The sequence below is a fragment of the Trachypithecus francoisi genome, unplaced genomic scaffold (genome assembly GCF_009764315.1).
Source record: "Trachypithecus francoisi isolate TF-2019V2 unplaced genomic scaffold, Tfra_2.0 Lachesis_group8, whole genome shotgun sequence".
NCBI lineage: Eukaryota > Metazoa > Chordata > Mammalia > Primates > Cercopithecidae > Trachypithecus > Trachypithecus francoisi.
In genome coordinates, this window is record NW_022681473.1 from 65,964,718 (window position 1) to 66,107,196 (window position 142,479).

The 142,479-nt window shown below is 48.6% G+C and overlaps 4 protein-coding genes and 1 long non-coding RNA gene across 10 annotated transcripts in view; 3 read left to right on the top strand and 2 right to left on the bottom strand.

Annotated features, from left to right (window-relative positions):
* Positions 1–25,747: 25,747 nt before the first annotated feature.
* On the bottom strand, positions 25,748–27,669 carry LOC117079886. The gene is made up of 2 exons (XR_004435644.1): positions 27,619–27,669; positions 25,748–25,795 (listed from the first exon to the last, which is right to left on the bottom strand). It is a non-coding gene; the product is annotated as an uncharacterized LOC117079886 (long non-coding RNA).
* Positions 27,670–28,644: 975 nt separating this feature from the next.
* LOC117081340 (olfactory receptor 2AT4-like) lies at positions 28,645–30,067 on the bottom strand (the record flags this gene model as incomplete). Its single annotated transcript, XM_033207147.1, is given in 2 exon segments — positions 28,645–29,616; positions 30,047–30,067. Coding segments are annotated over 2 exon segments (993 nt in total), but the record flags the coding sequence as incomplete, so codon positions are not given.
* Positions 30,068–36,413: 6,346 nt separating this feature from the next.
* LOC117079887 (interferon-related developmental regulator 2-like) lies at positions 36,414–38,324 on the top strand. The gene is given in 2 exon segments (XM_033204156.1): positions 36,414–37,470; positions 37,472–38,324. Coding segments are annotated over 2 exon segments (1,329 nt in total). The 5' UTR covers positions 36,414–36,537; the 3' UTR covers positions 37,868–38,324.
* A 12,754-nt stretch (positions 38,325–51,078) lies between these two features.
* SLCO2B1 (solute carrier organic anion transporter family member 2B1) lies at positions 51,079–106,581 on the top strand. 6 transcript variants are annotated; one of them, XM_033204158.1, is made up of 14 exons: positions 51,079–51,479; positions 62,884–63,014; positions 64,064–64,201; positions 66,200–66,362; positions 69,491–69,724; positions 69,992–70,090; positions 72,671–72,861; positions 88,265–88,367; positions 93,388–93,745; positions 96,686–96,851; positions 100,408–100,571; positions 103,088–103,152; positions 103,488–103,608; positions 104,576–106,581. In XM_033204158.1, exons 1-14 carry the CDS (start codon positions 51,464–51,466, stop codon positions 104,754–104,756), a joined length of 2,130 nt encoding a protein of 709 aa, XP_033060049.1. In that variant the 5' UTR covers positions 51,079–51,463; the 3' UTR covers positions 104,757–106,581. The 6 variants fall into 6 exon arrangements, with proteins under 6 accessions (XP_033060049.1, XP_033060052.1, XP_033060051.1 ...); XM_033204160.1 differs by lacking the exon at positions 51,079–51,479 and adding an exon at positions 52,577–52,597; XM_033204159.1 differs by lacking the exon at positions 51,079–51,479 and adding an exon at positions 59,993–60,098.
* A 34,899-nt stretch (positions 106,582–141,480) lies between these two features.
* The window catches only part of TPBGL (trophoblast glycoprotein like), a 2,911-nt gene continuing 1,912 nt past the window's right edge, over positions 141,481–142,479 (top strand). Inside the window, exon 1 of the mRNA XM_033206265.1 lies at positions 141,481–142,479. This exon is cut by the window's right edge and continues 1,912 nt beyond it. Coding sequence (XP_033062156.1) covers positions 141,751–142,479 — 729 coding nt within the window. The 5' untranslated portion in view covers positions 141,481–141,750.

A 142,479-nucleotide genomic window follows, 5' to 3' on the forward strand; every position in this document is an offset into this window, starting at 1 on the left:
TGGTAAAATGTCTTTCTAAAAGACACATGAGGCAGGGCACAGGGGTTCACAGCTATAATCCCAGAGCTTTGGGAGGCCAAGGTGGGAGAATGCTTGAGACCAGGAGTTCGAGGCTGGCCTGGGCAACATAGCAAGACCCTGTCTCTACAAAAAATTAAAAACTTAGCCAAGTACAGTGGCTTGTGCCTGTGGTCTCACTACTCAGAAGGCTGAGGCAGGAGGATCACTTGAGCCCGGGAGTTCAAGACTACAGTGAGCTATAGTCATGCCACTGCACTCCAGCCTGGGCAACAGAGGGAGACCCTGTCTTTTAAACAAAACAAATAAACAACAAGACACATGGGACAGACCACTCCATTGTGAATGCTCCCTTGAAAGAGTATTCTACAGATTGGCCCCCATTACGCAAGCAGGAAAGCAAAACTGCTGCACCTCCACTTAAGAGATAACCCTCAGTTAACAGAACCAACCTGCCTAAGCAAATCACCAGGTTTTTCTAATACCCAGAGATGCAAACTACATTATTCTGAACATTGTTACAGCTCAGGGAAGTCAATTATGGATTGAATGCCACCGAGTTAGGCTGAGTTGGGGTTTGAGGGATAGAAATTCAGAGCCGTCAAGCCTGACTGAGCCTCTCTTCCCACCTCCTCCCTCACTTCTGTTAAACAGCAGGAGAGACAGATGCTGAGTCTGAAGTCCAGAAATAGTGTCTTTTCAAGGTCAACCAACAAATTCATAGCAGAAGTAGGTCTTAAAGCTGGTGTCCTGGCTCCCACCCAGTCTTTGTGGGATTTTTCATGAGAGGATGATTCCTTAGCCTGCTATTCAAAGCCTGTCTTCTTGCAGCCTTGTTTCTCCTTATTCTAGTCAAATGGCAACTCCTTGCTCTTGCCTTGTGTTTCTGCCAAACTCAGCTCAAATATTAATTACTTCCTCCAAGAGGTCTTCTATGTTCCTGGCTGGACCATATCAGGAGCCTCTTTCCTGGGCTCTTGAAGTTCCTGGGCTTCTGTTTGTTGTAATTATGATTACACTGGGTTGTCACTGTCTATTTATGTGTTCGCCACACCAGAAGCACTTTCAGATCATTTCTATTTAATACTGCACCCCCTTCCCAGGAGCTTAGTGCTCCAGAATGCGGCTTTCCCGACTGGCCTTGTTTTGCTGATAAATCATCAAATAGGAATGAAGGGGTCATTAGTGATTAAGTAGTTTTCACCTAACCTCTTTTTTTTTTTTTTTTTTGAGACTGAGTCTTGCTCTATCGTACAGGCTGGAGTGCAGTGGTACCATCTTGGCTCACTGCAACCTCCATCTCCTGGGTTCAAGCGATTCTCATGCCTCAACCTCTCGAGTAGCTAGGATTACAGGCACATGCCACCGTACCTGGCTAATTTTTGTATTTTTAGTAGAGATGGGGTTTCACTATGTTGGCCAGGCTGGTCTTGAAGTCCTGACCTCAAGTGATCCGCCCACCTCGGCCTCCCAAAGTGCCACTCCTTCCTGTGATGCTGGGTCTCTGTGCCTCAGTTTTCCCATCTATAAAATGAGGACTTAGGCATTTCACCTAACCTCTTTATTATACAGATTGGGACAGAAAAGGGAGTCCCAGAAATGGGCTGTGACTTTCCCAAGGTTACACAGTAAGCGGGTGATAGAACTAGAACTAGACTCTCAATAGGGCTAGATTATCAACTCACCTTGAGCCAGGGGTAAGTCGGGGATGAGCCCAGGCTGCCCCATCTACATGGGGCCACAGGACAGACCAACCAGTTGAGGTGTTTGTGCTCCTCTCAGTCCAAAGGCCCAGAAGCACTTCCTTCCCCTCACACTGCTGTCTTGGCAGAGCAGGCCTATGCAATGAGCATGTGCTTAGGGCACCAGCTAGATAGGAACATAAAAAAAAAAAAAAAAGTCAGGCGCAGTGACTCACGCCTGTAATCCCAACACTTTGGGAGGCCAAGGTGGGCAGATTGCCTGAGCTCAGGAGTTCACAACCAGCCTGGGCAACACGTTGAAACCCCATCTCTACTAAAATACAAAAAAATTAGCTGGACATAGTGGCACTTCCCTGTAGTCCCAGCTACTTGGGAGGCTGAGGCAGGAGAATTGCTTGAACCTGGAGGCAGAGGTTTCAGTGAGCTGAGCTCGTGCCACTATACTCTGGCCTGGGCGACAGAGCAAGACTCTGTATAAATAAATAAATAAATAAATAAATTTTGGAAAGAATTCAGGGCAAGGCACAGTGGCTCACTCCTATAACCCTAGCACTTTGGGAGGCCGAGGCAGGAGGATTGCTTGAGGCCAAGAATTTAAGACCAACCTGGCCAACAGAGCAAGACACCATCTTTAAAAAAATTATTTTTAAAGAAAGAAAGAAGTCAGTATTTGATATTTTTAAAAAACGTTAATGTGTAGCATCATGGTAAAAATCGGAAAATGTTGGGCTTCTTTACATTTGCTTTGTGGTTTAGATTAAGTGATTTTAGTTTGAATTACATATTGCAGGGATGTTTTTAGTGCTTCCAGTCACTGAAAACATAATTTAGGGGAATATTTCCTTAGGAGGACCCTCCCTGCCAGGATTACCTATGAGTCAGTTATAGTGCTGGTTGAGGAGAGAGAAGGACAAAAAAACCAGTCACCCCAATGTTCAACCTGCATTTTTCATACGTCATCTCACATCACACAAACCTGCCAGGGAGTGGTTATGCCCCTGCAACTAATGAAGAAACTGAGGGTCAGAGAAGGACAGGCCCACATTTAAGGCCATGGCTGGTGAGGGATGAGAACAGAGGCTGTTCCTGGAGCCAGCCTGCTGCAAGGGATTGAGCCTCACCAGCCTCCTGGACCAGCTCTGCCACTCCCTTCCTGTGATGCTGGGTCTCTGTGCCTCAGTTTTCCCATCTATAAAATGAGGACTTTGGAAGCAATGTTCTCCAGCTTGATAAACACTTTTGAGTATCCACTCTGTGCTTAGCTAAATGAGAGATTCGAAGACGGATGTGTCATGGCCTCAGCCTCTTAGGAAGGAGAGCAAGGGCGCTCCTATTTGTTAAGCCTCTGTTGCATGCTCAATTCTTCACAGTCATTACGCCATTACACATCATTACGACCCCCAGACTCATGTAGTTCTCTCATGATATTCTCACCACCCTGCACTATTCCCATAGAAAAGGAGCAGGATATACGTGAAGCACAGAATTTAGGTCTATTAACTTCGGAGTTAGAAAGACCTGAGTTTCCTTCCTGGCTCTACCACTTTCCTCCTATGGACTGCAATTCCCTCACAAATTATTCCCATTTCTCTTATTGTCATCAGCTTTGCCTCCTTGTGAGGAATTCTCTTCCAAGATCATCAGCCTCTTGCTTGTGACTGCACAGCCCTGCCCCTGCCTGCCAGGGTGTCTGGTCTGCACTCACCCAGGCTGATTGTGCATGGTTGACTTGGATCACAGGACCCTGACATTCCCAGGATCTCTACTATGGTTGTATATGCCCCCAGCCTCCCTGAGCCTATCTCCCCATCCCGGCCTCTGCCTGGTCTGTGCACTCCATCTCCAGCCTAGCTCACGTACCAATCCTGGTCCGCCTTGATGTCTTGCGTGGAGTCGTCACACTTGGCCTTGGGTGGGAAGAGCCAGGTAGAAACTCAACCGTGGCCCTTCAAACCCTTGGACCCCTCTCTGCAGCCAGGCCTACTGGGGCTCTCTCCCACAAGATGGCTTTCCTGTGGGACCAGAGACCTGCCAGTCAGCTGAGAACGACTTCCGAGGGTGGAGTGGGGGACTTTGTTCTGGGCTTTGCTGATAATGGAAACATCATTAACAACCCTCATGGGTCCCAGAACTTTATCACCAGTATTATTCCTATTTTCCCATCTGGTCCTCACAACAGCCAGGGAAGACAAGCAGAGTCAGGATTATTTCCACTACTTTACATTTGAGGAAACTGAGATCTAGGGCAGTGAAGTGACTTGCCAAAGGTCACATGACTGGCTGGGGGCAGAGCTGGGATTTGTACCCAAGGCTCCAATTCTGGTTCGATGGTTCAGCAACATGTTATCTAATGACTAAGACCTGAGTTATTCCCAGTAATATCTCTTTGAACAAGTCCCTTAACCTCTCTGGGTCTTCATTTTGTCATCTGTAGAATGGGTATAACGACACTAACTCTCTCACAGGATGACTGGGCAGGTTGAGGTGCTTCACCCAGTTCCTGCCGCTTATTAGGCATTCAATAAGTGAGAGCTATTATTTAATGAACCAAAGCAGTAAAGCCCTGTTGAATGAATATGATACTTCTGCTGCTGTGCAGTGAGAACTTGCAACGGTTTTGTGGAAAGAATGTGAGGGTGGAAGTCTCTGCCCCAACCCCAGACAGGACAAAGTCAAGAGTCACAGACTCTTCCTGTCTCAATCTTTCTGATTCTCTCCTTTGGCTCCAGTGTTCTATGTTTCTGACTTGACTGACTTGGTCACTCCTACTAATACACATAAAATTTTAATAATTTTTAATTTCACAAGTAATAAACAGAACCTCATCGTAAGACATTTTAATCAATACAGAGCTTTACTGAGTCAAAAGTGAAAGTTCTAGGCCGGGTGTAGTAGCTCACATCTGTAATCCCAGCACTTTGGGGGGCCGAGGTGGGAGGATCTCTTGAGCCCAGGAGTAAGAGGGCAGCCTGGACAACATGGCAAAACCCTATCTCTACTGAAAAATACAAAAAATTAGCTGGGCATGGTGGCATGCACCTGTAGTCTCAGCTACCAGGGAAGCTGAGGCAGGAGAAACACCTGAGCCCAGGAAGTTGAGGCTGCAGTGAGCCACAATTGTGCCTCTGCACTCCAGACTTAGCAATGGAGTGAGACACTGTCAGAAAGGAAGGAAAGAAGGAAGGAAGGAAGGAAGGAAGGAAGGAGGAAGGAAGGAAGGAAGGAGGAAGGAAGGAAGGAAGGAAGGAGGAAGGAAGGAAGGAAGGAAGGGAGGGAGGGAGGGAGGGAAAAGAAAAGAAAGAAGGAAGGAAAAAGAAAAAGAAAAGAAAGAAAGAAAGGAAAGAAAAAGAAAAGAAAAGAAAGAAAGAAAGAAAGAAAGAAAGAAAGAAAGAAAGAAAAAGAAAAGTTAGTTTTCTTCACACCAATTCTTACCCACATTTTTCCTCCCTGCTTCAGAAGTAGCCATTATTACTGATTTGATGTGTTTCTCCCAGACTTTTCTAAGTGTGTGTGTGAGTGTACAGTTTTGCTTTTCTTTCAATTTACATTGAATCATTCTGTATTTATTGTATAGCATATCTTAATTTAATAAGTCTTGGAATTTTTCTGTGTCTGATCTGCTTCATTTTTTGTATCTGATATTTGGCATTTTGTAGTACAGATACAACATAGTTTGTCTAATAACAAACATTTAAATTGTATCTCATTCTTGCTATTAGGAACACTATTATAATTTAACGTGCATTTGGGATCACGTGTGCTCAAATATTTCTCTGAGATAGACCGATCCTTAGAAGTAGAACTTTCAGGCCAAGCAGTCAGCACATTTTCAAATGGAATGGGGTGTGCATGTGCAGGGACTATCCCAGCTTCAAACCCAGAGGCTTTGAGGATACTGAGTCACAGTGATGACTGAGATGACCCTGTTACACCCGGCCTGATGCTTCTGCTCAGGACCAGGGGAAACCCATGCATAAAGGGTTCGTTTCAGCCTGCAGAAGAGACTTCCCTAATAGACTTCTGCAGACTGCAGACTTTCAACTGCAGACTGTGAGGTTACTAAGTCCTTGGCAGCTGAGTACAGAACATGATGGAAATGAAAACATGGTACAACAAAGGTTACAGCCCTCTCCCGACCTGATAAACTTCATGATGGAGCTGAAGATGGTTTGGGAAGTTTCTTTGAATCACAAGCAGAACTATATGTGCTGTCTCCTCCTGTCTAGATCTACTCACTACTTGCTAGTAGTAGTGAGTAGATCAGAGAAGAATTACGGTTTGGGATAAATTTGTTTATGTGGATCTTCACTTTGGTGCCATAAAGGTAAGTGCTAAAGATGTTTCTGGGGGAGAAGACTAAGCTCTCTTAAGTTAAAGGCAAAGAATCCCGCAAAATCACCAGGATGTTAGGTGGATTCTTTTGTTCTGTTTTCTGTTTCTTAGACATGATGAGATCCTTAGTAAGCCTTAAAAAGCCATCTTTTGGCAGCATAAGAATAACTTAAGGCTTTTGAGATGTTATGTATGAAAGTGACTAAAAGACTTGGGCACTTGGGCCAAAATAACCCATATGGAGTTCAACAGTTAAAAGAATTGCAATAAGTAGGAGAAAACAAACAAAAACTACAATTTAGAATCCTTTTGGATTTCCTATTTTATTTTACTAAAGAGAATGAACCAAACTAGGAGAGAGTAAAACTGTTGGCTGAGATTTCTTTGTATGAAAAGCCAACATTCTAATACTTACTTTTATAACATTATGGGATAAAATAAAATTCTTTTATTACCTCTGAGAATAAAACTGTCCTCATTCTGCTGGGAAATAACTGGCTATTCTATAGCCATGGTAACAATGATCAGAACTTGTCTGAAACATACTTAACTTGCTGGGCGTGGTGGCTCACACTTGTAATACCAGCATTTTGGAAGGCCAACGTGGGTGGATTGCCTGAGCTCAGGAGTTCAAGACCAGCCTGGGCAACATGGCTGAAACCCCTTCTCTACTAAAATACACGAAAAAAAAAAAATTAGCTGGGCCCAGTGGTGTGCACCTCTGGTCCCAGCCACTCAGGAGGCTGAGGCATGAAAATTGCTTGAACCCAGGAGATGGAGGTTGCAATGAGCCGAGATTACACCACTGCACTCCAGCCTGGGCAACACAATGAGACTCTATTTCCAAAAAGCCCCCCCCCCCAAAAAAAAACAAAGAAACATATTTAATTGTTTAATTACAGCTTTGAGCCAGTACATACACTTCTGAAAGTCAGCGAATCTTGAAGTCAGCCACTCAGCAATGATTTAACTCCAGTAACCACACTTCCATAGCTAAAGGCAAACTAATCCCTAAACATCCCCACCTCTGAAAGTCCACCAACCCCAGATCTCCACATTTTCCACAGCCCTGTGTAAGATCAGCACCCTGTGTTTCTCAAAAACAGATTATATCATAAACCATAGCATCCTGTGCTTACGCTAGTGACACATTCAGCCTTTTGTTTCTGACATTGAGTAGTGATCTGTTCCTTCAATATTTCTTATTTATTTCTATATGGTCTATAGTAATGTCCCCTCTTTCACTTCTGATTTTAGCAATGGGAGTCTTATCTCTTTTTATATTGGTGGGCTAAAGCTTTAACAGTTTTGTTAATATAGTCAAGGAACCAACTTTAGTTTTGTTATTTTCTTTATTTTTCTATTCTCTATTTCATTTATTTCTGTTCTAATCTTTGTTATTTTATGCCCACTTCTTGTTTGAGTTGAGTTTGCTTCTTTTCTAATTTCTAAAGGTAAACAGGGTATTGATTTGAGATTTGTTTTCTTTTTAATATAGGCATTTACAGCTATAAATTTCCCTTTCTGTACTGCTTTGGCTGTAACCCATAAATTTGGGTATGTTGTTTTCATTTTCATTCATCTCAAAATATTTTCTAATTTCCCTTGTTAGTTCTTCTTTTACCCATTGGTTATTAGAAGTCTCTTGTTTAATTTCCACATATATGTGGAAGTAGTGATAGAGGTTTTATTATTTTAAAGACAGCACAGAAAAAGTAGACAGGTTGTTTAAAACATATATTGCTTAGAAGAAAAAAAAACATTTTTTAAAGCAAGTTTACAAAAAAATGAAGCCCTCAAAGTTGAAATTAGACAAAGTTATGCCCATCATTCTGGAAATAAAAGGAGGATAAAAGGAATTAAATTGAATCATGGTATTTGAAATATAAACAGAAAGCACAAAATAAGAATTTAGTATAAGTATTTTATTTTATTTTATTTACCATTAAGAATATATTAAATTGGCTGGACGTGGTGGCTCACACCTGTAATCCCAGCACGTTGGGAGGCCGAGGCAGGTGGATCACCTGAGGGTAGGAGTTTGAGACCAGCCTGACCAATATGGTGAAACCCCATCTTTACTAAAAATACAAAAATTAGCTGGGCATGGTGGCGTGCACCTATAGTCCCAGCTACTTGGGAGGCTGAGGCAGGAGAATTGCTTGAACCTGGGAGGTGGAGGTTGTAGTGAGCCAAGATCATGCCACTGCACTCCAGCCTGGGTGACAGAGCGACACTCCATCTCAAAAATATATACGTTAAATTAATGCAGAAGAAATGGCATTTCAATAAACATTATTCTTGTAATGGAATCATTGTCTCATGACTGCAAAAGGACTACATTAAATATTTTTACTACATGTGATAATTGAAGTCAGGTTTTGAGCTCAATGTTTTATTTGATTTTAGAAATATTTTAAACTAGCTTTTGATATCTTAGAGTTTATCTTTTTATCTTTATTCTTTCTCCTTCTCCCAGCTACATTGCGATATAAAATATAGCACATAGTAGGTTCATGATATATGTACTTACTATGTGAATGACAGCTATGTCATTTAGCTGACTGTTTTAATTTTCTTGTCAAGAGGTTTAGGTAACCACTTTTGAGGACAGATAAATGATTAGGTTAAAAAAATTCAGATCATTGCCACATGTAAAACACATTAGTTTATGTAAGCATCCCAATGTTTGGTTAAAAAAAACCCAAAGCTCTACTGGAGAGAATCTGTAAAATTATGACCATTAGTCAGACATACTATGACTCAGAATGAGCACTGCACTCTGAGATAAAAATGAGATCAATTTTAAGACAGTGTTTTCTGGATATAAGTATGTCTCATGTGAGTTTAGTGTGAGGAGCCTCCTCAGATAACAAACCTAACTCAAGTGGGACTTTGATGCTGCCAGACATTCTTCCTGTATGTCTCCGTTCTTTTCTCTCATCTCTTTTCAGCGACTTTTTCACATCTTCTCTTCACTCGTCAATCCAGCAATACCTCTTCCCATCGCCACTCCAGCAATCATGCGATAACTCCCACAGACTGTCATCCCACAACCACCCACCTACCAGCCTCTGCACCCACACACTGCGCTTTCCTGTCTGTGACCATAGATGAACTCTTCATGCCCTTATCTAAAGTCAGTCACAGCCTGGGCAACATGCAAGACCCCTTTCCTAAAAAACAAAAAAATTAGCTGGGCATATTGGTGGATGCCTGTAGTCCCAGCTACACAGGAGGCTGAGGTGGGAGGATCGCTTGAGCCCAGGAGGTCAAGGCTGCAGTGAGCCATGATTGTGCCACTGCCCTCCAGCCTGGGCAATAGAAGGAGACCCTGTCTCAAAAAATAAAAATAAAGCCACTCTGCTGTTGGCTCCACCTCCTCAAAGCCAAAAGGAGCAGTCCATGAGGGCCATTGTTGCTAGAAGAGACCCAGATAACTGAAAGCTGTAGCTGTCCAAAGACAAGGGAAGTCTGTCTCAAAGTTTTCAGGGATTGTTCCGAAAACTTTGACACATGCTTACTACGTTTGTGCTTGGGTCAGCCCTGGACTGGTGCACTGGAACTGAGGGAAATACTGGCTTAGCCTACTTCAGGAGAAGTTTCTGATGGGTGGTCCTGCCAGCTTCAGGTTCATATCCACATTGCTGCTCTTTGAATTCCAGTGATTCCATGAGCAGTTTTTCTTTGATTTTCTTGGAACTACATCTACATTCTTTTCTAGGACAAAAGCATTCATGATGTGTAAAAAAATCACAATTCATACTGTATGATCTCAATCTCATAAAACTGGATGTTATACCTATATGCACAGAGGACCTAGAAACTGTAAACTGCTTGTGATTGTAGGTGACTTTGTTCTTTACTTCTTGTGTTTTTAAGTATCCTAAAATGCACGTATTAACTTAAAAAATAAAAGTTATGTCACTGATCATTAGATAAATGTAAAGTAAAACCACAATGAGATACCATCTTACACCAGTCAGAGTGGCTATTATTAAAAAGTAAAAAAATAACACATGCCAGCAAGGTTGTGGAGAAAAGAGAATGCCTATACACTGCTGGTGAGAATGTAAATTAGTTCAGCCACTGTGGGAAGCAGTTTGGTGATTTCTCAGAGAATTTAAAACAGAACTAACATTAGACCCAGCAATTCCATTATTGGGTACATACCCAAAGGAATAATCACTCTACCATAAAGACACATGCATGTACATGTTCATCACAGCACTATTCACAATAGCAAAGACATGAAATCAACCTTAATGCCCATCAACATTAGACTGGATAAAGAAAATGTGGTGCACATATACACCATGGAATACTATGCAGCCATGAAAAGGAACAAGATAATGTCCTTTGCAGCTACATGGATGGAGGTGGAGGCCATTATTCTAAGTGAACTAATGCGGAACAGAAAACCAAATACTGCATGTTTTCACTTTAAGAGGGAGCTAAACATTGAGTACACATGGACACAAAGAAGGAAACAACAGACGCCAGAGCCCACTTGAGGGTGAAGGGTGGGAGGAAAGTGAGGATCACAAAACTACCTATCAGGGCCAAGCACAGTCAGTCACTCATGCCCGTAATCCCAGCACTTTGGGAGACCGAGGTGGATGAGATCACTTGAGGCCAGGAGTTCAATACCAGATTGGGCAATATGGTGAAACCCCGTCTCTACTAAAAATACAAAAATTAGCCGAGTGTGCATAGCAGCGCATACCTGTAATCCCAGCTACTCAGGAGGTTGAGGCAGAAGAATTACTTGAACCCAGGAGGAGGAGGTTGCAGTAAGCCAAGATTGCACAACTGCACTCCAGCCTGGTGACAGAGTGAGACTCTGTCTCAAAAATAAAAATAAAAATAAAAAAGAAAGTCCTGGGTTGCTTGTTGCTCTGATTGATTGTGAAGCCTGGCTCCCAGATTTGGAAGTGGTGACTGGAAAATGCTTTGTCTAAAATGAACATAGGACAGATGACCCTCTTGTGTGAGAGCTCCCCGATAAAGAATCTCAGAGGTCACCCCCATGAGCTGTACAGGAGTTGAACATGGACTATCATCATTCTAAAGGGTTAATGCTCAGTTAAGTAAAGCCCCATCCCAACAGATCTAATAGACAGGTTTTCATTGCACCCAAAAGGATGCAAACTGCACTTCCCTGGACATTGCTGCACTCAGAGTGTGAGTCATGGGCTGACTGTCCCCAGGTTAAGCTGAGTTGGGGGGTTTGAGCGACAGAAACTAAGAAGGTCAAAGCCAGAGGGGCCCTAAGATGTCATCCAGTCCAGCTGCCCTTTCTTCTCCCTGCTGCTCTGTTCACGGCTTTGCTGACACCCCAGTGGAGAGGTGGTCTGAGGCTTTTCACTGCCAGGACTATCCAATGGTCACATCAGGCTTGGGTCACCAGCAAGGCAAGGCCACCAAAAATACTTCCTGAGAGAATTTTGCATTTGATTTTTTGAAACATCATTCAACTAGTCCATCATAGGAGATATCAGGATTTGGCTGGACCGTCTCAACACTTATTTTACAGGTTAGGCTTCTTGTTTTATTTTGAATTATATACTACATCTGAGTGATACAGCCCAGTGCTTAGGGCCAAAAGACATTTTCCCAGGGCACAGAACTTGCCCGAGCAGATCTTTCCTGTTGGGTTTTTACAATGCTGGTGGGCAAGAGCGGTCAGAAAAACCAACATCTGAATGTTCATCCTGCACTTTCTGTACATCATCTCTCCCCATCAGACAGCCCTGCAAGGAAGTACTTATGCCCCTTCAGCTAATGAAGAAACTGAGGGTCAGAGAAGGCCAGACCCTCCTTCAGGGTCACAGTTGGTGAGGGGTGAGAGCAGAGGCTGCTCCTGGGGCCTGGCAGCCCACAGTCCTGCCTCCTGGGCCAGCTCTAACACTCTCTTTCTGTGACTGTGGGTCTCTGAGTCTTGATTTTCTCATCCATACAGTGAGGGGTTTGAGGAAATCATCTCTGAGAGGTTTCCAATTCAATGAGCCATTTTCTGAGTGTCCCTCTGCGTTTTGCAGAGTGGGGGTTCAGGACAGATGTCACATGACTCACGCCTCTAAGGGAGAGGATGAGGGCTCTCGCACTGAGGGAACACCGCAGCAGAACCGGGTTCTTGACCTTCATTATGTCATGTGCACCTTAGTGGTTATGTGTGTGGGCTCAGGAGTCAATCCCTGCTTCTAACTCCAGCTGTGTGACATTGAGCAAGTCACTTTCCCCTCTCTGAGCCTTTTGCCCCTGATCTGTGACCTCATGGGGTTTTCTTTATGTAGAGAATGCTTAGATATGCTTACAAAGAGCCCGGAACATGGAAGAGCACAAAGTTTGCTAGTGTTTCCAGTGGTTCCTGCTGTCATCAGCCTTTTCTCCCTGCAGGATGGTCTTGGTCAAGAATATTTGAATCCTGTCTGTGAGTGCATCCATTGCCAAGCCTGCCAGGATATCTGGCCAAAGGTTTCACAGCCCAGGCATGCACCTGGATCCCAGGCACCTTCCAACCTGGATCGTGGGCACCTGCCTATGGGCACATCCCGTCTATCTTTCTGGATCCCTGGCCCACACTCCACATTCCCCCACCTCTCTACCCCTGTCTTCCTATCCTAATCTTTGCTGAGCTCTGGGCACTTTACACCCAGTTCACTCATCTGCCACGCCCTGTCCACCATGCTGTCTCCCATGGTGTCTCCTTTGTGTCTCCAAATCTGGCCCCAGAGGGAAGAGCCAGGTAGGTGCTGAGCTGTGGCCCATTAAACCCTCTGGCCCCTCCCTTCAGCTAGGCCTGCTGGAGCCTCTCCCTCAAGATGGTGCTCCTTTGGGCCCTGTGCCCCCAGGCACCCAGGATGAACCTTTTGGGCCTTTGTGGAGCATATGTTGGGAGGAGACTTGCCCCTTGAATTTGCCAATAATGAGAAAAACATCATTAACAGCCCTCATGGGTTCCAGAACTTTACAACCAATGGGGCAGCTTTTACCTACCTTATTCCATCTGGTCCTCAGAAGAGCCAGGTGAAATAGACAGCCAAGAGGAGAAAACTAAGAGAGGTGAAATGATGTACCAGTACTAACATAGACGTGTCATATCAGGGCTGCAATTCAGACCCAGGGCTTCATTCCCAGGTCTGTGCGCTATAGTATTCCATAGAGATTAAGGGCATAGGGTCCAGAGTTAGAAAGCCCTGGGTTTGAATATCAGTTATAATACATTTTAGTTATGTCACCTTAGGTAAGTTAGCCTCTCTGAGTCTGAGTTTTCCTTCCGTAAAATGGGGAGGACCTTCTGGGGCAAGTCCTTTGCCCTAGAAAACAGTGTCCTTTTGGCCGTATGCACCACATTTGCATTACTTAGGATCCATTATATAATTTCAAATAAAACAAGAACCCTACTCTGTAAAATAAGCGTAAGAGAGTCCAGCCAAATTCTGGTATTTCCTGTGATGGAATAATTGAATGGTGCTTTGAAATATCAAAGGTCAAATTATCTTAAGAAGTATTTTTGGTGCCCCTGCTTTGCTGGTTACCCTTGCATGTGCCTGGCAAGTCATCCTCTCCACTTGGTTGTTTCATGCCTCTTTTGCTGTGGATACTCTGAGAATTGAAGTTTCTCCAAAGTTCTTACACTTCTGTGATTAAGCCCTTTGCTTAGTCTTCAACTCAATCTGCCCTCTGCAGAGGATGCTGTCAAGGAGAGCCTCTGACTCTCACACTTTGCACTGGGGATTAATAGATCTGAGTCTGTTGTTTTCTTTCTACCCTTCAATACATCATTGTCCTTTTAGCAACATCCTCCAATCCCACAGTTCTTAAAGTTTTTACTTCTGCCATATCTCTAAAACACTAGAGATGATACACAAGCTATTGCAGCTGCTTTATCTAGGTCCCAGCCAGCTTGCAGCAGATAAAAGTCTTAGCAATCACATTCCTATAGCATAGGCCACAATCTTTTGTTTACCATCAGTGACAGGGTCCTCATTGCCTTTCAGATAGTGAGCGATCCACTTACAGAATCTCATCCTCAGAATCTGTCTTCTAGAATTACTCCTGGCACCAACTTTCTTGGGCTGGGCTTCCCAGAAGCAGAGCCAGAGAAAGGGATTCTTGTGCAAGTGATTTATTGAGGGAGTACTCTCAGGTGAGACCTGTAAGGAGGGAAGTGGGGTAGTGCAAGAGAAGTTAGGCAAATACGAGTTTCAACTGATATTGAACCTCATGCCATAGGTGCTCTGGAGTGTGAAAGGCACTATAGCATTGTTCTGCCTTGGGATGGGGGATACCTTTTGTATCCCCTCATCAGTTAGTCATCACTATAGGTTATCCCTGGGGAAAAGGTGTCAACTACCAGACATTTTTCCTGGCAGGAAAAATTAGTTGAAGGCAACTCTCTAGAGAATAGTATAGCTGTGAGCTGTTAGCAGCTAATATTCATAGCAGATAGATGGATTACCAACAGTGACTTCTACATATGGTATTTACCTTTCTGTGTCTGTTTTTTTTTTTTCAGTATTATGTTTATAACATTGTTGAGTTTGTTTTATAATATATAGTATACATTATAAAATGGTGCAAATATACAATCTATTTAGCCATTATATTCTTAATGAACATTTAGCTGGATATAAAACTGCAAATTAAAGTTATTTTTTTTCAGTACTTTAAAATTATTGCTTCTATGTGTTTTTGTATCCAGTGGTCCTGTTAGGAAATCTGATGTCAATCTGAATCTCATTTCTTTGCAGATGATCTGCTTTTTCTTTCTGGAAGTGTTCAGAGTTTTTAAAACTTTGTCAGTAATTGATCCAGAAGAGATGTTCATAGTGATGAACTTCAAAAAAACTTCAAAAACAGAAAAGATAAAATTAAGCAATGTAGACTTCTGCTTTCATGAAGATGAAGTAGATGTACTTTTCTCTATTCCTCCTGCTAAGTACAACCTAAAATCCTGGATATTATGTATAAATCAAACAAAAGAAGACTATGAAAAGGGGAAAGAAGAAGGCAGAGTGGCTTAGGACCTTGGGACACAAAGAACAGCATGGTACTGGGTCCCAGGAATTTTCCTTTTGCTTCATAAATCTCAGACTTGGAGGTGAAGAAGCTAACAACCTAGAAATGTCAACAGGTTCAAACCAAAAAAAAAAAAAAAGCCAATGAAAGGGTAGTCTGTTTAACCCCAAAAGGCCAGAACAGGGGCAATTAGCGAGACAGGAAACTTTTAGGAAGCAACTTTTGTATACTTGCCAAATACCACAGAGAAAACTGTGGCTCAACTTCCACCTCCACCAGCAAAAGCCAAATGGGGAGCCTAAACGTCTACCAGTTCCAGGCTGATATTAGGTACTTCAAGCTCCCCTACAGCCCCTTCACCATCGTGTCGGATAATTATCTGATGAAGATTTTAAGACAGTCATTATAAAAATGCCTCAATGAGCAATAACAAAGGCATTGGAAATAAATTTAAAATAGTTTTTTTTTGAGACACAGTCTCACTCTGTCACCAGACTGGAGTGCAGTGGTGCAATCTTGACTCATGGCAACCTCTGCCTTTCGAGTCCAAGCAATTCTCCTGCCTCAGCCTCCCAAGTAGCTGGGACTACAGGCATGTGCCATCACACCCAGCTAATTTTTGTTTTAGTAGAGATAGGGGTTTCACCATGTTGGCCAGGTTGGTCTTGAACTCCTGACCTCAAGTGATCTGCCCCCTTCAGCCTCCCAAAAGTCCTGGTATTACAGGCATGAACCACCATGCCCAGCCAAAAAATCGAAAATTTCAATGAAGAAATAGAAGATGTAAAAAAGAATCAAATGGAAATTTTAGAACTGAAAATTATAATAACAAAATAAAAAATTCAATGGATGGGCTCAACAGAAGAATAAACAGAGGAAGAATCAATAAAGAGAAAGATAGAATAAAAGAAATCACCAGTCTAAACAGTGATAAACAGACTGAAATAATAAAACTTTGGAGACCTGTGGAAGGATAGCAAAAGATCTAGTGTCATTGAAGTTACAGAAGAATAGGAGAAATAGATAGAACTGAAAAAAAAGAACCTACAGAAATCATGGCTAAAGACTTCCTGAGTTGGTAAAGAACATAAACCTACAGCTTTAAGAAACTAAGTGAACCCCAAATAGAGAACCCCAAGGAAATCTACCCTAACACACATAATAGTCAAACTTCAGAAAACTAAAGACAAAGTAGAAATCTTGAAAGCACAAGAGGGAAATTACACCTTACCTGTAGGGAAAAAACCATTTAAATGACAGTAGGTTTATCATCAGAAACTATGGAGGCCAGAAAGTAGTGGAACATTTTTGAAGTTCTGAAAGAAAAGAACTGTATAACCAAGAGTCCTTTATCCAGCAAGAACATTCTTTGATAATACAGAAGTTAAGATATTATCAGAAGAGAGAAAACTAAGAGAATTTGTTGCCTGAAGACCTATTCTAAAAGAATGACTAAAGAAAATTCTCTAAGCAGAAAGGAAATGATAAAAGAAGGGCTCTGGGACATCAGGAATATTGATAAAGATATTGGTAGATAGATTTTTCTTCTCCTCTTGAGCTTTCCAAGTTATGTTTGACAATAGAAGCAAAAATTATAAATACTGCTGATATGGTCTTAAGTGTATATAGAGGAAAGATTTGGGACAATTATATTATAAAAGAAGGAGTGTAAAGGAAAGGAAATTTAGGTAAGATTTTGTGAGACAAAGTAGCAAACATAAGGTAGCCACGTTTGCCCATTTCTGCTTGCCAGCATAGTTTCACAAAGCCCCTGACTCTATGACAAGTGCAGCTCTCCAGAGAGATGCTTTGAAAACAAGATGGGATAGAGCACATGGCTCCTCATGTCTCTTGCCTGAGTGACTACATTCCGTAAAATACAAATGACTGCAGTAGTCTGTTCTCATGCTGCTATGAAGAAATACCCAAGATTGGGTAATTTATAAAAGAAAAGAGGTTTAATTGACTCACAGTTCCCTGTGGTGGGAAGGCCTTAGGATACTTACAATCATGGCAGAAGGCAAAGGGGAAGACAGGCACATTCTTTAGAGGGCATCAGGAAGAAGTGCCAAGCAAAGTGGGAAAAGCCCCTCATTAAACCATCAGATCTTGTGAGCACTCACTCACTATCACAATAACATCATGGGGGTAACTGCCCCCATGATTCAATTATCCCCCACCAGGTCCCTCCCACAACATATGGGGAATATGGAAACTACAATTCAAGATGAGATTTGAGTGGGGACAGAGCTAAACCATATCAATGACCCTAGTCCTTGCCTTTTCCTACATACAAGATAACATCTGACAGGGTAAGTGATTATGCTTCTATAATCTATAACCAGATGTACTTTAGTAATCTATAACCAGATGTACTCTTGTCCCCAAACTTTGATGTGATTTTACATGTACTGAACCCCCCACTTTCTGTGTATACACTCTAAGCTAAAACACTTTCAGATCAGCCTAACAGAAACTCTCTGAACAACTCCTCTCAGGCTGTAGTCCTCATTCTACAGTCCTCAGTAAGACTTCTGAATAAAACTAAATTTAAAGGCTTGATTTTTTTCTTTAGTCAATAGTTTCTCTACTTCACTCAAACTGATAAAATGTCAACAGCAATAAATTGTGATGTTATATATATATATATATATATATAATGTAATACTTGGAGTAACCACTAAAAATGCTACATGCAGAGATAACACTCAAAAACATTATAGATAAATCAAAATGGAATGCTTAAAAAATGTTCAGGTAACTCACAAGAAGACAGGATAAAGAAAACAAATAATTGAAAAAAAAAGAATAAACAGAAAGCAAAACATAAAATGGCAGACTTAAGGCCTACCATATCAACAGTTACATTAAATGTGAATAGTCTAAACAGACCAATTAAAAGACACAGATTGGCAGAGTGGATTTTTTTTATGATCCTACAAGAAACCCACTTCAACTATGATAATAAAGTTGGTTGAAAGTAAAAGGATAGAGAAAGATGTATAATACAAACATTAACTAGAAGAAAACAGGAGGCCAGGCATGGTGGCTCACACCTGTAATCCTAGTGGTTTGAGAGGCCAAAGTGGAAGGATCTCTGGAGGTCAGGAGCTCGAGATCAGCCTGGGTAACATAGTGAAATCTTGTCTACACACACACACACACACACACACACACACACATACATACACACACACAAAGCCAGGTATGGTAGTGCACACCTGTAGTCCTAGCTACAGGGGAGGCTGAGATAGGAGGATCTTGAGCCCAGGAGTTTGAGGCTGCAGGGAGCCATGATTGCACCACTGCACTCCAGCCTAAGTAACAGAATGAGACCCCATCTCCTTAAAAAAGAAAGAGAAAAAAAAAAAACAAGAGTGGCTATACCAACATTAGATAAAGTAGACTTCAGAGCAAAGAAATGATCAGAGACAGAGAGGGAAGTTACACAATGATAAAAGGGCCAATCTACTAAGAACATAAAGCAATCCTATATGTGTATGCACCAAACAACGGAACTGCAAAAACTGAAAACTGAAATGAAAAGACAGATCCACAATTATAGTGATGTACTTCAACACTCCTCCCTCAGCAATTGATAGAACAGCTAGACAGAAAATGAGTACAAATAGAGAACTCAACATCACCAAAAGGGTCGACTGTGACATTTACAGAATGCTCCACTCAACAAGAAAAGAGTACACATTTTTTTCAGGCCAGGTGTGGTGGCTCACGCCTGTAATCCCAGCACTTTGGGAGGCCAAGGCAGGCAGATTGCCTGAGGTCAGGAGTTCGAGACCAGCCAGATCAATATGGTGAAACCCCATGTCTACTAAAATACAAAAAATTAGCCAGGTGTGGTGGCGTGCACCTATAGTCCCAGTTACTCAGGAGGCTGAGACAGGAGAATCACTTGAACCTGGGGGGGTGGAGGTTGCATTGAGCTGAGATCGTGCCACTGCACTCCAGCCCAGGCCACAGAGTGAGACTCCATCTCAAAAAAAAAATACACATTTTTTAAGTGCCCACAGAACATATATGAAGATAAGCCATACCATGAGCCATAAAACAAATCTCAACAAATACAAAAGAATTGCAGTCATACAGAATGTGTTCTCTGACCACAGTGGAATTAAACTAAAAATCAATAACAGAAACATAACAAGAGAGCCTTCAAACACTGAAAATTAAACAACATATTCCTAAATAATTCATGGGTCAAAGAGAAAATCTCAAGGGAAATCTTCAAAAAATAATAATAATTTGAGCCTGGTTTCAATACACTGTACCAAGAGAAATTTAAAAATACATTGAACTGGCTGGGTGCAGAGGCTCATGCCTGTAATCCCAGCACTTTGGGAGGCCAAGGGGGTGAATCACTTGACCCCAGGAATTCGAGACCAGCCTGGGCAACATGGCAAAACCCATCTCTACAAAAAATACAAAAATTAGCCAGGCTGAGATGGAAGATTGCTTAAGCCTGAGAGGTGGAGGTTGCAATGAGTTGAGATTGCACCACTGTACTCCAGCCTGGGCTTGAAAGATATTTTCACCAGGCTAGAATTCTGGCAGTTATTATTTTTTTCAGCATTTTATAATTATTTCTGGAAGAAATAATTCTAAAGGCTCTGGCTTCTAATGTCACTATTGAGCAGCCTTTTTTAAATCTGGTTACTTCTAAGGTTTCTCTTAGTTTTCTTTGTTTGTTTTCTATTGTGTCATTATTATGTATCTAGATAATATATTTCTTTTTATTTATCTTGCTTGGGTTTTCTTTTTTGAGCTCCTTAAATCTGTTGTTTGATGTCTTTATACTTACGAACATTCTTAGCCATTTGCTCTTCAAATATTATCTCTACCCATTTGTGATGGTTAATATTAGGCATCAACTTGATTGGATTGAAGGTTGCCTAAATAGCTGCTAAGTATTGTTTCTGGGTGTGTCTGTGAGGGTGTTGCCAGAGGAGATTGACATTTGAATCAGTGGACTGGGAGAGGAAGACCCACCCTCAGTGCAGGTGGGCACCATCCAATGGGCTGCCAACTGGCTAGAACAAAGCAGACAAAAGGTGGGATAAGCTGGTTTCCTGAGTCTTCCTGCTTTCATCTTTCTCCTGTGCTGGATGTTTCCTTCTGTTCCTTCTGCCCTTGGACATCAGACTCCAGGTTCTTCAGCCTTTGGACTCTTGGACTGACACCAATGGTTTGGTGGGGGTTCTCAGGCCTTTGGCTACAGACTGAAGGCTGCGCTGTCAGCTTCCATGTTTTTGAGGCTTTTGGACTCAGACTGAGCCACTACTGGCATCTTTCTCCCTCAGTTTGCAGATGGCCTATCATGGGACTTCACCTTGTGATCATGTGAGTCAATACTCCTTAATAAACTCCCCTTCATATATACACATATCCTATTAGTTCTGTCCCTCTGGAGAACTCTAGTACACCATGTATTTCTCTCTTCCTGGGAATATGATTAACATATATCAGACCTTTTTACTTGAGTCTTAGGCTCGTACTCTCTCTTTTGTGCTTTTTATAGCTTTTGTCTTTCCAAGCTTCATTTTGACCTTCCTTCCAGTTCACTAACTCTTTATTCAATTGTATCAAACTTACTATTAAAGTTGTTCATTGAGTTTTGAGTTTCAGCTATTTTATTAGTTATTTCTAAAAGTTACATTTCATTCTTTTTTCAAAAGTTTTAGGTCACTTTTATATTTTCTTGTTTTATTCAAATATTTTTCAGTCATCTTTTATCTATTTAAACATAATAAGAATAGTTTCGTGTGTGACTGTTTATTCCAATACTCATTTACGTTTTTCTGCCTAATCTCGCTCTGGTGCTTTTATTTATTTCCTTGTGGGCCTGGTGGATCCTTTGAGCCCAGTAGTTTGAGACCAGCCTGGACAATATGGTGAAACCCTGTCTCTACAAAAATAAATAAATAAATAAGCTGGGCATGATGACATGCACCTGTAGTCCCAGCTGCTCCTCAGGGGGCTGAGTTGGGAGGATCTCTTGAACCCAGAAAGGTGGAAGTTGCAGTGAGCCAAGATCAGAGCACTGCACTCCAGCCTGGTGACAGAGGGATACCCTGAAAAAAAAAAGAAAGAGAGAGAGAGAGAGAGAGAGAAAGAAAGAAAGAAAGAAAGAAAGAAAGAAGAAAGAAAGAGAAAGAAAGAAAGAGAAGGAAGGAAGGAAGGAGGAAGGAAGGAAGGAAGGAAGGAAGGAAGGGAGGGAGGGAGGGAGGGAGAGAGGGAGGGAGGGAGGGAGGAAGGAAGGAAGGAAGAAAGAGAAAGAAAGAAAGCTTTAAATCTAGGGATGAATCAAATTTCTTCTAGCAGAATTTATGTTTGTTTTTATCAGGCACTTGGGAACACTTCAGGACCACCTTAAGCAAAGGTAAGTTGTGAGGTTCCTTAGAATACCCAGGAGATATGATCCTAGGATCCAGACCTTCAGAAGGTTTATCATAATTCTGGCTCACTGATTAAAGGGTGTAGCCCATTGAAGTTCAAGGTTATTGTGGTGGAGTAACTCTTCATTAAATTCTCCACCTTAAGCATCTTTGGTCTTTGATTTCTGTCCCCTCCCACTTCCCCACCTTTGAGGCAAACAAGTAAAAATCTGACTTTTCAAGGTTAGAAAATTCCCTCAGAGAAAATTCTGTTTGTCTTCTTTGTCTGTTTGTATTCCTTCCAATTTTGGCCTCGTTGTTCCATAGTGTCTTATCAACTCTATAATGTAATTGATAAATTTAAATATACAATCTAGAATTTTTCATTCTTTTCACCTGGAATTTTAATCTGAATAACCTAATCCATCAGAACCCACCACTGAACAATTTCAAAAGAATAAAAAAATTTAAGGATAAAACTGAGTTAGTTTACTTTTTACAGGCTTAAGTGAAGTAGATTTAAACGGCAGGGAGGGGGCCGGGTGGGGTGGCTCATGCCTGTAATTCCAGCACTTTGGGAGGCCAAGGCAGGTGGATTACCCAAGGTCAGGAGTTCGAGACCAGTCTGGCCAACATGGTGAAACCCTGTCTCTACTAAAAATACAAAATCAGCTGGGCATGGTGGTGTGCGTCTGTAATCCCAGCTACTCAGGAGGCTGAGGCAGGAGAATCACTTGAACCCCAGAGGCGTACCATTGCATGATCTCAGCTTAGAGAACGAAAATCCGTTTCAAAAAAAAGAAAAGAAAAAGGCAGGGAGTACAGCTAGACGTAGATAAGAAAGTATATAGCTGTCATGCAAACCTACGACCTGTATGATTGCTAATGCCCAAATTAGAAATTCATCACATGCAGGCCGGGCGCGGTGGCTCAAGCCTGTAATCCCAGCACTTTGGGAGGCCGAGACGGGCAGATCACGAGGTCAGGAGATCGAGACCATCCTGGCTAACATGGTGAAACCCCGTCTCTACTAAAAAAATACAAAAAACTAGCTGGGCAAGGTGGCGGGCGCCTGTAGTCCCAGCTACTCGGGAGGCTGAGGCAGGAGAATGGCGTAAACCCGGGAGGTGGAGCTTGCAGTGAGCTGAGATCCGGCCACTGCACTCCAGCCCGGGCAACAGAGCAAGACTCCGTCTCAAAAAAAAAAAAAAAAAAATAGAAATTCATCACATGCATTGTAAAAACTACAGCTTAATCAAATACTCCAATTACTCAAATACAGTCTGTTTTATGGTCAGTGTTGCTGTGATTCGCAAAGAGTGAGACTGTAGCAATTGGGTAGGGGATATATGGGAAGAGCTAGAGGAGTTGAGGATGCTTGACTCTCCAGGCTCCTCTGAAACACATCCCACCCTATCCTCCACATTCTCCCACTTGATAAAGGTGGCAGTGCCTTTAATTATGAAGCCAGCTCAATGTTTAATGTTGAAATCCCAGAGTTAGCAGTGGAAGTGGCAATATGCAATGGCAGATTACGAAAGACAGGGATCTGCTCCCCCATTATCTTGTTCCCCTACCCACAGTACTCTATTCTGCGTCAGGGCCTGAGGCTCAGTCATTAAACAAAGGATAACAGGTATGGAAGGAGCAAGGGTTTAGTTTAGGGGGTTGACACTAAGTAAAAGTAATCTTGGGGTTTCTCCACTGTGGACCAAGAACAACTCTGAAAAGTCAGCATTCTTCCTGATGGTCCAACTGTCCCCTCTACCAAATTATACTTCTAGAGATGAGCAATGCAAATTCTGTGTTAGCCTTTTTAGATTACGGTTTTAAGGACTTGAAAGTTCAAAATATGACCTTTTCTAGACTGGTGACTACTTGAAAACCCTAATGCCTACTACAATCATCATATTATCTCAGCTCAGTGAAGTCTTGACTCCTAGGTTTGGTAGCCCAAGACCAAGACAGCTGGTTCATTTTCTTTTTTTGGTTTTGTTTTTTTTTGAGACGGAGTCTTGCTCTGTGGCCCAGGTTGGAGTGTAGTGGCGCGATCTCAGCTCACTGCAAGCTCCGCCTCCCGGGTTCCCGCCATTCTCCCGCCTCAGCCTCCGAGTAGCTGGGACTACAGGCGCCACCGCCAGGCCCGGCTAGTTTTTTTTTGTATTTTTAGTAGAGACGGGGTTTCACTGTGTTAGCCAGGATGGTCTCGATCTCCTGACCTCGTGATCCACCTGCCTCGGCCTCCCAAAGTGCTGAGATTACAGGCTTGAGCCACCGCGCCCGGCCTGCTGGTTCATTTTCAAATCAGACAGGCTGTGTGGTTTTGGAATCAAGTATACTCAGTGACTAGCTGTCAAGTTAACTGTTGAGGGTCATTGAGGGGGCCCAAGAGTGAGGCACCTCTCTTCCCCACTTCAGTTCTGAACGAACTGTGGGTCTGAACAAAAGCATCAGCAGAGGGCATGTAAATATCACTAGGTTGAAGGACATGGCATATATCCGAGAGCATGGGACTTCTTCAAACGAAACTCCAAAATTAGAGCGATTCCTGCCCAGCCCTAGGCATTTTAGAACCACCCCAAATATCCCTGTGTGAGAAAAAGTCTCTATAAAATGCCCAAATGGAGGAGCAGAGGAGCATGTAAGGGCAGAGGCGAGGGAGAAGAGAGAAGTTATGCTAAGCTTATTCAGATTAGTCTTCCCAAGCAGACTTTAGGTTAAGTCATCCTAAATGTCCCAGGATACTGTGGCCAATGGGACCAGTCAAAAGCTTTCTGTGAACTGAATTCCCTCCACATGGAAGAAACATCAGGAAGAATTCATTTCCTCAGTGCTGGCCATTTCTTTTTGAGCTATTCAGTACTTGTATATGGGGGATGCTGTAACTTGTTGGTTGACTAAGGGTTTTTTATTTTAGTTGTTCTCAGTGCTATTGAGGAATCAACTGAATTATTTCAGGTACTTGTTGCTACAATAGGAGAGAAATATCACTATGTTGGTAAAAGAAGGGTTTTACATTTCAAATCTCTTCTGGGAGCATTGTTGACATATGGACAGATTTAATTGTACATAGATAAGACATACATAACAAATGTTCCATTTTGTTCCCCAACCCATTCTTTCTGCTTTGGGAGAAAGAGCTAACCTTGCAACTGGTTGTGTTTCACATTGGGAAATTGACATGTATAACTGCCTAATGGCTGAGTATTTTGGGGGGGTTTCAATGAGTACTTCTTGGTCATAGTAAAGAATATGGCAAAGGAAGCTTGGAAATCTTATCAGGCAAGACAGAGAGACAGTTCTGAAGTCTGAGACAATCTATCATTAAACCTAAGGTTACAGTTTTGCCCAAATTTACTCCCAGTCATTGTAATATTCCAGGAGGACTACTGTTTTATAGGACAAGAGATCTGTGTTTGAGTATTGGCTTTGGCATTGACTTGCTGTGTGACATTGGGCAAGTGTTATGAGCCTCAGTTTTCATAACTATAAAATGGGAAGGGTAAAACTAGATGATCTGTTTTTTTCAGCCCTAATATTCTGGGACTCCTCATTCTAACCAAAAGGTTCTCAAATGTCTCCCAGTGATGATGGGAGTGAAAACCATTCCGCTCCCTGTGAAACACTATGATACAACCAACATTTCACTCTGTCATTCTCATGAGGCATAAGCTCCCTTGTACAGGATCTTATTGTGCATGGACCATATAAAATTACAACCAAGAATACATATGTAATTGAAAAGGAAAGTTTGGCTGGGCGTGGTGGCTCACGCCTGTAATCCCAGCACTTTGGGAGGATGAGGCAGGTGGATCACCTGAGGTCAGGAGTTCGAGACCAGCCTAGCCAACATAGTGAAACCCTGTCTCTACTAAAAATACAAAAATTAGCCAGGCGTGGTGGTGCGTGCCTGTAATCCCAGCTACTAGGGAGGCTGAGGCAGGAGAATTGCTTGAATCTGGGAAGCGGAGATTGCAGTGATTTGAGATTGCACCACTGCACTCCAACCTGGGCAACAGAATGAGACTGCATCTCAAAAAAAAAAAAAGTGGGGGGGGAAGGAAAATTTTAACTAATTGGCTTTCCACATATTCTTTTTTTTTTTTTTTTTTTTTTGACAGGGTCTCACTTTGTCCCCCAGGTTGGAGTGCGGTGGCATGATCTCGGCTTGTTGCAACTTCCACCTCCAGGGCTCAAGCAATTCTCCTACCTCAGCCTCCTGAGTAGCTGGGACTACAGGCACGTGCTGCCATGCCCGGCTAATTTTTGTATTTTTTATAGAGACGGGGTTTCACCATGTGCCCAGGCTCCTCTCCAACTCCTCAGCTCAGGTGGTCTACTCATCTCAACCTCTTCCACATTTTCCAATTAATATATATTTGATATTTATGTATTCCTATCTCCACCACTAACATGTTATATAGCATATCCTAACAGATGTAATTCTGGCTAAGAGAGTGTTCTGGAAGGAAATGAAGAGACTGGTTATTTGGTCTGTCCTACCATGGCATCAAACTATTAAGAGTGACAGTCAGATGTTTCCACTTCATGCAGAAATCTGTTTATGATACTTGGGTTAATTCCTTAACGGATACATTAAAAAGCTAATTTGGAGTTTAGCTTGGGAATAATTGAACCCAAACTCTGAACTGAGAATTATATGTAGTTTATTATACTATTGACATAAACATAAAACTATGCCACAAAACCTAAAGGAAATACTAATTGCAATTTACAGCCAGGCGCCTGGAATCCTAGCATTTTGGTACGCCAAGGTGGGAGGATGGCTGGAGGCCATGAGTTCAAGACCAGCCTGGACAACATAAAGAGACCCCATCTCTACAAAAATAAAAATAAGAAAATTAGCCAGGCATGGTGGTGCATGCCTGTGGTTCCAGCTACGTGGGAGGCTGAGATGGGAAGGTCAGTTGAGCCCAGGAGTTTGAGGTTACAATGAGCTATAATCACACCCCTGTACTCAAGCCTGGGTGATAGAGTGAGACCCTGTCTCGAATAATATAATAATAATAATTGCAATTTCCTGTAAGAACGACCAAGAATCCATGGCTCTAACTAAGAAAGTCTTTGATCTTAGACTCGCCTGTGTTCCTCATCTCTCACAGAGTCTGGTTCTACAGATGTCATAGGCTTGTTGCTCATGGGTCTGCAGGATGTCATTTCCTCATATGAATACCCTTATTAATGGAGTTTGTGAAAAATTCTCATTTCTTATCCACTTTTTCAGGGTCCGGCTAAGTGCCGAGGCTTTCTCGCAGATTTACTTCCCTACAAGATGCACCACAGAGTGCCAGCTTCCTGCTGTGTGCTCTCTTGGCAATGTTGTTCCTTTCTGCCTGATTGGGACACACTGCAGCTCTGTCCATCCTCACTCTGATCCTTGTGTGATTTCTAAGAAGAAATGAGATTTAAACTCCTTTAGCAGTGTAGCAGGACAAGCCGCCGCCAAAATTCCTTAGACACCAGATTAAAGAAGGAAGAGGTTTATTCGGCTGGAAGTGTCAACAGACTTGTGTCTTAAGAGCTGAGCTCCTTGAAAAAGAAATTCTTGGCCTTTTTAAAGGCTTACAATTCTAAGGGGTCCAGGTGAAAAGGTCGTGATAAATCGAGCAAGCATGGGGAACGTGACTGGGGGCTACGTGCATCAGCTAATAGAACAGAAAGTTTTGCAATGCTTTTTCATACAATGTCTGGAATTTAAAGATAACACAACTAGTTTAGGTCAGGGGCTGATGTTATTACTATTAATTTTTTAACTCCTAGGGCTGGGTGGTGGTGGTGCCAAGGTTGTCTGGCTATTTATCTTACTTTTGTTTCTTTCCAACTTTTTGCTTTCTCTCTTTCCTCCTGTCTTGTGAACTAGGCAAGGTGGAGGGGAGGAAGGCAGCAGGAGTAGTAGTGGCCTCTTTTTTTTTTTTGAGATGGAGTTTTGCTCATGTTGCTCAGGCTGGAGTGCAGTGGCGCAATCTCAGTTCACTGCAACCTCCACCTCCCAGTTCAAGCGATTCTCCTGTCTCAGACTCCTGAGTAGCTGGGGTTAAAGGTGCCTACCACCACACCCAGCTAGTTTTTGTATTTTTACTAGAGATGGGGTTTCACCATGTTGGCCAGGCTAGTCTCAAATTCCTGACCTCGAGTGATCTGCCCACCTCGGCCTCCCAAAGTGCTGAGATTACAAGCGTGAGCCACCGTGCCTGGTCATAAGCATCCTATCTTGATGGTCATTCAAACTAAAGATGAATCCTTCCAACTGGGCAGGAACATGGACAGTGTTACCACTCCCTGGCTGGAGCAGCTAGTGGTTACCAGATCTTTCCAAGCTCCCCAACCCTCCACTGCCCATGTTGCTGATACATGAGTACTTGCTAACAAATAAGTGACACTCAATGCCAAAAATATAAGAACTTACAGGAGAAAATGTTAACATTGAATGAAATGCTAACTTCTGAGCTCCTTCAACCCCTTGTGCTTTTCTTTGTCCTATCACCAGATGTTTTTTTCTCTCTGGGTCTGACTCCTACTCTCAACTATAGATGCCTCCAGGGAAACAATTTGTGTCTGGTTCATTTCTGTCTCTAGCACCCAATAAGAATTTTTATGAATGACTGAATGATAAAATTTTATTCATTACATTAATGACGGATGAAAATTGTGAAGCCGGCCAAGCGTGGTGGCTCACGCATGTAATCCCAGCACTTTGGGAGGCCAAGGTGGGCAGATCACCTGAGGTCAGGAGGTCAAGACCAGCCTGGCCAAGATGGTGAAACCCCATCTCAATTAAAAACACAAAAATTAACTGGGTGTAGTGGCGGGTGCCTGTAATCCCAACTACTCGGGAGGCTGAGGCAGGAGAATCACTTGAACCCAAGAGGCAGAGTTTTCAGTGAGCCAAGATCGCGCCGCTACACTCCAGTCTGGGCGACAGAGTGAGACTCTGTCTCAAAAAAAAAAAAAAAAAAAAAAAAAAAAAAAAAAGAAAAGAAAAGAAAAGAAAAGAAAAGAAAAGAAAATTGTGAAGTCTTCAATTATTCTACAGTACTATTGGGAAAACTTCCTGATCCAGTATTTGAGAACCAGACTGTAGCTGTCTGCTCAACTAAACAAAACCAAATTAGATTGCTGTAATTCATTTAAAAATATTTATTGAGTTGTTCTTCTTAGCTAGGTGCTGTCACTGGTATCCTGGGAGCTGAATTAGTTGGATCTAGGGATCTAGGGCCCCCAGAACACCCTGGCTCCTGGGGATATGTGATCTTGGTGATGGCTGCTTTGACATCCCTGTTCCTCAGCATGCAGATGAGAACAGGTGTGAGAATGGCATGGCATATACAGGGAGGGAAGGAGGTATTAAAAAAAAAAAAGAAGAAGAAGAAGAGAATGGCATGTACTACATTGCCCATGATGTGGAAGTTGAGGGGCAGGTCAGCCCTGTAGGCCACATAGGCTATGGCAATGGATGAGTAGTAGGTGCCCACCACCAGGAGTTGGGAGCCACAGGTGGAGAAGGCTTTGGAGTGCCCTTCTCAAGAGTTGATGTGAAGCACTGAGGCCAGGATGTGGGAATAGGAGAGAAGCACCAGGAGAAGGGGGAGGAAGGACACCACCATGGCGATGCAGAAGCCCATGAGGGTGTGGGGGGTGGTATCAGAGCAGGAGGCCTGGACCACAGCCAAGTGGTCGCAGAAGCAGTGGTAGATGCAGGCAATGCTGTCAAATGCCATCTGGGAGGTCTGTACCACTGCTGGGATGTGCAGAAGGAGGGCAGTGAGCCAGGCACTGGTTGCAAAAACAGCGTTGGTCTGTGGGGTCATGAGGACAGGGTAGTGCAGTGAGCAGCAGGTAGCCACATAGCAGTCATAGGCCATGACCACCAGGGTGAAGGCTTCTGAGCAGGAGAAGTTGTGGAACAGGTACATCTGAAGGAAGCAGGCAGGGAAGCTGAGGAAGTGGTCCCCAAGCAAGAATAGGGACAGCATCTTGGGGATGGTGACTGTAATGGAGAGGACGTCCAGGGCTGAGAGGTTTATCAGGAAGAAGTACATGGGCTTGTGGAGGCTGGGCTCTGCCATCACAACAACCAGGATAAGGGCATCACCCACCAGGATAAGCAGATAGATTAAGAAGAAAATCAAGGCCAGGCGTGGTGGCTCACACCTGTAATCCCAGAACTTTGGGAGGCCAAGGCAGGCAGATCATTTGAGGCCAGGAGTTCAATACCAGCCTGGCCAACATTGTAAAAGCCCATCTGTACTAAAAATACAAAAATTAGTCAGGCATAGTGGCAGGTGCCTGTAATCCCAGCTACTCCAGAGGCTGAGGTGGGAGGATTGCTTGAACCCAGGAGGCAGAGGTTGCAGTGAGCAGAGATTGTGCCATTACACTCCAGCCTGGGCAACAAGAGCGAAACTCCATCAAAAAAAAAAAAAAAAGAAGAAAGAAAGAGAGAGAGAAGAAGGAAGGAAGGAAAGAAAGAAAGAAGGAAAGAAAGAAAAGAAAGAAAGAAAGAAGAAGAAGAAGAAGAAAAGAAAGAGAAAGAGGAAGGAAGGAAAGAAAAGAAAAGAAGAAAAGAGGAAAGAAGAAAGAAAATCACAAAGATGGGGGTTGGAGGAAGAGGGACTCTGGCAGAGAGGGAATGCTGACCAGGCAGAAGACAGGCTAGGAGTCCTCTGATCCATTACAGGTTGTGGCCCCCACAGTGGGTCAAAGCTGAATGCCTGTAGATACACACTGGGAACATCTGAAAACCAGAACAATCAAGGAAACATTCACTAGAACATGTATCTTTTTCCTTTCCAACTATGGATCTCAGTCCCAACACTTTCTTTGTGCCAGGAGTTGTATTGCACAATTAAGATTCCTGGAGTGGTGAGACATCTAACAGCAATGGCAGAAAGAGCTGGTCCTGTTTTGGGGGGAAGAGAGGTAGACACAAACACCTAAGAACTGTCAAAGAGAAGGAGCAACACTTACAAAGAACTGGGACCACTGTTAGCAGCTTCAGGGGCCCAGAGATCAGTCCCACATATGGAAGAAGTTTCTTACCATTAGAATGACCCCATAATGAAGGCCGGGCGCGGTGGGCTTATGCCTGTAATCCCAGGACTTTGGGAGGCCAAGGCGGGCAGATCACCAGAGTTCAGGAGTTTGAAAACCAGCCTAGACAACATGGTAAAACCCTGTCTCTACTAAAAATACAAAAATTAGCCGGGTGTGGTGGCACATGCCTGTAGTCCCAGCTACTCAGGAGGCTGAGGCAGAATAACTTGAATTCCAGAGGTGGAGTTTGCAGTGAGCTGAGATTGCACCACTGCACTCCAGTCTGGGCAACAGAGTGAGACCCTGAAAAAAAAAAAGAAAAAGAAAGAGAGAGAGAGAGAGAGAGAAAGGAAGGAAGGAAGGAAGAGAGAGAGAGAGAGAAAGAAAGAGAAAGAAAGAAAGAAAGAAAGAAAGAGAGAGAGAGAGAGAGAGAGGAAGGAAGGAAGGAAGGAAGGAAGGAGGAAGGAAGGAAGGACCAAAAAAAAAAAGACTCCATAAGGCAAAAACAGGCTTGATAATTAGTGAAGTCCATGTAACTAGAGGTTGCAAGGCCGAGGTCTTTGCCTGGAATGCTACAGAGATTTAATATTTGGATAGCAGCTAGATTCCTTTAAGTAACTTTCTAACCCTAGATTCATTGCTTCTAAAAATAATAATAATAACATAAATGAATCACATGAATAAGATTGTAGCCAGGCATGGTGGCTCACACCTGTAATCCCAACACTTTTGGAGGCTAAAGCCAGAGGATCGCTTGAGGCCAGGAGTTTGAGACCAGCCAGGCAACACAGGAAGATCCCTTTTCTACAAAAAGTCAAAAAAGTTAGTCAGGCATTGTGACATGCACCCGTAATCGTAACTACTCCAGATGTTAAGGTAAGCATAGTAGTGTGAGGCTACAGTAAGCCATGATCACGCCACTGCTCTCCAAGCTGGGCAGCAGACCAAGACCTTATCTTACAAAAATTAAAAAATAAGATTGCAATGTTGGTGGGCAAATTTAACCTATTGGAGAGAAAAAATCTGAGAGGCATCTGCTTGTGTTCAAGTGCCAATTAAAAAATCAAGTAGCTCTTTTATTAGTTCGAGTAGCTCCTTTAAGGATGTCTGGTTTTTAGCCCAGTTCCCACTAGCACAGGTGAAGTAATCTTCTAGGTATGGTAATGTTGATGAATACACTTACCAGGTTTTGCCCACTCTAAGCACCAGAATCTTGACTGTAGTCATTTGACATAAGCCCATCCGGTCCAGCTATGCCTGCATGATTCCTGAATGGGGTTCTTTATCTCGGGACCTTGTGAAGACAGCAGAATCACTGGTTGCGAGTGAGTAAAGCTAAACCCTGGAGTGAAAACTATGTCATTTATTCTAAGGTTCCCCTGACACTGTGTTCCTCTGAGTCTGGAGGATTGTCAGGGGCCACTGATAAAGACTCCTAGCTCATGAACTCTAGGGAGCTGCTGGGAAACCTTCTTTGGGGATAACCGAAACAATGGCTTCTGTGGTGCTCTGGATTCCATTCCTCTTCTATGCCCCGCTCCATTCTCATCTCACTCTATCTGGGACGGAATGTTATGTCTGAATCAGTGCCCTTTGTTTTAGTCTCTCCATTTCTATTCACATGAGAATTCCTTTTCTGTGATATCTTTCTCTTTAGTGGCTTCCTCCAAGAAGCACTACAAAATGTTGTCTGCTTACCCCAGAAATAGCTTCCTTTTCTGTGTGCCTGTGCAGGCGCTTGCTCTCTGTCTAACCTGGGTGCCTAGGATCTGTCTTTGTATCCTTTCTCTTTGTCGTATCATACGGTGACCAACCATATTGATTTGCCCTGAACTGTCCTGGTTTTAGTACTGAAAGTCCGATGTCCTGTGAAACTCCTCTGTTGGTCACTTTCAGAGGGCAGAGACATTGTATATGCCTTTGATAGAAAAAGTTATTTCCTGAATGGAACCCAAGTTGAAAATAAATTCACTCCCTGTCAAGATAAAGCAGACCTGGGTTGGGTGCGGTGGCTCAAGCCTGTAATCCCAACATTTTGGGAAGTCGAGGCAGATGGATCACCTGAGATCAAGAGTTCAAGACCAGCTTGGCCAACATAGCGAGACCCTGTTTCTATAAAAAATAAAAATAATTTTAAAATACATTTTTTTTAAAGCTGAAAGGAAAGCTGACCTTGGTCAAGGCTACACAGAGAGCTAGTGGCAGAGCCACGCCAGAAGCCAGATGCCTGCTTCCTGTTCAGGGCTCCCAGGTGTCCTCTATGGGAGGGTCCCTGAAGCTTGCCCGTCTGGCAGCCCAGACAATGCTGGGAGCTATCCATGTTCACATCTGCTTCCCTCACCAGACTACGGGTTCCCTGGGGCCTGGGATGTGTTCTGACCCCTCTTTTACAAAACCAGCATATCAGTGGGGTCTGGGCACCTGGCTTCCCAGTTTTCCACAGGCAGACTGGACCATGACTGTCCTGACAACCTCAGGGCTTCCTGTCCAGTGCTGCTACAGAATCAGACAACACTGGGCTCTATAAAGAGCTCCTAGTCCAGCTCCTGTATTGCTGCTGATAGGCAGGGGGAGGCCCAGAGCGGGTTCTGACCCAGCCACAGTCACACAGATGGTAAACCAGCAGCATAGCCTGCCCACCCGGAATGCTCTAAATCAGAGCACAAAGAGTTTGGCTCAGATCCCTTCTCTTAGAGCCCCTCTCCTAGCGGGATGAGGGTCCCTAGTGCCCACCTCCCCAAACACTGTCTTCCCAGAGCCTAGCCCCTCCTTGACTATGACAGGCTTTGGGCATTTCACTTTCAGCTTTCATACCAGAGACCTCTGCAGGTCGGCCCAGCTCATCTGCCCAACCCAGGCCATGCCAGCTGCTCCTTCCTCTCCCCAAGCCAGTGCTGCCTCAGTGGGAAGAACCAGGTTGGAGCTGAGCCTATCCCATTAAACCCCCAAGCTCTACCCCTTCTTGGCCTGCTGAGGCCTTGACCCCCAGAGGTTCCCTTTTACTGGGGCCCTGAATAATATTTTCTGGAGACCCCCATGTGGCTGGTTAGCAGTTACCATGGGCTTTGCTGATAATTAGAACAACAAGATTAATAGTGCTCAGTGGGACACAGAACTTTATGGTCTATGAGGACTTTCCCACGTATGGAGCAACTATTGGTATCCACATGTGACGGATGAGGAAACAAGCTCAGAGGTGAAAGGGATTGCCCAAAGTCACACAGCAATCCAAAGACAAGGCAGATTTCCTAACTCTCACTCCAGCCTCTGCACCAACTAATGACACAAATGAAAAAGTTTGTGAAAATTTTCCGTGTAAATGTAAAATGCTGTGCTATTGGCTGCTGGGATCCTTCAAGTGTATTGAAGCTGGAGGAACAAGCGTGACAGAACAGAGAGCCACCCAGTCTCCCAAATCCGCACTCTTGCCCTCTCTTGCTCACTCTTAATCGTTCTTAGAGGCTGATATGGCTTGGCTCTGTGTCCCCACCCAAATCTCATCTTGAATTGTACTCCCACAATTCCAATGTGTTGTGGGAGGGACTCAGTGGGAGACAATTGAATCATGGAGGTGGCTTCCCCCATACTGTTCTCTTGGTAGTGAACAAGTCTCACGAGATCTGATGATTTTATCAGGGGTTTCCGCTTTCGCATCTTCCTCATTCTCTCTTTGCCTGCTACCATTCATGTAAGACGGGACTTGCTCTGCCTTGCCTTCTGCCATGATTGTGTGACTTCCCCAGCCAAGTGGAACTGTAAGTCCAATAAACCTCTTCCTTTTATAAATTGCCCAGTCTCAGATATGTCTTTATCAGCATTGTGAAAAAGGACTAATACAGTCAATTGGTGCCAATTGAGTGGGGCATTGCTGAAAAGATACCCAAAAATGGGGAAGCAACTTTGGAACTGGGTAACAAGCTCAGGTTGGAACAGTTTGGAGTGCTTAGAAGAAGTGTAGTCTTGAGTATGTCTTTATCAGCAGTGTGAAAATGGACTAATACAGAGGCCTTATAATTCTAAGCCCAACCTCCTCGAGGGAGCCTTCTGTGACTTCATCTTCCTCCAGACTCCAGTGCTCTTTCTCTCCTCTGGATTGACCAGGACTGGCTGCCAATGCCGCCATTTTAAAGATTAGGATAGCTGAGGCTCATTCTTCATTCCACATTGAATGAGGTTGGCTTTGCACTGGGTGCGCGGTCACAGGCAATTGACACAGTCTAGTGGGGTAGCCAGTCAAAACCTTGTCCAAACCTTGTCCATCATATCCACTGTGATCTCTGCTACTGTAGAGCTGAAGGGCCCAGAGGAGGAAATGAAGCCGACTCGCATCATGGAAGACATCTCTTAAATGGGTCATAAATTTCAAACAGATGAATAGAGTGCAGGCCACAAAGGAGGGGGTAAACAAAGTCATGAAGTGTAGAAAAAGCAGGAGATGTGTTAGAAGGGAGATAGAAGTTGGTTTGGGCTGCAATATAGAAAGAGAGACTGGGAGTCTCCAAAGATGAGGCTAAAGAGGTTGGCAGGGGCCAGAGGGAAGAGAGTCTTGAAGCCAAGGACTAAACACTCAGCATGAGGACATTGGAAAGCCAGAACCAGGCCTCAGACAGAGGACTAACATAGTTAGCTACATGTTTGAGAAGGCTCATACCCACTGTCCATGGAGAATGTCTTGGAGTGGGAGAGAGAGACCAGAGGCAGGGCAACCAGCCAGGAAGCTTGGTGGTGAGGAGAAGAAGAGGGAGGAATATTAATGACAACGATAGCAGATGACGGCTGCCCTTTATTGAGAGCTTACTTGTACTAATGGCTGTGCCCTGGTAGTCACATACTTCATTTCATTTAATCCAAAGAACAATTTCCATTACCTTTGTTTTATAGATGAGGGAGCTCAGAGGGTTAAGTAACTAAGCCTGCTTTGGTCATTCTGCTGGACAAATAGTGAGTTAGTGTAGAGTCCAATCCATCTGCAAAGCCATACCTCTTAACTATAAAAGCTTAGAGAATCTGGCTGGGCATGGTGCCTCACGTCTGTAATCCCACTTTGGGAGGCTGAGGCGGGTGGATCACTTGAGGCCAGGAGTTTGAGATCAGCCTGGCCAACATGGTGAAACCCCACCTCTACTAAAAACATAAACATTAGCCAGGTGTGGTGGCACATGCCTGTAATTCCAGCTACTTGGAAGGATGAGGCAGGAGAATTTCTTGAACCTGGGAAGCAGAGGTTGCAGTAAGCCAAGATCAAGCCACTGCATTCCAGCCTGGGCAACATAGTGAGGAAAAAAAATTTGGAGAATCTTCAAGAGGTAGAATAGTCAGAATTTGACAACTGATTATGGAAAGGTCCAAGATGATGCCCAGTATTCTGGTTTGGGGGACAAGACATGGTGGTGATGTTGACTGATGTCTGGAGTTCAGGAGACAGAGTAGATGCAGGCGAAGACTTGGGAAGCATATACTAACGACAGTGAACAAGATCACCTAGGGAGAGAGTGTAGTGTGAGAAGGACAGAACCTTGTGGGGAAAACAACATGAGACTGAGGCAGAAAAAGAAATGTCTGCAAAAGATACTGAGAAACAACAGCTAGAGAGCAAGAAGCAGAACCAGGAGAGTGTAATATCACAGAGGCTCCCTAGGGCAGCTGTGGTAAGCAGCATCAAATGTTGCAGATGTGCCCAAGAGGACAAGAACTAGATGAAAAGTGTCTGTGGGGTCCGGTGATGAAGGGTGTGAACTGGTGCCCCAGATGCGAACAGGCCAGTGGAACAGTGAGCAAGGAAGGTTGAGAGTGAGTAAATGGAGAGAGAATAGATAACGTCTTCAAGATGTTTGCCTGTAAAGAGACGACGTGGATGGGCGCCTCGCGAAGATGGTGGCGGGCGCGGCGTGTGGCGCCGGTGGTCTGGCCAAGTCTCAGCGCAGCGCACGGGCTGGCGTCTCGCTGTCCGGGAGCCCACACCCACCGGGTCCCTGACCCCGTGCCCCCCGTGCCCCCCGCGCCCGGTTCCCGGCATGCCTCGCGCCTGTAAGGGCAACACACTCTGGAAGGGTGGTCCGCGCCGTGGAGGAGGTGCCCGGAGCAGTACCCAAGCTGACTCGGGTTCCAGTGATGATGAGGCAGCCAGTGAGGCCCGCAGCACCGCCAGTGAATGTCCCAGCCTTCTCAGCACCACTGCAGAGGACAGCCTTGCGGGGGATGTCGTGTTTGAGCAGGGCCAGCAGAAAGACCTTGAGTAAAAGCTGAAGGAGTATGTGGACTGCCTCACAGACAAGAGTGCCAAGACCTGGCAGGGTGCTCTCGAGAGCCTGCGCCTGGCCCTGGCGTCGCGCCTACTCCCTGACTTCTTGGTGGAGCGCCGCCTCATGCTAGCTGATGCCCTGGAAAAGTGCCTCAAGAAAGGGAAGGGAGAGGAACAAGCCCTGCCTGCTGCTGTGCTAGGCCTGCTCTGCGTGCAGCTGGGCCCTGAACTCAAGGGTGAGGAGCTGTTCCACAGCCTGCAGCCTCTGCTGGTCTCTGTGCTCAGTGACAGCACAGCTAGCCCTGCTGCCCGGCTCCACTGTGCTTCTGCTCTTGGCCTGGGCTGCTACGTGGCTGCTGCCGACATCCAGGACCTGGTCTCCTGCCTTGCCTACTTAGAAAGTGTTTTCAGCCGGTTCTATGGCTTGGGCAGCTCCACAACTCCTGTGGTTCCTGCCAGCCTGCACGGCCTGCTCTGTGCTGCCCTGCAGTCCTGGGCATTGCTGCTCACCATCTCCCCCAGCACCCAAATCAGCCACATCCTTGACAGGCAGCTGCCCCGGCTGCCCCAGCTCTTGTTCAGTGAAAGTGTGAACCTGCGGATTGCTGCCGGTGAAACCATTGCACTGCTCTTTGAGCTTGCCCGGGACCTTGAGGAGGTGTTTGTTTACGAGGACATGGAGGCCCTCTGCAGTGTCCTGCGCACTCTGTCTGGCCACTGACAGTAACAAGCACCGTGCCAAGGCCGATCGCCGGCGCCAGTGCTCTACTTTCCGTGCCGTGCTGCACTCCGTGGAGGGCGGTGAACGTGAAGAAGAGATACTGCGCTTCGGCTTTGAGGTGCTCTACCGGGACAGCTGGGCTGGGCACCGGATCTATACTGCCTTCAAGGAAGTGCTGGGTTCAGCTATGCACCACCACCTCCAGAGCAATGAGCTACTCCGTGACATCTTTGGCCTGGGCCCTGTGCTGGTGCTGGATGCCACTGCCCTGAAGGCCTGCAAGGTTCCACGCTTCAAGAAGCACCTGTACAATGCTGCCGCCTTCAAAGCCCAGACCAAGGCTCGAAGCCGTGTGCGGGGCAAGCGGGCAGACATCCTGTGAAGCAGGACCTGCCGAAGAGGAGACTTTCTATGCCCTTGGTCCGTATTTTTAACAGAAGACAGTGCAACAACTGGTTTCCACCAGTATTTGTCACTCTATTTTTTTAATGACAAAACCAAAAACAGACATGGGGTGGGTAGCTGGGGGCCTGGACACTTGGGACCCTGGGCCCTTTGTCCCTGCACTCAGCCCTGTGGCCTCTTCCTGCCCTGTCTCAGGCCAGGCTAAATATGTGCCTATCCCCGGGCTGTGGGGCAGGCGCTAGGGGGCCTTTCCCTTCCTTACCTTTCCTTTCCTTTCTTAGGCCTTGCTCCCCCAGGTTGACCCACTCTTAGGGGGGTAGTGGCGTCTGGACAAATGCCACCACAGCAGATGGAGAGGCAAAGCTACCTGGAATGGATTTGTGTGCTGATTTTTAAGGATTATTAGAGATAATTAAACAGAATGGTCAGGCTTCTGTGGTCTTAAAAAAAAAAAAAGAGAGAGATGTGGATGGTTGGAGACTGATGTGTCCTAGTCAGTTCAAGGTTTTATAATAAAATACCTTAAACTGGGTCATTTATAAACAACAGAAATTCATTGCTCACAGTTCTGGAGGCTGGGAAGTCCAAGATCAAGGTGCCAGTGGATCCGGTGTCTGGTGAGGGCTGCTCTCTGCTTCATAGATGGCACTTTCTAGTTGTGTCCTCACATGGTGGAAGGGACCAACAAGCTCTCTCCGGCCTCTTTTATAAGGGATGTAATCTCATTCAAGAGGGCTTCACCCTTACAACCTAATCACTTCCCAAAGGCCCCACCATTAAATACCATCACCCTAGAGGTTAGGTTGGCTTTATTAAAAAAAAAAAAAAAAAAAATTTTTTTTTTTTTTTGGTAGAGACAGGATCTTGCTTTGTTGCCCAGGCTGATCTTGAACCCCTGGCCTCAAACAATCGTCCTGCCTTAGCTTCCCAAGTAGGTGGGAGCTGAGACCATGTCTGACCTTTTAAATTTTAATTTATTTATTCATTCATGCATTCATTTAATTTTTTTAGATTAAAGTCTCACTCTGTTGCACCACTTGGAATGCACTAGCACCATCATAGCTCACTGCCTCAAACTCCTGGAGTTAAGTGATCCTCCCACCTCAGCCTCCTGTATAGCTGGGACTACAGGCGCATGCCACTATGCCTGGCTAGTTTTTTCCATTTTTGTAGAGACAGGGTCTCACTATGTTGCACAGGCTGGTCTTGAACTCTGGGCCTCAAGCAATTCTCCCACCACGGCCTCCCAAAATGCTGGGGTTACAAGTGTGAGCCACCACACCTGGCCAAGTTTTAAGATATGGATTTTGAGGGAGCACAAACATTCAGACCATAGCAGGAAGTCAGGGAGAATTTTGTTATACTTTAAAAATTTGAGATATTTGAGCATATTTCCCACCATTCATGGGTAGGAAGCAGCCAGTAGAGAGGCTGAAGGAATGGGAGAGGGAGAGGATGGTTAATAGAGGAGGAGGAGGAGGAGGAGAAGAGCTTCTGAAGCCAGTATCTGGGCTCCCAGGGCATTGAGTGGGAGACAAGAGTAAAAAGAGTGTAATAAAGGTCAGTGTGCAGATTTGGTGCTGCAGGGGGAGGGCCTACCCTCACTTAAGGCTGGAGTGGTGGGGGAATTTTGTGAAGGTATTGAGACTGTAGAAGTGTTTCTTCCCCATTGAATGAGACCGGGAGGCAGTATCGTGGTTAAATGCTCTGATCTTGATGCCAGACTAATTTGGATTCAAGCCTGGCATTTAGCTCTCTGAGAACCTGTTTTCTCTTCTGCAAAAATGGAGGATTGATCATCAAGTATTTCTTTTTTTTTTTTTTTTTTTTTTTTTTTTTTTTTTTTGAGATGGAGTCTCACTCTGTCACCCAGGCTGATGGAGTGCAGTGGCGTGATCTTGGCTCACTGCAACCTCTGCCTCCCGGTTTAAGCAATTCTCTCAGACTCCCGAGGAGCTGCGATTACAGGCACCTGCCACTACGCCTGGCTAATTTTTTTTAATTTATTTATTTATTTTTAATTTTTCATACATACTCATCACCACCACCATCCTCGCTGCCACCAGGGGGCAGTGTGGCCCCAGCGTAAGGGCATCAGCTTTGGTGGCCAAATGCACTGATCTCAAATCTCAGCTCCACGTACGGCCCGTGTGTCCTTGGGGGCATGACTTCACTTCTCTCTGCCTCTGTTTCCTCTTTGTGAATGGGGGTAATAATCATGGCAATACTGGCTTGAGTGAAGTTTAGTGAGCTGCTCTATGTGAGAGCGCTTTGCAAATCAAGTGCCTCAGTTCATTCTCCACCACAGCCACAGAGATTCCACTCCCCAGAAGGCTTCTCACCTTGCAAAGCCTGAGACTCTCGCACTCAGCTTCTCTTTGGGATTATGCCAGTCCTGTGACAGGTGACCCTGGGTTGCCCCCATTCTTAGTCCACTGTCTGAGAAGGGGAAGAAAAACTCCATTTGCGTTGGAGCATTGGAGCAGCTCAGATGAATGAACAGGAGGAAGGCTGCAGGCAGAGGGACTGGCTGATGGGAAGCTCCCCAAGGGAATGTCCAGCCAGCTCGATGCTCGTTAGCCAAGGACACGTGGAAAGCTAGAATATGACTGTGAGCACATACGTATTCTTTCAGGAGGAAGCAGAGAACACTTGGGTGGTGCTGGGAGGGATTGGAGGTCGTCCTTACCACGTGAAGGATGGATCTGTGCTTATCCAGTGATAAAAGGCAGGAAGGGCATTTGAGCTGAGGGAACTGTGCATACGCAGGCGCCAGGGATGAAAGTGTAAGGTAGGTTATAGGTGTGTGGTGATGAGCAGCAAATGTTAGGCTAAGAAGTAGGCTTTGCTCTGAGGAGAAAGGCTGGGCACAATAAGATTAGGGTTTGGAGCTGGGCACGGTGGCTCACACCTGTAATCCCAGCACTTTGGGAGGCCATAGTGGGAGGATCACTTGAGCCCAGGAGTCTGAGACCAGCCTGGGCAACATAGCAAGACTCTGTCTCTATAAAAATAAAAATTAAAAAAAATTAGCTGTGCATGATGGTGCAAGCCTGTGGTCCCAGCTACTTGGGAAGCTTGAGGCTGGAGGATTGCTGGTATTTGAGGCTGCAGTGAGCTAGGGTGGCACCACTGCACTCCAGTCTGAATGACAGAGCAAGATCCTGTCAAAAAAAAAAAAAAAGATTAGTGTTTGGAAAGATAGCTCCATTAGAATGTGGAGGATGCATTAGAACTGGGGAGACAGGAGTCACAGAAGATTAAGGAAGCTGTGCAGGGTTCCACAGGAACAAGGAGTGGGCTTTGAATTTAGGGAAAAGAGGGAGTAAGAGACAGAGGAATATGAAGGCAGAGTTGCCACACAGGCTGTGGGGATGGGGGCTGACTCTGAGGAGACAGGAGGGGCTCAGAACAGGGACCTGGGAGGGGCAGGTTTCCAGGCAAATGGTGAGCTCTTTGCTGAACCGGAGCTGGGGTTCAAGCCCCTCCTGTTGTAGGAGGGAAACCTGAGATTTAACAAGGAAAGTAAAATGCCCAGGGTCAGTCAAAGGCAGCAGCTTAGTACTTGGCTTGTTCTGTATTCAACCTCATGGCTTAGGGACCAGTGGATGATGACCAAGTCCTCAAATTTGCCCTTTGAGACGGTTAAGTGCCGTCTCAGGGGCTTGGACTCTGGGGCCAGATTGTCTAAGTTAAGATCCTGGTCTGCCTCTTACCAACTGTGTGACCTTGGCAGGTCTCTCAGTTTCCTCATCTGTAAATTGGGGGTTATAATAGGTTGTTGGGAGCATTAACTGAGCTGATACAAGTGCTTAGAATAGTGCTTAGCAAATAATGAGTGTTAGTCGTAATCGTTGCATCCATTTTGAAGAAGAAGCTGAGACTTAGAAAAATGAAGTATCTGCCCCATGCCACGCAACTAATGTTGGCCGAGTTCCAGCCTAAGCTACTCCAAAGACTTGACTGGTTTGCTTAAGCTGATTGCTTGCTTGCCACTGCTGGCTCTTTCTGGAGGATGGTTGGTGTCTTTAACTGAAGAAACTGGAGTCCCCAGCAGAAGGACTCTTAGGAGGAGATTCTGTGGCCCTCTAAGCATCCTGTCTGGACCCAGCTCTGATTCTGACACCACCATTCAGCCTGTTTGCTGGATAAATCCACTTGCTCCCCTGGTCAGAGAGCGGGCCAGAAACCAGGATCCATCAGGGACGCCTGAAACCTGGTCTCTCCCCTAGTTCCACCTAGGGGACAAAAAAAAAAGGACATGCATTTAAATAAGGACAGTGCCACTTAGAAGGTGAGATGATTTTAGACGCACATGCCAGGAAGAGTTGGAGTGAGTGAATCTTGGAAGTGTGTGCGCAGAATGGTGGGGAGTGATGTGTTGGGAGTGTGATGTGAAAAGGAGAGAATCAAGCAAAATGCGAACTGATGTGCTCTGAATAAGCAGCACTGGTGAGGCCGGGCGCGGTGGCTCAAGCCTGTAATCCCAGCACTTTGGGAGGCCGAGACGGGCGGATCATGAGGTCAGGAGATCGAGACCCTCCTGGCTAATACAGTGAAACCCCGTCTCTACTAAAAATACAAAAACTAGCCGGGCGAGGTGGCGGCGCCTGTAGTCCCAGCTACTCGGGAGGCTGAGGCAGGAGAATGGCATAAACCCGGGAGGCGGAGCTTGCAGTGAGCTGAGATCCGGCCACTGCACTCCAGCCTGGGCGACAGAGCGAGACTCCGCCTCAAAAAAAAAAAAAAAAAAAAAAAAAAAAAAAAAAGCAGCACTGGTGGAAGGAAGTTAGCCTGCTCCAGCCCCTCCTGAGAGAGTTGGCACACAGGCAAGTTAGGGTGTCCTACCCTGTCCAGACACCAGAGAGAATCCACCGGGCCACATGGTTCTTATGTGAGCCGCTACAGAGGCCCCGATCAGCCGAGAAGCCGCTGCCTGTGTTCTGCTTCCTGCCTTCCCCATCCCTAGGCTCATAACCCATCAGCAGAGGAAATGACTCATCTTCCCAGATGAGATGGGCGGCATGCTTCCCCGGTAGCTCTCAGAAAATGTGCCCGAGCCAAAGAAATGAAGCCGGGCGGCGGTGGGCTGTGGGTTTCTAGAGACCACTCCGTGCGGTGCTGCTGCACTGACTTTCCAGAGCAGCTTCCTCAAGAGAAGAAAACAATCATAGCATTACCTGAATACCTATTACCCACCTATAAGCACGTGCAAAGCACACTCAGTGATTAGTTCCATCCGTCAGATGAGGAAACAGAGGTGGAATGAAGAACACATGAATCTGAGTCTCCATTTGGAAAGATGAGGGAGGTATGGAGATGGAGGGTGAGGATGGTTGCACAACAATGTAGATGTACTTCATGCCACTGAATTTTATGTTAACATTTTATGTTATATATACTTTACAATTTTAAAAAGTACTGCAGGCTGGGCACCATGGCTTACGCCTGTAATCCCAGCACTTTAGGAGGCCAAGATGGGCGGATCACCAGAAGACAGGAGTTCGAGACCCGCCTGACCAACATAGTGAAACTTTGTCTCTACTAAAAATACAAAAATTAGCCAGGTGTGGTGACGCACAGCTGTAGTCCCAGCTACTCAGGAGACTAAAGCAGGAGAATTGCTTGAACCCAGGAGGCAGAGGCTGCAGTGAGCTGAGATCATGCTACTACACTCTAGCCTGGGAGATGGAGCAAGACTCTGTCTCAAAAAAAAAAAAAAAAAGTGCAAACTAAGAATTAAGTAACACAGCTACCAAGGGGGGAAGCCAGCAGTCACACCCAAAAAGTCCTACCCCAGAGCCTTCTTTGCTCTAAACACCCCTGTAATGTCTCATCTGCAAGTGAGGATAGTGACCTGCAGAAGATGTGATTGGACAGAGAGACAGGGGCCACTCAGTGTCAGGCTGAGAAGGATGGTCTCTCCTGAGGGCACTGGGAGCTGGGTCAGAGTTTTACACAGAATGGGGCATGGTAGGATTTAAGGGTTAGAAAGTTCCCTCTGGCTTGCAGGAAGATGGGCTGGTGTGAGACTGGAGGTGGGAAAGAGGCCAGAGCATGGCCCAGACAAGAGCGGTGGTGGGCTAGACCAGGACAGGGCTGCAGATTTGAGAGGCTCGTGAAGTGGAATGGAAGGTGGGGAAGGCAGGCAGGCGATGACTGCCCTAGCTGGGTTTCTTCTGGCCCACCCAGTTCAGCCTCTGGACAGTGATCCTTCAAGGTCCCCTCCCTGACTGAAGTCTCAGAGGAAAAGTCAGAGCACAGGCTTCCTCTCCAGCCCCCAGGGGGCAGTGTTGCAAAGTCTTTGGGGAGCAGGGCCCTTCTTCCAAATTATCCACAGCCGGGCAGGGGCTTGCTCTCATCCCGCATTTGCCTCTCCCCCTTACCCCATCCCCAGCCCCCACCCTCGGCGTCCCTCCCAGCCTTTGCTGCACCACCCCTCTACCGTGTCCACTCTCCAAGAAGACACATTATTAAAAACTGTAATCCCACACTTGACACTTTAGGAAAACAGTGGCACAGCCATTAGCTCATGTGGGCCATGAACAGAATGAGACTCCAAAAGACAGGGTCAGAACAGAATGAGACTCTTCCCCCCAACCCCCACCACCCCCATCCCCAACCACCGTTAAATTTTTTTGTTGTTGTTAGAGACAGGGTCTCGCTCTGCTGCCCAGGCTGGAGTGCAGTGGTGTGATCATAGCTCACTGCAGCCTCTAACTCCTGGGCTCAAGGGATCCTCCCCACTTCAGCCTCCCCAGTAGCTGGGACCACAGACATGTGCCACCACACCTGGCTAATTTTTAAATTTTTGGTAGAGACAGGGTCTCACTGTGTTTCCCAGCCTTGCCTTGAACTCCTGGCCTCAAGAAATCTTCCTGCTTTGGTCTCCCAAAGCACTGGGATTATAGTCATGAGCCACTGCACCTGCACCCCCCAACCTCCACCGTTTTATAATAAGGAAACTGAGGACCAGGCAGGGAATGAGACCTGATCAGCATGTCAGTGGCAGAGCCCAGGCTGGGGGCTGAAGGCCAGCCAGTGCCCAAGCTGGAGCCCTGCAGCACCTGCAGAACAACAACTGTGGACAGTGGTCCCCCCGCCCACCTACAGAGTCCCCATGTTGCTGCTGAGCTTCCTCCTACCTCAGGGGGCCTTCCTAGTGATTTATTCCCCTGGGTTGTCGGTGAGGTCAGGCTGACCTGGCACGTATGTGTCATGATTTACTTCCTCCTCATCCTCTGCTTCCAGAATCATAAGAGTCATCACCATCACCATCACTGCCATATTAATAATGGCTCATGTCTGCTCAGCTCTCAGAATTTTGGAAGCACTAATCCATCCATCAGCTCATCCAAGCCGTATGACTGCTCTGGGAAGGCGTTTTGCAGACAATGGCACTAAGGATCAGAGAGGGCAAGTGACCAGCCCCAGGTCACTGGGCGAGGCTGGGAGCAATCTCCCAGAAGAAAGAAGCTGTACCACATACTTAGGAGGTCGGGCAAGATAACAGGGTTTAGGACAGTCCTGCCAGGAGGTTTCTTGTGTCAACTAAAACTAAAATCCTAAGCCCCCCAATTTGCTGAATGGACAACCCACCTCTTGGCCAAGGGGACCCCAGAGAAGCCTTTAAAAACTGAGTTTTTGGCCATGAAGGGACAAGAGACACACCTCGTTTATCCCCCTCCCTTTTGTGGCTTAGACACTACACCTGAGCAGCATTAATGCTAAAACAGAGATCATAAGACTGACAGAATGGACTCTTTGTGGCAATAAGATGCCAAACTATAAACAAGACCTTGGGTCACGCCAGGCAAGGGTTAAGTCCCACACCCATACACTAAAGAATAAACTATGTTCTCACTGCCACAACATTTCTCTTTTTCTCTAGCAGCTAAATAAGCCCTGGTCTTGAGATAAGCAATGGTAAAACAATTTGCAGCTCCTCCACCGCCAGACGCTAACTAACTGATGCCTGTTCCACCAGCCAAAACTATAGGTCTAATTGGACTAGAGACTGATTTCAGGAATTTTTTCTGATAAGAGACCACTGACCATGGATGGGTTCTGGCCAGTTTATAGACACCGCACTTGAGTCCTTCATGTCCTCGCTTCACCTTTTGATGCATACATGCATTTAAATGTTAAGTCTCCAACCCAAGGTGAACATGGGTCATATGTAACACGCATGTTTGTTCAATATGCATACATTAGGACCACCTCGTGAATATTCACAGCTCCTCCTATAACCTGTTGAATATGTGTATTTGGGCAACACATTCAGCTTAAATTTCTATCTAACCCCTCCTCCCTTAAAGTGTCTGTCTCTGGACTCTGCCAAAGACTGAGCTCCCCAGCCCACCAGAATGGCCACCTTGTAGGCTGTAACTCTTTTTAAGAAGTAAGTCTCATACCTATAATCCCAGCACTTTAGGAGGCTGAGGTGGGAGGATTGCTTGAGACCAGCCTAGGCAACACAGTGAGACCCTGTCTCTACAAAAACTTACCAAATTAACCAGCCGTGGTGGCATGCACCTGTAGTCTCAGCTACCGGGGTGTCTGAGGCAGGAGAATTGCTGGAGCCCAGGTGTTGGAGGCTGCAGTAAGCCATGATTGCATCACTGCACTTCAGCCTGGGGGACAGAGTGAGACATTGCCTCTAAAAAAGAAAAAGACTGTAATCCCAGCACTTTGGGAGGCCGAGACGGGCGGATCACGAGGTCAGGAGATCGAGACCATCCTGGCGAACACTGTGAAACCCCGTTTCTACTAAAAAATACAAAAAAACTAGCCGGGCGAGGTGGCGGGCGTCTGTAGTCCCAGCTACTCGGGAGGCTGAGGCAGGAGAATGGCGTGAACCCGGGAGGCGGAGCTTGCAGTGAGCTGAGATCCGGCCACTGCACTCCAGCCCCGGCGACAGAGCAAGACTCCGTCTCAAAAAAAAAAAAAAAAAGAAAAAGAAAAAAAGAAAGCAAGAAAGAAAAGAAATAAAGTCTTCTCTCCAAATGCATAGATCTCATGATTTTTCAGTTGTCACATTTCATCTCTATTTCACAGATGAAGAAACAGCCTCAGAGAACTTTGGACTGGGTCAGGGTTAAACTGACACCCAAGCTCATGCGCTTTCTGGGGCACAGAGATGTCACTTTCAGGGAGGGACGCGGTTTCCAACACAGTGTGTATTCTCACAGGCTGGAGGGAGTTGGAACTAGGATAAGGCTGCTGTGGGGTGAAAGAGCCTGGAGGTGGGGGTTGCGGGAGGCAGGTTCCCCAGGGAGTGGTTGGAGGTAGGGAGAAACCTCCAGGCGGGGTTTAAGCTGCTACAGGGAGCACGGCAGGGCCTATACAAGAGTAGGGCACTGGAAGAGCCAGGGGCTGTGTTGAGGTTAGGTGGCTGTGCAACCTGAACACTCACCCTGCCTGCACACCTGCTCCTCTCCTCGCAATTAGGAGATGAGCTGTGTCCTGATGGAGAAGTTGTGCCAACAAAGACAGGAGAAGCCCTGAATGCTTGGCAGGATGGGGCCTGTTTCTCATCAATCAGCTAGAGAGACTGAAGCCTGCTTATCTAGGGAGACATGAACAGTGACTCCCCCGTGGACTCCACACTCTCCTGGCCTCAATCTACCAATCTGAAAAAAGGAAAGGCTGAATTAAAGGAGCTCCACATTCCTTCGCACTCCGACCTCTGTGGAGTGATGGATGCTCTGAGACATCCATCCTTGCTGTCCTTGGCTCAGATCCCAGCCCCTGCTGTATACTTGACATGTAGCCTCAGGCAAGACACGAGGCCTCTCTGAGCAGCAGTGTCCTCATGGGTGACATAAGGAAGACATAGCCTTCCCTGAGCAGAGTTAACGAGCCATACATGGGAGTGTGTCTGCACAGCGAGGGCCTGACTCCAAGGCGGCGTCCGGGGGGCAGGGAAGGCCGAGGCTCTGGCTGAGGCCCTCGTTTGTCTGCCTGGCCCATGGCTCATTTATAGATATCCCCTTCCTGGCTGCTAGGCCAGAAGGGAAGTGGGAACAAAGATGCTGAGGTGGCAGTTTGGAGCCGTTTTCAGGAAGAAGCCTCTGGGCACTCTTCCCCTTTTCACCCCGCCCACAACCCGTCTTCTGGGCAATCTCACAGTGATCCTCAGGACAGGCCTGAGGTGGATGGTTGGATGTCATGATCTCCATTTAACAGATGGGAAGACAGAGACCCAGAGAGGACAAAGGATCAGCCCAAAGTCCTCCAGCAGGATTATAACAGAGCTGAGACCAGCACTGAGGTCTTTAATCTGGGCCCAGCCCTATTCCTTTGTACCCCCAAGCAGATAGTTCTATAAAATGAAGAGTCTCCTATTTTTCCTGGCTTACTAAAAGGCATTTTCCTAAGTGGGTTGGCTTGAAGAAGGTAAGGGATTAGGTTCTGCAAACAGCCCAAGGTTTTATGAACAACATCAGGCTTAGCATGAGACAGAGGGCTCTCTCACGCCTGTAATCCCAGCACTTTGGGAGGTCAAGGTGGGTGGAGATCGAGACCATTCTGGCGAACACGGTGAAACCCCGTCTCTACTAAAAATACAAAAAATTAGCCTGGCGAGGTAGTGGGCGCCTGTAGTCCCAGCTACTCGGGAGGCTGAGGCGTGAGAATGGCGTGAACCTGGGAGGCGGAGGTTGCAGTGAGCCAAGATCGCGCCACTGCACTGAAGGCTGGGTGGCAGAGCGAGACTTCATTTCAAAAAAAAAAAAGAAGAAAAGAGACACAGGGCTCTGTGAATATTATGGGGCCCTGGAAGCAGCAAAGTTTTGCAGATTGGGCTAGGCCAACGGCACAGGACTCTAAAAAAGGCATCAAGTTTTGTAAACTGTGGGAATCCACAGATGGTGTTGTGATCCACATGCATTGTGGTACTCTGTAAAATGCACCTTCTTATAATACTTGAACAAAACACAGCAAACACCACACACTGGCAAATGGCAAGGCCCAGGTGCAAAACAGTGTGGTCAAACCTCAGACCTGGGCCACTCATAGCAGGAGCTGACTATGGGGTTCACCAGGGAGCTGGTCTGAAGGCATGTTAGCCTAAGTCTCAGAGGCTCCTGGGTACCTGACCCTTGCTGCAGTTCCACAGCTCAAGTTCAGGAATATTCTTGGACCAGGCTTTGCCAGCCTGGGGAAGTTGAGGTAATAAATGAAAGCTGCTCATACCAGAGGCTACTGTACATACCATGCCCTGGGGGGGTAGTGTGCATTGCTTGACTCAAAGATCAATGAGACAGGCCGGGCAGTGCAGTGGCTCACACCTGTAATCCCAGCACTTTAGGAGGCCAAGGTGGGTGGATCACTTGAGGCCAGGAATTCGAGATCATTTTGGCCAACATGGTGAAACCCCGTCTCTACTAAAAATACAAAAATCAGCCAGGTGTGGTGGCATGCACCTGTAATCCCAGCTACTTGGGAGGCTGAAGTTTGAGAATCACTTCAACCTGGGAGGCTGAGGCTGCTATGAGCCGAGATCACGCCACTGCACTACAGCCTGGGCAACAGAGAGTGACTCCATTTCAAAAACAAACAAACAAAAACAAAAAGATCAATGAGATAAACAGCCAGACAAGCTGGTCCCCCCGACAGAGACCATTCCATAAACAGAACTTCTTCAGGCCCTGGGGCCAAGGTGGGGGTAACTGGGCTTCCAGAAAGTTTAAAGGTATCTTTATATTGTAATTTGGAGTCTGGGAGGTTGCACCTCTGCCAATCTTCATGAGGATTCACAATGCTGACGTTGATCGGAAGGATTTGGAGAGACAGACCCAATTTGGTTTTCCTAAGTAGGGTCTGATCAGGTCAGATCCTGGGTCAAACCCATCAGGGTCTGGTCTTTCTATTAATCCAAGCCAATTCTTGACCTTTCTCAGTGGAATAGTCATGCACTCACATTTCTTGTTTCTCAAAGACTCATTTATTCATGTAACAAGTATCTATTGAGTGCCTCCTGAGTGCCAGGGAGATCTGTGATTATTTCACACATTCCCTACTTCCTACTAGCACCCTCATATAGCAAATAGGAGCCAAGTGGAGCTGGTGTACGTTTCTCTGTTATTGCACCCCAAAAGTTAGACTCCAAACCCACATCCTCATTCCATGCAAAAAGACCTTATTCCAGGGACAGGGTCAGATTCACTTCTGTGTCTTGGATTTGGGGAAACCCAGATCTTCTTCAGAGAAGATAGCCTGGGTGGAGGGAAAAGCCTGGTTCTAGCATTAGAGGTTCAAGGCACCCACCACCTACTAGCTGGGTGATCTCTGGCAAGTTACTGAGACTCAATGCCTTATTTGTAAAATCAGGGAATAAATAACCTGACCTTACAGTGTCAAGGGGAGGACCCAGTGGGGCCTTGTGTGTGAAAGTGCTGTGCAAGCTGGGAAAGGCAAGGTGGATTTGCTTTCCCTTGCTTCCCTGTTCTGAGCCCCACCTCTGCCACTCCTTTCTCTGCGCTTCAGAGGCCTCCAGGCTTGGCTTCTTTCTCCTTCGCTGAACCTTCACAGTGGCTCTGCAAGGAATTAGTGTCCCTTCTTTATAGATGAGAGAATTGACACTCAGGGAGATGCTGGGACTTGCCTGAGATCACTTGACCAGCAAATGATAGCTGAGATGGGACTCAGATCTGTCTGGCTCCTGGACCTCCATCCTCAGTCCTCAGTTCAGAAAATGCTGAGAATTTCATATTTTCCATTCTGTTCCCCTCCTCCCTTTGCCTAGATGGCTGAAATTGATGGACCTTCTACCATGAGCTCCACCCAGGCAGGCTGCCACTGGATACTTAGTGGACAGGGCACCTTCTTGCTCTGGATCCGTGGAGCTCAGGGAGGAGATGAGGGATTTAGTGAGAGGGGACGTAGGCTTGAGGGGGACAGGGGTTCAGTGAAAGAGGACAACTGCTAGATGGAGGAACAAGGGCTCTCCATGGGGCCCTCCTATCAAGGGAGGGCAACAAAAGTTCTGTGAAGGGAACAAGAGCTTGGTAGGAGAAGGGCTCGGGTGGAAAATGGGAGTGCAGTGAGGAGACTGGGGATGAGTGTGGAAGGTTGGGGAGCTTGGGGAGACCTATCAACATCCCCTCTGCGCCCCCACCTCTCTGCTGTTAACAGAGCAGGGGAAAATACCTAAGGGAAATGCAGAGGCAAGAGGCTGGAAAGGACAGGCTGAGGCTGAGCCTCAGGGAGGCGGGGCACAGCTTCCTCCTCACAGAGAGGCTGGACTTGAATAAACCCAGCCTCCTACACAACTGTGGAGCCAGGGCAAGGGAGAGACAGAAGGAGCAAGTGATCCAGGGAGACAGACACTTGGAGACCCTTGGGGTTGAGTTTGAGGAGGACTCCCTAACCTGTGCCTGGACAAATCTCATGTCCTGTGTGGCCCAAGAGGAGCTGAGCCAGTGTCTGGAGCTCCCACCATCACTGCATCCCTGCTGCGGCTCACCTGCTGCTGTCTCCAGGAGCCCGAGAAGATTTGCTTCCTCTCTCCTGCTAAGCTCCAGGTCCTGAGATTGAATTAGGGGCTGGAGCTCACTGCACTGCAGCAGTCATGGGACCCAGGATAGGTAAGTCCGGACGACGTGAGGAAGGCGCGTGGAGAGTGAGCCTGGGGAACATGTTCCCAGAGAAAAGGGTGAGGCTGTAGAGCCAGAGTGGGTGGGACGGGTGCTCACAGCTGTTGGCACAGAGCCAGGCACATGGCCAGCGCTCAGTAAAGGTGTGTTAAATGAATGAGTGGATGACTGGAGGAGCAGAAAGGGACACTATTTACTCAGCTGGAGCCAGGGAACCCAGCCAAACCTTGTTGATGACACAGAGACTTACAGGACAACAGAAAGACAGGCCCCTGACTCCCTCATCAAGCCCTGTTTCCCCTCTCGAAGGAGACAGAGACAGACAGAGCAGAGAAAAAGAGAACAGTGTAGTTAGACAGACAGTGCAGACAGGCAGGCTCAAACAAAGAGGCACACAGGAGGTCGGAGAATGCAGTATCAACAGGTGTCAGCAGGAGAATGCAGGGAAAGGTAAGGAGGTCAAACGTGGAGAGGGGGCTGCAGCAGAGACTGCGAGAGACAGAGAGGAAGGAGACAAAGCAGGAAAGAGAAATTAGACAGGGACAGGTGCCGGAGAGCTACGGACAGACCTGCAGGCAGTTAGAAGATCCACCCAGAAGACCAGGGGATTGAGAGTGACCTGCAGAGACCTGCATGGGTCTCTGCACAGTGAGGTCTCTTACTGTGGAGAGGGGAGGAGGCTGCAGGAAAAAGGTCTTGAAGCTCTGCCTGCAGGGTGACAAGGAAACGCCCTGAAGCGAGGGCAGTGTTTCTGAGAACAGAGCACCTGGCCCAGCATTTCCTGGGAAGTCAGTGTGGGTAGAAGAAACAAAGGATCTTTGGACTGGGAGAACTCCAGGTTAGACGCCCTATAGCGGTCACCTTTGGCCTCTTTCCCAGCTGTTGAATCTCCCCTAGGCTGTGTGAGCCTCACAGCCATTTGGGCAAGGCCCCACTTGCTCCCAGAAGCCCAGCAGGGAGGGCTTTATAGGCCGTGGAGACAGACCCAGCTGAGGCGCAGCTGCAGGGACTCCAGGAGAACGCAGCCACGGCTTGGGGACTGCAGTATGGCAGGAAGGGTGAGATGGATGCCTCCTCTCAGGGCACCTCACAGGACAGATGCGAATGAGGTCAGTTTGGGTGGGATGGTTTGGTAGGGGGGACGATGTGAATGGGCCACTGACAAACCAAATTCCCCATCAGCTTTGGCTCAGTGTGGATGGGAGGGATGGAGAGCTGGGGGTGTGGGAACTAACTAGAGACTTTGGCTGCACTGTACCTCCCCACAAGTCCCCCCAGGACTATTTTTCTGATCCCTGCAGGGCCCAGTTCTGGAATGTTCTCCAGGTGCCCCCTGACTTCCCACACAGACAGCGGGAAGCTGACCCCAGCATCTGCCCGGTGGGCCATCAGGTGCCACCTCTAGCCTTGCTTCCCGAGACCCATTCTGGGCTGTGGCCAGGCTCACCACACTACTCTGAGGGGTGTAGGAATGCGGGTGGGGTAGGATACAGAGCCTGCAGCCTGGGAAGAGTCCCCAAGGGAGAGGGGGAAGTTGTCCCAGTCAGGGCAGACACCAGAGAGGAGTGAAGGTCAGATCTGGCTCCAGCAGAGCCCCTTCACCAACTCACCACATACCTCTTAGGCAGCAGTTTCCCTGCCAGTGCCGGGACACCCATTGACACACACACGGTGTGACGCAAAGACTTCATTTTCCCACTTGTTCACCGTTGCCCAGGAAGCCCCTGCCCACATCCCATCCTGGTGACATTTGCCCTGTTTTCCAACTCTTCGAAATGCCAACTCCTCCAGGAAGTCGTTCCAGATTCTTCCAGCTGGGGGTAACCTCTCCCATATGCTTTTGTTGACCCTTTCTTTGAGGTTCATCCCTCCTTGTTTCCGGTATTGCTGTTCCTCTCTCCAGCCCATCTGTGTTCAAATGTAAGCCATTCTAGGGCAGACAGGTGGGGCGAGGGAAAGAACCAGCAGTCCCAGGTTCAAATTCCAGCACTGCATCACTGGCTTTAAGAGAACCCAGTGAAACGTCCTCCCCTTTTTAATAGGTGAGAAACTGATGCTTGGAGGGGGCAAGCAAAGTCCAAGCTCACCCCAAAGTAAACAGCAGGGTGGAGGCCAGCCCCCAGGTCTGCCTGGTACTGGAGCTCTTCCTCTCCATGCCATTGCCCTGGGGCTTTCTCTTCCCTTCCACCAATCCCATACAGGGTGAGCATGCCAGGGAAGGAGATAGCACTGCAAATGCTTAGAAAAGTGACTACACCTGCATATCTGTGGAGCTAGTGAGCTGCCCAGTACCGTTGGAGGAGCGGGGGCCACTGGCAACACCTTGGGAAGTTTAAGCCAAAGAAGCTGATGGGGCCCAGTCCCAAGGAACGTGTATGCCAGGTTAGGCACATGGACTTTGTCTTAAAGGCAGTTGGGAGCTATAGAAAGTATCTAGGGAGGAAGTGGCCCTGCTTCAGTGGCCCAGAGAATCTGTGTTCTGGGAACTTTCACAATAACCCCACTCATGTGTACTACAGTCCTTTTTTTTTGAGATGGAGTCTCACCCTGTCACCCAGGCTGGAGTGCAATGGCGTGATCTCAGCTCACTGCAACCTCTACCTCCCGGGTTCAAACGATTCCCCTGCCTCAGCCTCCGGAGTAGCTGGGATTACAGGCGCCTGCCACCACGCCCAGCTAATTTTTGTATTTTTGGTAGAGACGGGATTTCACCATGTTGGCCAGGCTGGTCTCGAACTCCTGACCTCATGATCCACCCGCCTCGGCCTCCCAAAGTGTTGGGATTACAGGCATGAGCTACCACGCCCAGCCATGTGCAGCACTTTTATGATGACAAAGCACTCTGGGCCCATTTTACAAATGAGGGTGGCCGGGCATGGTGGCTCACACCTCTAATCCCATCACTTTGGGAGGCCGAGGCAGTGGGATCACCTGAGGACAGGAGTTCAAGACCAGCCTGACCAACATGGTGAAACTGCATCTCTACTAAAAAAAAATACAAAAAATTAGCTGGGTGTGGTGGCGGGCGCCTGTAATCCCAGCTATTCTGGAGGCTGAGGCAGGAGAATTGCTTGAACCTGGGAGGTAGAGGCTGCAATGAGCCAAGATCGCACCATTGCACTCCGGCCTGGGCAAGGAGAGCAGGACTCCGTCTCAAAAAAAAAACAAACAAAACAAAAAACAAAAACAAATGAGGAAACAAAAGCTAGGAGGAGCTCTGTTACCTGCCCAAGGCCATGCAGCTACTTGGCAACAGAGCTGGGGCTCAAACTCGAGCCCCCCACTGGTAACAGAGGCCTTCCTGGCCTCCTCTTCCCCGCTTTCTGGACAAGTCTGTACTGAAGGCTCCAATGTTCCCAGCCTGTGCCTGGTGAACATAGGCCTGAGGGAGCTGGCTCTGCAGGAAGCCTGCCCTGAGGTCCTTTCTAGACCCCAGGGTCTCTGGTGCCAAAACAGCCTGAAGATGGTCATTTGGGTCACCTTGTGTTTGGAGGACTAGAGATTCATGATCCGAGTGAGATGGGATAACATGGACCCCTTAAAGGATCAATTAATTACAGAGAGAGATGAGCTGGGACCACATGGAGCAGATGGAGCATGGCCTTGAGCCATAGCTGCATATCTCTGAGCCTCTGGCTCCTTGTTTTAGGCCTAGGGAGACCCTCCCTCCAGGCTGTAGTTGCCATTTTTTAGGTCATCCTGGGTCTAGATGGGGTAGCCAGGGTTACAACTGGGAACAGAAAGTCCCAGCTCAGAGTCCCTGACTGAGCTGGGAAACCACCAGAAAGTTTGCTTGGCCCCTCTGCGACCCTGCCAGATCTCCTTCAAGAAACAACAGCTGGAGTCTCACAAAGCTGGACCTCAAGCATGCTATTGTCCTCCCAGCAGACCACCCAAGGTCCTGCTGGGAGGAATTTCCCAAATATGACAGCCAAGCCCAATGCCTGGAGACATTCCCCCTTCCTGCCTTTGACTCTCTCTCCTCCAGAATGCTGGGCTAGGCCAAACAAAGAACTGGAGCATTCAGGGCCCTCATGCTGCCCCTATCCCAACTCATGTGCACCACCGCAGTCCCCACCCACAGACCCCATGCTCCAGCCTTCTCTTCCCCTTCATTTAGTTTAGCTCAATTCAACAATCTTGTTCTTTTATTGAGACAGAGTTTCCCTTTTGTTGCCTAGGCTGGAGTGCAATGGCACAATCTCGGCTCACTGCACCTTCAGCCTCCCAGGTTCCAGCAATTCACATACATCAGCCTCCCAAGTAGCTGAGATTACAGGTACATGCCACCACGCCCAGCTAATCTTGGTATTTTTAGTAGAGACAGGGTTTCACCATGTTGGCCAGGCTGGTTTCCAGCTCCTGACCTCAGGTGATCCACCCGCTTCAGCCTTTCAAAGTGCTGAGATTACAGGCGTGAGCCACCGTGAGGCCAGGCGTGAGCCAGGCCTCAAAAGATAAGTGGTTTGCTGGGGACGAGGGACACTCCAGGCTGAGAGTACAGCTTGTACAAAGGCTTTGAGGTGGAAAAGAACATGACACATTTGGGGAATGGCAAGAATCTATTGGAGCCAAGGAATAATGCTCACTAGGGTGGGGGGTACATGGGATGGGACTAGCTTCCACTAACCTTGACCTCCTTGGGACTGAGCCTGTACTCACCGTTTGCGGATGGAGCTGGGAGTTGGGGAGGGGCTAACCATTGTTGAGGACCACAGTATATCAGGCATAGGACATTTCCCTTTAATTGTAATAAAAACACTGGGAGATAGACACTGCTCACTAACTCACAGAGAAAACAGGCTTAGAGAGGCTAAATAAGCTGTCTTAGGTCACACAGCTATGATATGACAAAACAAATATTTGAATCCAAAGTCTTCTCACCCAGAGGGTTTCAGCAGGGAACTAACATGATCCACCAGGACTGGAGGAGTACAGGACAGCGTCTGCCCTGGGGGAATTTATTGCCTAGCCAGGCAGAGAAGAGGGAAACATAAGTAATGCAAGACAGTGACCAGCGGAAATTGGCCTGGGAGGGGGTTTTATGGAGGGAGAGATGAGAGATGAGCTGGGCTGCAGGAGCTTGGCAGGGGTATCTGCAGGCCCAGGGAATCTCAGACAACTTAGGAGGTAGGAAGGGCCCAAGGCAGGGGTTTGTAGCCTCGGGATTGGCTGCCTCCCACCCCAACACCTCTGGCGGGGGGCGTCTGCCATTATCATGAGGAATGGATTGCCCAGCATCTGCTGCTGGTGTTACCAGAAAGGGGTCTGGATCCAGACCCCAAGAGAGGGCTCTTGGATCTCGTGCAAGAAAGAATTCAGGGTGAGTCTATAAAGTGAAAGCAAATTTATTAGGAAAGTAAAGGAATAAAAGAATGGCTACTCCATAGACAGAGCAGCCCCGAGGGCTGCTTGTTGATCATTTTTATGGTTATTTCATGATGATATGCTAAACAAGGGGTGGATTATTCATGCCTCCTCTTTTTAGACCATATAGGGTAACTTCCTGACATTGCCATGGCATTTGTAAACTGTCATGGCACTGGTGGGAGTGTAGCAGTGACGACAACCAGAGGCCACTCTCATTGCCATCTTGGTATTGGTGGGATTTAGCCGGCTTCCTTACTGCAAGTTGTTTTATCAGCAAGGTCATTAGGACCTGTACCTTGTGCCGACCTCCTGTCTCATTCCATGACCTGGACTGCCTAACTGTTTGGGAATGCAGTCCAGTAGGTCTCAGCCTTATCTTACCCAACCCCTATTCAAGATGAAGATGGAGATGGAGATGGGTAAGAATCTCAATTCAATGGTTTTGGATTTTGTGGGGAGAGAGTCTGAGAATCTGAGGGCCACAGCCTCTTCCTTTGAAGGGCTGATCCATCTTTCAGGAAGTTTCTCTAAAGAACAATCAAACCATTTGCTTTGGATAGACAGTCTAGGAAGAGGAAAAAAATTGCTAATGAAGACAGTGAAATAGCAAATACCATCATGTGTATGCAGACGTGTAAGGTACAGTGTGGGGTTTGTAGCGCTCAGGCTGAATGTGGGGATAGATGGTTTTCATCCTCAGGAGATGCTTTCTGCACCAGGAAGGAGAGATTATAGTCCCTGCATTGTAGCTGGGGGCTTCAAGCCTGTATCGCTGCCTCCTAGCCAGTGAGTGTGCCTGGAGAGAAGGGGTCCAGTTCCTTGGGTCCTGTGGTTGGTTATGGCTTGAATGAGAGAGGGAAAGAGATGATCCAGAGATGGATGAATGGCAATGTCAGGATGGAGGGGTTTACCTGGAGGAAGACCAGATGTGTGTGGAAGGGGATGGGTCCAGCTGGGCCCAATTGCCTCAGATGTGCTTGAATCAGGAAAAGAGAGCAATGGCCCCCAGGAAAGGAGAGCAAGGGCCACCTATATGTCAGGCCAGCTGCCCCAGAGGCCTTACCTCTTTGAGGTCATATAGAGGAGAAGAGATTTCTTGTCCTCACTCTTTGCTAGGCTGGTGACTGAAGTCACTATAACAAAAGACAACTTAACAGGAGAAAAGCATACAAATTTATTTGGCTTTTAAAAATTTGATTTACTTTAATTATTATTATTTTTACATAGAGATTGGGTCTCTCCATGTCACCCAGACTAGTCTGGAACTACTGGGCTTGGTAATTCTCCCACCTCGGCCTCCCAAAGTGTTGGAATTACAGGCGTGAGCCACTGCACCTGGCCCAAATTTATTTAATGTAAGTTTTCCATGACACGGGGGCCTTCAGAAATGAAGACCCAAAGAAATGGGAAAACCCGCGTATTCTTAACTTTTTAGTTTTTATTATTTTGAATTTAATTTAATTTAATTATTTATTTTTTGAGACAGGGTCTCACCCTGTTGCCCAGGCTGGAGTGCAGTGGCATGATCTCGGCTTACTGCAACCTCTGCCTCCTGGGCTCAAGTGATCCTCTTGCCTCAGCCTCCCTAGTAGCTGGGATTACAGGCATGCAGCACCACACCTGGCTAATCTTTTGCGTTTGTAGTAGAGATGAGGCTTCACCATGTTGTCCATGCTGGTTTATTGTTTTTTAATCATCTAGCCTAAAATGTCAAAAACTTGTGACTTTTTATGCCAAGTTTGATGAAGAAGTATATAGTTGTGGAGAAGTATTGCACAAAGAGGGTGTGTGCTAATGGTGATAAACTTGGGGAAATCTAGCAAGGCCTGTTTGTTCAGATTCTTCTCTGTGTCCTTGCGTCTTCAAAGTTAAGGCTGTTTCTTTTCTCCAGGTAGAAAGAAAGTAACTCTCAAATGAGGATCTTATGACCTGTTTCAGGGTGAAAGGCGGGAGAAGGTCAGAGTGGTGTGACTGTCCTAAGTTTTAGGACCTGCTTCTACTGTTTTCTCAAATGTGGCCAAGGTGCCATATTTGGGGAATAGTGTGTCCTGAATTCCATCAGTAAATACTGTTATCTTCACCTTACAAATGGGGAAACTGAGGCTCAGAAAGCTCAAGGGATATGCCCAGGCTCACACAATGGGCTTGTAGCACAGCTGGGATTCCAACCCAGGTCTGAGGCCTTAAAGCCTATTCTAAGCCTCACGTTTCCCTGAGATCTGCCCTTTGTAGCTGGGAGGCAGCCAAAGGAAGCAGAATCCCGGGCCTTTCCTGTGGAGAACAGGTAAAGGAAGGTGGTCCTTGCAGTCAGGCTGGTCTCTGAAACCCTGCTCCTCATTACCCAGACTCAGGTGGTGTGGAGAATGCTGACTCTACCCATGAAGGGCAGCCTTGAAGGGGGAGTCTCCGACTGACCAGACACATGGGAAATGAAGTTTGTGGCTGACAGACTTTCAGGAACCTGTCTGACTGTCTTACGAGGAGCTGCAGGCAGGTGGCTGACTGACGGTCTGAACGGACAGCTCTCCTGAAAGACAGTGGCCCGCTGGCTGGCTGGCTTACCAGCAGGTGGACACGGTGTGCCTGCACGAGTGATCAGCCAAGTGACCGATTGACAGTCGGGCACACAGACCCGCTGCGGGTCCCTAGCCCCTGGAGCCACCTGGCCTACGTGGGATCCCAAAACTTAGCTGCCCACCTGGGAGAGAGAGAGACTGGGTTTTTTAAACTAGGACTTGGCTCACTGCCCCAGGTCCCCTCATTCCCACAGGCGACTGCCAGCCCAGCCCAGGTTCAGTCCCATGGCCGTCCCCTCCTCCTGTCAGGGGTGGCCCCTGACAAAGGCCCCACAGAACAGGGCAGGGCCTCAGTGCCCTTCAACAGGAGGACATGCAGCCCTGGACTTGACCATCCTTCCAAGGGGAGTTCCGCCCTGAGTCGGGGGGAAAGGTTTGCTGTCAGGGCATCAGTAGAGACCCAGCCCACAGGAAAGGCTTGGAGGGGGTGGACAGCCTGCCTGACAAGCCCCATTCAGTGACCGACTGACCCCCCAAATACATGACTCATGCACCTCTCAGAGCCAGGAATAATGTAGCCAGTGCTTCCCTCCCCTGCCCAGAGGCACAGGCTGTGGACTTTGCCCTCCACAAACAGCCATATCTCTAAAGGATAAAGTAATCCCAGGAAGGCTCTGAGTCTTGACAGAAGAGGCCGGCATTGAAGCTTCAGGGAGAGCCAGAGGTGAGGCTGGAGTGGGAGCTCACCTGAGGCAGATGAGCAGGTTCCATGAGTGGGCAGGTGAGAGGCTGTGGGGCTGGAACTGGGGTTAGACAGGCTGGGGCACAGCAAGAATGTCTCCAGTATACCCAGGAAGCTAAATAGAGGATCCAGGGTCTGGCCTGGAGCTGGGGGCCTCATGTTCTGAGCCAGCCCACAGGCCTTCCACCCCTCTCCCCCATCCATTCCTTGGGTTTCCTTCAGAGCTGGAGCTCCAGGTCAGGGACTTCTGCTCCCAGCCTCAGCTCCCGCTCTCTCATCTGTTTGGCTTGGCCCCTTGGTGGACTGGCACTGCTACCTATGAGGTGACCTGGCTAGGTTTGGTTGGGCCAAGACAGAGAAAAGCACTGTGCTTCTTCCCCTTGTCAAACTTGTACAAGGAGCATTGAGTGACATTGAGTTTAACACCTACCTGGACTTGAGTCCTGGGACCAATACTAACCAGCAAAGCTAGTTCCTCTGAGCCTGGGTGTCGTTATCAGAAGCATAGAGATAATAAGACACCAAAGGGACAGAGCTGTGGAGAGGGTTCATGGGCCAGTGCACAGAAAGCCTGTGGCACAGAGCCCAGACTACAGCAGGTAACCCACTGCTGCCAGTGAGAGGAGCTGAGGCTCAGAAATGGTCCCCTCCACCTCCTCTGGGAGCCTTTGCTTTGAACTGCCTTACTTCCTCCTTGCCTTTAAAGTGACTCCCACTGAGTGTCCCACGACACTCCTCTTCCCTAGGCCAGTTTCCCATCTCCTCCTGTCAGGTGTCAGTTTTGTTTCAACAGTTCCTTGCTTCCTCTGAGTGTTTATGCCCCCAAGAGGGACTCCTCCCTAGCCACACGCACTTCCATTTCCTCAGCCAAATTCCTCAACCTGTTTGTATGGACGTTTCTCCAAAGCAAGATATACAAGTGGCAGTAGGCACATGAAAAGATTCTCAACATCATTAGTCATTAGGGAAATGCAAACCAAAACCACACTGAGATACCACCTGTACCCTATGAAGATGGCTATAATTGAAAAGACAGACAATAAAAGTACTAGCAAAGATGTAGAGAAATTGGAACATTGCTGGAGGGAGTGTAAAATGGTGTTGCCACTGTGGAAAATGGTTTGGCAGTTCCTCACATAGTTAAACACAGAATTATTTTATATGAATGCATGACCCAGCAATTCTGCTCCTAGGTATACAGCCAAGAGAATTGAAAATGTGTATCTACATAAAAATTTGTACATGAATGTTTCTAATACCTGAAACTTGAAAACATTATGCTAAGTGAAAGAAGCCAGTCACAAAAGGCCACATATTGTGTGATTTTATTTATATGAAATGTTCAGAATATAGGCAAATTCATAGAGACAAAAAGTAGATGAGTGCCAGGGAAGAGGGAGGAATGGAGGGTGACTACAGATGGGTATGGGACTTGTATGAGGGAATGAAAATATTCTGGAATTAGATAGTGGAGATAGTTGTACAGCTTTGTAAATATACTAAAACCCACTGGATTGTGCACTTTTAAAAGGGTGGGATTTTATGACTATAAATTACATCTCAATTTAAAAAATCCTCAGGCTCCCAGATACCCTGTAAGAGGAGCACAGAAACTTCACCTGTGGTGGTTCAGGGCCTCTGTATCCCCCTCCCTGAGTTTGTCTTTCAGCCCTGGAGATACAGTGAGAGTCCCCCAGGTCAGAGGAATCCTGAGGTCAATTTTCAGGCTCCACAAAGAGCATGCTGAGTGAGAGGAAACTCCTGCCGGTGGTGAGAGGGACATAAAACAATGGAGGCTTCCGGCAGGAAGTGGAGCCGCAGGAGGGGAGGAAGGCCAGGGAGACCAGGGCTGCCAGGAAGAGCAGGTGGTTTCAGTCTAAATGGAGGGGTGGAGTCTGAAGTTTGGACTTCCGGGCTCCCCACTGAGAGTGAGCTCAGGAGACCCTGGGAGATGCCTCTGAAGGGGCTGAACTTTCCTCTCATTGCAGTGAGTGAGATACTGAGGGTTACCATAGTTAACATGTGAGGAAAACCAACATGCCTAAAGGAGGCCAAGGGTCCAAGACAGCTCTGTGTCCTCAGTTATCACCCCATGGGCCTCTGTCCACAAGGGTGTTAAATGAGATGAGCTCGGAGGGCCCTTTCTGCCCTGACCAGCAACATGGTCTGATGGTGTGATGTGGGGATTGGCTGGTTAGCTCTGTGATGGCATGCACAGGGGTTCCCTGTGCAGGGGTTGGAATCTACTCCAATACACCGCAGAAAAGCCTTTATTCCCTGACTATGGACCTAGCCTTGACCCTGCCCCTGGCTCCAGACCTCTGATCCTAGACTGAACCAAACAGTCCCAGGCCCAGACTCAGTCTCCAAGAGCACAGGCTGTCTCACAACCCAAGGCAGGCTGAGAATGTGCACGGCTCACCCTCCTGCGGGGGCCACTACCTGCAGTTTTGCTGTGTGGGGAGGTCAGCAGCTTCTCCCCAGAAGGGAAGTTTTGCTGGGAGCAGAGTGAGGTGTGAAATAGGTACCCAGTAGGCATTGGGTCAGTAGGGGCACAGGGACACACACCCTTTTAGGAAAGTCCCTTCCAGAACTGTGACCTAAGAATGAGGAAAGCTGAAGGTGATTTGATTCTCAGATTCTCATCAACCACTAAGAATCCTTCCTCCTGAAAGACCTTGGTTCTGAGGTCTAGGGCTACCTGATCAGGTCAGGGCCATTCTCTGGGATTCTATCTATTCTCCTTCCCTGGTTTTCTGTCCCTCAGGGCCAGCGGGTGAGGGACCCCAGGTACCAGACAAGGAAATCAAGGCCACGATGGGCACAGAAAACACACCTGGAGGCAAAGCCAGCCTAGACCCTCAGGACGTGCGGCCAAGTGTGTTCCATAACATCAAGGTACCTCTCAGGGCCTGGCAGGGGACTCTGAGTCTAGAAAAGCAGGCTCTGCCACGTACTGGCTGTGTAATGCCAACGAAGACTTTCTCTGAGCCTCAGTTTCCTCATCTATACAATGGGTGGCTGTGAGGATCAAAGGGATGATCTACAAAAGCACTTGGCTGGGTTTCGGGCACATGGAAGGTGGCCAGTATGTGTTCGCTCCTCCCAGGGAGGAAAGGGGTGCTCTTGGAGGAGTACAGGATGAGGCACCCCTTGTTTCCCACTTTCCCAGAGGAATAGAGAAGTACCCTGGGGATCCTGAACCTATGTGGATACTGGGAGTCCTGGCTCCACCAAGGGCAGCTGTGAACATCCAACGTCCACTGGACGCCAGGCCCTGAGCCAGGTGCCCTCACACATGATCTTATTTAGTTCTCACAATATTCCTGGGAACTCAGGCTGTTGTCCTCATTGTACAGATGAGGAAACTGAGACTCAGAACAGAGTGAATATATTAAGCTTTGTCATAAATACTCTATTTTTTAATCATTTGAAGTTTTTCTTCTCTTAGGAATTCTCTTAGAGTTTTTCAGGAGGAGACTCCAGGCAGGCTGGGATGTTTGGGGTAGCGTTCAACGTGTGCAGGTGGCCTCGCAGTGCCGCTCTGGGAGGGGACTGGTGGGGTTGGGACGGAGAAGGATCTGGGTGAATCTGGGATAGCTTCCCTGAGAAAGGGGCAGGATGGTGGAACTGGAGTGTACTCAGGATGGCTTTTCTAGTTTTTAGTCCTGTATGAGAAGCTGTGAGCTACACCAATCACCATCTCTCTCTGCCCCCCACCTCCTCTGGCCTTTCTTCCCTTTCTGTCTTTCTCTCCCCTCCCTCCTCCTCTGCCTGTCTCCTTCGGTCTCTCTCTGTCTCTCTTCTGTTGGTCACTCTCCCGCTCTCTGTCTCTTTCTGTGACTCTGTTCCCCCATCTCTGTTCCTTGCTGCTCTCTCTGCCTCCTTCCCTCTCTTTGTCTCCCCCTGCACTGCCCACCTCTGCCTGCCTCCCGGTCCCCCTACAGCTGTTCGTCCTGTGCCACAGTCTGCTGCAGCTGGCACAGCTCATGATCTCCGGCTACCTTAAGAGCTCCATCTCCACAGTGGAAAAGCGCTTCGGCCTCTCCAGCCAGACGTCGGGGCTGCTGGTCTCCTTCAACGAGGTACAGGCCTCGCCCAGCCACAGGGGTGGACACTGAGGGAGACTTGCACTGCACCTTCCACCAACCTTCCCTCTCACTACCCCACCTTAAGGCCTTCCCCTCCCAGTGCCCTCAGGCAACCTCTGTCCCAGCGCCTGCCTGAAACCTCAGAGCGTTTGCAGCTGTCTTCTAGGACCTGGACTTAATTGTCTCCCCTTGGGAACCTCTACTGTGTCAGGTCCAGGGATATTTCAGAGCTAGCCAGGGTCCCCATATCCACCCAGTCCCCTTTTGCATCCTTTACCTTTTCAGGCACCCAGTTATTGCCTGTCCCAGGAAGGAATCAAAGAAAGCCACTTCAACGGTAGTGAGAGAGGCTTAAACTGCATCAAGAGCAGAACCTCTGGGCCTTAGGGTGGTTGGGGGAGGGATACCATGGCACAGGGTGTCTGTCCTTAGAACTGCCTGGGGATTCACAGGCCTGTGGGGCCCGCAGCCAAGCAGGGAGGAGCAGATGAGCTGCTTTGGGTGGATTTGGAGATCAGAGTCCAGCTGTGTCCCAGTCGTTCAATCCTTCCCCTCCCAGATGTGTTTACCCTGAAGAAAGTTGTCTTTCTCCCTGTCCCCCGGGCAGATTCCCATGAAATTCTCCCCCTGGGTAATGTGTCATGTTCCTCACTGTGTCATATTCCTCACAACTCAAGGCCATCCAGCTGCAGTGTCCCCAGATCCTCTTCAGCACCTGTGTCAGAGGTGGGAGGGGAAAGTCCTTACCCTGCTCTGGGAGCTTGGGCAAGTCACTCCCCTGTCTCTGGGCCTCAGGGCCCTATCTATGGATACGGCCACTATGGAGTATAGCTGTCCTTTCCAGGGTCAGCCGTTCCCTGGCTCCCCCACTGACACTGCCCCACCTCCCCAGCGAGGAGGGTCTGGGACTCACCCACCGTCACCAATCAATAAGCAGCAGAGCTAATGCGCTCCCTGCTCATGGTGCAGAGACTGTCCCTGCCCTGCAAGCTCTGAAGTCCCCTCATGAACTCACATCCTAGGATTGTGATCCTAGGGCTCAAAATGTCAAGCCTTAGGCCAGGCACGGTGGCTCATACCAGTAATCCCAGCACTTTGGGAGGCCGAGGTGGGTGAATCACTTGAGGTCAGGAGTTCGAGATCTGCCTGGCCAACATTGTGAAACCCCGTCCCTACTAAAAATGCAAAAATTAGCCAAGCATGGTGGCACATGCCTGTAATCTCAGTTATTTGGGTGGCTGAGGCAGGATAATTGCTCAAACCCGGGAGGAGGAGGTTGCAGTGAGCCGAGGTTGCACCATTGCCCTCCAGCCAGGGCAATAAGAGCAAAACCCTGTCTAAAAAAAAAAAAAAATCCGGCCGGGCGCGGTGGCTCAAGCCTGTAATCCCAGCACTTTGGGAGGCCGAGACGGTGGATCACAAGGTCAGGAGATCGAGACCATCCTGGCTAATACGGTGAAACCCCGTCTCTACTAAAGAATACAAAAAACTAGCCGGGCGACGAGGCGGGCGCCTGTAGTCCCAGCTACTTGGGAGGCGGAGGCAGGAGAATGGCGTGAACCCAGGAGGCGGAGCTTGCAGTGAGCTGAGATCCGGCCACTGTACTCCAGCTGGGCGAGAGAGCCAGACTCCGTCTCAAAAAAAAAAAAAAAAAAAATCCAAGCCTTGACCTGGCTTTAGACTTTGTTTATGACATTCCTGAAACTCAAAATCCCTTCATTTGATGGCCCATCCTCCCCATGTTCTAACGTGGAGTCCAATCTGTGTTCAAAAATGGAATTGAATCCTAGATTTCTCCGCTCTGCCCTCATTTCTCTCCTCTAAGGGGGCAGTGCGGCCCTTCTGAGGGGGCCCAGGAGAGGGGCCCAGATGATTTTTATTCAGTCCGTTATTCAGATGGGCATACTGAAGTTGGAGATAGAGACAAGGATGGTGCAGGCCCCCAGCCCTGGGCACTGTTCCACCTTAATGGGTCACCTGGTCCCTTTGCAGGTGGGGAACACAGCCTTGATTGTGTTTGTGAGCTATTTTGGCAGCCGGGTGCACCGACCACGAATGATTGGCTATGGGGCTATCCTTGTGGCCCTGGCGGGCCTGCTCATGACTCTCCCGCACTTCATCTCAGAGCCATACCGCTACGACAACACCAGCCCTGGTAAGAGCAGCAGGGCTGGGCAGGAATGGGACATGAGCTTCTGCATTGCTTTGCGCTGGGGCCCACCCACAGGCTTTCATCAGGTAGAATACGCCCCAGCACCCCAGGACAGCTGCTAGTCCCCCACCCCACCCAGCTCTCCAGGCCCCAGCCCCAGTGCAGAGGGGTGAGGGCCTGCTTGTATGTCACTGTGGGTTTTTTTAAGTGGGGGTGAATTTACAGCGCACCCTACTTTGAGGGCCTGGCATGCAGTAGACCCTCAGGAATTGCCTGTGTAGTAATAATAGTGTCATACACTACTCACTATGCACCAGACACTGCTCTAAGCACTTAATGTGTAGTCATGCATTTAATCCTCATAAAATACATTGGAAAAGAAAGAATGAATGAGTGAATGAACAAATTTTAAAAATGAAAGAATTCTGGACAGGAATGGTGACGCCATGTTCAGCCCAGTGGGATTTTGTTGAGACCCTACTTGACAAAGGGATGCCTGTCTCTTAGAGAATGACCCTAACAACCTGAGCCCTCACTTTATTCCTTCCCTCTCCTACCCACTCACCCACCCACCCACTCACCCCTCTGTCCATCTATCCATTCATCCATATCTATCCACCCATCGATCCATCCACCTACTCATCCATCTATTTATCGATTCATCCACCCAACAAACTCTTAATACTGCCTACTTCGTGCCTGAGCCTCTCAGGGGAATCAGTTCTTTTTACTCTAGGGAACTCCCAGCCTGGGAGAGGAGACAGAAAAAACAAAAAACAGTTGTGTGATGAGGGAAGCACGGGGCCGGGGGGAGCCCACACTCCAGCCTGGCATGGAGGAAGCCTTCCTAGGGGAGGAAGACTGTCAGAGAACAGCCTTCCTCCCTCACCCTCCCACCAGCTCACACCTCTGAAGTCCCACTCTGTACCAGACCAGAGGACAGGGATAGGGGAGAGAAGATGAAGCAGACATGACCCAGTGGGGTGCAGGGTTGGCATGAGCACGGGCAACTCTGCCACAAGGTATAGAGCCAAGCACCTTGGGAGGTGACCAGAGGAGGCCATTAGAGTCCTGAATAAGGGAAGGACCCTGGCAACTGGAGGGAGCTGGAGGGGTTAGAGGAGGTGGCACTTGAGCTGCAGCTTAGAGAGAAGGTGGCAGTTGCAGGTGGAGGGGAGGGCATGGGTGCAGAGGCAGGGAAATGGGAAAGCCCAGCACGTGCGTGAAGAATGCGGAGTGGTTCTCTAGGCCTGCATGGAAACTTGTCAAGAGAACTGCTTGGAATACCAAAAAACAATACTTCCTCACATTTCTTTGTACAGAATTTTCACTTTACAGAGGTTTTTCTGTGCAAGGACACACATGTTCTTCATCCTCACTACCATACAACCTCCGTCTGCAATAGGTGCCCCTGAATCCTCAAGCAAATCCCTTTTCCTGTCTGAGCCTCCATCTTTACATCAACCCAAAGAATGGGAGAGACTCAGGGATCTCCAAATGCCCCTCCTGTTCTGACACTCCAGGTTATTCCATTCACTCATTCTTCATCCAATACTGATGAAGTTGTGTTCTGTGCCAGGCCCTCTACGGGGCACTGGGGACACAGGGATGGGGAAGGCAGACATAACCTCTCTAATTAAATTGTCACATCTAATGTCTAGTAGGCCCCATGCCTAGGCACGCTCACTACCCACCACTCTTAACGTTCATGACCCCAGAAGGCAGGGATTATCATTATTTCCTCACAAGTGAGGAAACCAAGGCTCAGAGAGGGGAGGAACTGCCCCAAGGACACACCCAGGTAGCGCTACCTTAGCTGCTGCTCTGCACTGCTGAATTCTTCCACTTCTGAATTCCTTATCTGGAGAACTTTCTTCTTTTTTTCTTTTTTTTTTGAGATGGAATCTCACTCTGTCGCCCAGGATGGAGTGCGGTAGTGCAAACTTGGCTCACTGCAACCTCCACTCCCAGGTTCAAACAATTCTCCTGCCTCAGCCTCCTGAGTAGCTGGGATTACAGGCATGTGGCACCACAGCTGGCTAATTTTTATATTTTAGTAGTGATGGGGTTTCTCCATGTTGGCCAGCCTGGTCTCAAACTCCTGACCTCAAGTGATCCCCCCCCGCTCGGCCTCCCAAAGTGCTGGGATTACAGGCAGAAGCCACAGCACCTGAGCAAACTTTGTTCTTTCTTTCATGTGAAAGATGAAGAAACCAAGGCCCAGAGCGGGTAAGGGCCTCTGTCAAGTCACACAGCAAGTCCCAGGCAGCCTCCATGGAAGGTTTCTTTCAGGTTCTTGACCTTGGTTCACATGGCTCTTTGCAGCCCAAGGAAGTGGCTCTCCTGGCTGAGCTGACACAGCTCAGAGTCTCAGCTCCGTAAATGGAGGGCCGCAGAGAGAAGGCTGCTTCTACAGCCACATTTGGGATAATAATAGGGTGAGGGTCTCCTCAAGTTTGCTCACCAAATGTCAGGTACTAAATTAAGAAATTCTTTTCTGTACACTGCATCTGTGTCCCAAGCTGACACGGAACCCTCCCCCAAAGTGAACGCCAAGGGCCCCAGGGCCCTCCACAGTCCAGCCCCAGCTGCCCCACCCTACTTCACCGTGACTTCAACCCTGGCCTTGCCCTCACACTTTGTGATCTAGCTATTCTGAACTTCTCATTCTCCTGGCACGGTGCCCTTTCAAGTCCCTGGGTTTTACCTGTACTGTGACCTCTCCCTAGAACACCCCTCCCCTCCCTCTTTTTCTGGAAAATTGTGTTTATTCTTCTGGACCCAGTTCAAACTGCACCCCCTTTGACCGCCCCGCCCCACGCAGGGGCCGCCGTTGCTGTGGCACTTGCAAATGCCTCTGCTCAGAAAGGTGGTGTAGGGCAGTTTAAGAGCATGGACCCTAAAGCCAGACCCCCTGGGTTCTAATCCTGGCCCTGTCCCCTTACGAGGTACTGTCTAAGCATCAGTTTCCTCACCTGTGAAACAGGCGTAATGAGGGCACTCCCCCTCGAGGTTTGCTATGGGGCTCGAATTATTTTTATACACAGCACTTAGAAGAGTACCTTCCCCCGGGGTAAGTGCTATTTAAGTCTTAGCTATTGTTGTAATATTTTTTCATTGTCGTCTCTCAGAGGATATGCCACAGGACTTCAAGGCTTCCCTGTGCCTGCCCACAACCTCAGCCCCAGCCCGGACCCACTCCAACGGCAACTGCTCGAGCTACACAGAAACCCGGCATCTGAGTGTGGTGGGGATCATGTTCGTGGCACAGACTCTACTGGGCGTGGGTGGGGTGCCCATTCAGCCCTTTGGCATCTCCTACATCGATGACTTTGCCCACAACAGCAACTCGCCCCTCTACCTCGGTGAGGACCAATCTCATCCCTTGGCCTCTGATAGTCAGGCCAGGCTCAGCTAGGAGGAAGAGAGGAAGAGAGACCCAGGGTTGGGGCTGGAGGTGGAGTCCCTGCCCCCTGCCCCATCTGGCCAGGAAAGGTCCAGGGAAGCCCTGGAGACTTCCCCATCCCTGACCAGGGGAGACAGAGTGTTCTTGCCCATCACAGACTGGGCAGGCACTGGTCTGCGGAGGGAAGCCAGGGCCAGAGGATCCTAACCCAGGCTTTGTGTTGTAGGGATCCTGTTTGCAGTGACCATGATGGGGCCAGGCCTGGCCTTTGGGCTGGGCAGCCTCATGCTGCGCCTTTATGTGGACATTAACCAGATGCCAGAAGGTGAGCCTCAGGAGCACACGTTTGCTAGACCCTAGCTAACTGACTGCCACTCTCATAGGAGACACTGAGCCAGGGAACCTCGGTTCAAATCCTAATAGCACCACTTACCTTGGGCAAGCCTCTTAGCCTCTCGAACCTCAGTTTTCTCATCTGTGAGAAAATCTCTGTCATGTCTGTCTCCTAAAGCTGCGATTGGAGTCCAGTGAGATGGTGGAGGTAAACTGTAAAGTGCCATCAGATGAGGAACCGTGGTTGCTGTCACTACTATTACTAGGAGTCTTCGCCTTGTTCCATACCCCACCTTCCCCAGACCCTCAGCCCCCTGCTCACACATGCTGTGGGGCAGGTGAAAGAGCATACTCTTTTGACCTATAGGGAGCCTCTGTCTTTAGGGGGAAACAAGACTTGAGTTAAACAGAAAGGACAGTGCACACTGGAGAGAACTTTTGGAGCAGAACTTGGTGACTCAAAGTACTACCCTGGGCCTCTCTCAGATGGGGCATTTACTGTGACCTCTAAGAATCCTTCTAGTTCTGACCAGCTCAGAGCCTAGGAAACTGCCAGGGGCACCATTTGGGAAACAGTAGTCTCTGGTTCAGGCAGTGGTCAGAGTGGGCCAAGGAGTAGGACCGACGTTTGGTCAGAAGCTGGCCAGGAGGGAGGGGTGTTGGGGATTCCGGGGCTCTGGAGTCCTTGGAGAGCAGTAGGGTACTCCTGTTAGAGCATGTCACTGTGGCATCCCAGCTCCTAACTCATCAAACCAAGCAGCTCCAGATGTGCCTTCTGCCTCCTGCCATTCTCACCTGCAGACTTTCCGCCAGGTCCTAGGAGCCTCAGGTAATGTGTGTGTGTCTGAATGAACATGCAGACACTGCTTCTTGTTCCCCAGCTTTTGCCCACAAGTGCCTGCAGCCAGGACAGGTCTGCACAGCTCTAAACAGCAGCCACTAGGACAGCCCTGCCCTGCCCGCTTTCATTCTGGAAGGCTGGGTCCAGAGTGTGGGCTCTGGCTGCAACCTCTCCCTCCCCTGAAGGAAAAGTCCTGGGAGTCAGGGATTCCCTAGATTTCCCCGACACACCTCAGCTCCATGCAAGGGGGTATGTTTTCTGACTGTTGACATTGTCCAGGCAGACGGGGCATCTCCACAGGCAGATGTGACATTTCTGTAGACCAACCTGCCACCTCAAAACTCCCTTCTCCATGGGGGATTTCACAGGGTAGGCAGATCATGCCAGCTGCAGGCACAGACTGATATGAGAGAAGCAGAGGGTTGGAGAGGTACATGTTCTCACTAGCCTGACATGGAGGCAGGGGATATTAAAAAGTAAGGAGAGAATCAAGTCTAATCAGTGCAAAAGCCAAACCCATCCCCAGCGTTACAGGTGCATTTGCTAAGTGCCAACTGAGTCCTCTGGTCCCTGCCTGAGAGGAACTTAGGATCAAGCACGAGGGGAACCAGCTCTGCATGTGGGGTTGTTATATCAAGGAGCATTTGGTTTTTCTTATTTTTGAGACAGGGTCTCACTCCGCCCCTCATGCAGTGGCACAATCCTAGCCTTGGATGCCTGGGACCAAGCAATCTTCCCACCTCAGGCTCTCGAGTAGCTGAGACTACAGGTGTGCACCATCACATCTGGCTAACTTTTTAATTTATTTGTAGAGACAGGGCCTCACTATGTTGCTCAGGGTGGTCACGAACTCCTGGCCTCTAATGATCCTTCCACCTCAGCCTCCCAAAGTGCTGGGATTACAGGCCTGAGTCACTGCACCCAGCTCATTTGTATTTTTATGAAGCATTTTCGGATGCTGTGGAAATTGAAGGAGAATGTACGCAACTCAGCCTTGGGATTAAGAAGTATGACAGGAGCTTTGTGTGTTCCAGCCAGGAGGCACATCTGGGATAATCTAGTTCTAATTAAACCTAGGTAGGGATCAAAATCATCTGGGGAACTTGTTAAAGGTATGGGTTCCTTGATCACCTTCCCACCCCACTCTGTGGTCATTCTAAGTGGGTCCTCGGTAAGGCAATTTTTAACAAACATCCCTGGGGATAACACAGGTCTGAGAAACACAACAGTAATCCTAACCATTCATTTGAGAATAATAATCACAATAGTAATGAGAAGGAGGAAGAGGAGGATGGGCAGGTACCTCTATGGCACACACTCTTCTAAGTGCTTCACATCTATTAATTTCTTTAATTTTCACAACAATTCTATGATTTGGAAGCTACTAATATCTATATTTCACAAAGGACAAAAACTGAGGCACAAAGAGGTTACGTAGCTTGCCCAAGGTTATGAGTTAGTAATGGCATTCAGACCCAGCAGTTCACCTCCGGAGTCCATGGCCTTGACCACTGCACTACTTGCCTCAGTAGTTGAAGAAGCCAAGACTCGGAAAGGGCCAAGGACTTGCCCAGGGTCACACAGGACACACCTGGCAGGGCAGACTGGAACTCAGGTCTCCTGACTCCCAGCCTGGGCCACCTCTTGTCTCAGAGGCCAGTCCCAGGATGGTGGCTTAGAAGTGACAGCCTATCATCCTGACGCTAACGTCACCATGCTGTTCTCTTCCAGGTGGTATCAGCCTGACCATAAAGGACCCCCGATGGGTGGGTGCCTGGTGGCTGGGTTTCCTTATTGCTGCTGGCTCAGTGGCCCTGGCTGCCATCCCCTACTTCTTCTTCCCCAAGGAAATGCCCAAGGAAAAACATGAGCTTCAGTTTCGGCGAAAGGTCTTAGCAGTCACAGACTCACCTGCCAGGAAGGTAAGCTCCCTCCGTGTTACCTGTCTGGGTCCAGGCTCCAACCCCACCCATTTGTTCTCCTTTGTAACATTACACTTCGGCTGGGCGCAGTGGCTCACGCCTGTAATCCCAGTACCTCGGGAGGCCAAGGCAGGTAGATCACAAGAACAGGAGATCAAGACCATCCTGGCTAACATGGTGAAACCCCATCTCTACTAAAAATACAAAAAATTAGCCGGCTGTGATGGCGGGCACCTGTAGTCCCAGCTACTCAGAAGGCTGAGGCAGGAGAATCGCTTGAACCCAGGAGGTGGAGGTTGCAGTGAGCCGAGATCACGCCACTGCACTCCATCCTGGGTGACAGAGCATGACTCTGTCTCAAAAAAAAAAAAAAAATTACACTGCATCCCCACTGGGCACTATGCTTTCTGCCTGGGCTCCACCACATCTTTCTGACAGCCTTGCACAGTGAATATCACCTGCCCTCTCCACAGCTGAGGAGACCCAGAGCCAATGTTGGAAAGTGACTTACCCAAGATCACAAAGCCAGCAAGCAAGGGCAGTGCTGGGATGAGAACCCGCACCTCTCTGAGCCCATGCCCCTCATGCTAACCACTACAGTATGGCCTCTGTGCTCATAACTTAAAGTTTTTGTAGATTCTGAACATGCCATAGGAATGTTAAACATTGGGAGAGTGGGTAGGACAGTCTGGGAAGACTTCCCTGAAGAGGGGGGATTTCAGCTGGACTTTGAGGGATGTGCGGAAGCACAGAAAGGAGAGAGGAACAGAGATTCCAGGCACAGAAACATCCTGCGTGAAAGATTTGGCTATAGAAATAAACCTGGCCCTTTCGGGGACAGTGAAGGGGACAAACATGCACGGAGTGCAGGGCCCAGGCTGTACCTGAAGGTCAGTCCATAGCCTCCACCCTTCCAGCGGGCACAGTCTAGGGAGGACACAGACTCACGGACAAGTCACGACCAGTGTGATGCTCCAGGGTGTCTAGAATCCCCCTTCTCCACTCTTGCGGCAGGTGGGTCTCTCCTCAGAAAAGGACACAGAGGCCCAGCCCAGTGGAGGGATTTGCCCAGGGTCACAAAGCTGGTAGGAGAGGACAGGATCACATGAGCCACTAGGCAGAACAGAGTATTCTGGGCCAGGGACTTCCAAGTTTTCCAGGTACCCACAAAAACACGAGGCCTGAAAAACAACAAATTGGCTTCAAATTAAAAAGAAAATGACAAAATAGAAACAAATTTTTAAAGTTTATTTATTTATTTTTATTTTTTGAGACGGAGTCTTACCCTATTGGCCAGGCTAGATCTTGGCTCACCACAACCTCCAACTCCCAGGGTCAAGTGATTCTCCCACCTCAGCCTCCCAAATAGCTGGGATGACAGGCGTGCGCCACTACGCCTGGCTAATTTTGTATTTTTAGTAGAGATGGCATTTCACCATGTTGGCCAGGCTGATCTCGAACCCCTAACCTCAGGTGATCTGCCCACCTCGGCCTCCCAAAGTGCTGAGATTACAGGTGTGAACCACTGTGCCAGGCCTAAAAGTTTAATTACATGCCAGTAATGTCAAGTTCATTAATTTTTTTAAATACTTATACAAATTTCATTACATTCTGAAAATTTGTGCATTAGATTTCCTCTTTGCCAAGTATGGGAGGTGGCTGTTGAGAAATCACAGACAATCACAAATTAAGTAACTTACTTGTTGCTAAGTAATTCTAATTTCAAAGGGACAATTTATAAAAATCCTGTTGAATGTTTTTGCTGCAAGAGCATTTCTGTGGCAGGTTGATGCATTTGAATATGTTTGGAGAGGGTGGGGGCAGGGAGAGAAATCAGACAGCTCTGATGGTGGTCCAGGCCAGGTGGAAGCCATGCATCGGCAGTGAGGGGATAGAGGTGCATCTGGGAGCTACCCAGGTTGGGGACTATACATAGCTGCTCTGTTGTGGGATGTCCCCAAGACAGTGATGAGTTGGGCTGATGCTGGGATTGGGTGCAGCTGTCTCAGAGGCAGGGGGAAGCAGCTGCCAGGGAGTGAGCAATTTCAGGGGAAGAAGACAGTTTGAAACCACAGATGGGCCTTTCTGATTCTGCCTAGCTCAGGCCAAAGTTTGGATACGATGAAATTCCTAGAACTTAGAGGTGAGGTGATGTTCATAAAGGAAAGAGAGAGAGCCTACATTGCTGGTTACAGATGATCTCCAAATTGAGTCCTAAATTTTAACAAAGAAGAATGCCAGTTGAGCCATGGGTGGGATAGGTGGCAGAAGCAAAGTTTAGGGGTGGGAGACTGCACTGGGCTCTGTCACATGCCAGCCATATGACCTTGAGCAGCAAGCCACTTCCGCATTCTGTGCTGCCGTGTAAGATGCTGAGGTTAGGTTCCTGGAGCAATATCCTGTGTGCCTCGGATTCCGAGAATGCACGATTCCTTGAGTTGGAGCTGCTATGATTCAGAGACTTAAATTTTAAGAGCTGTGTCTCTATGATGCTTTGAAACTCTGGCTCCCCAGCTGTGAACCTGTCTGGCTGTCTAGATTCATTCTGTCAGCACATTGGGGATGGGGAGTGGGGAGGGAAGGGGGTGAGAGGTTCTTTAAAAAGAAACAAGGGCTAAGAACATGATGATCTGCTTCCAGCAGCTCTCAGGCAATAAATATTGATGTGGGAGGAATTGTTCCTCCACCTCCCTGAGGCTGCCTTGGCCGGGTCTGCTTGCAGTAAAGCTGGTTGGCCTGGCTCAGGAGGGCCACCAATGGGGAGTTGAATAAACCAGGAGCAAAGGCCCAATGAGGCTGAACTGGCTTCCAGAAAGTCCAGACCTCCAGACATGGGATGTGTATCTTCTGCAGGGCGAGAGAATGGGCAAGAGGAGAAAGTGAAGGGCAGAGCTAACTCTGAAATCTCACCAGGCGTCCCCTCCCAGGCTCAGGGTTCCAGGGTCCCCTAAATACCCTCTTCAAAGTAAATGCTGTTTTTAAAGATATCCTGGAGATGGCAGTATGTAATACAAGAATTATGTGGCCCAGAGAAGGTTTCTGGCCTCAGTGTCTCTATCTATCGAATGGATAGCAGATCAAACAAAGTCTGTCGCCCCTGACAAGTTCAAGGCCATCTCTAAATGACTCACGGTCTCTGGAGCAATATGTGAGCATTTTTACAGGGGAAAAGAGGGGTACATTCCACAGCCCCTGCCCCAAGGAGGTCTGAGAAGGTGAAGGAAGGCCAGATGCAGAGATGGGGAATGATGAATGACAGCTCAGGTTTCTCCCATGGCCATGATTATGGGATTCTCTGCCTGGGGGGCAGGGGGCATTAGCAGTCCCCATGAAGAGTAGAGTAGATGAGTAGGAGATGGGATTGGGGGAGGCCATGCAGGGGATGGGAGGGGACAGGAGCCCCACTTTCTTGCCTTTGGCTCTGTCCCTGTATCTGTGGCCTCGGAGCTCAGGTGCTACCAAGAGACCCTCATAGGAGTGACCCAGGACAGGCCTCACCTCCCTCTAGATCTCAGTCTTCCTGCCTACAATCAGCCAGTCCCCAAGGTCCTGCTAGGCCCAAGGACTCCTGGTAGATGGCTCTGCAGGGTCTGTGGGGGTAAAGATGGTCTCTTGAGGGCTTCCTGACAGATTCTTCTTCCCCATCTGTCCCTGTGGTGGTGGTGCTCCCATTCAGCCAGCAACTCTCCTGTGCCCACCATGCCCTCTGGTCCTTCTGAGAACCTGCTCTTGGGAATGGGTCAGGGGCTCAGAGGGGCCCATAAAGCTACTTCCTGGCAGGCAAGCCTGTTCCATGAGGACCCCTGTCCCTCTCCAGCCTCTGAGTACCACCGGACTCTGACCACAGAGACCAGGAATCTATGTGTCTGTTATTTCTGGAATATGTCTGAGAGTTTGGGATTCTAAAATTATATGGTTTTAAAGTCTGTGTTCCTAATAGAGCTTCTCAAGTACTTACATTATTCTAAAAGTCTGTGCCTCGAATGGTCTATGACTCCCCAAATCCACATTTCTAAATGGCTGCAATTTTGGCTAAGAGTCTGTAAGCCTGTGATGTCCACTGTCTTCCAGTCGTTAACTTCGATGTACTTCTTTGGGAGAATGGTCAGAGATGGAGGACAGGAGTGTGAGGTGGCAATGGTCCTTAAAACCCAGGACTTAGGGCTGGTCTATCAGGATTTACCCAGCCAGGAGGCTCCCATTTCCCTAGGACTTTGTGTCTCCACGGCAGCATCTGTGAGTTCTGAGGTGCTGCAGGCCTCCTAGCCCCCAGTGCCTCCTCTTTGCAGGCACTGCCTCTAGACCCCGCTGCATCTCACTGATGGACGGATTGGCCCATAGAGGGTTAAAGACATGTCCAGAGGTTGGACAGCACCACAGGCCCTTGCACCGGTCTGTACAAAGCCAGCTCCTGGCACCAAAGAGCTGAGGAAGGGCTTCCCCAGACCACCAGGTCTGCACATAGAGCTTCCTTTAACATCACGGCTTGAGGCCCTGTTGGGGCGATCTGCTTGAGTGGTTTTTTGAATTGAACCCCACAGAACCCCAAGGGTACCACCATAGGGAGGAGGAGGAGGGGTATCACCGAGCAGAGCTAAGGGCCTTCCACCCCTCTACACACACACACAAAATATAGAACTGCTCGGACTGAAGTATGTGTTTTCATACCTGTCTAAAGACTAAATCTAAAGAATGAGATTTCAATTGGGAAAAGGGTTCTGTCCCTAAAAACCAGCTGAGCTAGTCCAATACTGCCATTTGTCAGAGGAGGAGACTGAAGCTAAAGAAGAGATGAAAGGTAGCTGATCAGGCCCAAGAGGCACCATGTGAGCTTCCGTGATGTCTAAGGCATCCTGCAGTGGCAGGGACAGGGCTAGACATGGCAGGGGTTAGACACATGTCATGCTGGAGGCCTGTTGACTTCAACAGGGGTGGCACCATGCTCAAGGAGCTGAAGAGAAGACTCGGAGTCAGCAAACAAGACATAGGGTTTATTGAGGGAACTTACATACAGGGTGGTCCATTGGTGGTGGGCTGGACAGAGAATCACTACCATTTCTAAAAACCATGCAAATCATATGGCACCCTCCACCTGGCAACCTTCACTTAACCCAAAGCAAAGGGCCTTGATCTTTCATACAGCCTGCGTTTCATGAAATGAGCTGGGGGTTCAGATGTCCTTCATAAATAAGAAATGAATCTCTGGGTTGGCCACTCCCAGATTCCTTAGCTCAGAACTCCAAATGAGGCTGAGTGTGGTGGCTCACACCTGTAATCTCAGAACTTTAGGAGGCTGAGGTGGGCACATCACTTGAGGTCAAGAGTTTGAGACCTACCTGGCCAAATAGTGAAACCTGTCTCTACTAAAAATATAAAAATTAGCTGGGTGTAGTTGTGTGCACCTGTAGCCCCAGCTACTTGGAAGGCTGAGGCAGGAGAATCGCTAGAACCTGGGAGGCATTGGTTGCAGTGAGCCGAGATTGCGCCACTGCACTTCAGCCTAGACAACAGAGCAAGATTCCATCTCAAAAAAAAAAAAAAAAAAAAAGAACTCCAAACACACGTTCTGTTTAGGCCATAGGATCATTCTCAGGATATGCTTAAGAAGCTAGTACTGTCAGATGGATCTACCATGCAATATGGTGGCCGCACCATACCAGCCAGGCTCTGCTACTTACTAATTCTGAAATCTGTAAAATGGGTATAACCGTAACATCTGCATCTCAGCGTCTTTGTAAGAATGAAGTGAGGCAAAGCGGTGAGGTGGGCAGTTCAGTGCCAAAGCGCAGGCACAGTAAACAGGAGTGCTTGTTCTTGGCATCTTTCTCGGAGCAGGCCAGCTCTGAAGGGGAAAACTAATAGAAAAAGTGCCTTTTTTCTAACCTTATATGCTTTTCCTTTTTACATGGTTTTGAACTTTTTTATTTTTTAAATTTAGTTTTTCAACCGACAAGTAAAAATTGTATGTATTTATGGTGGAACATGATGTTTTGATCTATGTATGCATTGGGGAGTGGATAAATCAAGCTGTTTAACACATGCCTTACCTCACTTCCTTATCTTTGTGTGTGTGTGGTGAGAACACTTAAAACCTACTTTCTTAGCAATTTTCCAGTATGCAATATATTGTTATTAACTGGACTCATCATGATGTACAATAGGTTGTCTGAACTTATTTCTCCTGTCTAACTGAAATTTTGTATCCTTTGACTAACAACTTGCTCTGGTAACTACCCTTCTGCTTTTTGCTTCTATGAGTTTGACTTTTTTATATTCCACACCTAAGTGAGATCACGCAGTATTTGTTTTTCTGTGCCTGGCTTATTTCACTTAACATGATGCCCTTAGGTTCATCCATGTTTTCACAATGACAGGATTTCCTTCTTTTTTAAAGCCAAATAGTATTCCATTGGGTATACATACTACATTTTCTTTATCCACTCATCCATTGATGGAGTCTTTGGTTAAATCTATATCTTGGCTACTGTGAATGGTGCTGCAATAAGCGTGGGAGTGCAGTTCTCTCTCCTTTCTTTGATTTAAATATATTCTTTTATTTGAAAATTTGCATTTTTTCATTTTCTTTTTAAAAATGTTTTCAAATTTTTATGGGTGCATAGTAGGTGTATATGTTTATCAGGTACATGAGTTGTTTTTTTTGTTTGTTTGGTTGGTTGGGTTTTTTTGTTTGTTTGTTTTTTGAGACAGAGTCTCTCTCTCTCTGTCACCCAGGCTGGAGTGCAGTGGTACAATCTCGGCTCACTGCAACCTCTGCCTCCAGGGTTCAAGTGATTCTCCTGCCTCAGCCTTCTGAGTAGCTGGGATTACAAGTACCCGCCATCATACCCAGTCAATTTTTGTATTTTTAGTAGAGATGGGGTTTTACCATGTTGGCCAGGCTGGTCCCCAACTCCTGACCTCAAGTGATCCACCCCCGTCAGCCTCCCAAAGTTCTGGGATTATAGGCATGAGCCACTGTGCCCAGCCTACATGAGATATTTTGAATTGGCATACAATGTGTAATAATTATATCAGGGTAAATGGGGTATCCAATACCTCAAGAAACAAGAAAGAATTTATCATTTCTTATTTTTTAAATTTATTTTTCAATGTATAACCAATCAATAGAATGTATTATTTCTTTGTGTTACAAATGTTCCAATTATACTCTCTTAGTTGTTGGTTTTGTTTGGTTTGTTTTGTTTTTCTGAAACCTAGTCTCACTCTGTCACCCAGGCTGAAGTGCAATGGTGCAATCTCGGCCCACCGCAACCTCCACCTCCCGGGTTCAAGCAATTCTCCTGCCTCATCCTCCCAAGTAGCTGGGATTATAGGCTACAGGCTCCATGTTGGCCACGCTGGTCTTGAACTCCTGGCCTCAAGTGGTCTGCCTGCCTTGGCCTCCCAAAGAGATGGAGTCACAGGCGTGAGCCACCACACCTGGCCCTGGTCCCTCTCTTAGATTTATTTATTTATTTATTTATTTTGAAATGGAGTCTCGCTTTGTCACCCAGGCTGGAGTTCAGTGGCACAGTCTTGGCTCACTGCAACCTCTGTCTCTCGGGCTCAAGTGATTCTTCTGTCTCAGACTTACAAGTAGCTAGAATACAGGCATGCACCACCATGCCTGGCTAAGGTTTGCATTTTTAGTAGAGTTGGGGTTTCGCCATGTTGGCCAGGCTGGCCTTGAACTCCTGACCTCAGATGATTCACCTGCCTCAGCCTCCCAAAGTGTCTTTGTTATTTTTAAATGTATAATAAATTCAGCTCTCTGTCTCTTTAATATACTGATTTCTAACCTAAGGTTAGAAGTTCGAGACCTGCCTGGCCAACATGGCGAAACCCCGTCTCTACTAAAAATGCAAAAAATTAGCCAGGCGTGGTGGCGTGCACCTGAAATCCCAACTACTTGGGAGGCTGAGGCAGGAGAATCGCTTGAACCTGGGAGGCGGAGGTTGCAGTTGGCTGAGATTGTGTCATTGCACCACTCCAGCCTGAGTGACAGAGCAAGACTCTGCCTCAAAAAAAAAGAAAAAAGAAAAGAAAAAAGAAGGCTGGGAACGTGTTTCATTCTTCATGGAAACTCAGCTCTTACTGAAAAAACACTCTCTTTCATGGGATGGGAGGAAGTTAAGCAGATCTCCCATCCCCGTGGCTGCTTCCCTTGATGATATGTGAAGGAACCCGAGGCTGGCAGAGGGTTCCATATCACCCCAGAGTCCACATTGGCTCTGTGGGTCAGGGAACCTAGCCCCTGGACAAAGCCTTCTTTTAACAGGAACTCAGCTGTCACCACGGATAGTGCCTGGATCCCTAGGGGCCCAGCAGACAGGAAGGCCTTCCATGGGCTGAGCCACACACAGCACATGGTGTCCAGCAGGCTTGCAGCAATCAGCAAAGAGCCCCCAGAAGGGAAGTTCCAGCAGCCTTCTCCATCCAGGGCTGCTGACCCAGGCAAACACAGCCCAGATGGCTCACACTGCAGTCCCTGCACTGAGCAGAGGCGCGTTTCCTGTTTCTGCAGCCCATTATTACTCAGCTGTCCTCAAAACAGATGAGGGGGCAAGCAGCAGAAATCTGTGGAGAACACAGGGTCAGGAGCTAAGGACAGTTAGGGCTCCCAGTAACCACAGAATATAGCCAAAATCTCAGCCTGGCCTTCCAAAGCACCCAAGTCTGGCTCTGGCGGGTCTTTTGGCCCCAGCTCCTGCCCCAGTCAAGCACTGCTGTAATCAGGTTGGTGTCCCCACTGCATCCTGCACAAGACAGGCTCCTTCCACCACCGTGCCTCTGCTTCACATCTGCTCTCCCTTTCTATCCACCCAAACCCCAAAACTCACTTCTCCCTGGATGCTGCCCCTGACCACCCAGGCCCTGAAGGTCTGTCACTCCTCTCCTGTTCCAAACCCCATGCTCTTTCACAGCAGGAGACAGGACTAAGACAGGAAGACTAGAGAACCTGGATTTGGTTTGAGAGCTCTGCCAATAACTGCCTGGGTGACACTTCCCCTTTTGGGGCCTCAGTCTTCTCTTCTGTAAAATAGGTGCAATAATAATCCCTGCACCAGACAGACCATTGTGGGAATTAAATGACATGATGGATATGAAAGTGCAGTGTAGCTGGGCGCAGTGGCTCACCCCTGTAATCCCAGCACTTTGGGATGCCAAAGCGGGCAGATCACCTGAGGTCAGGGGTTCAAGACCAGCCTGGCCAACATGGTGAAACCCTGTCTCTACTAAAAATACAAAATTAGCCAGGTGTGGTGGCGTGTGCTTGTAGTCTCAGCTACTCGGGAGGCCGAGACAGGAGAATTGCTTGAACCTGGGAGGCGGAGGTTGCAATGAGCTGAGATTACACCACTCCAGTCTGGAAGACACAGCAAGGCTCTGTCTCAAAAAGAAAAAAAAAAAAAAAAAAAGTGCAGTGTAGACCAAATAGGAATGTACACATGGGAGCAGACGACATTGTGGTTGTTTTTACTCTTTATGAGAACAGGGAACCCAGGCAAGGAACTCAGAAGCTTCTGCTTACCCTGCCCCTTCCTGATAAAAAATATTGGGAAGTGATCAGTCTGTCCCCAGCCTGTCCTCCTGTTTCCTGGGGCAGCACTCACTCCAGCACTCTCTCTCAGCTGTCCAGGACCCTCTCACCACTGTGGCGCCCCTCCCAGACCACTCTCCCAGAGCTTAGACGGGACGCAGAAAGGAGCAAGGATTCACTGAATCTCTTTAAGGCAGCATGTCCAAAAGAAATGTTACATGAACCACATATGTAATTCTAATTTTTTTGTCCACATGCAAAAGTAAAAGAAATTAATTTTAATAATACATTTTATTTAAACCACTATATCTAAAATATTCTCATTTTAACATACAACAGTAAAAAATTAATGATGAAACATTTTCCTTTTTTCATACTAAGGCTTCAAAATGCAATGTGTATTTTATGCCTACAGCACATCTCAATTTGGACTGGCCATATTTCAATTGCTTAGAGCCATACGTGACAGGTAGCTGCTGTATGAGGCAGTGCAGCTCTAAGGTATAAATGAATAATCCACGCAGACTGCCTTACTCAAAAAAATAAGACAACGTAGGATTTCAGGTTCCTTCAAATCTTACCACAAACATTCTTCCAGTCCTTTATCAGGGCTGTCTGACTCAGGGGGCTTAGTGGATAAAGTATGAGGTTTTTTTTGAGTCAAGGTGTTGCTCTGTCATCTAGGCTAGAGTGCAGTGGTGCCATCATAGCTTACTGTAGCTTCGGACTCCTGGGCTCAAGGGATGCTTCCACCTCAGCCTCTTGAGTAGCTGGGACCACAGGTGCACGCCACCATGCCCAGCTAATTTTAACATTTTTGTAGAAATGAAGTCTTACTATATTGCCCAGGCCGGTCTCAAACTCCTGGCCTCAAGCAATCCTCCTGCCTTGGCCTCCCAAAGTGCTGGGATTATAGATGAGAGCCCAGTCAAAGCATGAGTTTTCTACTCAGGCAAGCTTGAGCTCGGATCTGAGTCCTGCCACTCTCTAGTTATGTGATGCTGAACAAGTTGCCTACCTTCAGAGCATGTTTGCTCATGTGTAAAGGAGTGTAGGAATGGCTGGCAGGTCCCAGTGAAGATGGAGCAGGCTCATGTATGCATAGCTACCAGCCCATATACCAGTGGCCTGGCATGTCCTGGAATGGTAGTTCCACTAGCCCTGGTGTGCTCTGTGGACCCTTGGCCTGTCTCGGAACCATCAGCAGTTCAAGAACTCCCTGGGAGCGGCCGGGCGCGGTGGCTCAAGCCTGTAATCCCAGCACTTTGGGAGGCCGAGACGGGCGGATCACGAGGTCAGGAGTTTGAGACCATCCTGGCTAACACGGTGAAACCCCGTCTCTACTAAAAAAATACAAAAAGCTAGCCGGGCGAGGTGGCGGGCGCCTGTAGTCCCAGCTACTCGGGAGGCTGAGGCAGGAGAATGGCGTGAACCCGGGAGGCGGAGCTTGCAGTGAGCTGAGATCCGGCCACTGCACTCCAGCCCGGGCGACAGAGCAAGACTCCGCCTCAAAAAAAAAAAAAAAAAAAAAGAACTCCCTGGGAGCATGATGGCGTCTCCTCTTGCTTTCATTTTTTTCCCCCAAAAGCCTGGCATTGGCTACACCCACTGCTGGTTAGAACCATCTCTTGCACTCCTCTTTCAGTTGAACCACTATTTCACCCTAGGCCCTTGCTAGACACAAGAGTTTGAACAGAAAACAAGATAAACATGAATCCTGCTCTTGCAGAGCTCAGGGTCCACAGGGGAGAAAGTTGTCAAATAAGGTTTGCCTCAGACCTAAAGCATGTATAAAATAGACATTCTTTATTTTATTTAAAAATCAACTTAATTTCTACTGTGAATGCCCATCCTGCCAGATCATCAAGAAATTCAATCTCAGCCTTTCTCAGAGCTCTCTGACCAAGGTGAAGCAAAGGTCCTGTGTCTTACACAGTGCCCAAGCACCAGGGCGCCCCCCGCTCAGCAGACATCAGCATCAGCCCACTGTGGTCACTATGGTGATGCCCACTTGCCATCCTGGCCCATGTGGTTCCTTTACCATGCTTGGAGCAGAGTCTTGGTGAGGCTGGGAACATGGGAGCCCAGCCTCCCTAGGTCACCCTGCATCCTGCCCCTTGGAGGTGAATTGCTTCCGTGGGCCCTGTCTCAGAGGGTACGTGGCTCCTTGCTGCTCATGGAACCCACAGACTGCTCTGTCTCTGCCCCTTCCTCTTTTCCAGGCTTTATTTTAGGGAAGATGGTATTCTTTTCCCCTCATCCTCAGAGCCTCCCTCTCTGCTCACACCCACCACAACACCCAGCAGAATCTCCTCAAGGGACTCAAACTCTGGAAACAAAAGACAGGAAGGGAAATCTTTGCAACCTATTACTGCTTTCTGACATGTCACAAACATCCCCTGAGGACAGGAACCCCAGAGCCTGCTCCCTGCTGGAATGAAAGAAGAGAGAAGAAAGGGAAAAAAAGCCCAAGGGAACAAACACATGAATTAATATTTGAATGAATTTTCCTGCTGGGACAGACCAGCCTTGAACCAGCCACATCAGGAAGCCAGGTGGGGGAGGCATGGAACATGGGATCCCCCAGAGGTGGTGGCTGACATGAAGCTTCTGAAATGTGGGGAAATCCAGCATTTGCCTCATGATGATCTCAGAAAAAACGAGATGGGAGAAGAAAGAGAAAGTGTCAGACCCAACCAGAGTGTAAGTCCTGTAGGAACCTCACAGGCAACATGGGAAGAGGAGGCAGAACCAGGAAGTCCAAATGAGCGCTCTCCAGCCCAACAGGTCCTTCCCTATGGCCCATGGCATCCTGGCCCTGGACTTGGGGAAGCCTTGGCCTGCACACTCCTAGTTACAGGGAGCTTGCTTCCTTCCAGGGCAGCCTCTTCTAAACTACTGTCCACACTGGGTGTAAGTCTTTTTTTTTTTTTTTTTGAAACACTCTATCGCCCAGGCTGGAGTGCAATCGCACCATTTCGGCTCACTGCAACTGTTACCAGAAAGGGTCTGGATCCAGACCCCAAAAAAGGGTTCTTGACTCTCATGCAAGAAAGAATTCAGGGCAAGTCCATAAAGTGAGAGCAAGTTTATTAAGAAAGTAAAGGAATAAAGAATGGTTACTCCATAGGCAGAGCAGGGTGTTCCCGAAAGTAAGAGGAGGAACGCGTCCACCCTAGGTACAATATATGTTTATATAGGATGAAAAAAGATCATGGGGAGATGTGCTCTGCTACAAGGGTTTGTGATCAAGGATTTTCTTAATTACTATATTTTGTAAGAATCGATATTATTATATTTCAAGCAAAATTAGGAATGCTTCTGCTCTCAAGACATCGGGATATCAGGACACTCCTAAGTCTGGGTCTATTTAGTAAACATTTTCAATCTGTTCCTTTAACCATAAACATCTAGAGGCTAGGAATGCCTGACTTTCTGGGAATGCAGCCCAGCAAGTCCCAGCCTCATTTTTCCTAACCCTCAGTCAACATGGAATCGTTCTGATTCTAACACCTCTGACACAATCTCCATCTCCCTGGCTCAAATGATCCTCCCTCCTCATCCTCTTGAGTAGCTGGGACTACCAGTGTATGCCACCACGCCTGGCTAATTTTTTTTTTTTTTTTCTGTGATGGAGTCTTGCTCTGTTGCCTAAGCTAAAGTGCAGTGGCACAACCTCAGCTCACTGCAACCTCTGTTCAAGCAGGTTCAAGCAATCCTCCTGCCTCAGCCCTCCTAGTACCTGGGATTACAGGCATGTGCCACCATGCCTGGCTAATTTTTGTATTTTTAGTAGAGACAGGGTTTTGTCATGTTGGCCAGGCTGGTCTTGAACTCCTGACCTCAGGTGATCCACTCGCCTCACCCTCCCACAGTGCTGGGATTACAGGTGTGAGCCACTACGCCTGACCGATTTATTTTTATTTTTATTAGAGACAAGGTTTCACCATTTTGCCCAGGCTGGTCTTGAACTCCTGAGCTTAAGCAATCCTCCCACCTCAGGCTCCCAAAGTGCTGGGACTACAGCAGTGAACCATCACACCCGGCCTCGGCATAAGTTTTCTTCCAGGGAATTTTTCGCTTTTAATTCTGACCTCAGCCTACATAGAAAAATGTAACTAAATTGCACTCCACTTGCTCACTTATATTCAAATGACCCTGTGCCCATAGCAACTTCTCCAAGATTTAGTTTCCTCATCTAAAATATGTGCATAGTAATAGTACCTGCCTCACAGAGTTTTGTTAGAGAAATGTAGGTAGAGTACTCTGTGCCCTTGGCATTGGTTGCCCCCTTCTTGCAGAGTATACCAGTGAAGTGCTCAGACTCTGGAGCCAAGATGTCTGGATTCAAATCCTAGCTGGACCACTTATTATCTGTGTGGCTTGAAACAAGATATTTTCTCTCTGTGTCTCAGTTTTATTACATGACAAAAAGGGATGATTATGGTATCTACTTCATTTCTTAAAACTGATTTTTGACGTTTATTTCCTTCTCCAAGTTGTTGGTAGGGACGTATATACTTCAGGAGGTTGTGAGGTTTCAATAAGTTACGCATTAGCCATTAGAACAGTGCCCAGCGGCCGGGCGCGGTGGCTCAAGCCTGTAATCCCAGCACTTTGGGAGGCCGAGACGGGCGGATCACGAGGTCAGGAGATCGAGACCATCCTGGCTAACACGGTGAAACCCCGTCTCTACTAAAAATACAAAAAAAAAAAAACTAGCCGGGCGAGGTGGCAGGCGCCTGTAGTCCCAGCTACTCGGGAGGCTGAGGCAGGAGAATGGCGTAAACCTGGGAGGCGGAGCTTGCAGTGAGCTGAGATCTGGCCACTGCACTCCAGTCCCGGCGACAGAGCGAGACTCCGCCTCAAAAAAAAAAAAAAAAAAAAAAAAAAAAAAAAAAAAGAACAGTGCCCAGCATATAGTAAGTGCTTAGTAGGCATTAACCGTTATTTATCATTATTTCCTTTCTTATTTCTGACAATCAGAAGATGGTGATTGTGCCCCCTCCCTGCACACACACAATATTCTTGTCCCCTCTTTTTCAAAAGTTGCACATAGGCGGTCCCCACCCAGGTGGAGGGACATACTCCAGGGTGTCCATGGGCATCTTCACAGCTTGGACCCAAAGCTGAGTCCGTCCTCTAGGTGTGACCTGATTCATCCAAGAGGAGCAGTGACAGTGGGAGTGAAGATTGACAGGACTGGTGTGTTGGTGTTTTGGGTAGCATTGGTGGTGATGATGGAAGTGGCGATGGAGATGAGGCTGGAGATACTGATCTCAGTGAAGGCAATGGTAATGATGATGATGATAGAGAAAGTGATAATGACGTTGATGATTCTGATTATCATCATGTGGTGGTGATTCTGGAGGTTCAGGTGACAGTGATAATGATGATTGTGCTTGTGGTGGTGATCACGACAGAGATAACAATAGCAATCATCATATCGTGATGGTAATGTCATGACTAAATTTGTCATTTAGTCACAATGATATGGGTGATGTGAATGAGGGTGATATTTAAGCTGAAAGGAATAGAAATGATGACGATGATTATGGTGGCGATTTTCCTAAAAATGTTGCTGATTATTATGATGTTAATAGTGGTCATGACAACTAACCCATGTGGATACTGGTGATGACGAAGTTTAACCATAAGAATTTCATTCATTCTTTCAAAATCACTTGTTGGGTACCTGTAGGGCCAAGAACAAATGGAACACTGCAGGCCTCAGTTGCTCCTGAAGATATGACAGGGCCCTCACCCTCTCCTCTCCAAGAGCTCTCCTCCCCAGCCCACAGCCCACCCTGAATGGGATCACTGGTATCCAGCGGACTGTCCTTGGTTTTGTGTCTCCTTCAGGGCAAGGACTCTCCCTCTAAGCAGAGCCCTGGGGAGTCCACAAAGAAGCAGGATGGCCTAGTCCAGATTGCACCAAACCTGACTGTGATCCAGTTCATTAAAGGTAAGTCAGCTCAGACCAGGTTATGGGGAGCCAGGGCCAGAGGGGCCCTCGAGGCTGTACGGGATCCAGTCCTTCCTGCCTTTCTTGATTCATCTTCTCTACCGGCAGACCCCGCGTGAGCACCATCTACTTCTTGTGAGTCTTTGCACATGCAATCCTCTCTGCCTGGACCATCATTTTTTATTGCTTTCAAAATCTCCCCTATGGGCCAGGCGTGGCGGCTCATGCCTGTAATCCCAGCACTTTGGGAGCCCGAGGTGGGCGGACCACTTGAGGTCAGAAGTTCAAGACCAGACTGGCAAACATGGTTAAACCCTGTCTCTACTAAAAATACAAAAATTAGCTGGGCATGGTGGCAGGCACCTGTAGTCCCAGCTACTTAGGTGGCTGAGACAGAAGAATCACTTGAACCCAGGAGGCAGAGGTTGTAATGAGCCGAGATCACGCCACTGCACTCCAGCAGACAGAGACTACATCTCAAAAACAACAACAACAACAACAAAACCTTCCCTATCCCTCTAGGTCCAGCTCAAAAGCCACTGCTTTCTCCACAAGTCCAGCTCTCCTGGCCAGCAAGGCCACTTCCCTCCCTCTTTAGCTCTCAGAACCCTCAGGGCTTCTACATGAGTTCAGGTCTGAGCCTATGCTCCTGAAGGTCAGGCCTGTGCTGACTCATCTATGACCCTTCCCCCCTTCCCACCCACCACTGAGCCTACAAATGGGAGGCCATCGAGAAATTGTCAAATTCCCAGGCAGTAGCATGGGCGGAGAGAGCACTGGGATAAAATCCAGAACCTGGGCTTTTGTCCCTGATCCCTGCTCCCTTCTGGGCCTCTGCTTCCCCATCTATATAGCGAGGAGGAGACTCAATGATCTAAAGTCCATGAGGCTATGATCCTGAGACTATGAACTCAGTCTATCAGTAACCAGAGTACACATTATGACCAGGCCATTCTTTCTCAAGATTATGACCCCAGGAGCATTGATTGAGTGCCTATTGTGTGCCCAGCTCTTACAGAGCTCTGGATGGCAGGTCAGAAGACTTGGATTTGAGTCCTGCCTGTAACAGTGACCAGTGTACAATCTTAAAGAAGTTAGTTTCCTTTTCTAACTTGAGTTTCCTCATCTGGAAGATTGGGTCAATAATCCTTGCTCTGCCTATCTCAAGGGCTATCATGAGAATCAAATGAGATGAAAAATGGAAAGCCTCTTTATGCTATTAAAAAAAAACTGTATTCATATATAAGGTACAATTATTTCAATTATTACTCTTGTTCCACTGTTATTCTGACCATGCCCTAGGATAGTAAATTGAGCTGCCTGTGGTTTAGGAGGGTACTATCCACAGGGGTTGCTTCATTCCTTACTGAGGATTTCTGCAACAGGAAGGAATTAGGCCTATTCTTGGGAAGAACTTCCTAAGATTTGACGTTGGGGCAGGACATGGTGGCTCACACCTGTAAACCCAACCCTTTGGGAGACCAAGGCAGGAGGACCTCTTGAGCCCAGGAGTTTGAGATCAGCCTGGACAACATAGGGAGACCCTGCCTCTACAAAAAAAAAAAAAAAAAAAATTAAAGAATTAGCCGGGCTTGGTGGTGCATGCCTGTGGTCCAAGCTACTGGGGAGGCTGAGGTGGGAGGATCGCTTGAGCCTAGGAGTTTGAGGCTGCAACGAGCTGTGATCTCACCACTGCGCTCCAGCCTGGGTGACTGAGAGAAACCCTGTCTGAAAAAAAAAAAGACTTGATGTTGGGATATCAGTAATCTAGCCCCGTTTTTTCAGCATTCTCAGGGAAAGAGAGGGCTTGGACTCCATGCATGGTGCTGGGCCTAGAGGCAGGAGCTGGGACTCCCTAGCCTCAGGCCACCCCCAGATGCTATTAGGCCCCAGAAGGCTGTGCTGCTGAATTGCTTATTAATCACTGCTTGGGCTTCTGCCCGGAGGGAAGCTGCTGAAATTGGAACCTAGAGCAAGTGTTCTAGGCCAGATTGTCTCTGGTAGTTTCAGCTTCTACATGGGCCTGGAGGGAATCAGGGCAGGGGTGCCTCAGGCCCTGTGACCAGTGAGCCAGCCTGGCTTCTGCTGAGCTCCAGGGGCCAGTCTGACTCTAGGGCCTGGCCTTGACCACCTGGTGCCACAAGGAAGGCCAAGGGAGAAGGAACCATGGTCCTTCAGCTGGAGGTGCCCTATACTCTTGGGGAAAGATAATTCCTGAGCTAGGAAAGGCCCCTGTCAGATGAGGGAGATAGTCTCTGAGCTAGGGGAAGCCCCTGTCTAATGCAAAAGATACAATCTCTTTGATGGAGGATACGTAGTCCCCAAATGGAGCGAGACCCTACCTTGGCTGATGGAAGAGACCTGACCTCTATGGTGGAGAACGCCCCTGTCTGATGAGGGAGACGTAGTCCTTGAAGTAGAGGAGGTTCCTGTCTAAGGGGGGAGACATTGCCCTTGAGTTAAGGGAAGCCCCTAACTAATTGGAAGAAGCATAGTCCCTAGATTGAAGGAGAACCTCTTCTATTTGACAGAGGATACCTGGCGTCTAGCTGGGTGAGGCTCCTGGCTGATGAAGAAGACAGAGTCACTGACTTGAGGGAGGCCCTGACTTGTCTGATGGGGGAGACACTGTGCTGTGCTAAGGGAAGCCCTGTCTCATGGAAAAGATCTGCCTCAGAGCTGGAGATGGGCCCTGGAATTCCCCTGCAGGTAGCCCTATCTTAGTGAAAGGCATAGCCTCTGCCCTCCAGGAATTTTCCATCTATTCCGGAGCCAGGTTGTGGATGCTGAGGAGAGATGGGGGATGGCTATAAAGCACACTGCAGTGATCAGTGCAGGAGAATGGACTGGAAGCAGTCCATGAAATGGAGCCCTCTAGAGTCAGGCAGCCAGAGAGGCACAGGAATGGGGGAGGGAGTATAGAAGGGAGGATGGACCTTGTACTAGGAGTCAGGAGACCCTAGGAAACTCCTGGCCTTACACTGGCCTCTGGATGAACTTGGGCGAGCCCCTGTCCCTCTCTGGACTCTACCATGCAGTAGGGGCACCTGTACAACCTGGGCCATGCCAGACTGAAATTCGTGGCTCCATACAAGGCCTCAGACGCCCTGGCCAGAGCAGCTCATGGCAAGAAGGCTGAGCAGCTACCTGGGGTCACAGCGAGCCTCACACCTCTTCACTCTAATGCTGGCTAAATGCGTGGTGTGCAGCAAGGAACCAGGGACAGGAGGCAGACCCGGCACAGAAAAGAGGGGGAATTCCACAGTCCCCACCCACACCGCCTGAACTGTGTGTCTTTTATTTTCTGCCTCCCAAGGAAACAGATCCTAGCCTGGCTAAAGGGGGCCAGGGAACCAGCTGACTTGGCCCTGCTCTGAGGACAGACAGAAATCTTCCCATGACAGAGGCCCTGGTCCTGCTGCTGCAGGAACAGAAGGAGCCCCCACCTGGCCCAGAGAACCCCCATGGCCCCACCAGCCTGGCCTGGCAAGTGGTTTGCTCCTCTCCCTCCATACCTTATATTTGACTTCAGTCTTGCCTACTGCAGGCAGAAACACATGTTAGTGGAGAGAGGATTTCACACTTTCACCTGGGCTGCCCCTGCCAATGAGCATCACCTGGCTGCTGGAGCCCAGCGAGGAAAGGACTTTCCCACCCTTTCGTGCCCTTCAGTTTAGCAGACTTGCAATGGGGGCAACCAGTGAATGAGGCACCATTTTAGGAGCTCGCAGGAGACTGGGGAGGTAATTTTTTGCCAGAACACTCACTTCTTTTCCTACCTCCAAGCATTTGCCCTTCCTGGGCCCCTACTCAATTCTTTTTCCTCCTTGCTTCACCTCCCCAGATCCCCGCCCACCAATTCTTTAGGCCCTAGCTCTGTCCCACCTCCAGGAAGTCTCCCAGCAGCAAGCCGACTCAGATTTCACCTTCTCTCGAGGTCTTTGATTCTGCTCCAGACATATTGACATTTGATTACATATTAGTCCATATATCCATTCATTCCTTCCTTCATCCCATGAATTCAGGTGCCTCCTATATCCCAGGCTCTGGAGATTTAGTAATCAACACAAAAAACAAAACCCCCTGATCTTTTTAAAGAAAGCTTATATTCTGGTAGGGTGACAATAAAACAGCTAGATGAGTGAAAAGTATAGTACATTAGGTAGACGGCTATGGAGAAATACAAGCTAGGGATGGGTAGGTCAGGGCAAGGAATTGAGACCTGTGTTTGGGACGCAAGGGAGGATGAAGGCCTGGGTGGCTTGGAAAAAGCTATAGCAGGACAGGATGGAAGGAAATGTGTGGGGCAGGGGAGAGGAATGAATACGTAGAACAGAAAAAATGAAATGACATGGGATGGGATGGATGAAATTGAATCAAACAGGATGGCATGGACCAGAACTATATGGAACTGAATAGAATTGAATCAAAAAAAAAACAACATATCAAATAAGATAAAGTCTAACTCAATGGAACGAAATGAAACAGAATTTCAAAAATGAACTAGAACAAGGGCCAGGTGTGGTGGCTCACATCCGTAATCCTAGCACTTTGGGAGGCCGAGGAGGGTAGATTACTTGAGGCCTAGGGTTCGAGACCAGCTTAGCCAACATGGCAAAACCCATCTCTACTAAAAATACAAAAATTAGCCAGGCTTGGTGGTACACGCCTGTAGTTTCAGCTACTCAGGAGGCTGAGGCACGAGAATCACTTGAACCCAGGAGGCAGAGGTTGCAGTGAGCTGAGATTGCACCATTGTACTCCAGCCTGGGCAACAGAGAGAGACTCTGTCTCAAAATAAATAAATAAATACATACATAAATAAATAAATAAAATAAAAAAGGACTAGAATAAATGGACTGGAATCAAGTGGGATAAAATTGATTGCAGTAGATTTAAGTGGAATGGGAAGGGTTGGAAGGAATGGAACTGCTTGAACTGTGCAGGGCAGGAGGGCAGTCTTTGCTGGACGGCTTGGCTGCCCTGCCTGCCCTGACCTCCTCTGCACTCACCCCTACAGTCTTCCCCAGGGTGCTGCTACAGACCCTACGCCACCCCATCTTCCTGCTGGTGGTCCTGTCCCAGGTGTGCTTGTCATCCATGGCTGCGGGCATGGCCACCTTCCTGCCCAAGTTCCTGGAGCGCCAGTTTTCCATCACAGCCTCCTACGCCAACCTGCTCATCGGCTGCCTCTCCTTCCCTTCAGTCATCGTGGGCATCGTGGTGGGTGGCGTCCTGGTCAAGCGCCTCCACCTGGGCCCCGTGGGATGCGGTGCCCTTTGCCTGCTGGGGATGCTGCTGTGCCTCTTCTTCAGCCTGCCGCTCTTCTTTATCGGCTGCCCCACTCACCAGATTGCGGGCATCACCCACCAGACCAGGTGAGTGTGTGCGAGGGCACACGAAGGCAAGCCTAGGAGGACGGGACAGGGAGGACAGGGGCCCTGGGCAGAGGCCAGGATGGTGGGGCACCCCCTGCCTCAAATCTTGCCTCCCCACCTCTGCTTAACAGCCCTTTGGAGATTGGAGTCAAGCAGTGGGGTGCTCCAGAAGGCTCCAGGGTAGGTGTCAGGCACCACTGGAAGGGGCATGGATGAGACGTCAGGGGCAGAAACTCTCAAGTCCGGGAGGGTGTGGAGGCTGAGACAGGGCAGAGCCACCCATGGGATGGCATCTCCATAGTGACTAAGCCCTGTGGGCCCAACAGAGATGGGACAGAGGCTGCATCACAGGAGCCAGGACCCAGCTCAGCCAGAGGAATGGCCTGCCCAGAAGGGAGCATGCTCTCAACCCAGAACGAGAAGAGATGAGAGAGTGAGCAAGGGACTAGATGGCCCCTATCAGAGAGGCTGCAGAGGAGACTCAGGCACTGGGAAAAGATTGGACAACAGACCTCTGATATTTTGGGTTTTAGAGCTTGGGAGCTAAAATTCTGTTTTTCCATTACTCTAAAATTACAGAATTCTTTTTCCAAATCTGTGAGGCAGCACCTGCCTCCACCCTCTGGGAGGAAGTCTCTTGATTTCTAGTTCCACAATTCTCCATCACACCTTTACCCTTGGGAGCCTTCTTGGAGAGGATGTTGGAAATCACATTCCTGCCTCTTCTCCAGAATGATTTCATTTTTCCTGGAAACTGCTCCAGGCTTAAGTTGGCCCAACACTCAGCTAGAATTTCCCAACTTTTTCCATCCCCGCTTCTTCCTTGGCATCTTCTGCCTCCACCCAGGTGCCAGCTTTCATCACCGGGGGTCCTCCTGCATGGCTGTCAGGGGCTCAGCTCAGGGCCAAGGAGCATCCAGCCCCTCCCCATCTGTCCTAGCTCCCACCCTCGCTGATCTCTCCCCCATCTCCCTTCCCTCCTGCCCCTTTCATTCTCTGCCCCTCTTTTCCCAAACAGGGAAGCAACTCCGCTCTCTAGACTGGGGCCTCCTGTGTACACAGCCCTGTTCTAGGCACTGCAGCGGGGGCTTTAGCCACTTCCTCAGGAAGTCCCTGGTCTGAGGAGGGAGCCAGGTCTTCAAACAAATGATTTTTACAGTAAAAAGTCAATGGATATTTTATCACAATGTGTTCAACAGTGCATGGGAGAAAAAGTCAGCTCATCCCACACGCCCCATCTCTCTTTTCTTCTCCCTTTCACACCTTAGCTTTGACATCTCGTGTCACCTGTGTTCTCACCTAAATTCTTGTGATTTATTCACTAAGCTCTGGATTCTAATTCACTGAAGAGACTATTTGGGACCAACTGAGCTAGGCAAGAAGAACTTTCCCTATTCCTGCACAACCACAGGTCCCAACAGCTGCAAGAACCGAAGGTCTCCCTTCGCTCAGCGTCTTCCCACATTACATCTCATTGAACCCCCACAGGATCTCTGTAATGGGTCCTCTTATTAGCCCCTTTTCACAGATAAGTACAGCAAGGCTCAGAGAGGTGAAGTTACCCCATAGCTGGAACAGGGTAGAGCCTGGAGCCAGGACTGTCCCCACAGAAGCAATCAGCTCCAGGTGGTCAATGAGAGTGAGGAGCAGAGGAAGGGCCCCCTAACTCTTATCTGCTCAGCCTTCCAGCTGCTGGCAGAGGGTTCTGGGAGGTGCCTCTCCCTTGGCAGAGTCCCCTGGCACCGCCTCCTGATAGGCCCTCAGTGCAGACAGTGCCAGCCTTCCCCCTCCTACCCCCACCCCAAGGGAGATGTGCCAAGACGTTGTCAGACACACACCAGCACTGTCTGGCAGAGGAGGAAGAGGAAATATTTTGTGTTTGATGATCTTCCTTCCCTCTCAGATGGAGTGCCCCCTCACCCCAGGGAGGGAGAGGAGCTCACTTTGCCCCATGCCCCACTTCCCCACTCCACACCCTGGCTAGAGACTGTCTCCAGCTCCTGCTCACCCTCTTCTCCATGGAACTGAGATTTCACTAAGCTCCAGTCCCAGCCTCACTGATCAGCCTGGCCTCTGCCCCATACCCACCCCAAGCCCAAGACAGGGACCTCCAGCTTCCACCTCTGGCCTTCTCCGCAGCCTGGCCACTGGACCCCTGTGTGACCCTGAAAGGCACAGCCTCTCTGGGCCTCTCTCTCCCTGGCAGGTTAGCTGTGCTTCCCCCTAGAGTGAAGCCAGGTGACACTCTGAGTCCCAGAGGCCACCTCCCTGCCCTCCTCCCAGGGTGACCTCCCCCTCAGACTAAGCCTCCCTCTGACCTCCTGCCCCTGCCCACCTTCACCTTGCCCTGGCCACCTGGAGCTGGGGCACCCCGGGGATTTGGGAGCAGGCCCTCGGAGGGAGGCAGGTGGGACTAAAATGTTTCCTGGACACAGTGAACAGGGTGGTGGGAGTGAGACTGCAGGATGGCCATGACAGGCAGAGAAACTGAAGCCCAGAGAGGCAGGAACAGGCTGGAGATCCCACGGGTGGTCAGTTCTCCTGATTGGGTCCCACACTCATAGCTCTGATTTTCTGAGAAAGGAAGCAATCACTGATTTTTGGAGAAAGGAAGCTCGTTGAGGAAAAGATACTCTTCATCTGACACTAACTTCTGGGGGGAATTTATCTTGTATACCCTGTAGAAGGGTCACTGAGGTGCAGAGATGTTTGAAGAAGCTCAAAGGCTCGTAGGATCTAGGGGGCCTGTCTCCATACTTGCACACCTTCATTGCAAGGAGCTCACTATCACACCATCATCGGGCAGCCCTGATGGTGAAAATCCTCCGTGTGGAGCCGAAATCTCTGGCCATTGCTCTCGGCTACAGGGTTGAGGAGGTCCCCGCTAGTGGCCTAAGGGAGGGAAGCCAGGCCAACCCTACTGACCTTCTCTCCCACCAGTGCCCAGCCTGGGCCGGAGCTGTTTCCAAGCTGCATGGAGGTCTGCTCCTGCCCATCGGATGGCTTTAACCCTGTCTGTGACCCCAGCACTCGTGTGGAATACATCACACCCTGCCACGCAGGCTGCTCAAGCCGGGTGGTCCAGGATGCTCTGGACAAAAGCCAGGTGAGTCAGGCCTCTGGTGGCAATTTCTGCCCCTCAGGGCCCTGCCTGCCCTGTCTCTGTGGGCCTGTCATACTCTCCACCTCTGCAAGCTCTCACTCTCTAGCTCTCTTCTCTCTGTCTCTCTCTGTTGGCAGATGTAGAACATTATTCTCTCAATCAGCTTTCATCGGCCGGGTGCGGTGGCTCACGCTTATAATCCCAACACTTTGGGAGGCTGAGGCAGGCAAATGACCTGAGGTCAGGAGTTCAGACCAGCCTGACCAATATGGTGAAACCCATCTCTACTAAAAATACAAAAAATTAGCCAGGCGTCGGGGTGTGTGCCTGTAATCCCAGCTACTCAGGAGGCTGAGACAGGAGAATCACTTGAACCCGGGAGGCAGAGGTTGCAGTAAGCCGAGATCATGCCATTGCACTCCAGCCTGGGCAACAAGAGTGAAACTCCATCTCAAAAAATAAAAATAAAGCTTTCATTGCCAGCCTGGGCCCAGGGCACAGAGGTGAACCATTCTGGCTTCCAGATCTCTGTGCAGGGGAGATGCAAAAGAAAATAACTCACAGGAATTCCAGAGGTGCTGATAGGTAAGACCACTGGTCGATACAAGTACATACAAAGATGAAAAGAGACACAGCCCCCTGGGTGGGGGGGTCCCAGAAGGCTTCACGGGAAGTGGCATTTGTGCCAGACATTCAAGAATGAATGGGTAAACTAGGACTGGGGAGGGAAGAGCTTTCCAGGCAGGAGGAAATGGCTTAAGCAGAGGTTTGGAGGAACACACATGTGCAAGCATGCACACACAGCATTTCTGTTGGAGCAGAAGCACAAGGGTTCATGAAGGGAAGGCAGGGCCCAGAAAAAGAGGGGCCTTGAATGCCAGGCCAAGAATGGGGACTTTCTGGAGAGCAGTAGGAAGCCACAGATGGGTTTTCAGCAAGGGAGTAACAAGTTCAGATCTGTGTTTGATCACGCTTGAGGCCATAGTGTGGGGGCAGGAGAGCAAAGTACAGGACACAGAAGGCCAGCGAGCATTTCATCAGTCAGTCAGTCAACAAACTTTCACTGATCTCTTCCTCTGGGCCAGGCCCTGTGCTGGGAGCTGAGGACTCAGAGCCAAGGGGCCCAGTGGGGAAATGAAGGCAATGTAATCAGCAGCAGTGCATTCTGAATCTTAGGAAGGCTAAGACCAGCCGGTTCCTCCTCCCCTTTTTCCTCAGTTTCCCAAAATGACAAAGGGGGACAATGTCTGCCTTCTCAGGCCCCCAGGCTGTAGTGAAGCCTGGGGGATTTGTCAGGGCAGCAGCATCAGGCTGGTTGTTATGACAACATCTCCCTCTCTCCAGAGTCCTCTCACCTCCCACCCTCATGCTGGGCATCAGCATCTAAAGCTGAGGCTCCTCCAGGGAGAGACCTGGGCTGCACCAGCTGGTGCAGAAGAACCTGTTGATGGTGCGTAGTCCTTTAGAAGCCAGTCAGGCACCACCTGGGCCTGAGAGCCCTTCCAGAGGCCCCCAGGCCTTGGCAGGTGGAGCAGTGAACTCCTGTGGGTATGGGACCCGGTTCAAATCCCTGTTCTGCCTCTAATTGGCTCTGTTACCTTAGGCAAATTATTTAACCAGTGCCTCAGTTTCTTGGCCTGTAAAATAGGGGAGATATTATTGAGTGCCTACTACAGAGCAGGAATGTACTGAATAAATGCTTTACCTGGATGAATTCATTAAATGGTAAGCAAAGAACCACATGACGTTATCCACGAAAGCACACAGCACAGTGCCTAGGTAATTTTAAATACTCAGTAATACACATTCCTATTACACCCATTGTACAGATGAGAAATGGAGGCCCAGGAAAGGACCAGACATTGCCCAGAGTCTCAATACCAGGGCTGGGACTAGACACCAAAGCCCTGGCCTCCCAGTCAGCCCCCTCTTTGGAACATCACGGAGGCTTGGATTTAGGCGCAGTATTTGGAGGAGGGCGCAGCTGCGGCCAGGCCAGCACTCAGAGACTATTGTCATGCTGGCCTGGAATTGTGTCTTGACGTGTCTGCCTCCTTGGATTGCGAGCATCTTGGCTCAGGGATGGGTGGCTCAGCGCCCAGCACAGCTGCTCAGTAACAGCTTAGGAGTACGTGAGTGAATGAGGTAAGATGGGGCAGGTGGGTGGCTGCACAGGTGTGGTGCTGAATGCTCTGGGGGAATGAGACTCTGCAGCAGCAGAGGGATTGAAGTCATTCATAAGAAAAACTTCCTGCCATGGAATTAGATGAATATGAAGGGTCAGGAAAAACCCAACTGAAGGGTCAGGAAAAACCCAAGGGTCAGGAAAAATCCAGCCTTTGCTTTTATCCCACTAACCCTCTGCTTCTGAGAAAAGGAGCAGGGGCAGGATGTCTCTCTCCCAGGAACCTTGCCTTAGCATTTCTCCATTTCTTGTCCCTCCATTGTATCTCCAGCCTGTATTTGGAGGCTCAGGGGCCACTTTTCCTGCAACGTAAGATGATATGCACTTAGGGGTCACACAGCTTCTTGTGTGAAGGGTCTTCAGACCCTTGTGTGAAGGATCAGCACAACTTCATCATGCACATTGGCTCTGCCGGCCAATGGAGAGTGCCTGGTCACCCAAGCCTAAGTGCTCACATGCTCACTCTCTCCTGCCTTTCTCTTATTCCACCTGCTAAGTAACTTCAAATCTAAACCCTTTTATCCACACACCCCCAAGCCCACTCCGTGATGGGCCCCTTGGCCTGCCTCCCTGATCTGGTCCCTCCTCCGTGCAGCCCCCAGAACACCCTTTGTACCATCCAGTCTCATCTACTCCTGGCTTAAAATTCTCCCAAGGCCCCCAGCATCCACCTCAGGGATTCCGAACCCTTTTCACACTGGGAAGTGTCTGCAGCTGCCAGGGCTGGAGGTGAGAGGCTCAGAGGGCTCTAGCTGCCCAGGCCAGCTGGCCACTTCAAGGGCTGATGGGACTAATCCCTGCACACCTGTCTCCCATCGGAGGCCCTGTGTGGCTGGGGCACATGAGTCTAGAAGCTCTGGTCTATGGGAAAGTAAAGAGAAGACCAGGCCTCTTGGCTTGGCCTGGTTTCTATCGGGTGCCCGCGGGCCCCAGCATTCCAGATCACTTCTCAGAGTCCTTAGCTGGAGGTTTTCCTGGCTACCTAGGGAGTGAGTGCAGGCTGGGATCAAACACTCCAGGGGACCAGCCCGGGGGCATGGCCAGTCTGGGGACGTTTTCTTACAGTTGGTGTGTAGAATGTGGGAGAATGATGCTCTTCTGGGTCCCTCCCTCTTCTTCTCTACTTTCTCTCTGTTTCCCTCTCCCTGCTCACGGCCTCAGCCCAGGCTCAACTTGAGCATAGAGAGCCCTTGACGTGCCTGCTCCTCAAGCCATCTTTGCTCAGCCAATGGATCAGGATCTCAGACTCCCAGCCAGCTCTACCCCAAATGGCCGTGGGATTTGGGCCTCTCACAAGCCTTCCCCGCTGCAAGCCCTTGGCCAGCTGCCTGCCCTTGGAGCTCTTGGAGTCTCTTCCTCCTCTTCCCACTCCAGGTTTTCTACACCAACTGCAGCTGCGTGGCAGAGGGCAACCCCGTGATGGCGGGATCCTGTGACTCGACCTGCAGCCACCTGGTGGTGCCCTTCCTGCTCCTGGTCAGCCTGGGTTCGGCCCTGGCCTGTCTCACCCACACACCCTCCTTCATGCTCATCCTAAGGTGAAGGTGGGGGCGGGGCAGGGGCAGGTGGATACCAGGAGGTCCTTAACCAGAAGCAGAACAAGGAATTCTGAGGGGGAAGTTCAGGGAAGGAGGCCACTTGGGTGTCCTGGCCCCCACAACGTGGCCTTAACTGTGTTCATCCCATGGCAACCTACTGAGGCAAGGTTTTCTCCCCATCTTGCAGATAAGAAAATTGAGGCTCAGAGAAGTTCAGGAGCTGGCCCCTGTCACATAGCAAGTGTTGGGTGGAATAGTACTGGTTCCCTGGCCCAGAGCCCAGGCTCCTACTTGCCCAGGGGAGAGGAGGACATACCTAGGGCCCTGTCCTGGCCTCTGGAGGTGAGGACATCATACCTGCAATAGATAAGCTGCAGGAGGTGCATGTAGGAAACCAAACTGTGTCAGTCTAGTGCATGATTCTGCATGCTGCTTCAAGACTACATATAAGTGCTTATCAGGTGCCCACTGTGGACCCAGCCCATGCTTAGCACTGCCTTTTGGGCCAAGATCTTTGTGGCCCTCATCCTAAGAGTGCCTGCTGGCCCTGACAAATTGGCACCTGAGTTCAAAATCAGGGTCTCCTGGGGTAAGGACTGGGATAAGAGGACTGAGTGAGAAAAAAATATATATTTTTTTTTTTTTGAGAAGGAGTTTTGCTCTGTCGCCCAGGCTGGAGTGCAATGGCACAATCTCGGTTCACTGCAACCTCCTCCTCCTGGCTTCAAGTGATTCTCCTGCCTCAGCCTCCCTAGTAGCTGGGATTACAGGCACCCGCCACCACACCCAGCTAATTGTATTTTTAGTAGAGATAGGGTTTCACCATGTTGGCCAGGCCAGTCCCGAACTCCTGACCTCAGTGATCCACTTACCTTGGCCTCCCAAACAGCTGGGATTACGGGCGTGAGCCACCATACTCGGCTGAGAAAAGCAGTTTTTCTATTCTGTTACTCAACAATCAATACAGAAGACTTCTGCAACAAGTGTGGGGGTATTTTCCCACACACCAGGCACGCAATTAATTCTGCAGTGGACCCCAGCTGGTGTCCTCCAATTCTATTCTGACACGATCTAGCTGGAGACAGCATCAGATCCCACAGGCTGAGTGCTCAGTCCCACAAGACTTCCCCTCCACTTCCCAAGCCAACCGAAAGCCCCAGGCTGTTTTACCAGTGCTTCTGACTGACCAGCCATATGCTGGGATTTCCACAGCCCCATCTTTGACTTTGCTTTATTTGCTAGAGTGGCTCACAGAGCTCAGGAAAACATCCACTTGATGTTTATCAGTTTATTATAAAAGATATTACAAAGGATACAGATGAAGTGATGCACACAGCGAGGTATGGGGGAGGAGTTTTCATGCCCTCCCTGGCTGCACCCTGCAGGGACCTCCATGTGTTCAGCTATCCGGAAGCTCTCCAAAGCTTCATTATGTAGGCATGATTGATTAAATCACTGGATATTGGCAGTCACCTTAACCTTCAGCCTCTCTCCCCTTCCTGGAGGTTGGGGCTGAAAGTCCCCACCCTCTAATCCTGCCTTGGTCCCTCTGGTGACCAAACCCCAACCTGAAGCTCCCTAGGGGCTGCTCACCATCAGTCGATTTATTAGCATACAAAAAGACACTTCTCACTTTGAAGAGTCCAAGAATTGTAGGAGTGTATGCCGGGAAGACTAAATACATATCTCACAATATCACAGGGACCTCAGAGCAAGATAATTTCCATTTTCCTTCTCCTGGGATTATTTTATTCACGATCTACTTTCTAGGACATTAGAAGGGAAATGGAGCCTCTCACAAATACTAGAAGACATGTAGATCTAGAACACAAGCCGGCCTGGGAGAGAAAATAGAGGAATCAGATGCCCAACAGGCAGCCTGACTGAAAAGAGTTGAGAACACAGCCTCAGGACTGCGTGGATAGGGCCCTGACCGCTGTTGGCCATGAGATCCTGGCCAAGTTATTGAATCTGTCTAAGTGTCAGTCTCCTTATCTATAAAATGGGGCTAATGTACATCTCACTCATGGGAGTGATGTGGGGTTGCAGGGCAGAACTACTGAGCCCATAGTAAGCGCTCCATAAATGCCGGCCACTGGTGTTGTCTGGCAGGAGCCAGAGGATTGCAGGCTGTGGCGTTACAGTGGTTGGGGATGCTGGGGAAGTGTCTGGCTGTCCCAGCTCCAGGTCTTGCCAACTGTAGGAGTAAGGGGAGAATTTGATGGGACCAGTGGGTGGAGGAAGAGGAGTGATGTCTGTGACCAAAAACATACAGAGGTCAGCACAGGACCCTGATGGTCAGTGGGTGTGTTGTCTTGTATATGGGACCAGGCTCTGCAGGTTGAAAAGGGATAGGGTACGTCCCTGAGCCCCCCAGCTTAGATCATCAGATGGGAGGGAGGCTGGTGCTGGGTGGTGGGAGAGAAGGGCATGATGAGAACCCTTCACCGTTGATGCATGGACCTTGGGGGCTGGAACCCCTCCAACCTCATGTTGCCCATGTCTCTGCTTGTTAGAGGAGTGAAGAAAGAAGACAAGACTTTGGCCGTGGGCATCCAGTTCATGTTCCTGAGGATTTTGGGTAAAGATCTTGCTTGGGACCATTGGTGGTGATGGGGTCCAGATGCCCACTGTGTGCCGGGCCTGGGGCACAGGCATGAGCGGAACTCAATCCCTGATCTTAGGGCTCACAAGCCCATGGGGTGACAGGCCTGGCCCAGCTCTCCTACAGCGGGGTGTATAGGCAGAGGCTAGACCCATCAGGAAGCTACCTCAGATACAGGGGTGGGGCGGGCTTGAGGGCCAGAGAGCCAAGAGGCCCCAGTAACCCCGAGCCCCTGAGGGGTTGTATGTGCCAGGGAGGGGGCAGGGCAGGACAGTGGGCCTTCGTTATCCCCTGAGCACCGCCTCCCTCAGCCTGGATGCCCAGCCCCGTGATCCACGGCAGCGCCATCGACACCACCTGTGTGCACTGGGCCCTGAGCTGTGGGCGTCGAGCTGTCTGTCGCTACTACAATAATGACCTGCTCAGAAACCGGTGAGACCTGGTTTGACGGCTTGTGGGAAGGGTGCTGGCAATACTCTCAGAGTCCCAGGCAGGATACTAGCAGGCAGGGGAGGTTTCATTTAAGTCTACCTGCTAGGTGACAGGTGCCATTATATATTCAGTGCTGAGCTCACCAGTCCTTTAAGCTAGACACTGCCCCACTCCTTTTATAGATGAGGAAAGTGAGAGTTAAAGCAAGTAGCCCAAGGTCACACAGCTAATAACTGGCAGAGCTGGGCCTTGACCACAGAGTCTATGCAGGAACTTGGGGAGAAATAGAGGAGCAGCCATGCTGCAAGAGGGACTTGAGGTGAAGGGCTGGGGAGAAAGCTCTGTCTAGGACACAGGAGGCCTGGGTTTCAGGCCCAGCTCTGTCTCCCTCATCATGGGATTTATCTGGGGCTCAGTCTTCCCATCTGTACAATGGGGAACTCAAAGGAACCTGAAGGCACATAGGCGGCTGGCCTGGGATGGATGTGGAGAGGACTTGATAGCAGGACTGGGGACAAGGAGCTGTTCACTTTCAGCTCTGAGGAGGTGAGGAGGGCACAGTTCCTGTGGGCTGGGACTGTCCACAGGGGGCTTCCTAGAAGAGGAAAAGTCAAACAAGGGCCTTGATAGTTAAACAGGGGAGAGGGAACCCGTTTGTTCTTGGGGCAGGTGGGGCAATATAAAATTCTACTTGTCAGGCCCTCTGAGCCCTTAGGCTCGGAGACAGGCAGGGCCAGCCCAGGCCACAGAGCAGAGTCCAAGACATGGCAATGAAGATGGCCAGGCCTCTGCTCCCACGCAGGGCTCCTCTGCAGAGCCTCTCCCCCTCCTCCAGGGAAGAGCTGCAGCAGAGGTCAGTGTCTCCCTGAGGCCTCAGTGCCTCTGATTTCACAATGAGTGATGATTGCTGATGTCCATGCCCTGGCCTGGCCACTCTTGAGTTCAAGGGTTCCCATTCTTTCCCCAGGTTCATCGGCCTCCAGTTCTTCTTCAAAACAGGTTCCGTGATCTGCTTCGCCTTAGTTTTGGCCATCCTGAGGCAGCAGGACAAAGAGGCAAGGACCAAGGAGAGCAGATCCAGCCCTGCTGTAGAGCAGCAACTGCTAGTGTCAGGGCCAGGGAAGAAGCCAGAGGATTCCCGAGTGTGAGCTGTCCTGGGGCCCCACCTGGCCAAGAGTGGCAGCCACAGCAGTACCTCCTCTGAGTCCTTTGCCCAAGATTGGGTGTCAAGAGCCCTGTGTTCCATTCTGGCTCCTCCACTAAATTGTTGTGTGGCTTCAGGCAAGACACTGATCCTCTCTGAGCCTTTGCTTGCTAGTCTGAACCAAAGAGTTGTTTGGGCATTTGCTGTGTTGGCCATTTCTGAAGCAAGAGGGTCTTCCTCCTCCTTCCCCCAGCCAGCCAGCTGTCCTGGAGCCAGGCTTTCCTGGGTGGAAAGACTGCATACCTTTCCCTGGGGCCCTCGGATAGTAAAGTGAGCCATAATGGGCCAGGCTGCCCTCCATGCTGGGCCCCAGCCCAGGTCTGCACTACCTGGATCACCCTCTCTGAGCCTCAGCCATCTCCTGTCAGGTGGGAATGAACTTGCCAGCCTTCAGGCTCGTTTAGCTGTGACCATCTGTGCGGTCAGTGTACACTCAGGTCTCCTCCCCAACTCTAGCAGCCTTTAAGAAGTGTCCCTTTGGCGCCCCCTGGAGGCAGAGCACTGAGCTGGACCCTGGGTAGACTCCCACAGGGAGGAAGGAGCTGGCCTCAGGTGTGGGACACCCAGACTTGGCAGGGCCTTCAGGAGGCCTGTGTGGGGGCCCCAGGAAGCCTTAGCTGAAGCCGGGGGACTCACTCTCCATCTCAGGAAGTTCTAGCCCTTGCCCTCAGGGAGCCATGGTTGAGGGTGAGGCCCAACAACTGCCTTAGGGGCCCTGGGTGGGCAAGTGTGGGCCCTGGGGCAGGGAGGGAGACTCAGGCCCACACTTGGGTATTTTCTAATTTCAGACAAACACATACTCAGCGTGCACTCACTGATTCCTACACATTGCCAAGATTTCACACATGTGACCAGGGGCCACCAAAGTCCCTGTGACCTTTGTGACGAGGATCCTAATTTCTCTATTTTCTCCTGAGTGCCTGGGTCTGTGTTACTTGGGGCAGCATGGATAATGTTTAGTTCTGTGACACTATTTTTTGGGGGGTGGCACCTGGTTCTCTGGATTCCTGGGCTGGCGTCAGGCCCATTACTGTAATGCTGGGAGCAGTAAAGCTCAGCTCTGTGTAATGAGTGATGCTATGGCTTGCTCAGGTCTTATGATCCAATCCTTTTCTACATCGGCCCTTGTTTTGTTTTAAGGCTAGTCTTATCTGGCCTGGTTATTTCCCTGCGGGGAGGAGAGCGTTTATTAATCTGCTCCCAGCCCAACCTATTACCACCCCACCTCACTGGGACCTGCTGCTTGGGAGGCAGCAGACAGGGAGCCACCAGCAGTGGCTTCCTGGCCCTGTGCTTGGGGTGGGGGGAAGCTGGAGTCACATGTGGCCCTTGCCTTCTGAGCAGCTCCCAGTGCCAGGGCTTTGAGATTTTCCCATGTAATAAAAGAAAAGGGAGGTAGAGAAGTTCCAATTCCCTTTTTATTTTGCTGGTTGGTATCTGTAAATGTTTACCAAATATCTAAGCATGTATGTATCAGTGCCAAGAATTTCAAAGTCTCCTCCAACAATATGAGGCTTTTAGGATGTTTATATTCCTTCATCCCTCTTGTTTCCCAGGTTTTGCAGGGGAAAAAAAAGTCTGGAATTATAGATATGGCTTATTATTAAATTTGTTCTTGCATAATGTCTCTTCTATTACAAAAATTCTTTCTTTATAAACTGCATTAGAGGTTTGCAACAACCACATCATTTCCATTAACTTAGATTTAAGTTTTACTGGATTTATTGCTCACCGTTATTGCTTGTATATTACATCTTTTCCTATCTTTATATTCTGGTTTAATTTTTGTTTGACTGAGTGACTTCTTCTACTAATGGTTTCAAAAATGGAATAAGGTCACGAGGATTTCTGAATCCTCACCTGTCCAAATTGTCATTCACATTTTACAGAAGAGGAAACTGGCTCAGAAAGCACAAGTGACTTCCCCAAGATCCCAGAAAATAAATGATGGAGCCAAGGTTGGATGTGAAGACCTTGTGGGAACTGAAGGCTTTATAATTTGAGGAGCCCTCTTTAAGAAAAATATACAAAATTATAAACATAAAATTAGGTACAAAGTACCTATATTTACCTATAATGAGAAAAGAATGCAAAACAGATACATCACACAATCCCCCAAAAATGCATAATACTTTTATTAACTGCCCTGCATAACCTCTAAAACACATTTTCTCCCCCTGATGATTAGAAGAATTTTCCACAGACTAGCTTCTGGCTCTGTGCATTTCAAGTCTGGTTTCTCCTGTTTCTTCTCTACTGACCATATACTTCCTGGGCTGGGTGCCATGAGACACATTCATATCACGATATCGCAACTTAATATCACCATGCCAAGTGAGTTGGGCAGTGGGTAGAATTCCTAGAAGCTATTCTCTACACAGAGATTACTAGCAATGATTTATCTATACACAGAGAACCACATAAATATTAATACATCCTGTGTTTCAGAAGACCACATAAACATGTCCTAATGAACCCAACTCAAATCAGTCCCCCACTCAGCTTCCCCTTGGTCAGATTGCAGAAGTGCCCATGGCCACTCCAATTATCCCATATAAAGGAAAATTGAAACACAAAGGAAGTTGGAGTGTGAAGAAAATAGTAATTTCTATTGTGGTTAAAATATCTTACCTTTGCAAATTTTACGAAAATATGACAACATGAACACACCACCGAGGCCCTCCCGTGGATCTGGGGAGACTCCTGGATGCTCAAGCTGTGTTCATATCACGGTGAGTCCACCTCTTTGTTGAGCCAAGATCTGAAGGAAAAGACGAGGTCCTTGTGCCTAAAGTCTTCCAAACTGGCCGTGGTGAAGAGACTCAGGAGTTACCCAAGACAGAAATGGGTCAAGAGCCAAGGGGTGGAGCAGGTCAGGGCCAGAGGGGTTTTCCAGGCCTTGTGGGGGCCCCAGGGAAGTCCTCTCCCCTAATATAGCCTCTGGTCAATGAAGAGCCACAAGCATTTGCATCTGTGAGCTTACTTTCTTACCCTGTACCAGGAAGCTGGGAGGAGAAGACATTAAGCCTCCCTGCTAGATTGTGCTGGTGTAAAATCAGCAGAGGACAGGACTCAGACCAGAACTGGCATCCTGATGCCTAGGCCTGAGGTTTCTTTTCTTGTAGACCCTGGGAAGGTCTGGGATGCTAGAGGCTGGTAAGTTCTAGGGCAGGCAGATGACCCATCATGAGCTGGCATCCAAGGTCATGACTGACATGCAGATACGTGAAAGAGAACTCATGGACATCCTCACCATTGCCTGGAGGTGTTGAATTATTTCCCCTTCACATATCTTTGCTTATGCTGTTCCCTCTGACCTGGGTTATCTTCTTCATCCCCACCCCACTGCTTGTCTCTCCATCCCCACTTCATAAAGTCTTACTCAATCTTCCAGGCCCAGCTCAAAGGCCACCAACTCCAGGAAGGCAACATGGTACAGGCAATGGGGGGCAAGTGACAACCACCTCTGGGGATCTGATCAAAGACATAGACTCTCCACTAAACATAAAACAAAACACACACACAGACAAATACACAATTGTGCATTTGATTTCAGAGGTTGAAGACCATCTGATGCCTGGGTGTAGACCTCCTAAGAATCCCAGATCCCCAATCAAAAGCCCTTAATGGAGTGAAAAGATTATAGAGTTGTGGAGAGAGTCAGGCTTGGGATCAGATCTTGACTCTGCCACTTATTACAGTGTGACCATGAACAAATGATTTAACCTCTCTGCACCTCAGTTTGCTCACCTGCAAGTGAGGTTGAGCATGCCTAGCTCCTATCTCCCAGAAGCTGTGAGGACCGGGTAAGATCATGTACCTGCTCACAGGCACCACACCTGATGATCAGGATTTATAAGCTCCCTTCTCCTTCTGTCCCAGAAAAAATTTCATAAACACAGAGAGCATCAGGGTGGGAGGGGGCAGTGACAACAGAGGAAGGAACACACCTCCTTTGCCCTACCCTGGCCGCAGCTCCGTTGTCCCCAATCTCTCCTCCACTGTCAGCCAGGGCTCAGCCAGCCCAGTCTTATCTCTCCCCACAGCCAGCTTGGGACAGCTTTTCTCAACCAGATTTACATTTTTATTGATTTTCTTTCTCCCTCCTAGAGCAGTCCCTCCCCTCTGCTTCCCCTTTGGCTATCAAATGGGCTTACCCCGGGAAACAGCAATTCTGGGGCTGGCCAAGAAGTGATGGTTCAAGGTTGGATTCATTCACCCTTCCTTCATTCATTCAACCACTCACATGAGCAACATATCCTACATGTCTGCTCTGTGCCCCTCTCCTGGCACTGCTGGGGACACAACCATGTGTCAGATAGAGTCTCTACTCAGCAAACTCTCAGTGTAAACAGACAAGCTGACAAACAGTAACAAAAGCATGAGTAGTCAGTCATACAGGAGAGGGAAGAAGAGGAAGTCAAGGACTCTTCCTGGGGCCAATAGGGAAGGCTTCCAAGAGGTTATATCAGACCTGGTGTTAAGGATTAGGCAGGACTTCCTCAAGTGGACAAGGTGGGAATGGGCAGGAAAAACAACAGGATGAGCAAAGATAGACAGAGGTGTGTCTGAGATTCAGTGACAAGAGCAATGTGGCTAGAGGGCACTGCATGTGCAGGGCAATAAGGAGAGAGAAGAGAGCAGAGGCTGGAAAGACCAGCAGGGACCAAGCATGGAGATCCAGCCAAAGGTGTGGATGCTTTCCTGAGGGCAAGGAGGAACCCCTGAAGCACTGATTGATGGATTATTCCATTGGCCAGTTATTTTGAGCAGGGAGTGACATGACAAGATTTGTATGTTGGAAAGGTCACTGGTTGCACCATGGGGGCTTTAGGCGGGAAAGAGAAGCTGAAGGCCAAGAGCTCAGGCAGGAGGCGGGTGCAACAACCAAGAGAAGTAGGAGGACTGTACCCGGGTCAGGAGAGGCATCCTAGAAGTGGGACATCTAAGGCGAGTCTTGAAAGATGAGTGGGAACGCACCAGGGGGAGAAGTCGGGAAGGGTGTCAAGGCAGAAGAAACTGCACAAAGTAGACAGAAACCTCCTGGCAGGCTTGAGGTATTTCCACTAGTTTAGTAGTGCTACAGCCTGGCTTAAGAGAGAAGGCATGGGGAGGGTGAGGCTGAAGAAGTGGGTTGATGCTGTCAATGCCACTCAGTGTTGTCCATCTCCTGAACCTAGCCCCAGGTGAGAGAGGAGAGGGAGCCCTCACCTCTGTACAGAGGTGGCTGTACAGGTCTGAGCCCTAGGTCAGGGGCGCTCCTTAGTCCAAACAAACTTTTTCGTGTTCACTACATTTCACATTTTACACAGTCCTTTTACACCCCATCCTCATGGTTTCCTGGTGAAGAAGTCAGGAAAGGGATTATTATTGCCATGTAGTAGGTAAAGAAACTGAGGCCCAGAAAAGTGCAGAAATTTGCCCAAGGTCACTCAAGAGCCCAGGTATCCCCCTCCTAAGACTCTCATGTTGTTGCTAATAAACCTACTTGTCCCTGAATCACATATACACAATAGATGTCATAAGTACTAACTAATGTGGTTGGGATGAAAAAAAGGGAGGAAGAGAGAAAACACATCAGAGAAAGCGGCTTCCTTTTTATGTCCCCATTTCCTCAGCCTTCATCCTGCAGCTGGGGACATTTCAGCTGGGAAAACAGAACCCAGGTCCCTCTGCCTTGGAATCCAATAGACAGGAGGGCCAATCCCAGCACTGCCACTTACCAGGCATGGGAAGTCACTGCACTCATCTGAGCCTTGGTTTTCTCATCTATAAAAGGGAGAAATAAGTTTCGCCCATCAGAATTGTTGAGAGGATTTAATGTGATAAAGTAGCAATATAGTAATCTACTACTGAATAATAAATTTCCTGGCTGACACAGTGGCTCACACCTGTGATCCCAGCCATTTGGGAGGCTGAGGCAGGAGGATCACTTGAGCCCCAGAGTTTGAGACCAGCCTGGGCAGCATAGTGAGACTCCCATCTCTCCAAAAAATAATTAAAAAAAAGAAACTTAGTCAGGTGTGGTAGCACCCACACCTGTAGTCTCAGCTCCTTGTGAGGTTTAGATGGGAGGATTGCTTGAGCCCAGGAAGTCAAGACTGCAGTGAGCAGTGATTGTACCACTGCATTCCAGTCTGGGTAACAGAGCAAGGCCCTGCCTCAAAAAAACCCCAAAACTAAAAAACAAATTTTCGCAAAGTTTAGCAACTTAAAACAACAAATATTGGCCGGGCGCGGTGGCTCAAGCCTGTAATCCCAGCACTTTGGGAGGCCAAGACGGGTGGATCACAAGGTCAGGAGATCAAGACCATCCTGGCTAACATGGTGAAACCCCATCTCTACTAAAAAATACAAAAAACTAGCCGGGTGAGGTGGCGGGCGCCTGTAGTCCCAGCTACTTGGGAGGCTGAGGCAGGAGAATGGCGTGAACCCGGGAGGCGGAGCTTACAGTGAGCCAGGATCCGGCCCCTACACGCCAGCCTGGGTGACAGAGCGAGACTCCGTCTCAAAAAAAAAAAAAAAAATATTTATTAACTTATAGAATTTCTGAGGGTCAAGAACTCACAGATGGGCTAACTGGAAGGTGCTGGATCTTCATGAGGATTTCTAGTGAAGCTGTAGTCAAGCATCAGCCAGGGCCGCAGTCATCAGAAGGCTTGACAGGGGTGAGAGGATCCACTTCCAAGCTCATTCGATGATTGTTGTTGGGCCTCTGTACCCTGTTGGCAGTTGACCAAAGCTTTGATTCCATGTGTCTTTTATGATTTAATCTTGGAATTAACATACCATAACTTGCCATATTCTCTTGGTCACATAGACAAACCCTGGTATAATGTGGGAGGGGAATAAAAAAGGGCATGAATACCAGAGGGTATGGATCATTGGGAGCCATTTGGAAGCTGGTTACAACAAGCAGCCAGACCAGTGCCTGACCCACAATAGGTTCTTATTCATTAGTCGCTGCTATAACTCTTGCGATGACCTATCACAGCCTGGTTGAGAAGACAAGATCTGGACATGATAAGGTGAGAGATCTTCGGCAAAGTGAAATGTAACTTGAATTAAAGAATGTTCAATTACATTAGAAGAGGGTGTCCTAGACAAGGGCCTGGCAACTAGGGAAGACTTCCTGGCAGAGGTGGAGAGGAGGTAGGAGGGCAATCCAGAGAGAAAACAGAAGGTGAGTATGGCAGGTGGTATTGGTTGCCTTCCCATGACAAATGCTCTCTTCATTCCGATAGCAAGGTGCTCAGCCAAGGGATGATCCAAGGCAGCAATGGAAATGCCTTCCTCTTTGCCAGAGAGTGGTCCAAGAGTAGAAATGTGACCTCGTCTTAGTCAATGACATGTTTGGGGATAGTCTGCTGGGAAAGCTTCTCTCCTGGATAAGAGGATGATGTGAAAGGAGAACACCCTTTTTGCTGCCATGCCCTTTCTCCCTGCTTGGGAGGACATGGTTCCTGATGGCACTCACTCTTCTTGCAATCACAGGGGTAGTCACCCTCGAGGCTCAGAATGGGAAATGCCTGGGTCATCAAAGACATTGTTGAATCAGCAGACCAATCCTGGTACCATCTTCTTCTGGCCTCATTAAGAAACAAAAACTTTAAGCCACTCTAAAGCAGGTGACCTCTTCCTTGCATCCTAAACGATTCAGCGAGAAGTATCCTGGTTCCCTCTGGGACTATTTTCTTTTTCTGAGGAAGACAGAGGGAAGAGTGGAATGGGAAAGGGCCCAGGCTGGGAGGCAGGTGTCCTTGGTCTAACCCCAGCTCTGCCTCTGAGTTGCTGTGTGATATTGAGCAAGTCCCTTCCCCTTCTGGGCCTCCAGTGATTACAGCTAATATTTATTGGCTGTTTACTGTGCCCAGTGCTCTTCTAAGAGCTTCCCTTGAATCATCTCATTCAATCTTCACAACACCTCTGTTATGGCAGTATTACTATTATCTTTATTTTAGGGATAAGGAGACTGAGGCCCAGAAACATGAGGTCCAGGATCCTGACTATAAAGCCATATTGCCTAGCAGTAAAAGGAAGTATCCAGACAAGGTGACCTATAAGGGCCTCTTAAGCTCAAATATTCTTTCATTTGCTGTCCCATTTCTAGCTACATGATCAACAAGCCAGCTTAGCCTAGAGAAGAAAGAAATGAGGGCTGTCTTTAGACATCTGAAAAGCTGTCATGTGAGCAGGAGATTAGACTTACTCGGTGTAGCTCAGAGGACATGAACTGGACCAGTGTGGGAGCATGACAGGGAGATAGAGTGCAACTTACGTAAGGGAGAATTTTCTAGCACCATTTGGCAGGGGGCAGAGCTATGCCCAGATGTGATGACTCCCATAAAGGGAGTCATAAAGGTTATGCAAGCTTGTGTTTGATAATGCAGTATTACTGACAAAGGTTTGAACAGGTATGGGACTGAATGGCATAAGACTTGTGGTAGGAATTAAATGGGATAACATATGAGAGTGCTCCTAACATCATAACCAGTGCAAATAGAGAGGATCAATAAATTGTTGAGTTCTCTTTTTCCTTTTTAACACTGAGATTCTTGGATTTTAAAATTATCTAATATGGAGTTTTGGCTCTCTGGCTCTAATATTTTACAGTTCTGTAATTTCTGTGATTCTTCCCTGCTAAGATGCTATGATTTTAATACTAGAACTTTCCATAATTGTGTGGCTCTAGAAGCTGAGAAGCCTATGATTTTATAATGTAATGGTCCCTAGCTTTAACAATTCAAGATTCAATAAAGTGTCTCTCACCAGCTCCAGAAATACAAGGGAGTTACTCCAAATGCTGTGGTTCAGTGGCCTGGACACACATTGGGCTGTTCCTTCTACCCACCCTGTCATTCCACCATCATTCTCCCACTCCAGCCTCAGGCTCTCCATCCCAACTAACCCTCCTCCCTAATTCTGAGCCCATCCACACTCTGCTGTCTCCCAGCCTACCAAAGAGGTACATTACTCTGTACCTGCTGGTTGTTGCTTATTAAGCAAGAGTCTTCACTGTGACTAGGCTTATACTTATTTCAAAGGGAATATAAAAAATGGAAAGACATGGTTATAGTTCTCACGTGGCCTAAGGTCTAGAGACACATGTCCCTTCCTTTCCCGTTAACCCAACTCAAATGTACCTCTTCCAGGAAGCTTTCCATGGTTGACACTAAATCTCTAACACCAACAACCTAATTTGAGTGAAGATATGAGTTCCTTGGTTGGTTATTGTACAGACCTGTAACTTATGTATCTATCCTGTCTCCCTGATTATATGTGAGATTTCCCCCTGAATCAAGAGTTTGGCTCTCCAATGAGACTGGGAATTTTACAGTAGAAGACCATGTCTTCTCCATCAGACTGGAGGCTCCCTGTAGACATGGGCCAATGTTCCCTTGTATCATACTTGAGTAGAGTTAGAGGTACAGTAATGTTCCTCTATCAGATCAACAAACTCCCAAAGGCAAGTATATGTCTCTGCCATTGGACTAACGATTTCACAAAAGCAGAAGCTACACCTCCCCTTTAAGAAATGGAAGTCTTCGGCTGGGCGCGGTGTCTCACGCCTGTAATCCCAGCACTTTGGGAGGCTGAAGCGGGCAGATCACCTGAAGTCAGGAGATTGAGACCATCGTGGCCAACATGGTGAAACCCCATCTCTACTACAATACAAAAAATTAGCCAGGCGTGGTGGTGTGCGCCTGTAGTCCCAGCTACTCGGGAGGCTGAGGCAGGGGAATCGCTTAAACACGGGATGCAGAGGTTGCAGTGAGCTGAGATTGTGCCACTGCACTCCAGCCTGGCGACAGAGCAATACTAAACCAAAATAAAAAATAAAAAAGATATGGAAGTCCTCAAGGACTGTACCTCCACCCTCAGGCTGGGGCCCCTCTCTCTGACAGCAAGGAGTCTGTGTATTCTCTCTCTCTATCCCAACCCAGGACTCTGGCCATAAGAAGAAATATTTTTCTTAAAGCAGATAGACAAATATACGGAAAAGAAAAGGTTCAGGAGGCAGAGTAGGAACTCGAGCCTCTCCCAACATGCCCAGACCCTCTCTTAGTCTCTTCTGGACCCTATTCTAAGAACTGATGTCCCTTGGCCAGGAGGGGGCCTCTCCCAGCTCCTCCCAGCAACTCAGAGCAGTAAGTGAAGATGTCAGCACCTTGGACAGCGCCCAACTCATTACAGGACGCGGAGCCAGCGGAAGCCAAGCTCTGCACCTCCCTCAGCCTCTGGGTGATGGATTTCCTCTCTTCTCAATTTGATTAAAGCCCAGTAGATAACCAGAGCGCCTTGTTCCTTTCTCTTCTCCCTTCCTGATGAACATAATTAACTCCGTCAGGCTGGGAATGCTTGCTCTTAAATACTGCCTGCCCAGCCCCCACCCAGGCATGAATCAGTAAAACAGACAGAACACTTGGAAGATTCACACGTTTCTTCCTCGGGAATGAAAGTGGGAGATCAAGCTGTCTCTGAGATATACAGAGGCTGTGAATGAAGGCTGAAATGTGGTGGTTGGGTAGAGAAATCCCTAAACTGGAAATCAGGAAGTTTAGTTTAGTCCTAGCTTTGCCACTAATCCAGATATGATCTAGAACAGGTTATGTGCCCTTTCTTTCTGAGGCTGTTTTTCCATTTGCAAGATGTATACTGGACTAGACAATATCAGATGCTGAGTTCAGTGCTAATGTGCTATGGTGGAAAACCTTTAAAACAGAGAGGGAAAAGGACTTGCCCAAGGTCACACAGCAAGCTTATGGCAAAGCTGGCTTGAATTCATGGCTCCTGGCTTCTACCCCAATGCTATTTCCACAAATTTACCCCTTCATTCATATCACAGACTTTCTTGCCTGAAGATGGAGGCTAAGGAAGTTAAAAACAGATAGGATTACATTAATTGGTGTTAGCAAAAGAAAATAACATTAAACATATGTGTAAATGCTAATCTCTCTGAAGAGAACAGAGAGCATGGCATAAGTAATTAAGATTATGGGGAAAGGATCACCTGATAGAGACAGAAAATCAACCCCAAATTCAGAGAATCCCAGAAAGGTTTTGTGACTTGCCCAAGGCGATCTAGTAAGGCAACTCTTGAATCTTTTAAAGAGAAAGAGTGAATTCTTATCTTAATTAAGTGTTGGGTGTGCCCCTGTCAGAGAAGGAGAGAGAGAGAGACAATATGAATCAGCAAGTATGTATTAGGTTGCTGAAGTGTGCCCAGGTCTCTACTAGGCACTTTAGGAGGGATATAAAGCATAAGATATGAATGCTGCTCTCTAGGCACCATGTCTTTGATGTTTTGCTTCTTCTACTTGGAATGACTTCCAATGTACTCGAGTATATCCAAATACTGCTGTTTTATCAAGGCCCAAACCAAATGTCTCCCCTGACAGGAAGGCATCCATAACCTCATCCAGAAGCCACTTCCTCCCCCAAATCTCCAAAGCATTTTCTTTGTTCCTATTTTATACTATTTCACACCATTTGCTTTATCCTCTCTTATTCCTTCCCCTAAGAAAAGGAAGGACAGAGAGAGAGGGCGCACACACAAAATACCCAACACAAGATTTGGCATGCCATAGAATCTCAGTAAAAAATGGATGGATGGGCTGGGCATGATGGCTTATGTCTGTAATCACAGCACTGTGGGAGACCAAGGTGGGTGGATCACCTGTGTTCAGGAGCTCGAGACCAGCCTGGCCAACATGATGAAACCTCGTGTCTACTAAAAATACAAAAAAATTAGCCAGATGTGGTGGCACACGCCTGTAATCCCAGCTACTTGAGAGGCTGAGGCAAGAGAATCACTTGAACCCGGGAGGCGGAGGTTGCAGTTAGCTGAGATCATGCCTTTGCACTCCAGCTTGGGCAATAAGAGCAAAACTCTGTCTCAAAAAAATAAAATTGGATGATGGATGGATGGATGGACGGATGGATGACGAATACAGATGTATGAGTGATTGGTAGAGAGGGTAGATGAAGGGATGAATATGTGGGTAAGTAAGTGGGTGGGTGAATGGATGGATGAATAATAGGGAAGTATATCATTGGATAGGAGGTTAGAAAATTGATTAAATGTAAGTGGATTTGTGGATGAGTGGGTAGTCGGAAAGGTGAATGAGTGCTCTATGGACAGATGAATGCAAGGGAAGGTGGGTGGCTAGTTGGGCTGGTAAATGTATGGGTTAATATATAGTTGGTTAACGCATGTTCTCACTTATAAGTGGGAGCTGGACAATGAGAACACATGGACACAGGGAGGGCAACAATACTGGGACCTGTCGGAGGGTGGGGGGACAGAAAGCATCAAGATAAATAGCTAATGCATATGGTGCATAATACCTAGGTGATAGGTTGCAACAAACCATCATGGCACATGTTTGTCTATGTAACAAACCTGCATATATATGTGGTTGGGTAGTTGCATGGGCAAACAAGTAGATGAATAATTGCATCATTGTCTGGAAAGACAAATGTCAGAGTAGGTGGAGAGAATTATTTGTTGGGGGGACATGGAGATGTTCCCAATATCTTTTTCACAGAAACTTTCCATTACTGGTGCCAGAAAAGTTACTACGGAGGTTAGTTGACTCTGTGCTTAAGCTGAGTCAAAGTCTCTGTGCTTAAGCTGAGTCAAAGTGTGTTAACACCCCCAAAGATCTCAGGCAATTTCAGGCTGTATCAGTGGAAATCTAATAACAAGACCAAAAAGAGTGATTATTCCATCCTGCCCTGAGCTGTTCACACTTCCCTGGAATCTGTGCTCTGCTCTGTATCTCTGAAGGGATGATGCCATCCATAGCTTGTGCATTGCTATGGTGTCCCCCAAAGTCCATGTGTTAGAAACTGAATTAAACAGTGTTGAGAGGTAGGGCCTTTAAGAGGGGATTAGTTCATAAGGGCTCTGCCCTCATGATGGAATGAATATTGCTATCATGGAAATGGGTTCATTATTGAAAAAGTGGGTTTGTTATAAAAGCAAGCCCTCTCTTGCTCACTCTCTCTCTCTCTCTCTCTTTCTCTATCTCTCTTTCTCTCTCACACACACACCCTCTCTTGCCCTTCTCCCCTCTGCCGTGGGATCACACTGCACAAAGACCCTCACCAGATGTGGGCCCCTCAATCTTAGACTTCCAAAAGTGTAAGAAATAAATCTCTGTTCCTTATAAATTGCCTAGTCTCAGGTATTCTGTTATAGTAGCACAAAAATGAACTAAGATATGCACATAGGAGATACAGTAGGGAGTAATCTCTAAAGTCCACCAAATGAGGAACCAGTGAAAGAACCTTAAGAGTTCAGCCTGGCCGGGCGCGGTGGCTCAAGCCTGTAATCCCAGCACTTTGGGAGGCCGAGACGGGCGGATCACGAGGTCAGGAGATCGAGACCATCCTGGCTAACATGGTGAAACCCCGTCTCTACTAAAAAATACAAAAAACTAGCCGGGTGCGGTGGCGGGCGCCTGTAGTCCCAGCTACTCGGGAGGCTGAGGCAGGAGAATGGCGTGAACCCAGGAGGCGGAGCTTGCAGTGAGCTGAGATCTGGCCACAGCACTCCAGCCTGGGCGGCAGAGCGAGACTCCGTCTCAAAAAAAAAAAAAAAAAAAAAAAGTTCAGCCTGGAGAAGAGCGAACTCAGCAGTGGCAACCACTGTGTCCCAGGATCTGGCTGGCTGTCCTGGGGCATGCCCTATGTCATTGGAAGCAGAGCTGGGTCCGAGGGGAAGTCACCAGGCTGGTATCCCAGCCCCATGTGAAAAAGGACTTTCTCCTAGGTGGAGTCATCACACAAGGGAAGGACTATCCCAGGGCAGTGAGCTCCCTATTCCTGAGGGTGTACAAATAGGGTCTGGGCATCCTCTATCAAGGAAGCTGCAAAGTAGAGGCATGCCTGTTGTGGAAAGTAAATTAAGGTATCTTCCCAGCCTAAAGTTAAATAGTTTGTTCATCTCTTCATTTTTCAATGAATTCGGTTTATCTATGTCCTGTGCTCACAACTGGAATGCAGGGAAGTTCTGTTCATAGCTAAGGGTTAGGGGGATCTAAGAGACAGACAGGGTCTTAGGGACCGTTGTCTTTCTCTATATGTAGGACAGGGGCTTGAGGAATGAGGAGTTGCTGAAAATGTCCTTTCATAGACCCAAATGACTAGGGAGGAGGAGGAGGATCAGAGCCACTAAGAGCCAATCCATGACCCAGATTCTCTGTAATTAATGAGTCTACGTCACTGATGTGTTGGCTTCTGATCAACACCATCTCCCCAAACCCGGCCCCACTCTCTGGTATGAGAAGATTAAATCAATTAGGAGGAGGAGGAGATCTGGCTGGCGCTGGTTGGGGACAGCAGATAATTCACTTACATAACTGGGGATTGAGGTTTGGACTTGGTCCTTGACTAGTGGGGGTGGATTCCAGATCCCAGGCCTTTAGACAGGGACTCTGGGACTTGAGAGTGAATGCAGAAGGGGAAAGGGAGTCCAGGAGAGGAGGGAGTCATGAGCCCAGGCTCATCTTTTATCTTCCTGCTAAGGAACTAATCCCAGTCTTCTGGGCTGGAAGAGGTCCAAAATTGAAAAAATATCACTGTCCAGTCCCCAAATGAGGGTGTCCCAGCCACCAGTATCATTGAACAATGCAAATCTAGCCCAGCCTCTCTCCTTAGCCTGGCATTCAAGGCCCTGCAACCTCTCTAGCTGCATCATCTGCCTCCAAAAAGTGGGTATGAGTGAAGAGGAACTATCATGTCCTGGCATTCCCTCTGGGCTAGGTACCAGCTAGACCCTGGAGGTACAGAAGGAAACAAACCCAGTTCCTTCAGGGGTACTGCTTCGTGGGGAGACACATACTCACAACACTGCATGCCAAGTGGCAAACAGAGTTCTGCACGGGCAGGCATGGAGACAGCACAAGGGAGGGAGGCCTCTCAAGGCCAGTTCCAGAAGGCTTCCCAGAGGAGGCAGCACTTGCACTCCCTGAGCCTTAAAGGAAGGATGGATTCATGGGACGTCTTCAGGCGGACCTGGTTAAGGGAGGGCTTTGGGTGGAGGGAAAAGCCTGTACAATGGCATGGTGGGTGAGGTGGGTTGGCACGCATTCAGAGAACTACGAATGAGTCTTGTGGATGGAGCCTGGAGAGTGAGGTAGGGATGGGGGGTACAAGGTAGGATAGGTAGGCAGGCTTAGGTCTCACTTTTGAAAGGATTGAGGCAATGATCCCAGACTGTCATTCCACACTTTCTGAGCACTGATGGCAGGCCATGCCCCATGCTAGAACTGGGGTGGGGTGAGAGTGGGGGAGCAGAGATGAACCTGACTCAGTCCCTGCACCCATGGGGACTCTAGAAGGACACACAAATATTCCCTCTTTTCAAGCTGGTTAGTACCAACCTGGCTCCAAGTGAGATTCAGGCCAGACATGGTATTTCTGGGGCTCCAATTGTTGGCTAGACCTGTGTACAGCCCTTTGCCTACAGACTGAGATATCCAGACAAGCAGTCTCGCTGCTCAGAGGGGAGCTGACCTCTGGGGGCCTGCCCCTGACAACTACCTGGCCTCCCAAGGATATATATTACGGTAATCCAGGGCCTTGGGAAGAAATGCAGATGGATGAGAGGATAAACTAGAACACTGGGGATGGGGGCAAGACATGGATTGAGAGATGTTTAGTAGGTGGACTCACCAGGACTGCTGGATGCTGGGGAATAGAGATAAAGGGAAGTGTCCTGGATGGCACTCAGGATTTCTATATTGGGCAGTGCCATCCTTCGGAAACATGGGAGGATGTGAGATCAGAAAGGGAAAATGAGTTGGAACTGTTCCAGGCTGCTGGAATCAGGATTCATTGGGTAGAGGCCCAAGAGCCTTGGGAATTCAAATGCACCACACATAAGCTGCCTTCAGGAGCTTTCTTCTTCACATGGAAACCTTCTTTGTACTCTCTCCCTTCCCTCCTCTACTCTTTCCATCAGCAGCCCTCTCTGAGAACCTCCCCTTCCCAGGCTGGCTCTGGACCAAGCAGGGAAGGCAAAGATCTGAGGGTCATCCTGTTCTTTGTCCAAAAGGCCAGCACAGAGAATGGTACTTCTAGCATATCCCCCAGGACCTTTCTGCATGAAAACTTGGGCTGGAAATTGAAGCTAATGTTTCAAATTTACTTTATTATTGGAAAGATTTAAGAACTAACCTTTGCTGGGCACACTGATTCATGCCTGTAATTCCAACACTTTGGGAGGCCAAGGCAGGAGGACTGCTTGAGCCCAGGAATTTGAGACCAACCTGGGCAACACAGTGAGACCCTGTCTCTACAAAATAAATAAATAAATATGTGGATAAGAACTAACCATTGTGGTGCAAGCAACAAACTGACTCAAGTTAAACAAAGCAGAAAAAACCTATTGAAAGTTCCACCAGGCATCTCAGAATGGATGAGAAAGCTGGAGATGAATGAACAGCTGAATTCACAATCAAGTTCATAGCATAGGAACAGCTGATTCCAATGTCTCCAACAGCATGATCTTGGCCTCTGAACATCACCCCACTGCATATCCAGACTGTGGCATGACAGAAGCACAATGAGTTCTAATGAAGCTTCCTCCCAGCCTCACCAATTTTCACATCAAATCCTGAGCCAGGCACCCTGTCAGCCAAATTGCAGGGACTGGAAGTGAAAGAGTATCTGGCCACGTTTGACTTCGAAGGAGGAGATGGGATCCTAGTTTCCATAAAGCCTCACCTAGTGGGAGATTTACTCAAAATACAAAGCAACGGATTAGTCCTATGCAGCAAAAAAGAAAAAGAAAAAAAATGTGGCAAATGTTCACTGCCCCTTTATTGAGGACCCACTAAGGGCTGAATTCATTGCCAGGAGGTTTTTTTGTTTTTATTTTTGTTTTTTTGACAGTAAAGGCCCAGCACTATATAGGGTTCCAAGGCCTCTGCCTTGCCAGGAGTTTTATATCCACAATTTATTTTTTTCTTTTTATTTATTTATTTTTTACTTTTAAGTAAGGGGTACACGTGTAGGTTTGTTACATAAGTCAACTTGTGTCGTGGGGTTTCTAGTACAGATTATTTCATCGCCCAGGTATTGAGCCAAGTACTCATTAGCTACTTTTCCTGATCCTCTCCCGCCTCCCATCCTCCATCCTCCAATGGGCTGCAGTGCGTGTTGTTCCCCTTTAAGTATCCGTGCGTTCTCATCATTTAGCTCCCACTTATAAGTGAGAACGTGTGGTAGTTGGTTTTCTGTTCCTGTGTTAGTTTGTTAAGAATAATGGCCTCCAGTTCCATCCATGTTCCCACAAAGGACATCTTGTTCTTTTTTATGGCTGTATAGTATATACACGAATTTTCAAGGCAACTCTATAAGCTAGGTAATGGTTGCTCCCATTCTACAGCTGAGGAAACTGAGGTTAATAAAGGTGAAATAAATTTCCCAAAGTCACTCAGCTAGTAGTAGCTGATGAAGCCAGGACTCAAAAACTGGTGGGTTTTGTTGTTGTTATTCATAAACATGTTATGTTGCCTCCCAAATTGTAAACACAAAGCACTTGTACACATTTTTTTAAAATGTGGGGCACAAAAACATTACTGGAAATAAACACTCCAATGTCTTCACACGATGACTGATGGGATCATGAGTAATTTATTTTTTAGCTTTCTAATGCTTTTCTGTACTTCTCTATTAAAAAAAGAGAGAGAGAGCACACTTTACCTTAACAATCATAAATAAAAATAACGTAAAACTGTTTTTTTGTTTGTTTTGTTTTGAGACAGTATCTCACTCTGTCACCCAAGCTGGAGTGCAGTGGTGCAATCATGGCTCTCTGTAGCCTTAAACTCCTGGGCTCAAGTGACCCTCCTACCTCAGCCTCCCAAGTAACTGGGACCACAGGCCCATGCCACCACACCCCAGCTAAAAAACAGTTTTTTGTTTGTTTGGCTGGTTTTTTTTTTTTTTTTTTTGCGACACAGTCTCACTCCATCACCCAGGCTGGAGTACAGTGGTGCGACCCACTGCAGCCTTGACCTCCCACATTCAAGTGACCATCCCACCTCAGTCTCCCAAGTAGGTGGGACTACAGGAACATGCCACCATGCCCGGCTAATATATATAAATATATATTTTTTGAAACAAGAGTCTCGCTCTGCTGCCCAGGCTCGAGTGCAGTGGTGCGATCTCGGCTCACTGCAATCTCCGCCTCCCAGGGTTCAAGCAATTCTCCTGCCTCAGCCTCCCAAGTAGCTGGGACTACAGGCACACGCTGCCATGCCCGGCTAATTATTTTTATTTTAGTAGAAACGGGGTTTCACCATGTTGCCCAGGCTGGTCGTGAACTCCTGAGCTCAGGCAATCCGCTCACCTCAGCCTCCCAAAGTGCTGGAATTACAGGTGTGAGCCACTGCACCCAGCCTAATTTTTATTTATTTCTTATGGAAATAAGGTCTCACTATGTTGCCCAGGCTGATCTTGAACTCCTGGGCTCAAGCAATCCTCCAGCCATGGCTTCCCAAAGTGCTAACATTACAGGCGTGAGCCACTGTGCCCAGCTGTAAAACCATTTTAAGGATTATAGCAGTGTTATAATAATTATGAAGAAAATATGCATAGAAAAAAGACTGGAAAGATGTCCATCAAAAAAAGTATCTAGATGGTGGGACTATGAGCATAATTATTTTTCTTTCAACTTCTGTTTTTCAAATTTTTACACCAAAAAACAAAGTAAAATAAATTTTATTTTATTTTATTTTATTTTATTTTTTTATTTTTTTGAGACGGAGTCTCGCTCTGTCACCCGGACTGGAGTGCAGTGGCCGGATCTCAGCTCACTGCAAGCTCCGCCTCCTGGGTTTACGCCATTCTCCTGCCTCAGCCTCCTGAGTAGCTGGGACTACAGGCGCCAGCCACCTCGCCCGGCTAGCTTTTTGTATTTTTTAGTAGAGACGGGGTTTCACCATGTTAGCCAAGATGGTCTCGAACTCCTGACCTCGTGATCCACCCGTCTCGGCCTCCCAAAGTGCTGGGATTACAGGCTTGAGCCACCGCGCCCGGCCAATTTTATTTTAAAAACAAGCATAGGCCAGGCACAGTGATTCACACCTGTAATTCCAGCACTTTGGGAGGCCAACATGGGTAGATTGCCTGAGCCCAGGAGTTCGAGACCAGTCCCACCAACATGGTGAAACTCTGAATCTACAAAAAATACAAAAATTAGCCAGATGTGGTAACAAGCACCTGTAATCCTAGCTACTCAGGAGGCTGAAGTGGGAGGATGGCTCGAGCCCAGAAGGCAGAGGTTACAGTAAGCCGACATCTTGCCACTGCATTCCAGCCTGGGCAACAGAGCCAGAATTTGTCTCAAAAAAGAAAAAAAAGAAAAAGAAACAAGTATAAATAAGATATTACTCTAGTGACGGTACTGACATGCCTTGGTCCTTTCAAGTTCTCACAGTCATATCCTATCATGGTTGGAAGCATAAGTAGTTCTGCGTTTTCTGGGACAGCCTGGCAGTTCCTGCAGGGTTCACTAACCGAGCTGGTGTGGCCAGCATGAGGGCACAGTGACCACGGTTATCTCCGGAAGACCACTCAGAACCAGGGTGGGAAGAGCCCAGTGTGCCCACGTCTTGTAACAACGTGTATGTTATCAAGCCCTTCTGCACTATGAGGACTTCAGCTCCGGCAGCTGGAATCCTCTCTGCTGGTTTCGTCTCTCATTTCCCAGGCTTCAAGGTTCACCTTCCTCTGCAAATGGGGCAGGGCTGCTCAGTTGTGTAATTGTGGGCCTCTCCCTGGTGCCTTCGGTATCTTTCTTGTCTGAGTGGCAAGCCCCCAGCCCCCTTTCCCTTTCCTCCCTGCACTGTCGCGACCTTCCCTGACCTCCACGGCCCTCTGCCTTGCTTGGCCTTTCTCGCCCTTCCAAGTGCAAGGAGGATTCTTGGTGCCCCGTGCATCCTCTAGTAAGTCAGGCCCCGTCTCTTCTCAGTTTTTTCCCGGGCAAAGCTAGGGAGGAGCTGGTAACCTCAAGGCCACCCAGCCCAGTGCTGACTTTCTGTGTCTCTTTCTCCTCTCCCCCAAACCTCTTTCCTTCTCTCTGCCCTCCTAGCTTCTTCACCAAGCTCCTCCCTCTCCTTCTCCTTCCCAGTACACTCCCTGCTGAGCCCCTAGAATCTCTAGGCTGAGGCCCACTTCGGCCCCGGTAGCTAAGCCACTGCAGTAAGAGATGCCGTGGGTAAAGTAGAGGCGGTGGGGAGGAGGAGGACCCAGGCCAAGGCTGAGGTCTAGAAGGCTGAGCAGGGCAAGCAGCCAACCATAACAATCCAGACCAGAGCCACCTCAGCAGCTTCTGCTAAACTCTAGCAAGGCCATCTATGCTTGGGTGGCAGCTTCAGAGCCAAAGAGGCTGGTGGCAGGAGGAGGGCATTCTGCTGAGCTCAGCACAGCCTCCAAAAACCTCTCTGGAGGAGTCCACAGAATGACCATGGACTCAGGTGAAAACACCTCCTCTTCCCTTGGGGAGGTGACTCAGATCCTGGAAAACTAGACTCCAAAGGACATCTGCTGAATGGAGGGCTCTCTCTCTCATCCCCTGGCTGTAGAGCCCTGGCTCTCATGCCTTCTGGGACAGGAAGCTCATTTCCCTCTCTGGCAGCTCACTCCACTCAAGCTGCTGAAATGCCTCTCTGAGCCACAGCCTGTGCTGGGCTCTGGGGAAGCAGGGATGAATGTGGTCCCTGCACTCAGGAGCTCGCCATCTGGGGGCAGGCAGAGAGCAGGTGGCAGAAACCGGTAACACACCACCACCGGGAAGCAGAGGGAGCTGGAGGGGGCCCTAAGCTAGCCTTGCAGTGGGGTAGGGGTCAGGAATGGCTTCCCAGAGCAGGTAAGGGACCGAGAAGGGCCTTGAATATACAGGAATGGTGGGTCTGCAGCTTCAATTATCCTCTAAGTGCTGGCAAATCCCAGCTGTGCACCCCCAGCCCTGACATGGCTCCTGAATTCTAGGCTTCAATATCCCACTGCCCAGTCAATGTCTCCACTTGGATGTCTTGGCATCCCTAACTTATCAGGACCAAGGCTGAGTTCACCCTGTCTGCCACCTCACACCGGGTCTTCCCTCTGTCAATTCTACCACCCTCAGGCCAGAAACCCCAGGCCCATCCCTCCCATTCATCCCGTATTCAGTCTGTCACCAGGCCCCAAGTATCTCAAACCCACCCACCACTCCCCATCTCCTCACCACCACCCAGCACAAGCACCATCGCCTTTCACCTCTTTCAATCATGTCGTGAGTGATCTTTACAAAATGCAAACAAAATTATGTCACATTTCTACTTAAAAGCCTCCAGTGGATTCCTCTTGCCTTTGAGACAAAGGTTAAAATCTTCAAGGCCTGCAAGGCCCAGTATGGCCTGGCCTTTGCTGACAGTGCCAGTTGTATCTCAACAACCCCCTTCTCTGTCTCCTGACCTCGTCTCCAGCCCACCTGGCCTCATTCCCCACCTTAGAAACTTGCGTATGTGTTATTCAGATTGTCTTTTCTGTGAGCACAAAGACCTGGGATGCCCTCTTTTCTTCTTCCAAATGATTCCCAGGACATCTGTTTATGTGCTCACTGCCCCTGAACACCAGTCTCTAGCCCTTCTCACTTGAAGGATCAGCTGCAGGACACAGTGGGGTGTTACAAAGTAACTGGCCTATCTGGAGCTAAGGTCCCAGAACCTCCCAGCGTCCAGAGGCGTGTCCCTGCCTGGCTCTCAGATGCCTTCCAGAACTCCCACTCCCCTCCTGCCCTCTCTCTCTCTGTTTGTTTGAGACAGAGTCTCATTCTGTCGCCCAGGCTGGAGTGCAATGGCACGATCTCAGCTCACTGCACTCTCTGCCTCCCAGGTTCAAACAATTCTTGTGCATCAGCCTCCCAAGTAGCTGGATTACAGGCACCCATGCCCAGCTAGTATTTGTATTTTTAGTAGAGATGGGGTTTCACCATGTTGGCCAGGCTGGTCATGAACTCCTGATCTCAAGTGATCCTCCCACCTCGGCCTCCCAAAGTACTGGGATTACAGGTGTGAGCCACCATGCCCCGCCCCCTCCTGCTCTCTTCTTCCATTTCTGTTGGAGAGTTGGCAAACCTCCTTCCCTTAGCTCTGCCCCTTCCGGGGCCTCAGTGCCCCTCACCATTGAGGGGCAGAAGTGAGGCCCAGACTGGGTCAACCTGCCGCGACCTACAATCCATGTCCTCCCTGGGCTCCCAGACAAGCCATCCAGCCTCGGGTCTCAGGCCAGGCACTGCCTCTTCTAGAGTTTTCTGGAGGGCTCAGGTTTTCTCTGGGCTCCCACAGTATCCTGTATGCCCAGCACTGTCACATTCACCTGTTCTAGTGCTGGTTGCTCTTCCCCCAGACCAGGAGCTCAGCTTGCTCAGGGGCTGTGAGTTTTCATCCCTGCACCCTGAGCCTAGCTCAAGGATGGTCCCCAGAAGAGAGGCTCAGAGAAGACAGCATATGAATTCAGGACTAATTATCACATAAATGTGTGGTTTTCTTTTCTTTCCACATAAACTGCTATTAAGTGCTGTTTCCTCCATCCTGAACTTTTTATGAAGAGTGGACCTAAGAGTCTTATGGGCCTTGGCTTTGATCTAAGCTCCATCTCTTACTGTGTGACCTGAGCAAATGCTTAGCTTCTCTGGCTTTCAGTTTCTTCCATTATAAAATGAGAACAGGGTGGAAGGTGGGTGAGACTGAAAAATTACCTACTGGGTACAACGTTCACTATTCGGGTAACGGATACACTAGAAGCCCAAACCTCATCTTTACACAAAATATCTGTTTAACAAATTTGCACGCATACCTCCTGAATCTATAATTTAAAAAAAATAAAATGAGAACAACATCCTCCTCTAAAGGTTTTTACTATTAACTGAGATATCTTATGTTAGGATACAGCACGAAGTATGTGCTCAATAATTCCTTCTCCTCTCCCTCACCCCAACCTTTGAGCCCTGATGAGGACCTGACATTTACCGCCATGAACATGAACCTATGGTCATCACCTATGGGCCAAGGTAATCCAGATCATTTTGAAACCCAGTTCTGCCGTCTGACATAATCACTCTCCCCCCGAGATTTGATAAGCATGCTTTATTTGGCCTAATCCAAGTCCTTGAAAAAACACATCAGACTGAGCAAGACAGCAGGGAGGACCAAGCCCGGAGTAGGGCACTAGTCTTCCCTCTAAGCTGCCATTGATCCACTTATCTGTTCTCCACCACCTGCTGTCCAGGCAGCCAGGGATTCCCCTAGTGTATCACAATTTGATCTCGACTGTAGCTTGCCATAAAAGTACTTTGGGAGGCTGGGCATCGTGGCTCACACTGTAATCTCAGCACTTTGGGAGGCCAAGGTGGGCGGATCACCTGAGGTCAGGAGTTCAAGACCAGCTTGGCCAACATAGTAAAATCCCGTCTCCACTGAAAATACAAAAATTAGCTGGGCATGGTGGTGCCTGTAGTCGCAGCTACTTGGGAGGCTGAGCCAGGAGAATCACTTGAACCCGGGAGTCAGAGGTTGCAGTGAGTCGAGATTGCGCCACTGTACTCCAGCCTGGGCAACACAGCAAGACTCTGACTCAAAGACAAAAAAAAGTCCCTTGGCAGATGTTCCAATTGCCTTTTTGAAATCAAGATTCTCAAGACTTCAACAGCCCCCTGATCTATTGCAATTTTGGTTCTCCCAAAGCAAGAGAGATGAGAGATTAGCCTGACTTCTTTTAAGTAAACCTAGGCTTGGTACTGGTGATCACTACGTTTTATTCTTAATTTTTTTTTTCCTAGCTAGGATTTGAACTATATTCTTCTTTTTAAAATGATATATACCATTCATTTTCTGCTGTCTTTGTTAATGCTGTTAAACTGGAAGAATTTTCAGTGATCAGTGAAAAGTCTCAGTTAGAAATTATGAAATTAACACAGGCTTCTTGCCTACTTGGTTGTTGGCTGAAAACAGTTTAAAACACTTAAGTGAAAACTTTTCTCTACCACAGAAAATTTGCTTTCTGAGTGAAAGAAGGTTTTCTATAGGAAGATAAACGTTCAACTTTCTCTTCTGACTCATTATAATTGTGGAATGGTAAAATTCAAGTAATTGCTGTTTTATAATATTGAGTCAAACATTAACTTTAAAAAAAATAACAATACTGTGTCTTAATAAAAGTTTAACTGTATATTTTTAAGACCTAGAAAATAAGCTTGGCTGATCATGATTTTCAAAGTTTTATAAGATTAATGAAAATACAAAAAGCCAGTACAAGAGGAAGCATAATGAAATCCAGCAGGAATAATTTGTAATTAGAAAACCCCATGCAATTCTTCAGCCAGGGATAATGGTGATCCATCTTAAAAACACATGTGTCCCATGCTGGGCACTGATGAGCCTAATCAGACACACTCCACTGACATTTTTCACAATACCAAGGGGTCCTTAATTGCTGGGGGGTGCAGGCAGGCAAGCTTCTCGCTGCTCCTCTCAGGAGATCATAATGATTAAGAGCAGGCCTGGAGCCAAACAGCCAGGGGAGGCATCCCAGTCCTCCTCCAACTCAACTGTGACTTTAGGCAAGTTCCTTACCCTCTCTGTGCCTCAGTTTCCTCATTTTTTTTTTTATTTTGAGACAGAGTCTTGCTCCGTCACCCAGGCTGGAGTGCAGTGGTGCAATCATAGCTCACTGCAGCCTCAACCCCTAGGGCTCAAGCGATCCTCCCACCTCAGCCTCCTGAGTAGCTGGGACAGCAGGCATGTGCCACCATGCCCAGTTACCTTTTTTAATTTTTTTGTTGAGACAAAGTTTCCTGAAGTTTCCTGGGCTGGTCTCAAACTCCTGGCCTCAAGTGATCCTCCTGCCTTGGCCTCCCAAAATGTTGGGATTACAGGTGTGAGCCACAGTACCTCATCTTTAAAATTATGGCTGGCCGGATGTGGTGGCTCATGCCTGTAATCCCAGCACTTTGGATCACCTGAGATCAGGAGTTAGAGACCAGCCTGACCAACATGGCGAAACCCTATCTCTACTAAAAATACAAAAATTAGCCGGGCATGGTGATGCACGCCTGTGATCCCAGCTACTCAGGAGGCTGAGGCAGGAGAATCGCTTGAACCCCGGGAGGCGGAGGTTGCTGTGAGCTAAGATTGCACCACTGCACTACAGCCTGGGTGAAAGAGCAAGACTCCATTAAAAAAAAAAAAAAAAATCAGGACTGAGAATCATCACCTTTCAGGATGATGGTTGTGAGGACTGATTCAGCCACTATGTGAAGTCGGCCTGACCCACAGTGTGTCTCTCCTACTCCCCAGTTGCTACTGGGGTGCTCAGGGACACAGGACAATACACTTCCCTCTCCCCGTGCCACTGCCTGTCTTCCTCGTTAGAGATACTCAGCCCTGACAGAAGGTCCAGCCCATGTGGAAGGGCATCATGCCCACAGTGGCCGTACCCAGAGGCCCTCTTCCCCTCAACACCCCTTGGTCCCCCAACCCTGGGCCACAAGCTGGCTCTGGGCCAGCTGGCCTGCTGGTGATCTGCCTTGGCTCCAGCATGGGTGGCTTGGCTCCAGCAAGAGCTTAAAGGTTCTTCATTGTGTTTTCTGCTTCAGTGTAACCACCTGGGAATTGGAAGAAGAGGGAAGAATAAATACAATGTTCCCCCACTTCAACCTTCCCTGCCTCCCCCCATGGCTGGGTAAAGGGCTGTCTTGGGCCCCAGGAAAGCTCCCCCTAGAGGTCCCCTGCATGGTGTCCCGTGGGATGGGAGTCACCTGCTGCACCTCCACCATTCCTCCGTCTCCCTCTTTTTGTGTCCTTTCCTGGCTCAGCCTCTTCTGCCTGTCAAGTTCAACAGCTCTTCTCAGCACTTGCCACGTGCCTGGGCAGAGCACTGGGAGCACAGAGATGATTCGGGCAAGGGCTCTGCCCTCCAAGTGCTCATTGCACAGCACTGAGAATATAGACTGCAGCATATACAGCCTGAACCAGACTCTCTTCAGTAATCTTGGATCAATTACTTAACCTGAGTGTCCACCTCTGTATTCAAAACTTGTAGTCCCAGCTACCTGGGAGGCTGAGGGCCAAGGTAATCACATTTCAGGACCATTGTGAGAATTAAACATAATCCTGTATGCAAAGCTCTCAACTCAGTGCACTGCACACAGTGGGTGCTCAATCGCATCTGCCTGCCTTCCCTCCCTCCCTCTTTCCCCTCTTTCCCTCTTTCCTTTTAGCCAGTTGCCTCTTCCAGAGAAGAAGGTCTGAAGATCTGAACAGGGTATATGGGCAGAGGTGGAGCCCTGCCCCTAGCAGGGCTGGGGCAGTGTCAGCTGGACTTGTGTGGGGCCAAACCCATGCTGGGCAGTGGAGGGTGATGACCAACCAGGGCTCTGCCTGCCAGATGCTTTCTTTCATAAGTAGACTCAGTCCTCTGACCTCCTTTCCTCTCTCCCAGTGGCTAATTAGTGCTGATTGTGGGCTCCTTTTTAGTCTTTCCTTTTCTGAACTTCCAACTGGCTTCTTTTTCCCTTCCCCAGGGCAGGGATGGGGACACACTGGCAGGGCAAAGCTAAGGCCCCAACCACAGCCAGTCCTTGTGCTAAGGACAGGGTAAGAGCTGCTTATCCTGGCTGAGCTGTGGAGGCTGCTGAGACCCAGAGTTTCGGGTTGCCCCAAGGGAACTTCTTGCCTACACAACTTGCTTTTCACCCATCTGTTCTGAGGTTCGTGTCCTATGCCCAGGAATATGTGGGACAGCCAATAATCAATGCACTGGCCAGCCTTCAAGGTCTTCCTGCCCACTCACAGCCTTCCGGTGAGTGATGAGCTCATAGAGATCCCCAGAGATCTCTATTATACCCGTATGGGCTTGGAAGAAGTTATCCCAACCCCACCTGGGACTAAATGCTTTTTCTATCATTCTGAAACGCAGTCAGGGAAATCCAGCAACCTAGAACCAGACCCACTGGGGGAAGCCAGGAATAAAACATCCTGGTAAACAGCCAACATGATGCTGGGAAGGGAGAAGTTCCAGGGTGGCAGAAGCCCCCAGTTCTGCAGGTACGGGCTGGTGGTAATAGATGATCTGTCTGCAGAGTGGAATCTCTCAGGGCTCCATCATGAACTCGGAGCTCCAGTGCTGCAATGGCAGGAAATTAATTGACAGTCATTCGTATGAGTCCCAGGACCAAGGGTTAGCAGCAAGGGGGTTGAGACCCAACATGGGACCCAAACATCTTCAATCACTAGGAAAGGACTGCAAGTGCCATGAAATGGAGATGCTCCAGCAGGACAGAGAGGAGAACTGCGGCAGCTGAAGCTAGGCAGGGCTGTCACTTCCAAAGAAGCACAGATCAATGGAAATGGGAGGCCTGTCAGAGCAATGTCTTATAGGAGCTCTGAGCAGAAGCAGAAAAGGAAAGAGACTAAGGGGGGAGGGGCAAAGGAGGCATCAGGATGGGTTTCTGGAAAAAGAGTGTCACTACGGAGGTCAGAAAAGCTGGCATCAAAGGTTCGGGAGGTGAGCTGGAGGTGGGATCACCAAAGGTTCTAGAGGTGAGCTCCACGGCCCGCCCTGTGGACAGCTCTACATTCTAGGTGAGTGCTGGGCAGGGGGTGATTCTGGAATTACTCAGTGCCAAGGTGTCCTCCATGTGCCAGCTCCAGCAAGCGGGAGGCTGCCACATGTTCTCATCACGCCTTCTCACCTGGAGCCAGAGCCTGCTGCCTGATGATCCCTCTGTTAATGGCTTCCAGATGTGTCCTTGGGCCCCTGGAGGGAGACTTCCTGGAGGACACACCCCCTCCTACCCAAGCCTCACCCCCCTGATCACCTTCAGTCACAAAGCCTGAGGTGCAGGCCATGGTGCACTAGTGCAATATCACATTGTAGATGAGAGCGGCATGGAAGGTCAGACTGCCCGCTTCTATGATTGGTTACTGACCTCTGAGCCCCTCATCACTGTTATTTCTGGCTCCTAGGTATCTTCAGTGCATAGGACCCAGCTGGTAACATGAAAGTTGTCCATTGGAGTACGATGGCTGAGTGGGCCAGGGGCAGTGGCTCATACCTGTAATCCTAGCACTTTGGGAGGCCAGATGGAAAGACTGCTTGAAACCAGGAGTTCAGGACCAGCCTGGGTAACATGGTGAGACTCTGTCTCTACAAAAAAAATTTAAATATTAGTCAGGCATAGTGACATGTGCCTGTAGTCCTGGCTACTTGGGAGGCTAAAGCAGGAGGATCGCTTGAGCCCAGGAGTTCAAGGCTGCAGTGAGCTATGATTGCACCACTGCACTCAAGTCTTGAAGACAGACGAAGACCCTGTCTCAAACAAGCAAGCAAACAAACAAACAAACAACAACAACAAAAAGATGGCCAGGTATCCGTATCTCTTTGGGGAGACAGATTGGCCATCCTTGTGAGACTAATGTGTCTGTGCCTGTTGGTTTCTGATTGTGGGCCTGTTTCTTCCTCCATCTCTGTAACTCTCTCTGTTTTTGTAATGACTTGATTCTATTTCTGAAGCTACATGTCCATGTGTTTCTCTGTGTATTTCACAGCAAAGCTTTCCTTGACTATAACCACAAATTCCATCAGTGCTTATTGTCTAATAAATGGAAGTCCAATATTGCCCTTCCTGCTTCACATCCCTAAGGTGTAAAATTTTCATTCCAGAGTTATGTCCAGACTAGATAGGGGGAATCCGATTCATGTTCTGCTGGGGATGACTTGTACCCAAGAAGGAGGGAGGCTTGTAACTGACGAAGTGCAAATAGCAGGGGTGCCAGAAATCACTCCTGCATGGCTTGGAGCAGGCCCCAAGGCTCAGACCCTTTGTAGTCACCAGGTCCATCTCCCAGTATTCTCCTGGTCCAGGCTAATGTGTAAGGGAGGGTGTGCTCCTGGATCTGAGTTTTACCAGCCACCAGCTTCATTCATCACCATCCATGCTATCATCACCATTATCACCCCCACTCTCCCACCACCACCACCACCACTATTACCATCACCATTACTAACACTACAACTATTATACCACAATCTCTGTCACCATCAACACCTCTGTTCCGTTACTAATGTTAGAGATTTGTAGTTGCTTTTCAATAGCTATTTCTTCTTCCTCTTCAGTAATAAGGACCATAACTTTTTGCTGGACACATTATCTTACTTAGCCTCTTAAAGCTAGTTAGGTGTGCTTATGTAAGTGAAAGTGTTGAATGAAAGTATAGAGAGTGCCAATGAAGGGAAGGGGGTACCCTTATTTATAGCTTTCCTCCATCTGCCATCTGATGTGATGGCTGGTGCTCTAGCAGCCATTTGGACCATGGCAATGAGGACTATTGGAAAGGCAGAGTGGGAGGCTAGAAGGATGTGAGGTCCTCATGACTTTGGAGAGACCATTCAGACTCTGGGCTACTACATCTGGACTTTCATGAGAGAAAAAGAAACTGAACTTCTATTTCTCTATCATTTAAGAAATTCATTTGGGCATCCTGATGCATATAGTTAAAACTAATCCTAATTAATATATATCATCATCACCACATATTATTTTTCATTTAATAGTCCAGGTTAATGATCTATATATGGGGGAGGGGGAAACAATGGAATTTGGGGAATGTGGGAAGTAGCCAGTCTGATGCAGACAGTGGCAAGACGGAAAAAGACATTCAGGACCACGGACAGATCCAGGACTGCCAGTTGTGAGGCAACAGGGCAGAAAGTGAGAAGTGTGGTTGGTGGTGCTTGTTGTTGTCCTCAAGGTAAGTTCTGGGCCAGACACCGTGCTAGGAACTGGGATGAATACTAAGACTACTTTCCACAAAGTCCACATTTGGCTCCCAGGACCAGAGCAAACAGATAGATATGGGAAGGCTTCCTAGAGCAGGGATTGAGAAGCCAGCTGAGGGGTGGAACCAGAAGACTGTGTGACACAATGGGCAGAACACTAAAGAATAAGGGACATCTGTGGGTGGGGAAAGGGCTTAATGTTGAAAGATGGTGAGTGGTCACGTGGTCTGACAGTGAAAGGAGAGGGTACCACTGGGTGGGAGTTAAGGTGTTTTCAGGACTCTTCTGTTCCTTGGATTCTACATCAGTGGTTCGTTTCTGGCCCTGGGGTTCCATGATGCTGTGACTGTCAGGGCATATTGAATCTATGACCAAGATCGTACAATGATGAGGTTCTGCATCAGTTATCTACTGCTGTGTAACAAACCACCCCAAAACTTAGTGGCTTAAAACAACCACCATTTTATTTGTTCACAATTCTGTGAGTCAGAAATTTGGGCTCAGGTCAGCTGAGTAGTTCTGTTGGTCTCATCTGGGGTCACTCAGGGGGCTGGAGGCAGGTGGAAGACCAACAGGGAGCTGGTTGGTCTTCAGCTGGTATGGTTTATTTCTGGTCTCTTCCTCTAAAAGGCATGCTTGTGTTTCTACACATGGCAGTTTCAGGGGAGCAAGAAGAGGTGAATCCCAATGCACAAGCACTTATTAAGACTCTGCTTGCATCACATTTGCTGATGTCTCATTAACCAGAGGCAGAGGAAGTCACACGGCCAACCCAAAGTCAGTGTGGGAGGGACAACATAAAAGTATGGACTTAGATAGGCAGAATTCATTTTGGACTATCAATATAACAATCTACTACAAGCTCTAAGTGTCTCATTCACCACCACCCATCCTACCAACACCATTAAGTCTTTGTTCTGATTCAAAGAGACCACAGTTCTATGGCTCTCTGAGTCTGTGGTTCTTAGCAGCCAATGTTTTGATTCCAAGATTCTGTGATTCTAGAAGTAGAAGGCTCAGTACATTTGAGGAAGAGCATGAGGACCCAAGAGGAGGCTAAAGAAGTTGGGCAAACTAAGGTCACCCCTAGAGAACCAGCTGCCTCTCCCATGCTCATCCCTCAGGCCCCAACTTCCTGCCTGGATCAGGGAAGTGGCAATAACACCGAGTTGGGAATTAGAAAACCTAGATTATAGGCCCTGTTCCATCATTAATCTGGGATGACCCCAAGCACAGCTCTTAACCTTCCAGTGTTCTCATATAGCCAACAGAGATATCAATCCCTGTCTTCTGAATAATGCAGAACAGTGGCAAAACCAGGAGAACTGGGCCCACTAACTTCCATTATCAGGAGCCTGGGCCTGGGCACAGTTGAAGAAGATGGTTTTGTTCCCACCTCGTTAAACTGCATCCACAGCGGCAGAGACCTTGGGATTTAAGAGAACCAAGACAGGTTACTGCCCTTGGTCTGTCCCAACCTCTACTGGCAAAAACAAGAATTAACAAAAGGGGACCAGGCGCAGTGACTCACGCCTGTAATCCCAGCACTTTGGGAGGCCGAGGCAGGCGGATCACCTGAGGTCACGAGTTTGAGACCAGCCTGACCAACATGGAGAAACCCTGTCTTTACTAAAAATACAAAATTGGCCGGGCATGGTGGCGCATGCCTATAATCCCAGCTACTAGGTAGGCTGAGGCAGGAGAATCGCTTGAACCTGGGAGGCAGAGGTTGCAGTGAGCCAAGATCATGCCACTTCCCTACAGTCTGGGCAACAAGAGTGAATCTCCATCTCAAAAAACAAAAAAAAAAAAGAAAAAGAAATAACAAAAGGGGAGGGGAGGGGAGTGGAGGGGAGGGAAGGCACCCAACTCTGCTCCTTTCCCTTCCCTGTCTCCCCTACCCACTCCTGTCCCTGACTCAACAGAGTGGAATCCCAGGGGCCAGACCCTAGCTGGCCTTTAGCCTCAGTCAGCTCTGCTCTTTAGCCTTTCCTTGAAGAGGAGTGCAGAAACAGAAGCTTCATTAGGGAAGAAGACTTAGGCCAGCACAGCAAATCATAACATTACACAGCCAAGGGGACCAATGACAACCCAATGGCAGAACCACCTTGCAGCACAGATGAGGAAACACAAGCCCAGGGAGGGACAGGGACCCACCTGCCCATAGCCACACAGCCAGCCAACAACAAAGACCAAAAGTCAAGTGGGATCTCTCTCCTTTTCTAAATGTCCATTTCCCATTCTAAACTGGGATAACAAACCCAGCCTGGGCACCACTTAGAAACTGTAAAGCAAGGTACAGATGTAGTAAGGAGTCATCTTTTCCAATGGTCTGAGAGTTGGGGGTTGGGGGGAAGACTGAGGTGGGAGCAAGAACATTTAGGACTTTCGGAGGATGCATCCAGCTTATTTATTCTAGCCTTTCCCCAGAGGCCCAGGCCACTGAACGGAGGAGGAGGGTATTAAATATCAGAGTTATTTAAAAGCCGGTTGCCTGCCCCTCAGAAGCAGCGTGGGCCTCTGCTGGGGCCTCTGCTGACTCAATGGAGAAAATGAATCTTGGGCCTATGGATTTTCCTGTGTCTCGCAGCAGGGGGGAGGGGAGGGGGAGTGAGAAATGGGAATGGCAAGGCCCACAGTGAAGTTTCCCATCCCTGCTGGCAAGGAAGTCAAGCAAGAGGAGAGAAGCTGGGGCCTCCCCCACTACTACTTCATGGCTGAGTTCATCATGTCAGGCCGCCTGCTGCTCCTCCATTTGCCTTGGAGGAGAGGGAAACAGAGGGACAGGGAGGCAGCAGGAGGGTTGCTGGGACAGAGGACAAAGGGAGCCTGGATCTCAGGACACTACAGCATCCACCCCAGAAGGACCCCAGGCCACCCCTACCAATTTCTAGTCAGGCAACCAAGGCCTTAATTGGGGTGATGCCAAGGTCACATATTGAGAAGGTGGGGGCACCAGTTTGGGCCAATCCCAGTATGACCTTCCCCTCCCTGACCCCTATCCCTAAAAAGCCAAGGGGCACAAGACCACTAGGTCCCCCAAGACCATCCCATCCACACACACTTTTTTGCAACAGGGAAACTGAGGTGTGTCCAAGGACTTTAGTAATATTGACACACCTCTGATGACAAAATGGAGCTGGAGAAGGGGCTACCTGCTGGGTGATCTCAGGGACGTCATCACACTCTGTGTTCCCTACCAAGGCTTAGTGGAGCTGACCAAGAGCAGGGTCTGTGCCAGCAGAAAAGGCCCAGTGAAGGCACTAGAGGCTCAGGTAGAGACAACATCTTGGAATACTCACAGAGGGGCTCTGGGACCTAGAGGAGTAATAAATTCAAGCATGGAGATCCAGTGTGGCTGACCTGGGGGATACTCATCTGGGCACAGGGCAGATGATCACTCTGCATGGGTAGCAAGGGGTACCTTGCTTCTTCCGAGTCCTAAGGAAACCCTAAGGGTGTGAGCTTTTTGCCCACAGGCTCCCCTGGGATCTGACCCAGCCACACTCCCAGGAGAGAGGGATCCTAGGATGAGGGGGGCTGCGGCAAAGGAGATGGGCAAGAAACCTGAGCTTCTATCGGGCTCAGGTCCCAGTCAGCTGTGCAACCTTAGGGAAAGCACTCAACATTTCTGAGCGGCTATCTCCTGGTATGAAGTGTAGATGAGTGATCCTCACCGAGCTTACCTCATAGGGATGGGAGATTCGAGTCACAGATTTTTAAATCATTATTTCATCCAGCAAATGTTCCCTGGTGCCTTCTCTGTACTGATTCCTAAGAAATTAGACCAGTCCTGAGCCCCAGCTGCTGACAGTCAAGAAGATCAGGGGAGTCTTAACCCTCTGATTGACAAATGAAGTTCAAAGGATGGAGAGCCAAGACATGAGGGCTCCCTGAAGGGGGCAAAACTCACAAGTCCTGAGGGACAGCAGACTGGACTGGAGAAACAGAATCAAGAGAGCACCCCAGCTGCAGGAAACAGTCCAAGAGAAGAGACTTCCACCAGATGCATCAGAGAATAAACACACAGCCTCAGACTCAAGTGGACACACATTTATTGAACACTTAAGGCATACTGAACACTGGCAAATCTAAGATGGAGAGCGCTGTTCCTCCAAAGAACAGAGATCCCTCAGCCCCAGTGGCCCGCAGATTTGACTCCTTGGGGAACTTGGAGAGAGAAATTGGTTCCAGGAGAATTTAGAAGGGAAACACCTATATAAAGTGGGAAGAGAGGAGAGAAGGCTGAGTAGAGGCCATACAGAGAGACAAGCAGAAACTCATGTTATTAACATCTACCACAAATCTGCTATGTTGGAGAAGAAAGAACATGGAACAGGGAAAAATGACAAGGGAGCTTATTAGTCCCAGAGAGGGGCAATGCCTTATCCAGGGTCTGGCAGCATGGGTGCTAGGCCCCCAGACCCAGGTGAAATGATTTTTCTTGTTTTGAGGCACTTTCAATTCACTTTATCATAACAGCCCTGAGACGAACAGGAAGAACAGGAATTCAAAGCCTATCCACCTTACAGAAGAGGAAGGTGACAGCCCAAGATTGACACAAGCCTGAGGTCACACCAGACCAACCACGGCATCCACTCCCAGCCTTAGCTTCCTGGGGTCAGGATAAGACTTCCTTGTGGTGCAGGACCCTCTCAGATGCACCCCACCATCTTGGACAGAGTCCTGGGCAAGGACCCTGGGGCCACGTTTCTAGGTTAAGCCCTGAAACTTTGACAGGGGCCTTGGGGCCCCTTTGGCCTATTTCCCCATTTGTGCAATACAGAGGACATTTGCCTTATTCTCTGGCACCTGATGATTCTAAATTCTCCCCACGCCTCATTTCCCCAAATGAGGTGTCCAGCACCCCCCCAATCAAGGGTGCCTGTGGCCATGCAACACCTTTCCTGGGGAGCAGAAGAGGGAGTGGGCATCAGCGGGGCCTGGAAGCAGACAAGGAAACAGATCGTTCTGTTCATTCAGTCTGTCATTTGCACTACACACTCTCCTGTGATGATAGTCCCTACACTGGAAACACAGAAGTGAAGATGACCCAGTGCCTCCTACCAGGGGAGATGTCAGAACTGGACATGTTGCTGTGTGGGCCGGGGTTTAGGGGAGTGCTACAGCTGGGGGCCCAGCCCCAATGGCATCTACTTGAGTACGTGTGCCCATGTGAGAAAAGACATCACCAGCCTGCTACCTCCACAGACCAAGGGCATGGTGCAGGGCAGGAGGAGTAGGGTCTGACTGTGCTAGCCAATCTCTGGGTCCCTATGCTTGGCATGGCTTATGCATGGGCCTGTAAGCTTGCCCTCTGAGAATGTACCCAGGAACCTGCATGGGCTCAGAAGTGTGCATATTCAAATATGTATGTCTTTATCAATTTATGGATACATGCCAGGACGCACTCAAACCTACAATCCTATGTGCACATATGAATGAGTCTGCATGGACTTACATGAAGCACATCTGAGCTCTCATACCTGGGAGAGTTATGACAGGGGTAGGGAAGAGAGAGGGTTGGGAGGAGGGGAGAGCTGGGGGACCCCCACCATCACCAGCCCTGCCCCTTAATGTTGGTCCTTGCCCAAGACCCAGGCCACTGCAGGGTCTGCCTCTTCTCCTTAAGTGGTATTGATCCTTTGGTCGATCTGTTAAATATAACCTCAGGGAAGGAGTCAACATAACCGTCCCCAATTCAGGAGAAAGAGACTGATTCTTGGGAGGAGGGGAGAGCCTCTATCCCAAGCAGCTCTGCTGATACCCGAATGGCCTGCGGATCAAGTGTCAGCCTCTCCAGCCTGAATAATTCATGCTAAGGCCAGGAATGCTTCCTTCTCAGGAGCCTGTCTCTTTAAATCAGGTTTGGAGCTTCCCAGTTCTGGGGGAAAAAAAAAAAATCCAGAACAAAACAAATCTGTAAACAGCTCAGCCCCCACCTCAGCCCTGGTCCTTTCTGAGACCCCCCACTCCGTGCTGCAAAATCTGCTCCTGCTCTCCCAACCTCTGGTGCCCCAAACCCCACTCACAGGCGGAGAAGCCTGGAGGGACTGGTTGATGGTGTCCAACGGAATCCCAGGAGTCTAAGACGTTTGGGGGCAGGGAATGAGAGCAAAGAGCAGAATCACTACACCCCCGTGTCTCTGTGCCTAGGGCAGTGCTTGGCAGACGAGTCCAGCCCGGTGGAGGAAACCAGATGGGGGAACTCCTGGCAGAGGCAGAGCAGCCAGAGTTGGTGGGTGGGAGGGGAGCAGGTGCCACAGACTTCTCCTGAGGATGGAATGGGATGGGATGCGATGGAGAAAAAGCTGGTCCCACAGGACCTACAGGGGTGGTGACACAGCCGGGTCTAATGGAACTAGGGTCGCAGAGGAGAAAGCAGAGACCGGGGATTTTCCAGTCTCTCTGCCTTAGGAAGAGGCTGGAAAATAAGTAACTTTCTCAGCCCACCCCTCATCCCTTCCTTCTGTAGTAGGAGCAGCTCTAAAGTCCTCCCCAACCCCCGAATTCTCCCTGGTGGTGACCCACCTGCCCGCTCTCCGCAGCCGGGCCCCGCCCCACACGTGCTGGAGAGGGAGGAGGAAGGACCCAGCTTAAATGTGGGGGGTGGAGGAGGGGGAAACCAAGTCGGAGTCCGCAGGAGGCAAAGTTCTCAGCAGCCCGAGTGGGCGGGGGCGGAGAGGGTGAAGAGAAAGGGCAGCAGCCGACAGCCCTGATTCTTGGGAGCCTCCCACCCCGCCTCCCACAGCGAAGAGGGAGCGGAGACTCTGCTGGGGGCGGAGGAGGAGGCCGGGAGGCGGGGAGGGGGGAAGCAAACCCTGCCCACTCGGCTCCGAGCCCGGAGCGGCCGCGGAAGTCGGAGGCTGGCTCGCAGGGCGAGGGCACCGGGGGCGGGGGGCTCCGCTCCCCGTCTGACCCCTCTCGCCCCCGGCCAGTCAGCCAATAAGTACGGCTCCTCGGACTTTCCAGACAACGAACGGACCGACCGGGACTGCCAGCCGCTCCGGGTCAAGGACTTGCCCCACCCGTGCCCCCCACCAGGCGCTCCCAACTCACTGGTGAGCGCCGCGGCCCGGGCGCTGGATGCGGGGGCGGCCGCGATGGCCCCGCGCGCGGGACAGCTGGGGCTCCACGGGCTGCTGCTCGTGGCGGCGGCGCTGAGCCAGCCCGCGGCACCCTGCCCCTTCCAGTGCTACTGCTTCGGCGGCCCCAAGCTGCTGCTACGCTGCGCGTCGGGCGCCGAGCTCCGCCAGCCTCCGCGGGACGTGCCGCCCGACGCGCGCAACCTCACCATCGTGGGCGCCAACCTGACGGTGCTGCGCGCCGCCGCCTTCGCCGGCGGGGACGCGGACGGGGACGGGGACCAGGCGGCGGGCGTGCGCCTGCCGCTCCTAAACGCGCTGCGCCTCACGCACAACCACATTGAGGTGGTGGAGGACGGCGCCTTCGACGGGTTGCCCAGCCTGGCGGCGCTCGACCTCAGTCACAATCCGCTGCGCGCCTTGGGCGCTGGCGCCTTCCGCGGGCTGCCCGCGCTGCGCTCGCTGCAGCTCAACCACGCGCTGGTACGGGGCGGCCCCGCGTTGCTGGCCGCGCTGGACGCTGCGCTGGCCCCGCTGGCCGAGCTTCGCCTGCTGGGCCTGGCGGGCAACGCGCTGAGCCGTCTGCCGCCAGCCGCGCTGCGCCTGGCGCGCCTGGAGCAGCTGGACGTGAGCCTCAACGCGCTGACCGGCCTGGGCCCCGACGAGCTGCGCGCGCTGGAGCGCGATGGCGGCCTCCCCGGGCCGCGCCTGCTGCTCGCCGACAACCCCCTGCGCTGCGGCTGCGCC

Bases quoted from the DNA above. Each gene is read 5' to 3' on its own strand.
- SLCO2B1 (XM_033204157.1), top strand. From the start codon at position 60,131: ATGAGCAGGTTCCATGAGTGGGCAG. The intron at 66,363-69,490 runs GTAAGAGCAGCA...GTCGTCTCTCAG, and splicing joins CTACGACAACACCAGCCCTG to AGGATATGCCACAGGACTTC. The intron at 103,153-103,487 runs GTAAAGATCTTG...CGCCTCCCTCAG, and splicing joins CATGTTCCTGAGGATTTTGG to CCTGGATGCCCAGCCCCGTG.